This window comes from Salvia splendens, chromosome 21 (genome assembly GCF_004379255.2).
Source record: "Salvia splendens isolate huo1 chromosome 21, SspV2, whole genome shotgun sequence".
In the NCBI taxonomy this organism is placed as follows: Eukaryota; Viridiplantae; Streptophyta; class Magnoliopsida; order Lamiales; family Lamiaceae; genus Salvia; species Salvia splendens.
Window position 1 is genome coordinate 3,439,080 of NC_056052.1, and position 143,715 is coordinate 3,582,794.

Below are 143,715 nucleotides of genomic sequence, written 5' to 3' on the forward strand. Positions count from 1 at the left end.
GAATGCCAAGGACGGGGTGCCATCTTTAATAGAGAGAATCACCTCCGAGCTTGGGTTCGTGGACAGCCATCTCCCTCACGAGGGGGCTGTGACTCTTGATGAATTTCGCATACCAAAGTTTAAGATAGGTTTCGAGCTGGAGTTTTCATCGATCGCGACAAAGCTGGGAGTGGTGAATCTTTCTGAGAGTGGTATGGGTGAGATTCATGGCGAACGGGTGGTTTGTGAGATCCTGCATAGGGCGGTAGTGGTGGTGAACGAGATGGGAACCGATACAGAAGTGGAATTGCCATTGGGCTTATTTGTGGCATCTCCGATGATGGGTGAGAAGTCGGGGCTGAGATTCGTGGCGGACCATCCTTTCGTGTTCACCATTAGAGAGGATACGAGTGGGGTAGTCCTCTTCGTCGGTCAACTGCTCGATCCGCTTGCCCCACCACCATCTGGATTCATCGAATACCCGGTTACTACTCCGGTTTTCTGGTTTTAATTCCTTTTCTACTAGAATTAGTATGAATGTCCATTCTGTATTAGACAAATGTTAACCATTTCAAAACTTGATGGTTATGGCAAGCCAATGCTTGGTAGGTTTCTTAACCGAGATCATGATTCATGCGCTACTAAGGCGTGACATTTTGCAGGAAAGGGATATTTCTTTGACTCAAGACTCATTTTGTTATATTTTGTCTTGTATTTTCGATATGATTTACTATCTTTTGATTTTCTAATCTCGTCCAATTTTGCTTCGACTTATATGACTTATCTTTTTTATATGATTTAAGTACTATTGTGTAGTATAAGACAAATGTTTACCATTTCAAAAGTTGTAACGTTCATGTCATGTGATGGTTATGGCAAGCAATGCATGGGAGGTTTCTTTGCATTGCTAATGGTTTAATCAATATTGCAGTGCTTATCATCTTCTCATGATCATTAATAATTTAAAAAAGAACGAAACAAGAAAAAACAAAACTTTACGTTACAAGTCATCATACTATAATAACTTCGTTAAAGAACGTATCAATAAATAGCCAAGATCAAAGATCTCATTGACTCCTTGATCTCACACGTAGATTTGTCTTTAAATTATTAAACTTTCATTAAATTATAATTTTCCATATTAATTTTGAAATTTCTATGTAAAATATTAAATTATTGATTTAATATTGTTTTACAATCAATTAAGATTTCAATGCCGACATACTAGTTTATTAACTATATTACGTGGCATATGTATTTTTCATGTAAATTCTTTCGCAAATTTATTAACTATATTACGTGGCATATGTATTTTTCATGTAAATTCTTTCGCAAATTTTTTGCATAACAATTTCAAAAATCTGTTTGTGAATTATTGAACTATTGATTTGATATGAATATGTATTCAATCAAGCTTTGACATTAAGAGCATCCGCAGCGCTGCTCTCTAGGACGGACGACGTCTGTGCCGCTAGCGCGGCGATGTGCTGTCCGCTGCTGTGCTCTTGCCGCTGGCACGGCTCCTCGATGCATCAAACACGTCCGTGCCGCTGAGCAGGCTAAATGTGGCGACACGGGATTGGCCAACGACAAAGCCGTTGGCATTTTTTATTTTTCTTTTTTAAAAAAAATTGAATTCAATTTAAAAATTCTTTTTTAAATAAAAAAATATTTTTCCACTTCCCAATAAATTATATCCGTTTTCTCCCCACTATTAATTTATTTTTCATTTTTTCCCCAAAATTCACATTTTCATCTATAAATACCCACACTTACACACAAAAAATTTTACACCACACTACACAATTCTCATATAAATTCTCTCATCTTTTCTTATCAATTCCCAATCTTTCACTCTTCCAAAAAAAATGTCCGGCTCCGACGATCACCCCTTCGACTCCCGCGGTTTGAACCACGAATGGTTCGTAGGGGTGTGCATTCGGGTTTCGGTTCAGTTTTTTGCCAAAACCGAACCAAAACCGAAAAACCGAATTTAGTTCAAAATCCAAACCGAACCGAACCCGAAAAACCGAAACTGAAAAACCGAACTTACAAAACCAAAAAACCCGAAAAAAAACCCGAAAAACCTGAAAAAAATAAAATCAATAATACATATAATATATATTATATAGTAGAATATATTAAAAGAATATATATTATATATAATATAATATATTAAATTAATAGAATATATATAATTCGGTTTTTCGGTTTTTTTCTTCGCCCGAACCGAACCGAACGTAAAAACTGAAATTTTTTTATTTTTAAAACCAAACCGAACTGAAAAACTGAAAAAACCGAACCGAATTTTAAAATTTCGGTTTGGTTCGGTTCGAATATTCGGTTTCCGGTTTTTTTGCTCACCCCTAATGGTTCGACTCACAACCATTCCCTAGTCCGGAAACGTAATTCCTCGGCCCCTCCTCAAGCCCAAGGTTCTGAAGTTCCGGGTGGCTACCGGCCTTACCCGGTGGACGACCAAGATGCCCCCGATGGGCGATACGGGTGGGCACCCGAATCCAGATCGGGAGGGAGCGGCGGCTCTCAAACTCCTCATCTTCCTACTCCTACTCCTACTCCTACTCCTACTCCTCGTGTTGTTCGCACCCCGTACACTCCGGCGGAGATGGATTAGTTATTCAAAGCCTATTTGATTATCTCTGAAGATTCGGAGATAGGCACGAACCAAAGCGGGGATAGGTTTTGGTGGCTAGTCTCTCGTCGGTACAATGAAAACCGCCCGGCTGGAACCATCGAGCACAATGAGAGTATGGTGCGCAATGTCATCTTTAGAGCCAACGAAGAAATCCAAAAGTTCCAGGGGTATTACCTCCGAGAAGAGCTGTAGGCGGGGAGCGGCAGGAGCGAGCTCAACATCATAAGTGCCGCTTTGCGACCTACCAATCCCAACATTACAAACCATTCAAGTACCTCAGCGCTTGGTTGGAGGTGCGTGTGCATCCGAAGTATAAAGGAGGCGTATCATCCTCCTCCAGCTCCTCCAGCAAACGGTCGAGGTCCCTTTGTTCCACCTCAACCCCCCACCAACTCATTGTGGACCCTTTTGGCTCAACTCAATTTGGCCGATATGTCAAATATGACTCCCGAGCAACTTGATTCAGATTTGGCAATGATACGGGGTCTCCGACAAACATTGGGGATAGGGATGGAGAACTAGTATTCAACGGGGGTATTATTTAGCCTTTAATTATGTATTTTTTATTTTTGAGGATTTTAATTATGTATTTTTATTTTTTAGGATTTTAATTATGTAATTTTTAATTTTTAGGATTTTAAGTTTGTAATATTTATTTTTTAGGATTTAATTATGTAATTTTTATATTTTAATGTATTTTTAGTAATTGAAGTATTTTAATTAAATAATGGAATGGTGAGATCCTTGAGCATGTTCTTGCGAAAGAACATGGATGTGTGTGTTGTGCTCTTGGGGAAGAGCAAGGAGTAAAAAATTAAAAAAAGTGGGTCCGGGCCCACATCCGTGCTTGGCAAGAGCACGGATGTGGGTGCTTTTATGCGCCTACTTATAATGTTCAAAATAATCCTAATCCAAAAAGGAAACAAACTAAGATAATTATCCTAACTCAAAAAGGAAACTAAAATAAAATAATATTAAAATATGAACTAATCTTATTCAACGAGGGACAAACTCCCTGTACTTGATTGGGGTCGACCTTCCTGCTTTGGTCGTGGCGACTTGATGGTCGTCGCAGTTGGGCGACCTCTTTCAACATTATCGCAGTCCGGCGGAGCATCAAAGCTCGTTGGCACTTCCTCTATCTCTTGTATGGTCTCCGTCTGTCGGGGTCGTGTTGTACTCGTATCCACTCCCTCCCCCATAGGAAGCTCCTTGTCCTCAAGGAGGTGCGAGAAACGTCTTCTAATCACCGTCATAGGCTCCCACGACGGTCGTTCACCTACGTCATCCTCCCATTGCAACAATCCTTCCTCCACTACCGCCCCTGCATTCCAGATTGTGCGAACGTCAAGCAATCGCATTGGGCGAGAGACTGGGAGACCCCGAGCGAATCTTGATGGCAGCTCGGTCGTCTGGAACTTGGACCCATCCACAAATGGTCACAATAAACTCACATGAAATATATTGTGGGCGCGACTCCCTTCCGATAATTGGAGCCTATAAGCAACCATACCAATCCGCTCTATCACCTGAAATGGGCCATAAAATCTCCTTGCTAACTTTGTAGACAATGGTCTGGCCACTGAATACTGCATATACTGCTGCAGTTTCAACAACACCATATCACCTATCACATACTCCACATCACGACGGTGCTTGTTGGCCGCTGATCGCATTTGCTGCTGGGCCTTCTCCAAGTTCGTACGCAATACAATAATCATCTCTGCACGCTGGCGAATTAAGGATGCCACATCCGACTGAGTGATTGCCAAAGGCTCAACCGCGACCAAGGCCTGCGGGTCGCGACCATACATCACAGTAAATAGAGACGTCCCCAATCCTTCATGATTAAAACAATTAAGAGCCAGCTCTGCCCAAGGCAAAAAATTCATCCATTTATTCGGTCTATCTGCGGTGAACGCCCGGAGATACTGCTCCAACCACCGATTACGGACCTCCGTCTGTCCATCCGATTACGGGTGATATGCTGTGGTGAAGTGAAGTTTTGTCCCACTAAGACGAAGCATATCCTCCCAAACATCATTCAAAAACACCGAATCCCTGTCCGAGACCAAGGTTTTGGGAAATCCATAATGTTTAACCACAGTTTCAATGAAAAGGTTTGCCACACGGAGAGTGTTAAACTGAGGCGGAAGAGGGGTGAAATGTGCGTACTTCGATAAACGATCCTCAACTACCATAATCATTGTAAAACCTCGTGATTGTGGCAGAGAAGATAATGAAATCCATCGAGACATCCTCCCAAACCTAGGACGGAATTGGATGGGGCTGCAGGAGACCTGCAGGTTTCTAGGTCGAATATTTAGTAGTCTGACACTCGTAGCAGGCTTCCACAAATTCCTTTACATCCTTTCTCATTTTCCTCCAGTAGAATGTTGCTGCCAAACGTCGAAAAGTTCTCTCGACACCGGGATGACCAGCTTGTGGCATACTATGGTTTTCGAAGAGGAGGGCCTTTTTTGCAGCTGATCCGTCCCCCACATATATGCACCGATTAAAGTAAATCAAGTCCTCACTCACTGAGAACCTACTGTATGTCTTACCCTCTTCAATTGTTGTCCGCAAGGCCACTAATTCAGAGGCTGATTTTGATTCCTCAATCAGAGTGTCCAATATTTTCGGGATAGGATGCGAGACCGCCGTCAAAAGGGTTGTAGCCTCTGCTGCCTGTTCCACGGCCTCCGGCATCGGATCCATGTCTTGTCGTGACAAGGCATCAACCACTCGATTGGAAGCGCTTGTCTGATACTCGATTCGAAACTTGTATCCCATCAACTTCCGTGCATAAAACTGCTGATTCGGGGTCTGAATGACTTGTTGCAGTAGTTCCTTTAAGCTTTTTTGGTCACTGCGGATTACGAACTCATGACCAAGTAAATACTGACGCCATTTATGCATTGCTTCTACTATAGCATAAAGTTCCTTGTGGTAAGTCGATGTCAGCAGCCTAACAGGGCCAAGCTTCTTCCTGAAAAAAGCTAATGGTTGATCGTCTTGTAGCAATACCGCCCCTATACCAAAACCGGAGGTGTCTGTCTCCAAATAAAAAGTCTTACTAAAGTCCGGAAGACGGAGTACTTGGGTCAATGTCATAGCCATTTTTAGGGCCTCGAAGCTGTCTGCAGCCACAGGGGACTGAAAAGCATCCTTCTTTAGCAAGTCAGTTAGTGGCCCCGCAATCGTTGCATAATTGGAGATGAAACGCCTGTAGTATCCCGTGAGGCCCATGAAACCTCGCAACTGTTTAATAGTGGACGGGACTGGCCATGCTACCATCGTTGCAATTTTTTCTAGGTCGTCCTTTAACAGCCCCCCGAAATCAAATGCCTAGATAGTCCACCGACTCGTTGCAGAACACACACTTTGACATTTTCACAAAGAATTTATTAGTTTCCAGGATAGTGAGGACCTCATGGATATGCTGCGCGTGTGAATCCAACGAGGGGCTATATACCAATATATCGTCGAAGAAAACAATGACAGAGAGTCGGAGGAGGAGTCGAAAAATAGCATTCATTGCAGACTGAAAAGTCGAAGTCTCATTAGTCTAGCCAAAAGGCATTACCAAGAACTCGAAGTGGCCATCATGAGTACGGAACGCTGTCATGTAGATGTCATCCATGTGCATTCGGAGTTGGTGGTAACCGGACCGTAAATCCAGTTAGGTAAAGACCCGGGCTGATCCCAACTCGTCGAATAACTCGTGTGTAGTCGGGATCGGGAAGTGATCCGGGACTGTGGTTGTGTTCAAAGCTCTATAATTGATGCAGAAATGAAATGTCCCATCTATTTTGCGGATCAACAAAACCGGGGATGAAAACGGGTGCACGTTCGCTCCGCAGGGGCAACCACAGTCTGCCGGGAAGCCTGTTTATGCCAAGGGCCCGGAGTATTCAAAATTACCGGTTATTTGTCTCACTGCAGCGGAAAAGGCAGATAGGACTCGCCGAGGTGTTTGCTGGTATTGTGAGGAAAAATGGGTCCCTGACCACGCCTGCAAGAGATTCTTTCTGGCCTACATGGGCGCAGAGGAGGATGAGAAGACAGAGGAGCACGTGCAGCCGCCCGTTCAACCGGAAACCGAGGTGATCACAGCCGATCTCTCGCACAGTTATGCTTTGGAAGGAAAACAAATGTCAGTTGCTATTGAATTGAACGGCTTCATTGGCGCTTCTTCAGTGCGCATTTTGGTGGACACAGGCAGCTCACATGATTTTCTGCATCCGAAGGTTGCGGAGCGGCTCTCCCTGCCCCTCAAATCAATCATGCCTTTCCGAGTGTATGTTGGCAATGACGAATCGTTGTTGTGTTCGCACACGAGCGTGCAGACGCGTTTAGTGGTTCAAAATCGGGTTTTTCTGCTAGACTTACACATTCTACCTATTCACGGACCTGAGCCTGAGGTGATTTTGGGTATGACTTGGTTGAAGTCACTCCGTCGTGTCACAAACGACTATGAGGGGGCCACAATCAAATTCATCAGGGACGGAGCGCCAGTTTGCTTGAAAGTCACACCACCGAACCCGAAGCAGTTGTCCCTGCGGTCGTTTGCCAACCTACTTACTATGCAGGGCACAGCCAACTTGTTCGAACTAATTCCCATCCAGCAGGACGGTCCCATGGCTGGTGAGACCGCTGAATTGGAGTTTCCGCCGGGTCTGCCGCAGAATATTTGGATTTTGGTTTGTCTGTGTGTTGGGTAATTGAAACATTCAAAGAGACCAGCGTATTATGAGCATATTGTGTTAGTGGGTATCCAACTTAGGTGTAAGGTGCCCTTAATTTTCGCCCATTTATTTTTTTTCATTTTTTAATTATAAGAATTATTATTTTCTTTGCAATGGGATTAGTAAATTATAAGCTGGACCCTGTAAATAAACAATAAATGGCTTATTTACGTACAACTGTCAAATATGTAGTGTTAATGCGTGTATTTGACGTGTGTCGACAGTCTATTTTGCTCTTGAAGCCATGAAGGGTGTATAAGTCATTTTATTCATCTAATTATTACTTTCTTACATAATTATCATTTATGGAGTTTATAAATGCCAATTTTTTCATCATTACATTATTTTTTTCAATCATTATTTAAAATAAAATTTTAGCACACTAATGACATATTGATTCATGACCAGATAATTTAGTTTCATCGGGTGCTGATAAAATGCAAACTCATATATTGTACAAACTTCAAACTATGATCTGGACCATTAAAAATTATCAACAGATGACAAAATAATAGTAACAGAAAATGTCAACACAATATCAACACAGCATCAACCATTGACACTGTCAACACAATATCAACATAGCATCAACCATTGACACTGTGTTGACATTTCTGTTGCTACTATTTTATCATCTGTTGATATTTTCTAAAGGTCCAGATCAAGTTTGAAGTTTGTACAATATTTATAGTTTGCATTTGATGATATTCATAGTTTCATATTTGATAATATCATGATTTATAAGTCTTCTCATTTTCTTATCCAATGTGAATTTTCTTAAAATTATCTTGATTACTATTTAATTCATTTAATTATTGATATTTAATGGTAGCGTAATATAAAGCCGATTTTCAAATACCTAAAGAGCCAAGCCATACAATATGAGATGGTAAGATACTAACATGGATGACCCACAATTGAAACAATAGCAGACAATGCGAGTAATTTAACTATCATTCCCAAACTCCCTGTATTACGCATTAACCAATGCTCTCTTGTTTAAACCAGACAACCCACTGTTGAGAAACACTTACCAAATATCAAATGTTCTATGGTAACAATAATAATAATAATAATAATAATAATAATAATAATAATAATAATAATAATAGTAGTAATAACAATAATAATAAAATAATAATAGTAATAGTAATACTAATAATGATGATAATAATAATAAAAATAGTAATAATAATAATAATAATAATAATAATAATAATAATAATAATAATATGATTGTATCAACACCTCACGGTTAAAATTCACCTTGTCCTCAAGGTGGAAACCACGCCACAACGAGAAGCGTTGCGAATAAAAGCATGGGCGAGATATCCCCTCCTGGATCAAATGTGTGCATATGCCCAAGATTTGCACAAAGCTGACGAAGCGTACGAACATCCGTGGTGGAAAGAAACTCCAAGTTGAGCAGCCGGCCCTACACCGAGATCATACTAGCTGTGGAAGAAACCTCCATTTCTTCATCATCAGAATACACTCTTTGTGATCCATCATGGAAAATCTTCACACCCATAGTAGCTCCTTGGGGTTTGACATTTGGAAAACAATCAAACATATTGTTCTTCCCATCACAAATAATAGAGTAACTGCCATCATTTGAATGAACCACTAAATCTGAAAATGCCACATAACTAGCAATGTAGTTATTAATTCCCACCCTGACGCATGACGAATCTCCCATGTCATCAATGAATTTACAATCATCCATGGTACTAATGCCCTCTCGATTCTCCTCAGAATCACCGTTCCCTTCAATTCTATCATTCCCCTCGCCAAGATGCTTATTCGGCCATTGAATTGCGCAATTCAATTGAAACTAAAGGGTGATCATGCCCAGACTCATCCTTTATGATCACATTCGATTTCTCTTCATCTATAGTTTTCCTTTCTTCCCCTGCTTTCAAATTCCCATCAATATCAACATTTTCAACACCACAAACACGAGCAGAAGGATCTAGAATCTTCTTGGTAGAATCATCAAATTCTTCCTCAACTCGATCACAATCAGCAATAAAATTCTCTTTCTTGGTACTCTCCAAAACATCCCAAGATGAAGTCTTGAGCAACACATAAGAAGATGAGGCGTAGGTATCTGACGCAGCGTACAACAGCGGTCCGAAGGCAGCATTGGGCAGTGCTGGACTTGACTGTTGTGGCAGGCAATCTGATTGCGACAGCGGTGGTGGCGGCTGGTAGTTTTGGTAGGGCTGATTTGCAGCGACGGTTGCTATTAGAAGAGGTTCCCAACAGGAAGGCTGGTGAGCCAGGGGCTGATCGTATTGCTGAAATCCGAGCAGTTGTCGCTGAGTAGGCTGATCTCGGCGAGTGAGTGATACGATCCTATATTTTAGGATCTACCGTATTTTGATTTATTTAGTTATATTTTGATTTACCGTATTTTTCCCATATTTATTTAGATATTTGTTTCTTGTTTAATAAGTTAGGGTAGTAGTATTAGAGTATTATAAATAGGAAAGATTGTTATCATTTTAATCAATCAATGAATGAAATATTTTCCCTAAGTTTGACTTGAGCATCAAGTATAATTTTCGTCCCCTATTTGCTGCCCATCGGAGAACGTACGTGAAACAGCAAATCGTGAGCTTTCCTACAAGCATGTCGAAAGTTTGATCACAACAACTTGCGACAAGATTGCAATCAGTACGTTACGGAGGAGGTTCGTAACAACTGATGCTTTCATCGTGTTCTCAGCCCTCCCGAGTTACCTTCAAGTCCTATGCAGTTACGAAGTTGATCATTCTCAACCTTTTCCACCTCTTTGAAGGTTTCCATTCATTAATCAAAACCAATTTAATCCCCACCACAAACCACGACTACCACCAACTCTACTTCTCAAACTAAAATCCAAATATTCAGCCCATTCTTTGGCCCTATCACCATAGCTAACCTCCATCATGTCACGCAACTACACCAGAATAGGGCGTTATGAACAATTGCTCGATCAATTGGACGCCGCTACCTCAAGGTTGGAATCACATTGTGAAAAATCGAGCGGCGTGTGACAAACTTGCAGGCGTCAAAAGTTACGTATGCACAGCAGCCCTATGCGTGCTACGATTCCCGCAGAGAGATTCGCACTCGTCCGCTGCCGGAGCCACCGCCACAGCCGGCTCAAGACCTGTGGTACTATTCGCTGCCTTGCTGGGACCTTCGGGCTATCGGCAGCAGTTCGGTCGAGCCGCATATGAGCCGCTACTTGCTCGTCGGACGTCGCACCATCCTGGTAGCCGAAATCCAACAAGATTCCCCCTACCGACGGCACCACAACACTTGTGCGTACAATCAGCCTACCTGCCGAGAGACGCAGGGACAACGCACTTTCCATGGGTACTCGGCATATGAACAACCGCCGCCTAGTTGCTGGGATAAGCCGGGAAGGTGGCAGCCGCAACGGGAATTAGCCACACCCTACGGGGCGCCGACTTACGGACCCCCTACCTGCTGGGACTATCGCGTGCAGCAAGGATGACAAGCATATGATCAACAATACCCCACATCAGGTCCATTAGAATTGAATGATCTTATTTCTGATTCTGCAACTATCGGTGACGGAGAGAGTGATTTCGTATATTATCCTAATGATTATTGGGACTCTAGTGAATATGGAGGTGAAAAGCGACCTTGCCATTATAGGAGACATAGTAATGAGCCAGATGAGAAGTTGTTCGATCTTAATGGGTTATTGAGGCAGAAAGATGGTGACTTTGCTCTTGAATATAAGAGACCAGAGTTGCTTACTTTCAACCTAAAGAACAGAGAAGAAGAGATCAACAAAAAATTTTCGGGGCTGCTCGAGAAAGAGAAAAAGATGAACCTCACCGATCTAGTTTAAAGGCGAAAGAAAAGGATTTCGGTGTGTTGACTGCAGGCAAAAGAGAGAGCATGGAGATTCAGAGCCTTGTTGATGAGCACAAGGTTGGGTTTGAGATAAAACAGCTGAACAATCAAGTAGAAATGGAAGTGAAGCGAAGGTTGTTTGAGGATGAGCTCCCATTAAAACCAGAAGAAGGGGTTAAGAAAGGAGGGGCTCACACCAATTTGCAAGCACTTGCTTGTGTCTATATGGATCTGAATGTCAGTGATATTACAAGTATGAATCCTCGATTACCATCGCTCGACGCTGATGCAAGGTTGATTCCTCCGTGAAATAACACGTCGTGTTTGAGCATACATGAATGTGTGGCATAGCTTTCCATTTTAGCGTTGAATTTGGACGACCACTTTAGTCTGCCTTTGTTGATTTTTTATGGAGGTAAAGAAGGGAGACTAATACAGACCAAACAGGAGAACTCATCCCAAAAGACTAGCATGTTAGGAGAGAGATCTCATGTAGTCTATATACCCCACATCAGTTGTTCTCACAACCGATGTGGGAATTGAGTCCGTAACATTCGACCCTCCTTTAAGGGCCAACGTCCTCGTTGGTCACGGCCACGTTGGTCAAGGCTGGTTCTTTGCCAGGCCACCCCTCCGTGGGCCACCACTCCGAGTTCTCGTTGGTCACGACCACGTTGGTCACGGTGGATTCTTTGCCCGGTCACCACTCCGAGCGGCCCCAAACGTACTCGTTGGTCACGGCGAGTTCGTTGTCCGACCACCACTCTGAGCCGTTTGGGCTCTCAATGAAAGCACCAATTGATACAGACCAAACGGGAGAACTCATCCCAAAAAGACTAGCCTGATAGGAGAGAGAGCTCATTTAGTCTATATACCCCACATTAGTTGTTCTCACAACCGATGTGGGAATTGAGTCCGTAACAGAGACGTTCAGCTATTCGATGTGTGTTTGATCCAGGAGGAGATGCCTCGCCGAAGCTTCTCCTTTCAACTCTCTTTGTTGCTTCGTGGTTCCCACCTTAAGGAAAAGGTGGATTTCAACCGTGAGGTAGTTGATACGATCCCATATTTTAGAATATACAAATTATTTAGTTATATTTTGATTTACCGTATATTTCCATATTTGTTTAGATATTTGTTTCTTGTTCAATAAGTTAGGGTAGTAGTATTAGAGTATTATAAATAGGGGTGGGAAATTATACCGAAATACCGTAATACCGGACTTACCGTACCGGAAAAATACCAAAAATACCGATTTTTCGGTATACCGCAGTTTCCGGTACGGTATGATACCGTACCGCAGTGTTTCGGTACGGTAACGGTATCAATTTTTCTATACCGCGGTATACCGAATCCACGGTATACTGGTATACCACGGTATACCGAAACTTCGGTATATACCGAATCCACGGTATACCGGTATACCGTGGTATACCGGTATACCGATAGATTATTATTATTATATATATATATATATTAAAAAAATTTAATACATCAATTAATACAATAAAATTAAACATTCAAATGATAATTTATTCAAACAAATTCAAAATTAACCTGAATTATTTTTTTATCAACTCATCCTATTAAATATAATAAACACAATAGCACATAACACCGAAAGAAGATTGGAAATACGATATCGGGAATATGTTTCAACAGAGCACATTTGAAAGAATTTGTATTAACTCACACCATTTAGTATATGATTCTTTGTGTAATGTCATATTCCAAATATACAAAGTAATTAAAAATTTTGTTTTATTCTTCGTCCCACTTCATAAAATGTCAATTAAAAATATGTGCAGCTGAAAATGAATCAAATCGTTTAATTAGTGTTTAATTCATTGTATGTTATCTTATTTTATATACTACTTAAATTGAAGGATGAATAAATAGGATACTGATCAGTCATTCTTAATTCTTAAAGAGAAATAAATGTCCAATTTAAATTACTAACTAGTGTCACGCCCGTGCGATGCACGGGTCATTTTAATTTCTTCATATTTATTTCATTTTGCGAAATAAAAGTTGTGAAATGATAAACAAAAGAATATTCGACATCCTCTTACTTTGGATTATACTTTTTCAATCACATTAACCCCACATAGACATAAAAGTGTGTTTAAATGCTACCTTTTCTTAAAAATATCAATACGATCACATTAAAATTTCAACACATATTTGTGTTGACATTTAAATATCAGACTTAAAATTAAAAAGCATTTTAAATCTGTGAAAATATGAATTAACCGTTGAGTTATAACTGTAGGAGCAAGTTTACGTTGCAATAATTTAATATTGCACTGGTGAGACACTTTCTAGTCGAGATTCATTTCATTGCAATATAGCGACCCTATACACTAAAAACACAAACCTTGAAACCTAAATCCTAAACCCTTAACTTTAAAATATACTCATCATAACCAACAAATGAGCCAAATTTTGATATATGTTGAATTTTAGTATTTTCACATTAAAAAAATATTATTTGCTAGTATTTTAAAAATTTATTCAAATCAAAGGAAGACCGTGCCTTGTTAATATTTTTGAGAATTTGTATGCATGTTTATAATGATAGATTGAAATTAAAGTCTAGGGGGAAAAAATTGAATCTTTATTTCATTACACTTGTAAATCTATTTGGAGATTTTATTTATAAGACCAATTATTACTACTATTGGTCTAAATAGCCAAAAATAATCAATAAGTACCTTCATTTTATCATTAACCACGATTATGGGATAAAATTCTGAATATATGTAATCAAAATAATCCATAATATATATTAAAAGAGACTTAAAGATCAACATCATCGGCAACAACAAATATAATATGATACTTGATAACATGCTAACCAAAATATAAAATTGAATAGAGTGATGGACGAATTACCGATAGCAAAAAATAATGAACAATCGAGAAACTAATTATTAAATGAACAAATCAAGAAACCAATTATTTTTCGGTATACCGTTACCGTTACCATACCGTTATTACGGTATACCGTACCGTGTTTCGGTATACCGTTTTTTAACGGTATACCGAAACACGGTACGGTATACCTTAATAACGGTATGGTAACGGTATCAAAAAATATCATACCGAATTTTCGGTATACCGGAATTTCGGTATACCGAAAATTCGGTACGGTATCGGTATTGAATTTTGTCATACCGTACTTTCCGGTGCGGTATGGCACGGTCGGTACGGTATACCGTACCGACCCACCCCTAATTATAAATATGAGAGATTGTTGTCATTTTAATCAATTAATGAATGAAATATTTTCCCTAAATTTGACTTGAGGATCAAGTATAATTTTTATCCCCTATTTGCTGCCCACCCGAGAACGTCCGTGAAACAGCAAATCGTGAGCTTTTCTACGAGCACGTCGAAGGTTTGATCACATCAACTTGAGACAAGATTGCAATCCGGTCACGTTACGGAGGACGTCCGTAACAGTGGGTTGTCTAAGTGTGGTGTGGAGTGGCCAAGCTGTTATAATCTGTTAAGCTAAAAATTCGCACTGAATGTGCTCTTCAGGCAGATTGTGCAGCGGCCGAGGAGCACCAGGGAGTGAAAACATCGAAGTCCCCCATTGCGGAGGTCCTGGAGGGTGGATTACAGGCTGATTCAGCGATTGACTTCCAAGAGGCGACGTCGGGACAAGTAGCGACTGCCCGGAGGTTGAGGTTGCGAGATTCTGGATGTAATACAACTGCTGGTTGTGATACATCTGATGCGATACTAGTGGATCAGGAGGATCAGGAGGTTGAGCGTGCGGCGGATGAAATCCCTTGTTCACTACTGGTGGTTGGCGCTGCTGATATAACAACGTTGGCTGCAGCTGGTGTCGATCCCAGTGGTGATGTTGCAGTGGGGAACTGTTCGGCTGATAGGATGACATAGGCGTTTGGATTTCAGCAGCCTGGCGATCGGCTGCATCCCATCGTGATTCCAATTTGGTGATTGTTGTGGAAATACATTCAACCTGCGACAAGAGAACGTCATCAAATCGTGACATGATGACAATAATTTGGAGGATGAGAACTGGATGAAAGCACCCGTTGATAAGGGTTTAACTCCTTATCAAGTCGAGAAATAAAAGAAAGTCGCGAGGATAATAATAGGTCTTATTTATAATAAAACCTAAATAGAAGATATGGTAAATCCATAGATTGAAGAGATAAGCGTTTATGCGGTAAACTAAAGAAAATAAAAGATAAATAATTATGATTTCATTGATTGATTGAAGAGAATAACAATAGGTCTTATTTATAATACTAAAGAGTAATAACCTAAATAGAAGATTTGGTAAATCAACAGAGCATCTCCAAGGGGATATGTAAATGGAGAGGTAAAATTATATAACTACCATATTTATTTTTTTTAATGAAAAATCATTCTCCAAGTATAGAGGTATTTGAGAAAGTATTATAAATTTTTCTCATTTTAAAAAGGTATCTTTAGCTCTCCATGAATTGAGAGGTAAAATTTTATAACTACCATATTTGCCTCTTTTCATGAAAAACCATTCTTCAAGGGAGAACGTATTTGAGAAGGTATCACCATTTAAATTTTTTTAATGCATTTTGTACTATTATTTTATGTTTAAAAATTATTTACCTTTTTATATACATTTCCCCTTTAGAGTATGTTTCTTTTTGGAATGGTATATTTCACTTTTTGAGAAGGTATACAGATGATATATCTCTTATATTTACCCTTCCTTATTGGACGATGAGCATCCTTATAATATGACCGTATCACCAAGCCTTGTATAAAATCGCATTAATATATTTACAATTGCAAATGTATATCACAAAATTACAGTAATATTGAACACAAACAACAATTAATTCAAAACTACATGAATGCATTAATCTTACTGACTGCTCGATTATTAGACGGATTTTATGTTCAAATTGGATCGGACGACATATTGATTCGCGGTCGAAATCCAGTCTTATTTTTTAAACACGGGTACTATATAATCTTATATGGCTCCGTTCGGTTGCCTGGACTGTCCCTGACAACAGCCCTTCTTCCTCTTTAATCCCATGTTCGGTTGACGCAATTGATTGTTTTGTCGGCCTGTGACTAATTACGGCCCGCATCAAGGCCCGTCTCGACAATAGGTTTTTGGATCGTATCTCGCGACTACCCATCTGGCTCCGACCCCTCCGATTCTTTTAATCTCTTCTCCTCGTCTTTGTTCTACTTTCTCTCTCTCGAGATATATATGAGCATACAATTTGCATTTGTATAAAATTACGACGTGGTCATTAATTTTGTATAAAGTTACAACATTGCAACTTGCAATTACATATTATGACAGTATATTTATTTTTAAATAGGGAAACGGAATAGTGTAATGCTTCAACTAAAAATGGGTATTATTGTTCTAAATTAATGAGGTTTAAAATCTATTGCTTCACAATAACCATATACTGTAAGTTATAGGAGTAAATGATTTTGTTTGATTAAATAATAATTATTTTATTTAATAGTTAATCATTTAAATAAAATAGATTTAAAATGATAAAGTTATTGTTTACTAACATTTTACTACTAATATTGTCTTAGATATAATCTTAACAACCAAACAACTATATAAAACCCTATACTAATATAGTCTTGGATAAAGCCCATCTCACTCTATCTAATATTGTATCTCCGTCTTATTTAATCTCATGAACCGAACACCACCTATATATACATAAAAGATTATAATCACATTAAAATGGAAGGACCTAACAATCAAGTGGAGCGGCTACAACAATCAAAGGAAACTTTTTATGGATTGTGATTCCACTAGATTCACTCACATCTAACTCCTTCATTTTTGGTCTATTAGGCAATCTAAAATCGAACTTGTGTACCAACTTGGCTAAGGCAAGCTCATCCACCGCCACCGCGAATGTAATACCCGGGCAACCCCTCCTGCCTGCCCCAAACGGAGTCAACTCAAAATGCAGACCTCTAAAGTCTATGCTCATTCCAAGGAATCTCTCTGGGCGAAATTCCTCAGGATATTTCCACAATGAAGGATCCCTAGAAATTGCCCAAACATTAATCATCACACGCGTACCGGATGCGACGTCATAGCCCAATACTCTTGTGTCTTGAGTTAATTCATGAGGGACCAACAATGGGATCGGCGAATGCAACCTTAGACTCTCCTTCATCACTGCTTTTAGATAAGGCATCTTCTCCAAGTCTTGCTCATAAATTTCATCCTTACTTCCAGCTACTTCTCTCACTTCATTTTGCAAAGTTTTCATGGTTTCTGGATTTCGTATGAGCTCTGCCATTGCCCACTCAAGAGCTGTAAATGTAGTATCAGTTCCCGCACCAAACATATTCTGCAAGAGAAATATTCAATCAAATAGGGGCAGCCATAATAAGAAGATACCTTATGACACTATATAAGAATATTTGTCTGTAAGAAAAATATAAATCGGTGAAACTCCTAATTAGGAGTGTATTTTTCTGCGTTTGCCACTGTACAACAAATCAAAGTATTTCTATAAGAAAACACACGAGTATTTCTATAGGAAAACAAAAACATACATATGGTAAAGAAAAGTATTCATACCAAAACGATAGCTTTGATAGTGTCATCTTCAATAGGGGTGAGACTTGCATTCTCTCTCTGAAAATCAAGCAATATGTCCACAAAATCCAGCTCACCACCATCATCCTCTCTCCTCTCTCTAACACGATGTTCTTGAAGCACAGATTCCAGAAACTTATCGATCTCCTTAGCCACTCTTTCTACTCTCTTATCCAAACCATCAAACCTTCTAGTCCAACTCAAACATGGAATGTATTCCCACAAAGGTACAACCCCCAACAGCACCCCAAACTCAGCAAACGTCTTCCTGAATTCACTCCCTAAACCATACTTCCTCCCCAGCGCCACTCTGCTGATCACGTCGTTCGTCAGCGACGCCATGACGTCGCTCAAGTTCACGGGTTTAGAAGAAGCACCCAACCTTCTGATCTTGTCGACCATGAGGGAAGTCTCTTCCTCCCTTACGCAGCGATAGGACTGAACCCTTTTGCTGCTCAGAAGATGAAGCACGCATATGCTGCGGCTCTGCCGCCAGTGTTCTCCATACGGTGCGAACGCCACATCCCGGTTGTTGTAGAACAGCCGACTCGCGATGCTGAGTTGGGGCCGGTTTGAGAAGATCAGGTCCTGGTTTTTCATGATCTCACGTGCCGCCTCAGCCGAGGAGGCGATGAGAACGGGGACCTTGCCGAAGTGGAGCAGCATGAGGGGGCCGTAGCGGCGGGAGAGTGATTGGAGGGATCTGTGGGGGGCTGAGCCCAGCTGATGGAGGTTTCCGATTAGCGGGAGCCTTGGTGGAGAAGGTGGAAGCCTTCCCCGGGGCTTCGGAGAGTTGCTGCGGAGCCATTTTTGGAGGAAAAAGAAGAAGACGGATGCGGAGAGTAGCACAGCCAAGAAATGTGAGAGAGAAACCATTTTAGGTTTGGAGAGACTAATGTGTAAGAAGAAGCAAATGGCAAAGGGTGTTTTGTAGATGCCTTCGATTAGAAAGTCAACTGAAATTAATAATGTGATTAGAAAGTCAACTGAAATTAATAATGTGATTAGAAAGTCCACTGAAAATATCTTGATATTTTCGAAATCGGATTATCCCTGTAATATATGGACGACATTCAGTGTTATCAATAATTGATGTTTCATTTTCCATACTATGAAATTAATAATTTCAAATTAATTTGATCCATTAATTTGCCGTCCGCACAAGTGGTCGATGACGAGGTCTGCTGATACGAGTATATCTACAAGATATTCTTATATCTTTATTATTTTATATATTAGTGATTTAACATATCTTTCATATTTCTTGATCACTAAGTTAGGTTATTAGGGAGTATTATAAATATGAGTCTTTGTTATCTTTTGAATCATTCATTGAAGAAATACAATTTATTTTTTTGATTCGTCTTTTACTTTTAATTATTTACTTTCACTGCAAATTATCTCGCCAAACCCTAATTGGACGAGAAATCTAAGCTGCTCGATGGGGAGACTCCGCGAACGAACCTAACCCTTCTCCGGCGACTTCACGCTGCCGGAACCGATACGAGTATCATCGTATCATCTGCAGCTCAGGTCCCTTAAATAATTGAGACCCCAAAGGCCAAATATATATTCTACGTATTCATGAATTATTTATATAAAAGAGCTATAAGTCATATAGTATCCGAGCCTCAGATGAATAATATTTACAATTGCAAATGCTAAACACATATTTTGCATGTTTTTAAGGGCAAGATTTGACTCGTTTTAAATGTTAATCATGAAAAATTATGTTCTTAAATTGCATTTGTTGTACATTTGGTATTTTTGACGTGTTTGTTGATAAAAGATATTAAAAGAGAAAAATGTGCAAAAAGGCCAAGGTGCAGCAGGCTCAGTTCAAGCCGATTTTCCCAGCTCTGTTGAAGTGATAGCCGATTTTCCCAGCTCTGTTGAAGTCCAATCACTGATTAATTCATACCATTCTCTTTTTCTTTGAAAGAGCTTCGTGTGGATACCTTGCACAACTAGATCGGAGTTCTGTGGAAAAAGTTATGACTATTCTACAAATCTTGCGCAGTGTAGTCAAAGTTGGTGAAAATTAGGCGGAAATTCAATTAATGAAGAAATTATTGCCCAAATCTCTCCTTTGAAGGATTCGAAAATATTATATTTTCAATTAATTTGATGATACTTGAGGAGAAGGGTTTTTGCACGTGTGTCGTGTGCACGTGATCCTCCTTTCAACAAGATTTATAGTTTCCCACTTTTGCAACTAATATTACAAAGTATAAGCGGCAAGAGCGGGGTCGAACCACAGAGACTAGGGACCTACTCAGGATCGTTTCTATGACACGGGGTTGGTGTTAGCCACCACGCCTTAAGCTCTTGAACATGGACCTAAACACTAAAGTGGGAAACTGGAATTTTTTAACATGAAAACCGAGTTTAAGAGCTTAAACTTAACCTAAACTACCTGCAGCATGAATCTGAGAGGTGCTTGAAAACAGTTTGGAAACATGTGTGTGAAACTTGCAAAGATTTTGAGCTTGAATCAGATTTTTTGCATAAGGAAAAATAGATGAGAAGTAATAGAAAGCATTTGACTCCCATAAGCTTGATTAATATCTCCTACGTACTAAGAACTGACCAAATTTATAAGATAGTGAAAAGTTAATTCTAAAGCTTGAAATAAGCTACTAAAATGCTATCCAAACTCAAAAGTGCACATTAACTAGAAATTATAAGCACTAAACTAATGTAAACTCCATTATAACATGCGGCACAAAATCTCGATCACCCAAGTCTAGAATCACTGGACTTGAGTTTGAAAACAAACTAACTCATTCATGAAATTAAATGACACCTTCTACCAAATGAAAGGCTAGTAAACAACCTGCAATTGGAAGCAAGAACTCAAAATAAACTCATTTACTGGAAAGACAAAAAAAGGAAATCAAACGGGACTACTGAAATTCGAAAAGAAACTGACTAGAGAACTAATGGGAACAGTAGCTACGAATTATCTAAACACCATTATGTAATCTGGAAGAAGAGTGTGAAAGTTGCAGGAAACAAAGAAAACTAAATCATAAGAGCTGAAATTTAGAGAATAACAGGTGAAAGTAGTCGAACAAGGAAGTAAAATAAAGTAATAAAATGAGTGTCTTCTATCCCATAGTGTCTGAATTGCAGCAACATCCTTCGCAAACAGTAGCAGCATCAAATGAATCTTCAACCATTGTCTAAGAAAATTCTCTCCATTGTGTTGGTGTGTAAAACTCTGATGTGCAGCGTCTTCACCCCCCTCCTCAATCTGCCCTCCTCTCTTCTTTTTAAGTGGCGGCTCCTTCTTGAGCTAGGTCACAAGACTCCCATAAAATTAGTCTTCACTCCTTCCTTTCTTTGGCAATTGCAGATTAGTCCTTTAATCTTCCTTTTTATGGTTTTTTTTTCCACATTTAGCTATCATTGCTCTCCCATGCCTTCACTTATATTTCTTCAGTTTTCTACACCAAAACATACAAAAGGTGTATATTAAATCCAATTTAAGCTCAAAATGATCCAAAATAAAGTGCAACAAATACGAGCGATCAATACTTTTAACCATTCTAAACCTTTTTCTAATATATAAATACCCCAGGTGTGTGATCAAATACTAACTTTTTACAGTAATAACTAATAACTAAATATCAATTTTGTATGTTAAAAATATTAACACAAAGACATAAATTTATCAATCTTTCTTGTGTTGATAAATTATGTCTTTGTATTGATATTTAAATTTATATGTTGTATTGATATAATTATGCCTTTGTGTTGATAATTTTAATACACAGAATTGAAAGTTATTAGTTATTACTATAAATTAGTTAGCACACTAACGCAACCCTTCACCATAACCTATTTCATAGCAATAATCTCAGAGCCTCCAATCATTCTCCCTCTCTACACCTTCTTCCATTCCATATTCCACACATATATTCCTCCATCTTCCATCGGAGCGGTGCTCTGCAGAGAAGACTAGTGATTGAAGATTTAACCTTGGGTCTTATCAATTTCTTTTGTGTCCCATACTTTTATTGTTATTTTTGCTTGTCTATGAGTAGAACATCTTTTGTGAAATTTTTGGAGAAGATATTCAATAGATTTCCTTGTTAGCTCTTGTAGTTATTTGATTTATCCTTATGCCTTCTATATTCAATGGATTAGCTACCTCTTGAATACATGTTAGAGTTGATTAGAGTACTCGGGAGACGAAATAATTGACTTGGAAAAGGGATAATTCAAACTTTAATTCAATAGAACTCGGGAGAGTTGAGTTTTCACGTGAGGTCATTGGTCCTAACGATCTCTTGGGTGTTAGATGTTAGAGATTTAAAGGGGACTTTGATCTTAACAACTAACATCTCCTTGAAATCACTCCCCAAACCGCACTTCTTCCCCAACGCCACCCTACAAATCACATCACTCGTCATTGACGTCATGACATCGCTCAAGTTCACGGGCTTTGAAGAAGCACCCAATTTTCTGATCTTCTCTTCCTCCCTCACGCCGCGATAAGATTGAACCCTTTTGTTACTAAGCAGATGAAGCACGCATATGCTGCGGATCTACCGCCAGTACTCTCCATACGGCGCAAACGCCATGTCCCGGTTGTTGTAGAACAGCCGGCCGGGGATACTGAGTTGGGGCCGGTTTGAGAAGATCAGGTCCTGCTTTTTCATGATCTCACGAGCTGCCTCAGCCGGTGAGGCGATGAGAACAGGAACCTTGCCGAAGTGGAGCAGCATGAGGGAGCCGTGGCGGCAGGAGAGTGACTGGAGAGATCTATGGGGGCTTGAGCCCAGCTGGTGGAGGTTTCGATTAGCGGGAGCTTTGTTGGAGAAGGACTGCGGCGCCATTTGTGGAGGAAGAGAGATGTGGAGAGTAGCGCAACACATTAATTCAAAACTACTGCATAAGTACATTAATCTTACTGATGGCTCATTTATTAGATGGATTTTATGTTCAAATTGGATCGAACAACATGTTGGTTCGTAGTCGAACTCCTGTCTTATTTTTTAAACACTAAAAGGGCCTAACAATCATGTGGAGTATCTATAACAAGCGACGGACACTTTTTATGGGTTGCCATTCCATGAGATTCATTCATATCTAACTCCTCCGTGTTTACTCCATTAGGTAATCCAAAATCGAATTTGTGCACCAACTTTGCTAACGCTAGCTCATCCACTGCTACCGCAAACGTAACACCGGGGCAGCCCCTCCGACCTGTCCCAAACGGAGTAAACTCAAAATGCAGACCTCTAAAGTCTATGCTCGTCTCAAGAAACCTATCCGGACGAAATTCTTCCGGATTTTCCCACAGTGACGGGTCCCTAGAAATCTCCCAAGCATTGATGACCACACGTGTACCAGATGCGATGTTGTAACCTAATACTCCCTCCGTCCCGTGCTACTCGCACGTTTGCTTTTCGGCTCGTCACAAAGTCCTTACACTATTTATAATTTAAGTTAGAATTAATGCATTTAATTAATATGTTAGTTTAAGTTAAGAGCTCTTTTATTAAGTGATGTCTCATTACACCTAAAATTCTTTTTTAATTACACAAAAAAATCAATCCCAAATTTACGGCCTAAAATGAAAAGTGCGAGTAGCATGGGACGGAGGGAGTACATTTGTGCCTTGAGTTGATTCACGAGGGACTAGCAATGGGACCGGTGTATGCAGCCTTAGACTCTCTTTCAGCACTGCTTTCAGATAAGGCATTTTCTCCAAGTCTCGCTCGCCCATTTCGTCCTTACTTCTGGCTACTTCTCTCACTTCATCTTGCAATGTTTTCATGGTCGTCGGGTTTCTTATCAGCTCTGTCATTGCCCACTCAAGAGCTTTAAGTGTTGTACTAGTTCCAGCACCAAACATATCCTATCATACATCAAGTGTATATATATATATATATATATATATATATATATATATATATATATAGGGATGAGTTAGTGATCAAGATATAACTAATCTTAAGTGTATAACTAGAGAACAAATCTCAGCCACACATCTTAATGGAACAAATATTATTTATTTTAATAATACAAAATAGGTCAAGGGTATTTTTGGAAATTACATTATTAGATTTAAATCAGTTACGCGGGCGAATGAGGTGATGAACAAACTTTTACTTCAACTTTTGACTCACATGTTCTTACAACTTGACTTCTCTTCTCCCCCAAATTAAACACTTCTTCTTAACTTTCTCTCTCATCATTCAACAATTTGTTTTAACAATCCATAGATTATATAGATTCATGTTTCCAATAGATTGATTCTTCCTACCGGTCTTCTCATTCTTCACATTTACCCTTACTGGATATTTCATCTTTCTCGTTCATTGAGGGCTTAGGATTTCCCTGGAGCATCAATGTTTTTTCTTCGGACTCTTCTCTTGCTAGGTTTCGATTTTGTTGCAAATGATTTTGCACAACTGCTTCGACACAATTCCTCGTTGCTTCAGATTGTACAAATAATTTCCCTAAATTTCACTCTTAGCATGATTTTACTTCACTCTTGTTTACAAAACACATCACTCTTGGCATGATTTTACTTCACTCTTGTTTACAAAACACTTCACTCTTAGCATGATTTTACTTCACTCTTGTTAACAAAACACATCACTCTTAGCATGATTTTACTTCACTCTTGTTTACAAAACACATCACTCTTAGCATGATTTTACTTCACTCTTGTTAACAAAACACATCACTCTTAGCATGATTTTACTTCACTCTTGTTTACAAAACACATCACTCTTACCATGATTTTACTTCACTCTTGTTTACAAAACACATCACTCTTACCATGATTTTACTTCACTCTTGTTTACAAAACACATCACTCTTAGCATGATTTTACTTCACTCTTGTGTACAAAACACATCACTCATAGCATGATTTTACTTGACTCTTGTTTACAAAACACATCGCTCTTAACATGATTTTACTTCACTCTTGTTTACAAAACATATCACTCTTTCAATAAAATTGAACATCATAATCAACTCCATACCGAAGGCAAAGTAACTCATTTAAACCTAAACGTTTCACACGAAAAAACAATTGAAAACCAAAGGCAAAGTAACTCCCTTTAATACGGAAACTTCTATAACATGAAAAGTAAAATTGATCAAAATATTGAATTTTAATACTAGTACTATATTTTAATAATAATAACATTGCAACGAAAATACAGATCCATTTGAACACAGTAATAATAATAGTAGGAACGACGAACAACATGAGCAGGCAATTTCTGCTAAAATTAAATCAAAATTCTACTCGCTAATGCATTCTTCGTGTTCATATCGGGCCAGGCCGGGCCGAACGAGACCGCGCCGTCTCCATGGGTTCATTTAGCATTGTTCTTGCTCCGGATGAGCATCTTTCTCAACTCCGCCGGGTCAAGCTCCTTCGCATTAGATTCGCATTAGACCTCGGCGGCGATGTGCCAGAGACCACGGTGTAGACGGGGCGGCCGTTGGAGACGCCGGTGCCGTTGCGGAAGATGCAGAGGAAGGGGATTCGAAGCTTCTGCCGGGCGACCTAACCTAATTTTGGTATCAAGCTATTACAAAATTACCATAATACCCCCGCCTTGTTATTATGGAGTAAATTTATGATTGATGGAATTAATTTCTCCTTAAATTAGAAAATCACATGTACTAATACTAGCCCTTGATTTTCTTGATCTTGTGGCTATGATTTGTTCTCTAGTTATATGCTTAAGGGGCTCTTGCCCTAGATCACTACTCTATATATATATATATATATATATTATAAGTAAACATATACATTGTGAAAGAGAGATCTAAGTCATACTATGATTATAGCTTTGATAGTGTCATCTTCAATAGGTGAGCGACTTGCATTCTCTCTCTGAAAATCCAGCAATATGTCCACAAAATCCAACACACCACCATCTCCCTCTCTCCTCTCCCTAACCCTATGTTCTTGAATCACAACCTCAAAAAATTTATTAATCTTCTTAACCACTCTCACAATCCTCTCATCCACACCATCAAACCTTCTAGTCCAACTCAGCCATGGAATGTACTCCCACAAAGGTACAACCCCCGACCAGCGCCACCATCTCCTTGAAATCACTCCCCACGCCATACTTCTTCCCAACGCCACCCTACAAATCACATCATTCGTCATGAGGTCTCTCAAGTTCACGGGCTTTGAAGAAGCACCCAATTTCCTGATCTTGTCAACCATGAGGGAAGTCTCTTCCTCCCTCAGGCCGCGATAGGACTGAACCCTTTTGTTGCTCAGAAGATGAAGCACGCATATCCTGCGAATCTGCCGCCAGTACTCTCCATACGGAGCGAACGCCACATTCCGGTTGTTGTAGAACAGCCTTCCCGGGATGCTCAACTGGGGTGGGTCTGTTTGAGAAGATTAGGTCCTGGGTTTTCATGATCTCACGCCCCGAGGAGGCGATGACGACGGGGACCTTGCCGAAGTGGAGCAGCATGAGGGGGCCGTAGCGGCGGGAGAGTGACTGGAGGGATCTGTGGGGGGCTGGTTTCCGATTAGCGGGAGCTTTAATTCGGTGGAGACGGAGGCAGGCGTTTCTTAGACCCCGGAGAATGGCTGCGGAGCCATTTGTGGAGGAAGATGGAAGTGGAGAGTAAATGTGAGAGGGAAACCATTTTTGCACTGATTGTGAGGATGAGATTGAGTTAGACTGATTGCGAATATAGGAGTCTTAGGAATTGAGTTAATTAGACTGATTGTGAGGATGAGATTGAGTGTCCCATAATTATGTACTTATAATTCTTGTTCATGTATAATCCAGCTAATTCATAGTTGAGTGTCCCATAATTTTCTTTTTTAGCCTATTTATAAAAAAAAAATTGTCGCTCTCTATTTATTATTGCAATTCGCAAAAGTAAAGCTGGCGGATGATAAAAATTACTCCCTCCGTCCCCTAATAGGAGTCGTTGTTTGACTGGGCACGAGTTTTAAGAAATGTAAAGAAAAGTTGGTTGAAAAAGTTAGTGGAATGTGGGACCCACTTTTTTTATATTGGTTTTATAATAAAATGTGAGTGGAGTGAGTTAGTGGAATGTGTGACCTACTACCATTTATGGTAAAAATAAAGAGTGACTCTTAATGGGGGATGGCCCAAAAAGGAAATTAGCGACTCTTATTCGGGGACGGAGGGAGTAGTATTTTATAGAAATTATAGTATATATTTTTAAATTTTGAATTTAAAATTTGAGAAAATAATTTGCATATGTTTTTTTTTTGTGATGGCGGAAATTTTTGCACAAAATAATCACTTCAAATCTAAAAAATTTGATAATTTGTATAATTAATAACCCTTTTGTCCCTCATTATGTTTCCTAGGTTTTTTATTTTGGTTCGTCCTATATTAATTGTCCCACTTCAGTTTTTACTACTTTAGCATTATACCTCACATTCCATTAGCTCATTTCCCATCACATTATATTATAAAATTAAGACGGATATATCACTAGCTTTTCAACTTATTTTCCTTTATATTTCTTACAATTCTTATCGAATTAAAGTGAGACGCGTATAAAAAGACGAAGAAAGTAGTAAATGAAGAATTTTTAGGGTTCCACCATACTACTAATTAATAGTACTCCCATGTCCCATTGAAGATGACCCACTTTTTTTTGGTTTGTTCCAATCAAGATGATCTATTACTAAAAATTAAAATACATTTTATCTCTACTTTATTCTCTTTCTTATTTTATTTTCTCCACTTAACATAAAAAGTAAAGTTGCAAAACATCTCGTGACGCTTAAGGAATGGGTCATCTTCCTTGGGACGAGGGAATAATACTACATTTGGATTCAACAAAGTAAGCATATCTAATAAGATAGGGCAGGCAGATACCCACCAACTACTAATTAAAAGTACTTATATACGGAGTCGAATATTGGTATAGGACTATAGGTATTAATCAATCATAATAACCAATTACCAAATAAAAATTACATCAGAAGAAATCAAAATCGAAGAATACTAAACGAAACATCGAAAATTGTACCGTATAGGGCATGTTGGTGAACCATTACTCAAGTCTCAAGCTAATGTTTTAAGATCACATCTCAAATTCCAAACTTCTAGCTTACACTGACAAGTGTTTTAAATTTAATATTCTAGCTATTAAAAAATTTAAATAGTTCTTTCCACTATAAATAATTTGTATTCTTTTATGATGCCCCACCTAAACTGTCATTTCATTTTTAGTTAAATATAACAAAATTATTTTAGGTCATTGGGATCAAATTCGTTCATGACCAAATTTATCGACATTGGACTGGCCCATTTTTTTTATCTAGATGAGCCTTGTTTTGTAAACCCAGTAAAATTTTTGGATTGACCCATTTAGACGCTCACAATCGCGCTTATTTTTTAATCCATTCAATATTGATGGGCCTGGCGCATACAGTCGCCAAAGTTTAATACTACTGTCAAAATACAACATATTAAAATTTACAGTCCTATATCTTTTCGTAAAAAATTGAATCGGTTAAAAACCAAAGTTTTGAGTATATATACTTTCTATATGTACAATCAATTAATTCTTGAAATAAACTTTTTCTATAGTTCTAAAAAAAGGAAAAGAAGACGACAAGTAATGTTAAAAAGGAGATGTTTGTTACAATCAAAGTCATAATTTTTTTTTCATGTGAACATGATCCCATGAGAAATAGGACTTAAGTATGGGGAGAAACTACTACAAGTAAAGGAAACGTTTTATGCATTGTGAGTCCACTAGATTCACTTACATCCAACTCCTCCATCTTTACTCCATTAGGCAATTCGAAATCGAAGTTATTCACTAACTTTGCTAAAGCAAGCTCATAGATTGTCGTAGCGAATGTAACACCTGGACAACCCCTCCTACCTGCCCCAAATGGGGTCAGCTCGAAATGCAAACCTCTGTAGTCTATGTTCGTCTCAAGGAACCTCTCTGGATAAAATTGTTCAGGTTTTTCCCATAACAATAAATCCCTAGCAATTGCTCAAGCATTGATCAAGACGGTGTGCCGGATATGATGTCGTAGCCTAGTACTTTTGTGTCTTGAGTTAATTCACGAGGAACTAGTAATGGGATCGGTGGGAGAAGCCTCAAACTCTCCTTTGTCACTGATTTTAAATAAAGCATTTTCTCTAAGTCTCTCTCATCTATTTCGACCTTGCTTCCCACTACTTCTCTCACTTCATTTTGGAGTGTTTTCATGGTTGTTGGATTTGTTATAAGCTATGTCATCGCCCATTCAAGAGTTGTGGATGTAGTATCGGTTCCACCAGCATACATATCCCTTTGTAAAGATTCATTACACATTCATACTCCATTATTTATGAAACATTCAAAATAATTGATTCATTTAGGGCTGGCAAAATATACCGAAATACCGAAATACCGCACTTACCGTACCGAAAATACCGCATTTTCGGTATGCCGCATTTTTCGATAAGGTATGATACCTTACTGTTAGATTAAGGTACGACAAAGGTATGAATTTTGCATATACCGCGGTATACCGCATCATACCGCATTATACCGCAATTAAGGTATATACCGCAAAATTGCGGTATATACCGTTAATAATTATATATATTTAATATATTTATTATTTATAAAATTATAATATTTAATATATTTATTATTTATAAATCAAACAAGTATGATTTGCGGTATACCGCGGTATACCGCAATGTTGGTAAGGTAAAGGTTTTCAAATATTGACATACCGAATTTTTGGAATACCGCAATGCGGTATACCGAAAAATTCGGTAAGGTATAGGTATGACATTTTCTCATACCGCAATTTGCGATACGGTATGCGGTATGACATTTTCGGTGCGGTATACCGTACCGTGCCACCCCTGAATCGCCTAAATATCAACTAATCGAAATCTGACCATTGATCATGCATGAATACTCTAGTATATATCTATTATACAAAAAAAACATCAAAATTTTAAAGTATAACAACAAATTGATGTCAAAAACTCAAATTATGATATCACAAAAGATAATTTGCTTGCAACTTTGATGAGGGTTTACAAATAAGAGAAAATTGCATGGAAAAAGTAAGAAAAGAGTAAAAAAGAGAAGATATAATTTAAATTAATTCAAGAATCAAACAAATTAAAGGTTTTTGTTGAATATACCAAAACAATAAATTGAATGTTACAAGTTCAAATAATTCAACCGTGGGCCCATTGCCCCATTCACGTAATACATCACGATTTTTTGGATGATTCAATGTTCCACCAATTTAATTCTACTATTTCCGAATTGCATATGCAACATGTTATTTCACGGTTAAATCAATCAAAAACGGCTTGAAAAATTGCAAAATTTAATTAATATCTTATCAATTCCACAACTTTTAAAAATAATTAATCATATTATAATTTTATCATTTTTCTTAATTTTTCCATTTATTTAGATTTTGAGGGATGTTTTTATAAATTTATACATCACTTATTAAAACCATAGATTTAAACCTGAAAAATATGGAATATAGTGTGAATATTATGAAATAGTAGTAATTAACTATTTTTAAAGTAACAAAATTAATCACAAATTAACCAAACTTTATAATTTTATGATGACATGGATTTATTGTACAATTAGTAAAATATAAAAGAAAATGATTGAAGAATTATTAGTCGAAGTTGTGGTCCATCTAATTCGAAAGAAAAAGTTTGACTAAAAATTCGAAGTAGACTATTTTTATAGATAAAATAAAATGAAAGAATGTACATTTTTTATAAGAAAGAAATGAGTATATATCTATAGTAATATGAAAGATACAGAAAAAGGGTGATACCAGCAGGATGATAGCTTTGATAGTGGCATCGTCGTCAACAGAAGAGCCACTCCCATTCTCCCTCTGAAAATCAAGCAATATGTCAACAAAATCCAAGTCACCACTATCACGCTCTCTCCTATCTCTTACCCTATGCTCTTCAATCACACTCTCCAAAAACTGATCTAATGCTTTAGCCACTCTCTCAATTCTTCCATCCACACCATCTCATCCAACTCAGCCATGGAATGTACTCCCACAAAGCTACAACCCCCAACAGCTCCTCGAACTCCGCTATAATTCGATGGAAGTTCCTCTCTCCGCCGCCGGACTTCTTCCCCAGCGCCACCATGCTGATCACATCATTCGTCATCCACGTCCCTCAAGTTGATCACACCCGTCGATGAACACCTGATCTTCTCCACCATGAGGGACGTCTCTTCCTCTATCACTCGGCGGTAGGATTGGACCCTTTTGCTGCTCAGCAGATGAAGCACGCATACGCTGCGGATCCGCCGCCAGCGGGGATGCTCATTTTGGGCCGGCTTGCGAAGATCAGGTCCTGGTTTCTCATGATCTCACGCGCGGCCTCAGCCGAGGAGGCGATGAGGATGGGGACCTTGCCGAAGTGGAGCAGCATGAGGGGGCCGTGGAGGCGGGAGAGTGACTGGAGGGATCTGTGGGGGAGTGGGCCCACCTGGTGGAGGTTCCCCAACCCCGGGAGCTTTGGAGGAGATGGCGGTGGCCTTTTCCCGGAGGATGGAGAGTGGCGGCGGCGCCATTTGTGGAGGAAGAAGAGGAGGAGAGGAGTGGAGAGGAGCACAATCAAGAAATGTGAGAGAGAGCATTTGCATTGTAGATGAGTAGTAATTTGTAGAGAGAGATGGAATGACATTCAAATTAAATAGAGAGTTCCGCTCAAAATATCTTCATGTATGTGGTTAAAAATATACACATTTATTATATGGATGAATGGAGCTTAAGTCGTAGATTTGACAGTAGGTGAAATGGCAAGCAATTAAACATGGCTTTCATCCCAACATTAGTGATACAGGAATGTGTTACAGACTCAATGCCCCACGTCAGTTATAAGAGCAATCGGTGTGGGGTGTGTAGACTAAATGTGCTATTATTCCTCACAAACTAGTCTTTCGGAATGAGTTCTCATGTAACAAAAGACCCACTAGATAATCTTTAAAGTCGTTGAGGGACAGTTTCAAATAGTGACACTATACACCCCAATTTTTTATGGATTCTACGTCTACAGACTTCACCTCTTATGTACTGCTACAATGTTAAGGAAGCTCAATTTCAGCTGCATAACTCTCTATATATGTGAAGTATCTTTTTTCTATATATATGAAGTATCTTTTTTCTGTTTCTTTGTTATGGAATTTAGGATGTTAGAATTAGTGGAGTGTCTTGGTTTGTAACTCTAATCTATAGAATTGTTTTATATATGAGGAATGTGTTGTTAACTGAAAATTTTGTCTCGCCCAGTCTAGCTAATTGTATGTATTTGTTTGTGGGCTCAAATAATAATGCAAGCTAAGCATAAATTAACTGCGGAAGGTCTAGTGATAGAATGGTCTAGTGATAGAATGGTTATAATACCTAAGGCAAAATGTCTCAGGTTTAAGTTCACCGTGTTGCAGCCTTTAAAAATTTTTATTTGTTACCAATGAAAAAGGAATCGACGAAGAAACTTTATGTTACCTTTGGCAATCCATTTAGTGTTCAAATGAAATTTGAAACTATCTTCTTATTTAAGAAAAAGAAAGGGTATGAAAACGTTTGGTCCATATTTGGTGGGAACGTGAGGACCGTGACGGGCGCGTCCATATGATTAAAAGAAAGAATATTCAAAAATATTGTGAAAATTATTGAAAGCAAATCTTTATTGCGGGTTGCGTGCATAAGTTTTGATCTTATTTGTTTTGATTAAATTTTACTATAATCCACGTGAGTCCCCGTAATTACAACTAATCATGTCATTATTTTATATGTTCACGCGATTCAACAAATTAATAAAGCTCTGGCTTGGTTGGTGGCCGTTCAAATACCTGCAATATTTTATGTTAACGCGATTCCTGAAATGAGGTTTAATAATAAAACAAATATAGTACTCCCTCTGTCCCACAAATGATGTCACATTTGTGGAACGACACGAGATTTTAAGAGGTTTTGTTTTATATGTTAAATGGAAAGAGAAAATATAATTTTTATATTCATGTGAGAGACAACTTTTTTTCAAAAATGAAAATATGACATCTTTTATGGGACAAGTTAAAAAGCAAAGTGTGACATCTATTATGGGACGGAGAGAGTACTCCAGTAATAACTAGATAAATATGTATTGAGATTTTATATACATAATAATATTTCATATTTAAACTTTTTAATTTTTTTTTATTAAAATGAGTATTTATTTTGACAAAGTGATTTAATTAGTTGCAAAAGGGTCCGTTTGTGCTTTGCTAAGATATTTTTATCAACAGCCAAAACCCAAGCTACCAATAAAATATTATCTGCATATAAAAGGTTAAATTCATATGAGAACACTTCTTATAGTGTGAATTGAACGTGAGAATCATTTTTTACTTTGAGCATAGATATACATGTACACATATCTAATATAAACACCATACTATATCAATGCTAAGGGACATCATATATAGGTGGAATATAGTTGTTAGATGCTCACGTATTTTTTTAACTTTAACTACATTTTATAATTATGAAGTATGGTTGATGATTATATATCTGGTTATCCTGGTGTCTATATCAAAAAATGGTATTAATAATATAAACAATATGTATCTTTCGTCATGTCGTGTCCAAATTAATTCACAAACTATTACAAGTAATTTGCACATGTCCACAAAAAACAATAAGAGACAGCCCATGTGGACCAATGACTTGGAATCTGGTACAGGCTAAATGTGGTCCTAAACATATGTCGTTTTTATGATTTTAGTCCTGAACATTACGTTTTGAATTATTCGGTCCTACCCATTTAAAAACGGGCTGAATTTAGTCCTTTTTGGACAATTCCGTTTAAAATTGACGGTCAACGGTTGTTTAAGCTCTTTTGACTGGATTAGGGTTAGATTAAAATATTTAACTTTTTCTGATTTTTTTTCTTATTTTTGAAATACGTTGCCAGTTGGATGTTGAAAGCCACCACTACATCCTCCGGCAACGGCAATTCTTCATCCCATTTCGAAAACCAATTTGAATCATCTTCCCCCATTCTCTGCCTATCTACAAAATCCCTCTCACTTTTTGCTAAAAATTCCTTTTCATAAAAGAGGGTTCTTGGCTAGAAAAAGAATAGATTTATATATATGGGATTGGGGAAATCTAGGGAGTTCGATTTCTTTCCATCTCTTTATAAATCAAGGAAAACATTAGAGATTAGAGAGAGAGATACAAGGGGAGGGGGCGCTATCGTTGTGGAGGGTGGTGATTATCACCGCCGTGCTGGAGTTCTAGGGGGTGCTGCTAAGGGGGATGCACGTAACCACCACGGTACATAAGGGCATTCCGGGAAGGAGACTCTGCTTTTTGCATGCCTTATTTCTTCTTTGAGATGGGATTCGAAGTCGGTCTTGTACCAGATTGCCCAAATGAAACCGAAGGAGAAGAGCAAGGAGCAGGGGGAGAGGAATCAGGAGGGGCGGCAGGGGAGAAGGGGACGAGGAGGGCGGTGGAGTGGAAGAGGAAGAGGAAGAGGAAGAGGAAGAAGAGGCAGTAGAGGTGGGATATCTCCTTGCGGGTGGCGTCGATCTGGGTCTCCTTGAAGGAGAGGCAGTTGAGGATGAGCTCCTCCTCTTTGAGCCACTGCTTGAGGAGGAGTTTGTGAGTGGGTTTCCGGCGATCTGGTGGAGAGGATCCACTGCCTTTTGCTTCAATTAGAGATGATGATTTTGTGTTGAGACAGAATTTGTACTTCAGACATAAGAAAAAATTTAATATTCTAATCTTCCCCTTAATTTAGTCAAAATAGCTTGAAAAATCGTTGACTGTCAATTTTAAACGGAACCGTCAAAAAAGGACTAAATTCAGCCCCCGTTTTTAAATGTGTAGGACCGAATAATTCAAAACGTAATGTTCAGGACCAAAATCATAAAAACGACATATGTTTTGGACCACATTTGACCTTTACACTTATCTAAATCATATATCTAGTATCACAAACAATCCAAGTATAAATTGGTGTTCCTAAAATAAGTTTTTTTTTTCTCTCTATAAATATGTGACCTTGTCTGAATCAGTAGTCCATCAAAAAGAGAGAAAATGGCAGCTCTACTACTTCTTTTCTCTTTCTTCATCCTAGTCCTCTTCTTCCTCAAAAAGAGCTCCACCCATTCGAAAATGAAGCCGCCACCATCACCACTAAAGCTCTCGGTAATCGGAAATTTCTACCTCTCCGGAACCCTACCGCACTGTTCCTTCCAATCTCTATCCAACCGATACGGCGAGGTGATGCTACTCCAATTCGGCAGCAAGCCCATCGTTGTCGCCTCCTCGGCCAAGGCAGCCCGAGAGATAATGAAAAACCAAGACCTAATCTTCGCAAGCAGGCTGAAGTTTAGTGATAGAACCTTGTTCTATCGGGATTGAGCACGCACGTTTGAAACGAGAATAAAAAGGAAGATAAACCCTAGTTGAGGTGCTAGGGGGCGATTTCCGCCAAAACCAAGAATGAGAATAAGTTTATAATTTATTTATCAATGAATGAAAATACAATAGAATTCTATTATATAGAATTCTAAACCCTAACATATGTCTTGCTAATCAATAAACATAATTGAAATAAAAGATTACAAAAGATTAAGAAAATGCATAAAGATAATTAACTAAAATAAAAGATAAAAAAAAATATTGGAGATGATCTTCGGCGAGATTTGCTAGATCGAGGACCCTATCAACTCTCTCGCCGTTGAAAACCACCTTTCCCTCAAGGTGGGTCATGAATTAAGAACATGAGTGGCTTCATTTGGATATACCTAGCAATGCCGGAGTCTGCGGGCGAGGTTGTGAAAGCTGCCCACTCTGATCCATCCTGTGTGATAGGCACAACAACAATATATGTAACTTGGATGGTTTCAACCCCCTTAAAAGCTCCCGGGTCAAATATGCGAACTCCCTCGACTGCACCTAATCGAAGATCTTCACACCTCTGTTTGCTATCTCATAAAATGTCACAAGGGAACGACTGTGTTGGGAAGCGGTCGTGCTGTCCGGCAAAGCCATAGTCAAGCTGTTCGTAAAGGAGTCGTGATTATTCAGTGCCAATGCAGTGGCCTAGCTGCATAAATGGTGGCACGTGGTTCGAGCGGGACCTCTGTGATGGCACTGGCGGTTAGCGATGATGCCGCTGGCGGAACAGCCACCGGCAGTAGAAGGGCAAGAACATATTCAAACTTCTCTATGATATGATCAGTTAAATATGTTGAGACTCCCTTGTTCGTTGCTTCTTCTAGTGGATCCTTTGAACAACCTCGTGACAGTAGGGGTTGTGAATCAGCCAGAACCTCAGATTAGGGGTTGACTGAATCAAGAATTTTGGTGCAGAAATGTTGATTATTTTAGTATAATTGGATTCACTTGATTGATCAATATTGTCATAATGAGACATCATATAAGTTTGGAAGTGTGGAGTGCACGCTTGTTTGAATTCATTATGATTAGACGGAGGTTCGGGGGCAGCGCCCCCGAGTAGCGGGGTCCAAGGGGCGGCAACCCCTGGCTTGGGTCGAGCTGGAAATTTTTTATTTCCATTAAAGTTGCTGTGTAGAAAATTCATCAGGAAATATAATTTCTGATAATCGAAGGACTGATTTGCAATTTTTGAAACTCCTTAAAAAACTGTTAAAATCAGTTAAGAAAAACGAAGAGACGCAATGCTTCGTGAAGAGACGTGATGTTTCGTTTCAGGCCTCTTCTTATTGATCTTTTTGGTTCAAAGTTGGATCGAGAATTAACATACGAAACTTCTAAAACCTGAATTGTATCCGATCAAATATTGGTAGAGTAGAACCACCAAATTGATTTGATCTGAAAGTGCTGTTCACGCCTTTCAGTATATCCATTTGTTCACGTTTCAGTAAATCTCCCTAACAAGAAATCAGTCTCAGTAAGAGCTTGAACCTGCGTGGACTGCTCCTCAATATCGTCGGCGACGATGACTACATTATTAATATCCAAAGCCTTGCTACAAGCTTGGTCAATGAGACATCATCTATGGGATTTATATAAACGGAAATACAGTCTCTATTACATCTGTTGTGCTCCTTAGTGACACTATCCACATATAAGGTATTCATGCCCATACACCCATCGCAAATAATTGAATTGGAACCACTCCCATTAGCAAAATTATTGCTAGAAACAGTCATAGTCACAGTTAGAACACCAAATTGATTGACAGTTACAAGTGTGACCTCCTCTTTACGATGCGGTGGCTGATGATCGAGCTCCTGATTCGCAACTAGGCACGCCGTTTTGTGGTTGGGCTTCCGCTGGTCCCGGCCAGTCGCCACATCTGGTTTGTAAAATTTGGGATCGAACCGCTTCTCTACGGCCAACAAGAAATCATCCCAACTCTTACCTTTGTTAGTTACCTCCCAATATTCCCTCCAATCCGATGCTGGGTGATCGAATAAATATTGTGTACGATAAAGACAATCATCTAGCGGTGTGTAGTGGTGGTTATAGTACGTTTGGATCTTACGGGTCCAACCTGAGGCATTCTCTCCGTTGAAACGTGGTGGCTCGAGGCGGAGGCGTGGTTGGGCCTCGGGTTTGATACTCAGCTGTGCGGTTGTGACCGATGGCGGAAGAGACCAGCCCCGCTGAGGTCCCGTGACTGGCTGCTGGTCCGGCGGTCGAGTATTCCACGGCTGATGTGGAGGTGAGCGCTCGGCAAGGCTTTCCGGAGCCTCCTCGGTATGCTGTCCGAACTTGGCTAAAAATTCGCCGTGAGCAGCAACTAGACGACGTAAGTCCATGAGAATCTCGAGAGCGTGTTGTTGTGATTCCATAGTTCGTCGAGAATCTGGCGAAAGTGGATTGGGGAAACAATTTGGAGAGAGATTGAGACAATAAATAGTGTGATTTGAGATTGGTATGAGCATGATTTTGTGATGTGTAGAAAAATGGAAGTTTGAAGAGAATGTGGCTTGAGTTTTTGAGAGATTTTGGGAGAGATTTGAGGTGGGTTTGAGGGATTTTGAGAGATCAATTTGGATGGAGGAAGAGTAAATGAATTTGAGAGATCAATTTGGATGGAGGAAGAGTAATCAATGAAAGTGCCAATTGATAGAACCTTGTTTTATCAGGATTGAGCACGCACGTTTGAAACGAGAATAAAAAAGGAAGATAAACCCTAGTTGAGGTGCTAGGGGGCGATTTCCGCCAGAACCAAGAATGAGAATAAGTTTATACTTTATTTCTCAATGAATGATATTACAATAGAATTCTATTATATAGAATTCTAAACTCTAACATATGTCTTGCTAATCAAGAAACATAATTAAAATAAAAGATTACAAAAGATTTAGAAAATGCATAAAGATAATTAACTAAAATAAAAGATACGCTAAAATATTAGAGATGATCTTCGGCGAGATTTCCTAGATCGAGGACTCTATCATTTAGCATAGCCGACAGGCTGTTGTACGGCGGCAGAGACGTCGCTTACTCTGCCTACGGCGACCACTGGCGGCAGGTGATGAGGATATCTATTTCTTCTCCATAAATCTATAATATATTGTTTAATCTTTATCATTATTATTTATTTAGCTTAAGACCTCTTTGTATACACATGTATTTCATCACTGGGGAAATAACCAAAAACAACATGAAATTTGATCAAATTATGGTTCATCTTGCATCTATAAAAATCAGTGAGAAATCTGAAATTTTGATTTGTTATCATAATGAAAAATTCTAATCACTTAAGTTTAATATATATTAATCATATTTTTCAAGCAAACAATATTGTTTTCTTTAGTAATAACATTGTTTAATTCATGCTATATAATTGGATACAATTTCACAAAAAAAATTAATTATGATATATTTGAGAATAAATCCAAATTTCCCTATTTTCAAATTTTGGATGAACCAAAATCTGATCAAACTTTAGGGTATCCACAATGGATAGCCGCGGGTTGGGGCGGGCGTGGGGCGAACCATAGTGTAGGCGACGTCCGCCCCGGGGCGGATGAGAATTTTGGGGCGGACCGGCATTTGGCGAAACCAGGGCGAGGACGCGCCGGGCAGCCTTTCGTCTCGCCTATAGGCGCACCTCGAATTTTTCTTTTCTTTTTTTCAAAATTCACTCTATAAATACCACTCATCCACCTCCCATTTTCACCATTTTCACACACCCTCCCTTCATTCACTATCTACACTTTCACTCTCTAAAAATGCATAGTAGAGATGATGAATCACCCGACTCGCAGGAATCGGGCTATGGCGGCAATCCTTCACAGGGATATGGCGGCTATCCTTCTCAGCCGTCAGGCTATGGCGGGTCTCCGTCCCAGCCGTGGAGTTGGAGTCAAACCCCCCCGCCGTGGGCATCGAGTCCAAACCTTCATCCATCTCAGTCGTGGAGGTCTTCTCCAATGCCCCCACCTTTTCAGCGGAATCTGAGTCGGTCGGCGTTTGGAGATTACAGACCCAACCTCGACGCGCTTAACCAGCCACGCCTGGAGTCCCCTTTCCCATCTAGTCACTCACCTTACACCAAAGCAGATCAAGACGCACAGGATACCATGATGGGGTTGCTCAGTTCCGGCGTCCCGGATACGCCGGTTGCACGGGTGGAAACACCCGTTCCGACCCGAAGCAGCGCAGGGGGCGATGGTGGAAGGAGCGGCAGACGCGGTGGTGGTGGCGGTGGCGGTGGATCGGGAAGTGCCGGTGTCGGCTCGTGCAATGGCGTCGGTAGCGGTGGTAGCGAGGGAAGCGGCGTCGGCAGTGGTCGTGGCTCGGGGAACAAACGGGGCAAGCTCTACACGAAAGTGGAGTCTATTGCCGTGGCGAGGGCTTGGGATGCCATCACATCGGACCCCATAGTGGGCACCGATCGAGGGGAGCTTCTGGAGGCGCGTCCTGATGGCGTACGACGAGTTCAAGCCGCGGGACACCTGAGAGCGCGACCCAGAACAGATCCGCAAAAAGTGGTCTCAGATTCTCCCGCCTACCAAGCGGTTCGCGTGCATATACCAGAACAACCTTATGCACGCTGAGAGTGGCCAAAGCGAAGCAGACGTGAGGGCCCTGTCAATGGGCCAATACAACACGGAGGGTTGGCCGAAGTTCACAATGTGGGAGGAGTATCAAGTCCTCACGGATTGTCCGAAATTCAAGGCCATCTGCGCGCAAGAGGTCAGTGGAGCTCCTACGCCGAAGCGTACAAGACACAACCTTGCCGGGGACTACAGCAGCGGAAGCGGCTCGCACTCGTGCGAGCAGAGCGACTAGCAAGTCGAAGAGCCTGCCCCTACACACACTAGGCGAGGACGGCCCCCGGGACAACAGGCCTCTATCCGCAGCGCCAGATGGGCTAGAAGTGCCTCACGCCTATCGTCGGCGTCGTCCGGATCGCGTTTCACGCAGCCCGCCCCAATCCCACCGCCGATGGTTCCTGGTCCTGCCAAGGTCTTGAGGGAGAACCTCAATGCGCAGTTGATGCAACAACTGCAGGATGTCTGCGGCAAATACGGAGCGGAGACTGACCCGTTCATCAAGAATATATACTTGAAGCTCATAACTCGGCTTCAGCGGCGTCTGGGTTGGATGATGAGGCAACTGGGGTAACGGCAGCCGGCAGCAGCGAGGGAGGCGGAGAAGAAGACGAGGAAGCCGACTCCGACACCGAGTAGACAGTGGCGGAGTTTTTATTTGTATTTTATTTTTATTTGTATTGTATTTTAAATATTTGTTGTACAATTTAACCCTTTCAATACAACGAGTATTCGGTCCCAATTATCTCGTTTTCTAATTATTTACACTGCGGTGATTTTAATTATACTTGATTGAAATAAAAAAAACCATGTTAAAATGAAAATTGATTATAAAATTTGGGGGCTATTGGAAGTGTCCACCATAGTGGCGGAAATAAAATTTTGGGGCTGTGGACAAAAATTTTAGGGCTATGGACAAATTTTAGGGCGGAGCTATTGGAGTGTCCTAGCGTACACTCTTATAGTTTTTCTAACAATTTACCCTTATAAATCTAATCAAATCTCCGTCTCTTCTCTATTTCATATTTTATTTTATTTACTAGGCGCGGAGCATGTGCGTGCTACAGCTCCTCAGCAACAAGACGGTTGAATCCTTCCCGACGCATTCGAGAAGAAGAGACGTCGCTGATGATTGAGAAGATCAAGCGATCTTCTCCGGGGGTTGTGAACTTGAGCAAGGCGTTCATGGATCTGACAAACGACGTCGTATGCAGGGCAGTGCTAGGGAGGACGTACGGCAGCAGCGAGGATGGAGAGAGGGATTTTAATATGATATTGGGGAAGTTAATTGAGATGCTGGGGAAATTTGATGTGGGAGACTTCGTGCCATGGTTAGGTTGGATTAACCGTGTGAATGGTGTTGAAGCACAAGTTGAAAATGTTTTTAAAATGTTGGATGAATTTTTGGAGGGTGTGCTTCGAGAATATAGGAGGAAGAAATTGAGCGATGATGCAGTCGTGAATTTTGTAGATGCATTGCTTGAGTTTCAAAGGGAGAGTAAGGATAGTGATCCCGTTGACGATGATCAAATCAAGGCCCTAATCCTAGTAAGTGTAGATTTCTAATTTTCGTCAAATTATTTTTTTTTCATATCAACGTAAAAATCTATCCGTAAATTGTCGAACTCAAATCATCAACATTTTACGGCAATAGCAGTGTATAAGTACCAATTATTAAATCTATTATCTCAAAATTTCATACATGAATTATGATGAACGAATGTTGGTTGCAGGACATGTTTGCTGCCGGAACTGACGCGACGTTCACAGCATTAGAGTGGACCATGGCTGGGCTCATAATCCATGAAGCTACATCAAAAGGAAGTGAGAAATGTAGCTAGAAATAAGAATGGGATTGATAGTAATGAGGATGACTTGGACAAAATGCCATATCCGAAAGCAGTATCCAAAGAGAGTCTAAGAGCATCCACAACCGTGCTCTTGCCAGCGGCACGGTTGTGGGCCCGGGCGGTACTATTCATGCCTGCTCTCTGGCAAGAGCACAACACCCACAACTGTGCTCTTCCGCAAGGACGAGCACAATTAATATAAAATTCAATTACACAAAAACATTTCCATAATATTAAAATTCATTTAAAACCCACAATAAATATTACAAATGACAAATAAAATTAAACATTGCATAATTAAAATCCTAAAAATTAAAAATTACATAATTAAAATCCTAAAAATTAAAAATTACATAATTAAAATCCTAAAAATTAAAAATGACACTACTCGTTGCCGAATTTCGCCCACATGTGGTTGATTAGGTCTTCTTGTAGTTGATTGTGGATTCGAGTATCGCGCATTGTGTGTCTTGTCTCGATCCTCTGGCCAACCGTCGTATGCTCGCCTCGGCGTAGGGGAGACCTCACTGTTGAGCTTCCGGCTTCGTCCTCGTCGTAGAAGCTAGCCGCCCTCGGCCCTTCGTCGGCTATAATCATGTTGTGTAATATAATACACGTGAACATGATGTCGGCGATATTATTCACGTACCACAGCCGAGCCGGGGCCTTCACAATGTTGAATCGAGCTTGAAGGACCCCGAAGGCTCTTTCGACATCTTTCCGCGCTGACTCTTGACGCTGCGCAAAAAGAACCCGTCTCGGGTCGTGCGGGTTGTGGAGCGTCTTCAATAACGTCGACCACCTTGGGTAGATACCATCGGCGAGATAGTAACCCATGCGGTATATATTTCCGTTGATGGTGAAGTCGATCGCCGGTGCTACACCATTCATCACATCATTGAAGAGTGGTGACGAATATAGCACATTCAAGTCGTTGTTGGATCCAGCAACGCCGAAATATGCATGCCAAATCCATAGGCGGTAGTCGGCGACCGCCTCAAGGATAAGCGTTGGGCCGCCGCCTTTGTGACCGCTCAAGTGTTGCCCCCTCCAAGCAGTCGGACAATTCTTCCACCTCCAATGCATGCAGTCAATGCTGCCAAGCATTCCGGGAAAGCCATGGACTGATTCATGAAGACGAAGCAACCGTTGGCAATCATCAGTGGTGGGTGCTCGAAGGAATTCATCCCCAAAAGCAGAACGAACGCCCTCGCAAAAATTCTTTAAACATAGGATTCCAGTGGACTCACCGATATGCAAATACTCGTCGAACATGTCGGCCGTTTGCCCAGTAGCGAGTTGTCGGATGGCACACGTACACTTCTGCAACGCCGTGATACTTTGCCGGCCGGCTGCATCTACACCTGTTTGAAAGTATTCAACACGTGCGGACAATGTGTTGACAATTCGCATGAACAAGCGCTTTGACATGCGAAAACGGCGCCTGAAGTAATCTGCCGGAAACCGCGGCTGGTCGGCAAAGTAGTCGGCAATGAGCCTTTCGTGGGCTCCCTCCCGGTCACGATGGATGTACCGTCGATTTGATCTGGTTCGTTGAGGAGGAGGAGCAGGGGTATTCGCCGCGACATATGCTTCGTAAGCGGCACGATGTTGTTCGTAGTATTCTTGTTCTTCGCGTTCCGCTTCCGCCATAATATGGGTGAAATCCATTTGAGATTTTGAGTGGGTGATGAATGTGTTGATAGTTTGTATGAGAATTATGAATGAGAGATGAATGAGAGATGATTTGATGTGATAAATGGATGATGAATGTGTGTATTTATAGATGATTTTGGGGAAAAAAAATAAAAAAAAATCAAAAAAATTCAGAAAAAACGGGGAAAAAACGGCCATATTTTTGGGATTTGGAAAATATTTTTTTTTTATTTTTTAGCATTATTTATAATTAAATACCGATTTTTAAAAAAAAAAAAAAAAAAGTTTAAACACAACGGCTATGCCGTTGACGAATGGGAGCGCGCCACGTGTGCGTCCGCTGGCACGGACGTGCTCGATACATCGAGCAGCGCCGTGCCAGCGGCGCGGCTGCAGCGGCGGCGGTCCTACGCCTTGCCAACGGCGCGGACGGCGGTGGCGTCTTTCGCCACCGCTGCGGATGCTCTAAGGATTCATCCACCATTTCCATTAGCCCTCCCTCGTGAATTAACTCAAGACACTAATTTACTCTGCTACGACATCCCACATGGCGCACTTGTGTTGGTCAATTGTTGGGGCATCTCAAGGGACCTGTCGTTGTGGGAGAATCCAAATGAATTTCTCCCTGAAAGATTCTTTGATACGAGCATAGACTATAAAGGTTTAGACTTTGAGATGATTCCCTTTGAATCTGGAAGAAGAGGTTGTTCCGGCATTGCGTTTGCAATGTCGATATACGAGCTTGCACTATCGAGACTGGTTAACGAATTTGACTTTGGATTGCCTAATGGAGGTAGAGTAGAGGATTTGGACATGACTGAAGCCCCTGGCATTATTGTCCATAAGAAATCTCCTCTACTTTTGGTTCCTACTTCTTGTTAATTCGTTAGCCCATGTCTAGGTTGCTGAATTTCCTAGTTAAATTGCATCCAGTGTGTAATTTTTTAAATAAAAATAAGGATAGAATTCTATGAAATTGAATTTTCAAATCATTTATTCGGTAAAAATGATGTACTCCCTCCGTCTCGGGCTACTCGCTCCTTTCCTTTTCGGCACGGAGATTAAGGAATGAGTGTATAGGAAAGTCAAAAATGACGACTGTAGGTGAAATTTTTTACTAAAAATGGAAGGAGTGCAAGTAACTAGGGACGCCCAAAAAGGAAATAAGTGCGAGTAGTGCGGGACGGAGGGAGTACTAATTAATAGTATGACAATACTCCATTTGTTCCATCCTAAGTGGAGCATTTGATTTTCGGTTCGATATTTTGTATAGTGCTATTATGTGAGCTAAGTGAAGATAGAATAAAATAACAATGAAGAATTATAGAGAGATATATTTTTATTTTAAGAAATATAATACTCTCTCTGTTCCCTCATAGTTGAGTCATTTTTCAATTTCGAGAAGTTCCCTTATAATTGAGTCATTTCTATATTTAGTAACTTTTTCACTCTCTTACTTTACCCTCTCTTACTTTATTCTCTCTACTTTATTCACTTTTTTACTAAATCCTTTCTACTTTTTTTATCTATTTATTTAACACACTCAGCATCTCTTTTTTAAATTCGTGCTGAAAAGTTTCTCCTCAACTATGAGGGAACGGAGGAAATATCATTTAAAATGGGATATTTCAAAAGAAAAATTATGTCATTTAGAATGAAATGAAATAAGACTTGGCCGAGATAGTGATTGCACTTTTGAGAATAGAAAAAATAAGACTTGGCCAAGATAGTGATTGCACTTTGGAGTATAGAAAAGGTTCTATACATTATTGAATGATGTAGCACGACAAAAAAAAAATGAAAGGACAACCATGTGACTGAGTCAAGTGAGGGAAAAAGCTCCATTCTAGATTGAGAAAATCTAGAGAGAGAGGGGGGTGAAACTGAAATCCAAACCAATGGCGGACGCAGCAGTAGAGTTCCTGCTAAGCAACCTGAACGACCTGCTGGTGTACCACGCCCACCTGATAACCGAGACGAAGGGCCAAGTGGTGGAGCTGGAGAAGGATCTCCGCATCTTCCGCGCCTTTCTCAAGGACTCCGTCAAGAAGCGGCGAAAGAGCGAGGGCATCCAGTCCCTCGTCCGCAGCATCCGCGACGTCGTTTACGAGGTCGAAGACATCATCGACGCCTTCGTCACCCAGGCCACCTATGACAAGTCTCGCAATTACTTCCTCGGCGCTTTCAAGTCCACCGTCAGCCTCCACGCCATCGGCAAACAGGTCGAGAGCGTGCGCCAGCGGGTCGAGAAGGGCAGATCCGAATTCGCCCTCCTCATCGTCTCCGACGAAGACCGTTATGAGAAACCTGAGGTCAACTCTCATTTTTTTTATGCTCACTAAAACTAGCCTAATTTAGCTAATATGCTTGAAATCTTTTCAAACAGGTTCGGCCTCCAAGGGTGAAAGATGTGGTTGGTTTCGAAGATGTGAGCACAGAACTGATCCAAAGGCTGACTACAGAAACTGACTACTTTGATGTCATTTCTCTCATCGGAATGTTCGGTCTTGGCAAGACAACGTTGGCGTGGAAGATTTTCAACGATGCACAAATCCTCTACGAATTCCCCATCCGCATTTGGCTCTCCATTTCTCAGCAGTTCTCAGAGAAGGACATCTTCCTCGCCATCCTCGAGAAGCTCGTCACCATAAGCGAGGAGCTCCGTGCCAAAGACGAGCAGCACCTCTCCCAAATGGTCGCTACTCATCTCGACAACGGGAAGTTCCTCATCGTGATGGATGATGTGTGGTCTACTAATGACTGGGACAGGATCAGAGCTGCTCTGCCTTCCAACAACAAGATGGGTAAAATCATGATCACGAGCCGCGAAGAGGATCTAGGCAAGTACGCTAGTCGCCCGAGGGACCCCACTACGCTGCGTTTCTTCAACCAGAGCGAGAGCTGGGAGCTGCTCCGGCTGGAGGCGCTTGGCCATCTCGACTGCCCTTCTGATCTGCAGATTGTTGGGAAAATAATTGCAAATGACTGTAAAGGATTGCCTCTTGCAATTGTGGTGATAGGAGGTATTCTTGCCACCAAGTATTCATCCTCAGACGTAGGCGCCACCAGAAGGGTGTGGGATAAGGTGTCCACGCGCGTTGGCGCCCATCTCAAGGAGGATCCAAGGGATCGGATGAACACGTTTATATCTTTGAGTTATGACAAGTTGCCTTATCATTTGCAAGCATGTTTTCTCTACTTGGGGATGTTTCCTGAAGATTATGAGATCCCGGTCTCCAAACTCATCCGAATGTGGATTGGAGAGGGATTCATACAGCACGTGAAGCAATACACTTTGGAGGAAACTGCCGAGAGCTATTTGGAGGATCTTATCAACCGAAACTTGGTCAGGATTGAAAAGATGAAACCTAATGGCAAGATCAAGACATGCCGGATTCATGATGCATTGCGCGATTTCTGTAGAAACAAAGGCGGGAGAGAAAAAGAGAATTTTCTCGAGGAAATCAAGTGCAATGGTGGTGTGTTTGAACCTCCCGTCTCAGACATAAAAAACTACCGGCGCCTTGCCATCCATTCCAAGTGCTTGAACTTCCTCTGTTCGAAGCCTTGTGGCCCTGGTGTCCGCTCGTTTGTTTGCATCAACAACAATGAATTCGTCTTGCCAGAAGCCAACACTTCAGCCATCCCCGCAGCTTTCAAATTGCTCAGAGTCTTAGATGTTAAGCCCATCATATTCACCAAAATCCCCTCTGATATGTACCAGCTTATTCACCTGAGGTTCATTGTCTTGTCTTTCAAGCTGAAAATGCTTCCCCCCAAGTTCAACAAGCTATGGAACATACAAACTCTTATAGTCCACACAACACACCGCACGCTTGATGTCAAAGCGGATATATGGAAGATGAAGCAGCTAAGGCATTTCAAGACCAACGCATCCGCCACCTTGCTCAAACCAGGCAAGGAAAGCGAACACGGGGCAGAGCTTCAAACACTAGGCACAATCTCAGCAGAGAGTTGCACTGCAGAGCTTCTGCACCGAGCCCCTAATCTGTTGAAGCTAGGCATCCGTGGGAAACTAGGCTCGCTCTTTGAAGGAAAGATTGGTTCCTTTAACAGCTTGGTGAAGATGAGGAAGCTCGAGAAGCTGGAGCTGATAAACGACGTGTATCCTAACCCGGCTTCAGAAGATCAACTGCTTGTCCAGCCTCAGCATTACCAGTTCCCTGCTACTCTCAGGAGCCTCACACTGTGTTCGACTCACTTTAGTTGGAGTTACATGTCTACCCTCGGGTTGCTGGAGAATCTCGAGGCGCTTAAGCTGAAAGATAAGGCGTTTGTGGGGAGGACTTGGGAGGGGGTTGGAGAGCGGTTCCATCGCCTCGAGTTCTTGCACATTGAGCACACGGATTTACATGTTTGGCAAGCTTCGTCGCACCATTTCCCGCGTCTTAAAGGCCTTGTGCTGCGCAACTGTGAGCATCTTCTTGAGATCCCATCTGAGCTGGCTGAGATACCGAGCTTCCAAAAACTGGAGTTGCAAATTTGTCGAAGTGCTGCTGCTTCTGCCAAGCTGATCAAAGAGAAAAAGAAAGAGAAAATGGGAGTGTTCAACCTCTCTATATTTCCAGCTACTGATGATCTTCCTTGACAGGTAATGATACAAGTCCTAAAGTTAGTATTCAACTTAAAATTAATTGGTGATAAGATTTATTTATACTGATGTGAAACTTGATAGTGCAGAACGTGGTTCTAGTTTGTTTTTGTTTCATTTGCTAATGCTCTCTTTCAAACCTTTTAAGGTGACCATTAGATGGATTTGAGTTAGATATATTGTTGGGCCAGTCATTTTTTGTCTCGATCTAGATATATTGTTGATTCCATCAAAATTAGTTTTAGTGCATAGTCGACAATCCACTCTGATAACATGATACAAGTTAATGGGATTTCAACTTAAGACTAATTGTTGAAAGTATAGAAGTAATTAAACTTAAGAGTATATGGATTTCAATTATCTCTTTTACATTTTAGGAAATAATGGACGATTACTATTAATGAGTAGTTGTTGATGATGAGTGAAGTATGGCAGGCAATAATTTCTCTTTTCCATACAAACAAGGAATTTATTGCATATTAGTATAACTAATCAAGGCTGGATCTGCCACTTCTAATATTTGGGATTCGTGGAAATGGGATTGATAAGACACATAAAACTTGGCAGAGGGAGCCAGGAAAAATATGCGTGGTTCTTTCGTCCAATAAGTCAAGTCAAATTTGTGGGTTTTAATTCAATGTATTTTTGGGGTTATAGATATTAAACTGCATGTGTTCATTATTATTTTCATTTTTGCTTTAAAAATTAGATAATATTTGTATTTTAAGCATTAAATATTCTCGTTTTCTGTAAAAATAGAGATTATTTTCATTTTGATATGTCTTATAAAAATAATTTATTTTAATTTTGATAACTTTTTTGTTGTGAGGTGGATCACGTTCTCCATTACCACTCTCTAATAATTTTTTCTTTGTATCCTTTTTTATTTTATTAATTATATATTTAAATTCATGTTATTTTAGATATTTTATTTTTATTTTTATTTTTATGAAACAGGAAGTAAGATAATACGAGAGAGTATAACTCTATAACAAATGTCCATTTAGATATACTCACTCACACGGCCCAAAAGTTGTCCTCTTAAAACAGCAAGTAGTAAGAGCATCCACAATAGCGGCGAGCGCACCGGCTTGGCGCTATTGCAGCCTCCCGATCGGCGAGCGACCGACGAACGGATTTTTTTTTTCGAAACACTATATATACGTGATTTGCACGTCATTTTCATTCGCACCACTTGTTTTAACGAGTACTCTCTATCTTAATTTCTGTACAAGATCAACAACGTGAAATGGAGAACAACAACGAAGGTACTCCAATGGCGAGCGGGTCTCAAATTCCCCCGATACCCGTGGGAGGTGGATGGGGTCCGATGCCCGGGTACTACAACATGTACCCGTTGCAGCAGATGATGTCCGGGATGGCAGCCGGGGGGAGTATGCCGGGGGGGGGGGGGTTACCGGCGATGCAGGGGACGCCGGGGGGGGAAAACGTCTATCGCCCCAGTTTTGATTTTTCGACTGCTTCTTCGCACACATTGACCCCAACGGAGGCGCAGTTCACACAATATGAGACTTTCTCCTTAGAGGAGTTGGGGTTTGATCTTCTCGGTTTCCGGAAACTCCCGTTCAAACGGGGGAGTAGGGCGGGGTCGGGGCCCCCCAAAGAAGAAGGGCAAGGGGAAGGGCAAGAGGGTCGGCGAGTCGTCGCAGCCGGGTGAGGACTACTGCTCGGTACGGAGGAAGTGGACGGATGCGGAGAACGTCGCGCTGTCCAAGGCGTGGGTGAGTGTTTGCGATGATCCCCTCACTTCGAACAATCAGAGGATCGTCAACATGTGGGCCAAAATAGCAGCAGCCTACAAGGCATTTTGCCCGGAGGGGAGGCCGCGCAACGGGGAAGAGTGCCGTAAGGCGTGGGACCGAATCAGGGCTGGGGTCTCCCGATTTTCGGGCTTGTACGCCAACGCCCTCCGCATGCAGAGCAGTGGCCAAACGGAGGATGACTGTAGGAGGATAGCGGAGAAAGCCTTCCCCCAGCCCGGGTTGAATAAGGAGTTCACCTACTGGAACTGCTATGAGGTACTGAACGATTCCGAGAAGTTCCGGGCAGGTGTCGACGCTCGCTGGCCGAAGAAGCAACGACTGAACTATACCGGTGATTACAGCGGCAGTTCCCACGACCTCCCCGAGGGTGCTCATGAGCTCCCGTCCCCTCCATCGTTCGTTCGCCGAACTCGCCCGGTTGGTCAAAGGCGGGCGCAACGGGAGGCGAGGGGAGGCGCCGGGGGGTCCCAGGAGGTCCAGTCGGCATCCCCCCTGGCCAGTCGACAGAGGATCTTAAATTCTTCGCGCTTCAACAAACACGTGCTCAGATGGTCAAGATCTTAGCCGATTGGAAGGCGGCAGGGAACCCCGATGAGAAGAGTTTTCTTCACGCATTGCTCGTGAGCATGCGTGACGATTTGAAGGCCACCGCGGCACGAGGGGGTACCGGCGGCGACGGAGGCGACGACGACGGTGGCTGCGAAGACGAGGAGTGAGGCCGAGGTCGAGATTTTTTTTTAATAATGTAATTTTTTAAAAAATTAATGTAATTTTTTTTAACGTACTTTTTTTAAATGTAAATAATATTATTGAATTTTCCTGTATCTGTGTCGTAAATTTAATTCCGTATTTTGTGTGATTGTCAATTATTTGTTTTATATAATTTTGAGTGATGTGGCTAGGCTATTACTGGGCTATTTGCTTGTCCTGATGATGTGGCAGGAGGATTTTTAGTGATGATGATGTGGCAGGAAGAGTTTGTGGCTGGGCTATGGCTGGACTATTCTTATTATGGATGCGCTAAAAGAAACTTTCTAAACATCGAGAGAGAGAGAGAGAGTGAGTGCAGAATGGTTTATGCGCTCATCGTTTCTCTAAAGCTGACTTTAGATCCCCTTCTAGATTCCGCTCAATATATAGTTCAAATTCATAAACCAGAGCTTAAATTGATTTACGACGATCTATGCTATATAAAATCCTTTTTCGATGGAATGAATTCTCTGCGAGATAGAATGTTAAGGACCTAATTCCTTAACGTCGATTTCCACGCAAAATCAAGAAACGAGGTGTCGTCGTTTGTCGAGCGCCCAACGTTGGGTCGTGACTTGGACGGCAAAAAATTGCAGCTGAGGGAACAAGAAACAAATATAAGAAAAGATATGCAAATCCCTAATATATCTAAACTTATTAATACTAATCGAAATACTCGTATCAACTCCTCCACGGTTAAAATCCACCTTGTCCTCAAGGTGGGAACCACGAACCAAGGACGAGAGTTGAAAGCAAAAGCTTTAGCTAGACGTCTCCTCCTGGATCAAACACATATCGAACAGCTGAATGTCTCCCTTTACCACCTCCAAGAATGCTCAAATATGGCGTGTCATCGCACGGAGGGATGAATCGTGTATCGACGTCGAGTGATGTCGAACGATGAACAATACTTGGAACATCGCCATCAAAGAAATCCACATAGAAATAGGTAGTTATCCTTACGCCAGTGCAAGCACTTCCTCTCTTAAACCAACAATTCGCAACATCCTTCGATGACATTTGAGCATCATTGAACGATGTGATTATCTTCTCCACTTCACCAATAGAACCATCCTCCTCTTTATCTTCTAGCAATGTCTCATCCTTTTCACCAATCTTCCCATCATATACCCCAACGAGCACTTGCGGTGACTCATTGCCGTTCTTGACAATCCATTTGTTCTTGATGAACTCTCCAGAGGACTCGTTGTTTGGAACATCAAGAGGAGTGCCATCATTGTGAACATCGGTAACGTCATTGGGAACATCATCACCGAATACTATCGTGGGAGTATTATCAGTTTTCTCTTCGACTAAATTCTCATCTTGAATGTTCTCCTCAAACTCATCCCCATCATCCGCATAACAGAGAATGCGTTGTTTACACACATGTCCCATCACCCATTTCTCGGGACAGTGCCAACAGAGACCCAACCTGGACCGTTCTGACTTCTCCGCCTGGGAGACCCGTATTAGCAGCAGACGTGGCTGCTCCGGAGTTTGACTGGTCACACGTGCGGGCTGACTGTACAGGTCCCGCGTTGGCTTTTCGGTGGAGTAGCGGGGCTGGTGGGAGGCGGGCTGGACTCGCGTTCTCACCTCCTCCCGAGGGCGAGGTCGGTCCCAGCACGTCTCCGAGAGTCGGGGCCGGTCAACGGTCGGGTAGCCGCGGTCCTGCTGTTGCACCGGTGGGTCCCAGCACGTTGGGCGGTGCTGCTGCGTTGCGGTTGTCGGGTAGCGATCAAACCCTAATTGGATCTGATGCTCTCCGCGATCAGATAGGTGGCCACCCCTCTCGACGTAGCCGCCGCGGTATCGGGGCCAAGTGTCTTGCGCGCGATCGCGGTACCCGATGGGCTGGTATCTAAGCCGTGGGCGACGATCAGGTGGATCCAAGTGGTGTGAGACGTAAGGTGATTCTGGATCTGGCCACGACGGCGGGCGGAGTACTTCCACCCGGATGCTTGGAGGGTCCCAACTGGTTACACGGCGAGGTTGGGCCGGATGGTGGGGACGGAATGGCTGTGTGGCCTGAGGTAAGTTGTATTGACGACGGCGATAGCCGGCGTAGTCGTATGACATGTTGGCGGACTAAGGCGTGGCTGTGGTGGATGATGATCGTCTGACTTTGGCGCGGCACGCGGGAATCCTTCCCGCCGGGCGTTGCAGAAATAGTGTTGTCCTGCGGCTAGAGCTCGGCGGACAGGCGGGACTCGACAACCAAAGCAGTTGCTGTGCGCGGAATGTTTTCCGTCGGGCAGCGGTGTAGCTTCGGTTCGAGATGGTGGGAGGGTCAGCTCTCAATGAGAGCACCAGTTGTTAAGGATAGCCTTCCTTAACGTCAAATTCCACACACAATCAAGAAACAAGACCGTAGTCGTCGAGCGCCCAAGAGGTTTGGGTCGGCGATGACGTCGGTCGAGGGGGGTGCTGGGCGCGAGAGAGGTTCTCGTCAGCAGCGTTGATGATAGTTTCTTGAAGCACACGATAATGAGCCAATTGAATAAATTCATATATTGATTGAGTATACTCAAGATCTGATTGAAGCTCATCTATCAAATCTAGCTCAGTCTGAATCTCAGAGCCCTGGAGATGAGATTTCGATTGCATGGTTTTCCAAAAAATTGATAGAAGTCAAAGATAAGTTGAAGGCCAAGAAAGATGAAGTTGCAGTGTTGAAGGCTAAGAAAGATGAAATTTTGAAGGCCAAGGAAGAACTGTTGAAGTCTCAGGAGGAAGAGGAGCAGCAATCGGCCGATCATTTTGGTGCGGATGCTGTTATTTCATCAAAAATTGGTTTTGAGAAGAATAACAAGACAGTGGGATTGCAAGATGAAGTAAGTAGGCTGTTGGATTTGCTTTTGAGTGACAATAGAAGGCGTAATCTCTATTGGTGGGATGGCTGGCATTGCCAAAGAGGTATATGAGTATATCTCCATCCACTTGTGGAACAACATTTCGATATTAGGATATTCATAAACATAGGTGCGGAATATCAGTTGGAAGAATTACTGGTTAATGAATTAGGTGAGCAGTTATACAAATACTTATTTGATAGGAGGTATCTGATTGTATTAGATGACATGTGGAATCTTAAGGCTTGGGAGGAAATTCAACGTTTCTTTCCAAATAATGAAAATGGCAGTCGAATCATTTGCACAAGTAGGCTGAATGGCGAGGTTTGTGATGCTTTCTCCGATAGAAAGCTTCAGGCCATCAGCAGTGGGGCGCCCTAAGGCGCGCTCTATGGCGCGCCACATCATCATTTTTATCCTCCTCCTTCTCCACCTGCAGTGGGGCGCCCTAAGGCGCGCCCTATGACGTGCCACGTCATCATTTTGTTGTTTTATTTAATTAATTTAACTGTTTTCAAATAACACGTAACGAGTAAAAAAAATTGACTAAATAACAAGCGGCGAAGTTTTATAAAAAAAAATTACACCATTCAACTAAAAAAAGAAAAAAACTAAGTCGGGCCAATTCTCAACATTCTACGCAACTCATCGAGTAATGCACGGAGATACTCGGCTTGTTCGGGGTCGGTGCACTTCTTGAGAGCCTTGTGCGTCTGCAACATCGTCCTTGCCATCGACGCTGTAGCTAACGACGCAAACGCGGTGGACGTCTGCGTCGGGAGCTCATCCGGGTCCGGATCAGGGGTTGCAGCGGTCGACGATGACGTCGCGGTCGCCTTCCCCTTGGCCTTCGCAGCCTTGATGCCGGGAGGACGCCGGGAGGACACCGGTGTGCCGGAACTCCCTTCATCCACGTACGTCCGGTTGAGGTCAACCGGGTTAGTGCCGCTGCCGCTGCTCGTGTAGTCACCAGCTTCAGTGACCTTCGTCCTCTTCGGCGCACCAGTGTGCAGAATTCCACCTTGGAACTTCTGCTTCTCCCTCAAGAGCGCCCAGATGGCCTCATGCTTGAACTCGCCGAACATCGACCAGTACGACAACATCGCTTTAGAGCGCACGTCGTGCACGCTCTCGCCGCTCCCCTGTGATCGCGCGCACTTCTCGAACTCCGCCGAGTACAAGTTCACTTGCTTCTTGATTTGATCCCAGTGCTTGCGGAGTTGCTCACGCTTGCGCTTGTACGCGGTCGGCGGCTTGACCGAATTGTAGAGGTTCGCGATTCGCTCCCAGTACGCGGTCTGTCTCTGGTTGTTGGCGAATATCGGATCTTCCGATATATCTACCCCAACACCGGGCCAAAGTGAGAGTTTCGTCGCCGGTGTAGTTCTTACGGCCGGGGGCGTACTCATCGCAGTCACCGAGAGGAGGCAACTTCTGCGCCCGCTGCCGGTTCTGCTTCGCCTTCCCCTTGGCGGCACCGGTCGCTGCGGGGGCGGGATCGGCCGATGCGGTTGGGCGGTGCGGCGACGGCTCCATATCAGACAACCCATACGATTCCGTACTGAAATCGAGATCGTAATGGGTGTTGTCACCGAACGAACGATAATCGCCGGGTTCTGTACCCGGCCAATGCGCCTCTCCGCTAAACGTAGGGCTATTGGGGCTTGAATCCATTTCGTAGTAATTATGTAAATGTAAGTTTCGAAGATGAAATCGTGTGAAATGAAATATTACAAATGAACGCTATTTATAAAAAAACAAAACCGCGTGTCATCGTCCGCGTGCCATCGTCCACGGCCTTCACAATGGGGCGGACGATGGCGCGGACGATGGCCATCATCCGCGACCATCGTCCGCGACGTCCGCAATGGAGCGGACGATGGTCATCGTCCGCGGTTTAAGTCGCGCCCGAAGCATAGGCCGCGACTATCGTCCGCGGCCTATGCCACACACCCACAGTGGGGGCGGACGATGAATGGCGCGGACGATGCGCGCCATCGGGCGTGCCATCGTCCGCCCATTGCGGATGGTCTCAAAAGCGATTCCTAGATGGGGAAGAAAGCTGGGATTTACTTTGTATGATTGCGTTTCCTGACATGCAGAAGTGCCCTTTAGAACTTGAGGAAATCGGGAGGTCAATCACCACATACTCGGATGGACTTCCGCTACAATAGTTGAGATTGGTAAAGTCCTATCTAATTCACCACCAACGCTGGAAAGTTGGATGGAAATGACTCGAAATATGTCAATGATCCTGGAAACAATGATTTCAAAGCTTGTGAGCCCCTCTTATGCTCAATTGCCTCACCATTTGAAGGCATGCTTTCTCTACTTGGGATTCAGATATTATACCCCCACTTCTCAGCCAGCTGTTTAGATTATGGGTGGCGGAGGGACTTGTCAAGCCTATAGGGGGTAAAAGGTTAGAACTGATAGCCGAGGAGTATCTGCACAACCTTGTTTCAAGAAATCTTGTTTTAGAGCATCCGCAATGGCGGACATCCACGCGGAATTCCCACCGACGTGTGGGGAATTCCGTGGCGGACGTCCGCCATTGCGCGTCCCTTCCACGGATACGGAATTCCGTGAAGGAATTCGCAGTTCCGCGGCCATCGGGCGGAATTCCGCGGGGGATTCCGCGCGGACGTCCGCCATGCGTTGACGCCCGCGGAATTCCCGTTTAATCCATTAAATGTTTTTTTTTCGGTTCCTATATATACATCCCGTTGAACTTCATTTCATTCGCACCACTTGTATTAACAATTTTCTCTCTCTCTTAATTTCTTTTATATATTCGTAATGGCCGGTAGTGGTAGTGGTAGTGGTGGTGGGCATTATGAACACATGATACGGATGATACTCGCACGTGTGCGGGAGGCCGCTGAGAGGGAGAAACAAGCGGCCGCGGCGCCGGCGGTGCCTCGACCCATCCATCGTCGCACTATAGTCTCCCGGGATCACCTCGCTGCCCACAGGCGGTTGTACAAGTATTACTTTGCGCCGGAGCCACGGTTTGCAGAGAACTTTTTATATGAAATATGTTAACTTAAAACTTTTTATAGTAAATTGAAACAATGGTGAAACATTTTGTATGCACCATGTAATTACCCGTCAATTTACTCTTTATTGCATAAAAATAGAAATGATTCCTAGTACTTACCACAATAAATTAGAAATGATTCCTATTTCCTAGTACTTACCAAATTACTACTTTGCGAAGATTGTATAAAGCAATTGTACCCCAGCACTAAACAGTGAACCGATTGGTTAAAAAATTAAACGAGTGCCTCTTTTGAAAGTGGGTGAATAAATGAATAACGTGTTATCACAAAAATGGCTGCAAGTGGTGGACAGGCGTGATAAGATTAAGGTCATCCACAACGCTGTTCCTATACCGTTCCTTAAACCACTATTTGAGAGCCTCATTGTACTTTTTTACTCCATTCCTTAACTAAGGAACGGAACCTGCAACCCTCCGTTCCTTAACCGTTCCATAAATTACTATTCATTCAATTTCATTTTTTTTTATTTCCAACTAAATTCAATTAAAAAAACACACTTTATTAAAAAATAAACACACTTTATTAAAAAATAAACACACTTTATTAAAAAACACACAACATTAAAAAAATTACAACCTAAACTTAAAAAAATAAAAAGCACACAATTAAAATCCTAAAAAAATAAAAAGCACACAATTAAAATCCTAAAAAATAAAAGTACACAATTTTAATAATTTTATCCGCCAAAATTTGCCCAAATGTGCTCAATTAGATCCTGTTGGAGTTGGGTGTGGGCACTAGAGTCGCGTGTCCTTGCACGAATAGATAACCGTTCTTGTATAGACGGATGCGCTCCACTTCGAGGCGGACTACTTGCAGTTGAGCTTCCGGGGGATTCGTCGTCGAACCAATTTCCCGCCTCGGGTCCTTCATCTTGGACAATCATGTTGTGCTAGATTATGCGCGTATACATGATGTCGACCATGTTTTCCATGAACCACGTACGAGCCGGGGCTTTGATGATGTTGAAGCGCGCTTGGAGAACCCCGAACGCCCTCTCCACATCCTTGCGAACAGCCTCCTGCTTCTGCGCAAAAAGAGTCTGCTTTGGGTTCGCAGACCCACTGCACGTCTTCACGAAGGTAGGCCACTTCGGGTAGATGTCATCGGCGAGATAGTACCCCGTTTTATAAAGCCGGTTGTTGGCGACGAAGTTGATGGCCGGCGCTTTACCATCCAAAACTTCGGTCAAGAGGTCGGACTGGTGGAGCACGTTTACGTCGTTGTTCGACCCGGAGACCCCGAAGTACGCGTGCCAAATCCAAAGGCGGTAGTCGGCAACGGCCTCAAGTATAACGGTTGGGTGGGTGCCTTTGTGGCCGCTCGTGTAGGACCCCTTCCACGCCACCGGGCAATTCTTCCATTGCCAGTGCATGCAATCGACGCTGCCGAGCATCCCGGGGAATCCGTGCACTGTTTCGTGAAGGTCGAGCAGGAACTGACAATCGGTCGTGCTTGGCCTCCGGAGAAATTCGTCGGTGAAGGCTGCCCGGACGCCTTTGCAGAATTTGAGCAAGCACATTCGCCCAGTGCTGTCTCCGATGTGGAGGTATTCGTCGAACATGTCGGCCGTTTGTCCAGTCGCAAGCTGGCGGATTGCTGCAGTACATTTCTGCATCGTCGTGTGGCTGGGACGGCCGACCGCGTCGTACCCTTCCTGGAAGAACTCTTCCCGGGCTGCCAAAGTATTCGCGATGTGGAGAAATAAAGGTTTCCCCATGCGGAAACGGCGACAGAAGTACGTATCTCCCCAAACCGGGTTATCGCAGAAGTAGTCGCGTACTAACCTTGCAGCGGCTTCCTCCCAGTTACGATGGATGTACGTATGAGAGCGTCGTTGGGGCGGCGCGGCTTCTTCGGCCTCCCGTCGTCGATCTTCTTCAAGTGATTGTTGCAATATTTGACGCATTTGTTCAAAAGGATCCATTAGTTTGATTAAATTTGGGAGAAGGAAAACATAGTTGATTTGAGATGAAAATTGGGGTGGAAATAGAGAGGAATAGATGTGTGTTTGTGATTGAAATGAGTATGAAATAGGAGTATTTATAGAGTAAATAAATAAATAAAAAATATAAAAAATACAAAACGGATATAAAAATTGGTCACATTACCGTTGCCAAAAAAAAAATTTAATAAATTCAAATTTTTTAAAAAAAATTGAATTATTGCGTCACCGGGACGAAGCCAACTCGCGGGGCAGCGAGTGGGCTCCACCTTCACGCGTCGAATGGGAGGCCGCCACGTCGCCTGGCGCGTGGCGGAACGTTTCGTTCCGCGTTCCTCAGGAACGAAACGCGACAATGCATAGGAACGTCATGGGCACGGAATGGCGACGGAACGGAGCCTGCAACGCGTGCCGCCGCGGAACCGTTCCGCCGGAACGGCATAGGAACCGCAACGGCACAGCGTTGCGGGTGCCCTAAGTTGGTCAAATCCAAATAGAGCTATGCAGAGATGTGATCAGATTAGACAATTGTAGGGGCTACTAGCACATATTCATCATGTCACCACTTCTAGTTTCAACACTATATGTTAAAATATGTACTGATGCTAAGATATGTTCACTGTGACAAATGTTCACTGTGACAAATAATTACTCCCATTAATGAGCACTACATAGGTCAAATTCAGCTAAGAGAGTAGCCCATTCCAAAATTGGTGGAGTTGGGACATTCATTTTCAACCGCTCATTAGCAACACTCATGATTACTTGCTTGATTTATGTGCGTTAGTGGTACTTTTCCTTTGCCTAATATGTTTGGTACTTACCTTTGATTAATGGGTAGGGTACTTACCTCCAATTATGGTCGATTTTGAGTGGGAAAAGCAAAGAATACTTTTGTTTGTTTGGTATTTTGTCTGTAATTTATCTTTGACCTAAAATTCACCTACCAAACAGACCTTACATGCAAGAAAAATCACTATTCAATCCACTACTCCAAATCAATATATATGAGAAATATAGTCTCCCTAGCCATGAAAAGTGTAAAAAAGCCCATCCATCCAGCCGTGATCAGTCATCACCACCATTGATGGATATTCACAAAGCTTTCAAAAGGTTGAAGATTCGAATAAATTAAATAAAAGTTCATATAGGCTAATTTTTTTTAATACTACCTACTAGATTTATTAATTGATAAGGTAAAGGCGTAACCAAAAGACTATTTTGCTTTTGGTAATTGTTGCCAATTAAACGAATAAAAATGTAAACTTTTAACAGAAATTAAATGAAATTGAAATGAAATTTTGGAATCCGATGTACGTATATGCAAAGAGCTGCGAGGAAGAAGAGGAGAGGGAGAGACTGTCCTTTTAAGCTTGTCGAACCCTCTCTCAGTCTCTCTCGTTTTTCCCCACACTGATTTCATTCCGTCGCGCGATCGCCTGCCTTAGCTGATTTCTCTCTTCATTTCCGCACTTTGCTTTCGGAATTCTACACATTTTTCTGCTTTAATTGTTACAATTTCCGTCCGATTGTTTGTCAAGGTCATCATCACCATTGATGGATGTTCACAGAGCATTCCGCATGAAGGGAGGAGTTGGAGACAACAGCTACTCCAACAACTCTTCACTCCAGGTTGCTCTCTTCTCTCTCTCATCTTTCCATCTTTCTCGGCAGGGTATTGTAAATAGCACAATTTACTGAGATTCAGCCCTTTATTGCTTCAATTTGTCTTGGCATTAGAAAGGAGTGGCTGATAAGGTGAAGCACATAACCACGGAGGCCATCAGGCAAGTATTCGTAACCAAGAAGCCCAAGAGCCTAGGCATCGCCGACCTCGGCTGCGCCTCCGGCCCCAACGCCCTCTCCACCATAAAACAAGTCGTCGAAGCAGTCGAAAACGCCAGCGGCACCATCCAACAACCGCCGCCGGAATTCCGCATCTATCTAAACGATCTCCACAGCAATGACTTCAACACCGTATTCCAAGGCTTGCCCGATCTCTACGAAGAGCTCAGCAGTAAAACAAAGCAGCAGCAGCCGCCTCTCTACATAGCGGCGTGCCCGGGCACGTTCTACGGCCGCCTCTTCCCCGACCACAGCCTGCATTTCGTCTACTCCTCCAACAGCCTCCACTGGCTCTCGATGGTGCCACGTGGCATTTACGATGAGGAGGGACGGTCGATGAATAGAAAGAGCGTATACATATCGGAGAGAAGCCCTCCAGGGGTGAGGAGAGCTTACTTAGGGCAGTTTCAAGAGGACTTTTCGTTGTTCCTCAAATCGCGGTCACATGAACTCATCCCCGGTGGCCGGATGGTCCTCGTGATGTTGGGAAGGACCGCCTCCGACCACGCCCACTGCGCCAATTCATTCCTTTGGGAACTTCTCTACCAATCTCTAGCACATCTCGTTGCTCAGGTATATATATATCTACACATCCACTCTTAATTTATTTATTTTTTTTAATAAACTGAGGAAATTACAGATAAACTCAAAAGCGCACGAACTTGTCATTTCATACAATAATGACTAAACTCCTTGCCGCTAGGACAAAAAGGCTCTGGACCACATCCACTCTTAATTACTAAGTACTAATCTGGTGCCATATAGTAAAACTTCAATAATCGATAGCTCGACCTCGACCCCACAATACCTCTGCCTCTGAGCCAACTCTTCTCGTTTCTATTAATTATTTATTTTTAAATTAAGAGAGCGATACCAGCAACAATCCAAGCTTTTTAACTTGTTGAGTAAGGTTTCCCTGTTTCTTTTAGCGATACAAATGTTGCCTTTGTTTTATTGTTTTACAAAATTCATAAATTTCTATTTGATTGAAACATTTGTTTTTTAATGGACAAATTATGACTTATTTCTTATTGCCGAAAATTTTGTAGGCTTCCTTTTCCATTTTCAAAGTTTTCATTTTTTGTTGGAATTTATTTTATTGTGTAAAGACGATATACTTTTAAGAGGGAATTCATTTTGAATTAGTTCGAAAAGTAGTTGCTTGGAAATCGACGTGGGCATAACATCTTAGTTGTATACAACAAAAAGAAGTCACGAATTTTATTATCTAGATTCGCCACTGATTATGTTAATGGAAAGGTGGCGTTTCCTCTCTAATTATGATAGGGTGAAGTCGAGGAGGAGAAGCTGGAGAGCTACGACGTGCATTTCTATGCGCCATCGAAGGAGGAGTTGGAAGGCGAGGTGAGGAAGGAGGGTTCGTTCCGAACGGAGATGGTCGAGGTGTTTGAAATGGAGGGGGCCAACGTGAGCAGGAGCTACGGGACGGCGTTGGCGAAGGCGGTGAGGTGCATTCAAGCATCAATGCTGGCTCACCACTTTGGGGAGGGGATCTTGGACAAGCTCTTCCACCATTACGCCGCATTGATCGATCAAGAATCGGCCAAACGCGATGTTAGATCCACTATCGCTCTCCTCCTCCTTACCAAATTATGACTCCAATTTCTTCAAGTCATTTATGTTTGTATAAAGGAAGGTTGTTGCATTCGATATAATGTGCAAGTGATTTTAGTTAAGCTAGGATGTTATCGTTAATTTTGTAGTTTTTAATTACATGTTATTACTAAGTAGAAAGTGGGGTGTTTTTATCATTTTTAAGTTGGGGTCGACTTGGTAGGTTGCCTTAGATCACAATTATACTACTCCTATTAATCTATGATCAACACTATATTATTGTCATTTGGTAGTTTACTGTTGACTAAGTTGACACAGAATTTATTAAATAAATGTGTATAGTTTGTGAATGAGAATAATTAACTATTTGTAAATAAAAACAGTCAAGATAGTCTGATTTTTTATCAAAATTTGTGGTATTACAATTTAGAATTGAAAAATCAATCGATTTTTGATAGAAAATTTCAAACAAAAATAAATTCAAAGCTAAAAAAATAACTGGGCCGGAAAAAATATCTAATCGACCCGAGACAATTGAGCCTAAACTATTGGGCTAACCCGAACATAAAAATTTTACGTTTCAAGCGGATCCAATTTGAAGATGTTTTTCTTGAGATTTAGGAGATAGAAAATTAGAAATTACGCGAAGTTAAAACAAATCATAAATTGTGATAATTATTTATTTTATTAATACTCTCTAATATATTATGAAAATTTCAAGTTATAATGATACGTATAACAATAAAAAAGATAAGCAATCAAATCAAATAGTAGTATTAAATTTCTGGCATAATATAAGTAATTTTCTTTACTATTAACTTTAAGATTTTGTATGTGTATTTTTTATAAATATTGTGTGTATATGTGATAGCCAATACATTTGGCGCTTTCCATAATTATTTTAATGCCTTAATTTTGAAAAAATTAAATATGTTTCCATAATTTATGTATAGAGTTAGAATTGGTATTCACATGTAAAAAATGTGTTGATAGGACTAAATTGGATTATCACCTTGGCAAATCACTATGACACGTTATTATCAGGCAAATACACGAACTTTCAACATTTTTTGATTTCTTCCTCTGAACTTTCTTTTTTTCCTAATTTAAATGCATGAACTATAATAATTATTTTCATTTAATGTTTTATTTTGTTATTGACCATGGTTAGGTAAGAATTTGCACATAAATTTTATTTTGATTATACAATTTTTAAAATTTAAATGATATATTTTTTAAAAAGTTATGAATTATTATTTATAAAAGTTCTTTTCCATATATTTTAATAAATATAAATTAATGTCTTTAATTTAAAAAGTATTGGACATAAAATGATTTTAGAAAAAATCTATCTACGGGGAGAAATAAAAAAAATCCAAAAGTTTAGGGAAAACTCTAGAGAACCTCAAAAGTTTGTGTATTTCCGGACAAATTATATTTCTATATTCAAACGATGTCGTTTTATCACTCACCGTTTATTTTAAGTTGACATTTGTGACGAACATGTCAACTTCAATTTAAAGAAAATTAATTCTTAGAGATAGTTCCGTTACGACTAACGGGTTGAAGATTCGAATAAATTAAATAAAAGTTCATATATGCTAATTTCTTTTAATACTACTAGCATTGTTCCTTTTTCAATTTAAGGCTTAACCGAAAGACTATTTTGCTTTTCATAATTCTCGCTAATAAACGAATAAAATTGTTAACTTTTTACAGTTTTTTTGGAAATTAAATCAAATTGAAATGAAATTTGGAATCCGGTGTACATATATGCAAAGCGAGTACACTGATAGTCTGCAACTGCGAGGAAGAAGAGAAGAGGGAGAGACTGTCCTTTTAAGCTTGTCGAAGAAGTCGAATCCTCTCTCAGTCTCTCTCGTTTTCCCCCACGCTGATTTCGTTCTGTCGCGCGATCGCCTGTCCTAGGTGATTTCTCTCTTCATTTTCCGCGGTTTGCTTTCGGAATTCTCCACATTTTTCTGCTTTAATTGTTGCAATTTCCGTCCGATTGTTAGCCTGCATTTGCCTATTTTCAGTCTACAACTATACAATTGCTATATAGTCTGTGCCATCGTGTAATGTAACTGACTGACCTGTGCTTAGTAAGTACGCCATGGAAAATGCAGATAATTTCTTCGCCTGCCCTAGGGCGGTAGTTTCTCGGATGTTCTTTAAGTTGAATAACTTGAATGATTGTATATCGTGATGTTACTTTTCAGCATCTGCGTGTTTTCTGTGTGAGGTGTTGATGCTCTGTAATTTTGATTTGTTTTGTCTTTGTCATTCTATCTCTATCACGGAGGAGCGTGTTGTAGTCTTATTTCCTTTCCATGTGATGCGAATGCTTCGATTTTTTAGTGCCTATGGAAGTGTACAATATATGCAGAATTGTAACTATGAATTTTTTTATAAGCATTATTCCGTGATGTTGATGTATTATCAGTTATTATGCATTATGCCTCATGTTTTGCAATGTTTTTTCATCACAAGTATTTTTTCTTGGTCATATCTTAGAGATGAATGGGTAAATGCTAAGCAAATTGTCAGCCCCTATGTGTTTCGTACCATAATATTTAACTGTCTTTCTTGGTGTTAAGTATTATCCTCATGTTTTTTGCATCTTCTGGAAAGTGATGATTACTTCCTCTTATTGATTGTTGTGGTCATTTTGAATTCAGACATGAGCTCAAGGAAAGGGGTTGGGTATCCTTCTGGCACAGATCCATCTGTCAAGGGTAAAAGCATTGATCAATTATCCCGTGGTGTTTCGGATTTGAATGTAAATTCTACAGAAGATGATGGATGGGTGGAATATGGAAAGAAATCAAAGAACAAGAACAAGAACACTGCTTCTAAACAGTGGGCTCCTCAGCATTCCACCCCAAAGGCATGGGGTCAAGCTGATACCTTGCAAAAACTTGGTATCCGAACTGGTGGAGGGATTGGACAGGGCTCTGGTCAACAACAATATGGTGGCAGAGGGCATACTAAGCAACCTAACCACAACCATAATGACTGTGTTGCAGCTCCTCCAGTAATTCCTCCTCCTCTAAAAAATGTATGGGGACGGAACGCTGGTGCGGCTCACAATCAAAATGTGCAAGCAGCTAATAATCAGGTCTTTCAGAGTAATGAAGTTGTTGACGACGACGATGATGATGATGCGTCAGATGGCATGGATGACTCAGATGATGAGCTTATGAGTGATGACTTTGATTCAGATGAAAGCCAGAAAAGCCATGAAACTAGAAAGAAGAATAAGTGGTTTAAGGATCTTTTTCATTCTCTGGATAATTTAACTGCAGAGCAGATTAGTGAGCCTGAAAGACAGTGGCATTGCCCAGCATGCCAAGGAGGTCCCGGAGCTATAGACTGGTATCGTGGCTTGCAACCCCTGATTACACACGCTAAAACTAAAAGATCCAAAAAGGTGAAGCTCCACAGAGAGCTTGCTGAAATCCTAGATGAGGAACTTAAAAGAAGGGGAATATCAGCAGTGCCAGCTGGTGAGGTATTTGGCAAATGGAAAGGTCTGGAGGAAAGAGCTGATAAAGAAATAGTCTGGCCTCCCATGGTGGTAATTTTGAATACCAAACATGACAAAGATGACAATGACAAAGTATGAAATTCTTATGGAAGTTTGTATTTCATTAGTATTTATGCAAATTTATTTAATTGATGGTACACTAAATCCTTGTCTATTGCAAACTTCATTTTACAGTGGATTGGCATGGGTAATCAAGAGTTGCTTGATTATTTCAGTGACTATTATGCAGTAAAGGCACGTCATTCTTATGGACCACATGGGCATCGTGGCATCAGTATATTGATTTTTGAGGCCTCCGCAGTGGGATATGCAGAGGCTGAACGCTTGAGCAAGCATTTCGAAGCCAATTCCCAAGATAGGAATGCATGGCATAGAAATAAGGTTCTGTTCTACCCTGGTGGCCAGCGTCAACTTTATGGGTACATGGCAGAAAAACCCGACATGGAGAGCTTTAATCAACATTCTCAAGGTGTTCTATCTTTTTGTGTGGGTAGATTGTGATGTGCTTGAAATGTTTTTCTTTCATGCCATTCGTGCTGACATGATTTGTTTTTTACTTTCTCATTGGTTATGATCGATAATTAATAATCTTAAATGCTTAGGTAAATCCAAATTGAAGTATGAGTTGCAATCTTATCAAGAGATGGTCGTGAAACAGATGAAGCAGATGAGTGATGACAATCAGCAGCTCATGCGGTTTAAGAACAAAGTGGTCAACGAACAGAGGAGCAAGAAAGCCCTTGAGGAGTCTTTTGGAGTACTGAGTGAAAAGTTGCGAAAGACTATAGTAGAGAATCAAGTTGTGAAGCTGAGGACCCAGAAGCATCATGAACAAAACAGAGAAGAGGTATGTTCAAAGTTTGATAAATGCCGCAAGGCAGGATAACTGAACAATCTTGTTGTGTCTAGTGGAAATTTTAATCTCTCTAGATTAAGAAATTTGATAAAGTAATCAGTTTTTCTCTTGAGTGAAACTATTTATCGACACCTGACCTACTTCAGTTGGTGTTTCTATAATCTACATAAATGAAGTCGCTGAAGCAAGAACGGTCAGTATAATAATCTCCTGTGATGGATTTCTTAAGTATCAGAAGAACTATACAAAGTATATATTCTTCATAAGTTTATTGAAGTCTATTTAATAATATTGTTTGATCTGTATGACCATTAAATACAAATATTGCTTTATATTCTTAAGTGGGACTTGAAAAGGGGGAGAAACATTATTCTTTTAGTGATTACATACTGAGGAAATTTCTTGTTCCTAACATTTACATCCAGCTTTATTGCCTGTGGTCCTAGTCAAATTGTTTAAGTCTGAAACTTTTCTGGCCATAACATATAACCCACACAGATAGATTGTATCTATAAGGTTGAATCGAGTTGGAAGTTGTTCTGTTTTATATAGAAGTAACGTTGGGTGCTGTCGAGCTTCATTTTTGCCTAGAACAAAGTAAAATCAGTTGAGCTTCATTTTCTTAACCCTGTGTGTTTTTATATATTAACTTGTATGATATCTTAAGTTTGCTATAGTTGCTTGCACACGCACTTATTTTACTTTGTTCTGAACTTAGATGGACAGTCAGGAGCAATTTTACAAAGAACAGATCCAGCAGCTGTATGATGCCCGAAATGAGAAGGAGGAAAATTTTGAGAAAATACAGCAGCACGAACGTGAAAAAGTAACTCAGTCTGAGGCTGATGTTGCTTCTGCTGAAGAAAGGGCACGCAGGTAAATATTACATTCTGACATTCTGAGTTGTCTGCCTTAAGAATTTAGTTTTTCTTGTCCAATAACTTCAGTTTGTTTATATCAATTAAACTGCTGTTTAATTCATTTCATGAGTATTTGTGATGCTTTACATTGTACTGCTTCTTGGTCTTTGATTGTTTCAGCACATGCTAATGTTCCACATTAGTTTATTGATATAGCCATTCAAGAAAAACATTTGACGAATCTTGATAATTTGCTTTTAGGCTTGAAGAGAATTCCAGATTGATTCAGCTGCAGGACAAAGGGTTAGGTGAGTACATTAGCAAGAGGGACAAGCTGGTGAAAGCCCATGAAGAGCGAAAATTGGAACTGAAGCGCAAGCTCTGGGCTGAAGAGATGGCGCTGGAGAAGAAGTTTGATGAGGAGTTCAATAAGCTCATCGCGGAATACTCCCCAGCTGAATCCAAGTAGTGTGATTGAGAGACGTGTGGGACGGCAGTGAAGAAGTTGTCTTGCCTGTGCATTGAACACACAATTTCAATTTCTTCTGTGTTTGCTTGCTTTGGCCTGAACAATTGTGGTGAACCGTTCCTTGCCTCGTATGATTTGCAGTTATTAATGATAGGCTGCCAAATTGTAGCAGTCATCTTTCTATGCTTGAGATGCATAAAAACTTTTGGATTATCTTTCACTAAACCTCTCTCATGCTTATTCAGATCATTCAAGCCTCGTTCCAAAGTTAAATTTTACCTTTTTCAACATTTAAAGTTTGTGCTCAGTTCATAGTTCCTATATTCATTACGTTGTTGATCAAATTTGTTTTTCATACACTCTATTTTATTGCTCTCAACATACATATGATATTTACTCTGTTAAATTTACATGATTCACACAGACAATAGTCTACTAGAAGCCTCTTACATCGTAGTGCACAAAACTATAAGCTTCTGAGTAGACTGTTTTCATTATATTTACCAGTTATATCCTCCGAGCTAGATCGAGTACCGCTACTATTCACATAGTCAGCTGCCGGTTCATGTCATCGGCCACAGATGCAGATGGACGTATCCAAGGTTGGACTTGGTAAGCGAGCGAACCAGTATCAAAACAACTATGTAGTGGCCAACGACACATGTTTGGCTGCCTATGGTCGAATGGCAGCGAACCATCTTTACCCTAGAGTTGTTTGAGTCATCCCACTGCTACTTCGAAGAAGCCTCTCAATCTCATCCAACTCAATCTTGTATTGCCCATCTCTGTATTCCAAATTCCGAATGAGTTTAACCTGCAAATCAAAATGCTTTCAACTTTCGAAGACGAGAACTCAAGAAAAGTATCACTCTTCCAAGGGGCACTCTATACACTAATCATCAGTATACAAAAAAGTATATATCACCTACTAGAATCACATGAATGATTATCAGCGATGGAAGAATAATACCGTAATATGGTACTAAACCGCTACCTGTTTCTGGAACAAGTCAAATTCATCCGAGCTCAGCAGGCCATCACTATTTGAATCAAGCAGCTGCATCATCTCACGGGCATCTTCCCCTTTAGCCCCAAGCTCTTCCATGACCTCCATAAGTTCCTCGACACTGATCTTACCATCTCCATTCTTGTCTAGAAGATGGAATACTCGATCTCTGCTATCATCGAGATCCTTTTGAGTTGAGGAAGGCAAGTCTCTAAGACGCAGTGCTGCTAGTTCAGCCGCAGCCATCATAATCGCCTTAAGCCTCTTTGCCTGAAATCAGTAGTAGCAGAAGATTTTAGTTTAAAGCACATCCAGATATATCTCAAGAGCTCCACTTATCTTTAGCCCTGCATATAAGAGGATGTTATATCCAAGTGATTACAGTATCTTTCGTAGATTGCTCTTACCTCTTCTGGATTTGTAAGGCCACTTTTATATAAAGCATGGGATGCAGTTCCACCGGCTGCCAACATGTCCATCTCAGCTGTTCGTATCTGTATTTCCATCAGTGGCCTATTCCTACCATTGTCACTGATATCAACAGCCATGTGCAAACTCTTGTATCCATTAAACTTAGGCCGCGTGATATAATCCTTGAACCTGCTAGGAATTTCTTTCCATAGGGACCGGATGATATCACGTACTCTATAGCAAGCCTTTTCTCCAATCTCCAATGAATTAACTCCAGATAATGGAGTAACAATCACTCTCAATCCTAAGATGTCATTCACTTGCTCAGGCTTACGCCCATCTCTCAGAAGTTTCTTCATAGTACTGTAACGACTCTTGAAACGACCTTCAACAGAGACATGATGTACCATTGCAGCTAAACATTGGTCAGATGTGAGGGAGTTCCGTAGCTGGTCCTCGTACATCTCCAGCAGAGGCTTGCTTCCAGTCTCGTGGCTTCTCAACCACGTGTCAACATAAAGGTACGAATAAGGAAACATGTATCTGAACGAAAGATCCTCCAGCTCCATGGATAAACTAGTGATTCCAACGACATGAGCCAACGGGGCGTATATCTTCATAACTTCCACAGAAACCATTTGCTGCTTGTACCTCGGGAGATGATCAAGGTGCCTCATCATGTCAAGCTTCAGAACCAAGTCTAGTATGATGGCCCTGACGTCGTAGTATGTGAGGCAGAATTTCCTCAACGCGAATGCACTCTCGTCGTCCAACGCCTCCACCTTGGAGGAAACGTTGTTTAAGCGCATACTTTCGTGCACAAGATGAGCAGTGCCCGTGCCAACGCGTTCCCTCACTTCATTCATCGATATCATACCTCCCTCAATTACTTGTCTCAAAATCGCAGCACAAATAGCCTCAGCATCCATCTGCAAACAGGTGATCAATACTACTCCTATTAAAACATTATCCCCAAATTATCAATTATAATCGTGGAAGCTCAATTGAACATTAGCAAGTATTGAATTATGAAATTAGACATATTTTGAATGATGAGAAATGATAATTGGGGAGAAAGGGGGGATGAATTGACCTGGAGATTGGCGAGAAAGAGGGCGAGGGAGAGAGCCCTAGAGAGGGGGTCGCGGCCGTCGGGGAGAAGGGGGAGGGAGTGGAGAAGGGGGAGGGAGAGCTTGAGGGTTTTGAAGAGGAGGCGGGAGGAGCTGGTGGAGAGGACGCTCATCCTCTCGGTAAGGTCATTGAAGGCTCCAACAAGCTCCACCACCATCTTACCGCCGGGTTGCTCCAGTGCCTTCACCCTTACACTTTGCTTCCGCCTTTTTAGACCACACGAAATTGAAGGGAACTCAATTGGTAGATTCACACTGCTCTTAGCTCTCGGATACAGAAGCGGAGTAGATGCAGCTGCAGCAGGAGGGCCGATCACGCCTACCTCCACACCCATTACTCTCTCTCTCTCTCTCGAGTGTTGTGTTGGTTGATTGGGATTTGGGATGCAGAGAAAGACGGGGAGTGTTTGTTGATTGGTGATACAATTTCAACTGAAAATCATATTGCCACGTAATTTATAGTAATAATTTTACTTTATAATAGTTCATCCATAAAATATTATCCACGTGAGTTTTAAGAAATGTCAAGAAAAATTAGTTGAAAAAGTTAATGAAATGAGAGTCTCATATTTATATATTAATTTTATAATAGAATGTGAATGTAAAGAGCTATAGAAAATGAGGTCCATTCACAAAAATATAAAAAAAAACAAAGTGGACAACTTTTCATGGACCAAAATGGCAAAACTGGACAACATTTAGTACTATAAAATGGAGTATTTAATAATTTAATTTAACAGATTAAGAAATAATTGAAGACCATATTGGCGCATCATCTAAATTCTGAAGTACGATTCGATCTAAGGCAGCTTGTTAAGTTTTGAAAAACATAATAATGCCATCTGGTTGCCGATAATATTTTGTTGATAGCTTTGAAAGACCAAATGACTATGCTCAAAAGTAATTGTGGGTGATAAGTCTTAAAAACTCGCATTTTACTGTCAAGACTCAGAAAGTATTTCGAGAGGTAAATGAAACCTAAAAACTATTCATAACCTAAAGTATTCTAAATTGTAATGATGTATAAAAATTCTCGGTATGACACGAAAAGTCGATGTGAACACGCATGAAATTAATGTCAAATCTAATCATGTTCGTGTCCTAATCAGATCGACTCGATAGGTGTGCATCATAAATTAGATTTGTTTTGGATCAAATTTTTATAATCCATTAATAATCAAAACATTGTACTATTATTATACTCCCTCCGTCTCACTTTAGGAATCTCAGTCACTTATCTTCACTCGTTTTATAAAAATAATAATAAATAGTTAAAATGGAGAAATGATAAAGTAAGATAAAGAATAATATTGAGAAGATTAATTGTTGTTGTTCCTAACTTTTTCATTTTTAGTACTATTACTTTATAAGACCTTGGATTATGTTGTTATTTTCTGACTTTATATGTCACCTCCATTCATTGCCTTCATAGCTACTACCACCACAACCATGAAATTCTCACATGTAGGGTCAAATCTCCTTCGTTACCCATCATTTTGTGTCGTTATCGAGTGATTATCGTTTCGGATCATCCAGAACACTAACATTTAAAAAAAATTTATAAGTTTACCATCTAAACTTAATATTTTTAAATCTAACTAAAACAACTTAAATTAAGGAAGTAAACGTACGATTCATTCAAACACTGGCAGTCTAGCCTGAAGATTCATTTCATGATTAGTTGTTATAGTAAACCAGAAGAACACCTTTTCCATAATTGTGGTATACTATTACGTAGTTCATACATATGATTAAAACATATAATCGATAGGGCGTATAATTCGCATAATGTATATGAGTTTAGTTTATTTAGTAACCATCTCGAACGGTGTAAAAAAATATTCAAACAAATAGAAGATTCAGATAATAATGCAAATGAAATATTTCATCCATTCAAACATATTGATAATAGTGCAACATAATACATGGCCAAATGAAACAAAAAACAGAAAAAAACATTGATTTATTAGCAAAAGAAACACCAAAATGATAAGGCGACGATCAATTTTCAAAGCCTCGAAGAAGCAAGTGGATGATGAACAACGATGTGGTTGTAGGCATCAAGCGTGAGAAAATCATCCAACGTCGGCGCAGTGCACTGCCTCGCAAAAATCTTACACGCCTCTCTATACATCCCTTTGCTGAATCTCTCCTTCCCAACCTCCCTCTCAATCCTCTCCATCTCCTCCTCCACCACCCTCCCGAAAAGCTCCGCCGTCACCCTCACCCCGAGCCCGTCCCCGTCCAGCTCCACCTCGTACTTGAGCCACTGCCAGTTCTGCACCCGGCTTATCTCCGCCGTCGCCGCGTCTTCCATCAGGTTGTACAGCGGCACCGACCCGCTCCCCGTCAGCCACGCCGCCACGTACTGGATCCCCACCCTCGTGTTCAGGCGGAGGCCCTCCATGCTGCGGACCCCCCGCGGGGTCTGCAGCAGGTCTTCCGCCTGCACCCCTGCCGCGTCCTCCCGCTTCGCGGAATAGATCTGGTTGGGCCCGCCGCCCATGTGGGCGTCGAACACCTCCGCGATCGCGGGGATCAGGCCGGGGTGGGCCGCCCACGTCCCGTCGTGGCCGGCCAAGACTTCCCTGAGCTTGTCCTTGCGGACGAGCTCCAGGGCCGCCTCGTTGGCACTGGGGTCGTCCCGGATGGGGATCTGGGCGGCCATGCCGCCCATGGCGTGGACGCCGCGGCGGTGGCACGTGCGGATCAGGAGGTCAGAGTAGCTCCGCATGAAGTGCTGGCCCATGCCGACGAGGACGCGGTCAGGGAGGAGGCGGTCCGGGTGGGCCTGGAAGGTCTTGACGTAGCTGAAGATGTAGTCCCACCGGCCGCAGTTGAGCCCCACCGAGTGTTCCCGAAGCTCGTACAGAATTTCGTCCATCTGGAACACCGCCGGCAGAGTCTCGATCAGCACCGTCGCTCTGATGCTCCCGTTTTCTATTCCCGCCATTTTCTCCGCCGCCGTGAACACATTGTTCCATATCCTAGCCTCCCTGCAATACCACGACCACAACAACAATTTATATATATAGTCATGTATTGAGTCAATTTCCTAATATATATATATATATATACACTATTGAATGACTAACATTTTCATGTCACATCAGTCTGATAGCATGATTGAAATACGGGTTTTGATCTTAAAAGCAAGATGGACTTGTATGAATCAAACACATACCTAGAATGCTCCATTTTGGGGAGGTAGAAGAAGGGGCCAAATCCCTGGCCTTGATTGCGGCGGAAGGCGGACCAGTTATGAAAAAAGTAGAGGCCGAAGTCGACCAAGCAGCCGGCGGTAGGGCGGCCGTCGATCAAGACGTGAGCCTCGGGCAGATGCCAGCCTCTAGGCCGAACAAAGAGCTTCGCCGTCTGCTCATTCAGCTTATACACTCTGTTTCTCGCTTTATCATGGTAGCTAATCGTGCCCCTCACCGCATCTCTCAAATTGATGTGCCCTCGCATCAAATTCTCCCAATTCGGCGCCAACGCATCCTCAAAATCAGCCTGTCACATCGAAATCCCCAATCACAATCTCAAATTAAACGGATCAAAATTGTGATTTCGAATTTGAATTTCACAAACCATGAAAACTTTGGCGCCGGAGTTGAGTGCGTTGATGACCATCTTCCTCTCGACGGGGCCGGTGATCTCGACGCGGCGATCGGCGAGGGCGGGAGGCGGAGGGGCGCAGAGCCAGTCGGCGTGGCGGAGGGGGTTGGTGGCGGGGTCGAAGGCGGGTAGCGCGCCGCGGTTGTAGCGGAGCTTGGCCTCCTTGCGGCAGTCCATTGCGTAGCTGATGTGGCTGGCGAATTGCCGCTGCAGAGAGGCGACGAATTGGAGGGCGTCTCTGGTGAGAATGGAGGCGAATTCGGCGTCGTATCGGCCTCTGATGTCGACTCCTTCGGGACAGTCGTAGCCGACTGTGGTTTTCCTCATTGGAGGGACTTCAACCAGATTTTCAAAACCAACCATGTTTGTTTGTTTGATGTTTTTCTATTTTGTATGCGGAAAGGTGGTATGTATATAAATGGAAGGAGGGAAGCGGTGAATGAAGGGATAGGATTGAAGTAGGATTGAATTGGATTGCGTATTGATGGGATAAAATAGAAAAATGAGTTTGGAGTGATGTTGTGATGGTATGGGATAAGTGTCATGGGCGTTGGTGTGGATTAGCGTGCCACCCTTGGGAAATGTAATTTTGATCACTTTGTCTTATTTCAATCAAGATCATAAATTAAATCACTGTAGATAACATTTTTTGATGGTATTTGTGTGTTGAAAAGCCTGTGTATGTGGGAAGAACTGATGATAATATAGGGAACTAACTATATGATGTCAAACATTTGAACCTATAATCGGTTGATTCGTAAACCAAAGGAGCACATATGGTTATTTTTTAAAGATAAACCACATGAAATTTTAAATAATGAAATTGTTGCAATTATCTCATTATTTTTCCTTTTCGGTGACTAGCAACTAGTTAAAGCATATGGACAAAAGTTGTTTCAAACTTAACTCTATACGTTGTTGTTTTTCCCTTTAAATCAACTACCACATTAGTTTGTTATTCGACAGAAAATTGAAGGATAAGATCATTGCAAAAATTTCATCTTGCTTTATTTTTCAGTTCTTGAAAACTGCGGAACTTAACAAAATTTTACAATCTTTCATGAATATTTGGCAATTTTTTGCTAAATTAAAGTAAAAAATAGATAGAGTAAAAAAATTAAAATAAAAATAAAAAATAAATGAAAATATTAAAATTAAGCTTTACCCATGTACTTAATCATATCATAAGATAAATATAATATTCTGATAGGTAATCCTGGTCATTAATTTGCAAAATATGTTCCCAATTACGCACAACAAAGTATTTTCTCTGAGGAAAAAAAAGAGTAGATTAAATATTTGAGTATGCAAATAGCTTTAAAATCCATCACAATATAATGTAACATTTACATTAAAATTGATTTAAATTTAGTGTAAATGATTGAAGACACTTTAAATTCATTGTAGGCTAGCTCAAAAAGACTGGGGTTTAAATTTGTAAATGATTGAAGACACTTTAAATTCATGGTAGCTCAAAGAGTAAAATGAAGAAATATATTCCGCTTTCTTATGCATATCAACACGAATAGAAATATAACTAAGTGGCCATCAAAATATATGAGATATACTACATAGTTTATGTATATGGGCACGGCCAAAATACAGTATATATTCTATATAGCTACAAAACTTGATATCTCAACCTCAGCTCACAACTAATCCTCAAACATTCCTTCATCCGACAGTCTCGGAGATTCAGTGCCATTAACGTGAGGCTGGCTAGTCGCAGCCCCGACACTCGTAGAACTCAGAATGCTGTAATCAAAGTCCTCATCATCGCTGTCGTCGTCATCTTCCTCTCCGGGGTCCCTGTCCGACTCTTCTGCTTCATACTCCTCGGGCTTGAGCCCGAGTCTCTCCCTCTGCTGTTGCTGCTTCACAGCATCCTCGTACGACATTTCGTACCAAACCGTTCCTTTGCCAACTATGGATTTGTTGTGAGTGTCCGTCATGCGCTCTTGCTTGCTCTTCTCAGAGTTCTTTGGCTCCCCCCAGTAGTCGTAACGATACATCGCGCTATCAGGGTCGTATTGGTCTTTTCCGAAGAAACTCGGGTCGACGTACCTGCCTGGCTCTTCCAACGGAAGCCCCAGAGCTCGACGGCTGCAAGTTACAAAACAGAAAAATCAAGTTTGGAAACAAACAAAATCTCCAATTCCAGAAATCTCAATCCTCTGAAATTCTCAACCAAATATGGAAACAAAACGTACCAGCTTATATCTCGGAGGAGAGTTTCTCTTTCTTCGAATGATCTTCGCCAATGGATAAGGTCGTATTCATCCATTTCCTCGTTGCGCCTCAGCTTAGTAATCTTATACGTCTCTCCACGTTCTTCGGCTTCTTTCCTTAGTTTGTTATGCAGCTGAAACAAGGCAGAAATTAACGAACTTTTACTCCACACTGAGAGATAATCATCGAAGATGAGAATCTTTCGATTAATTTAAATGAACTGTTTTCGGACAAACTGAGATGCAAGCAGACCGGGTTAGACAGTCTACCATTTACGGAAGCAATTGCATGTGAAGAATACTAAAACGATAGGGTACATGTGAATTACACCCGAAGCATCAAAATGTACTGACGCTGCAAAGGAATACAGATTAGTAAACAAACCTGACGCTCAGCTTGTGCAGCTTCCAAATTAAGTTCCTTTACACTTACTTTCTGCAAGTGAGCATGAGAAAATCTCACATAAATAAATTCAAGGCATGAAGAGATAACAAGGGAAAGAGAAAAAAAGATTACCAAAGTCATTCTGGGAACGGTCGTGTTCTTGTATTTAGCTTTTCCGTACTCTACGCAGTTTTCTTCATCAATTTCTTCTTCGTCGGTCAATTCTGATAAGCGTTTGCCTTTATATTTATTAGGATTTGCATCCACATCATCCAATATCATTTGTTCAGCATTATGTATCTGCCATAGCTGCATTCAACACAGAATATCTTAGATGCAGATTCAAGGAACTCAAGCATGATGAATGTCGATCAGAAAAGGGCTGGGTTATAGTAAAAACCTGATTTTCTGTAAAAACTACAAACTTGTTACACATAACATATAAAGTAACTGCACTTGCATATAAATTAACTGAACCCCACATGAATTTGAAACCAGGACCACAAATTCATTAGAGTTCAGTGTAGTTAATTATAGGTTCATTGCTGATATTGAGCTTTGGTCACCCTTTTTGTACTAAACATGCACTTTTACACATGAACAATAAAAGATCAAATATTTTTTGTAACAAATGAATGGGAGTGCTTTAAGCTGGATCGAGCTTTAGAATACCTTATCGACGTATGGGTGGTTTGATAATAAAGGTTCCTCTTCCCACTTAATTCCAGGATCTTTTCTAGGAATTGGAGGTCTTCCACAATCACGCTGTATAAAAAAGATCAACAAAATGCTAAACATGGAGTTTAAGAAAGATTGACGATCATGATATAGGAGAGTTCCTGGAGCAGCAATGGATAAGAACAGAATTACTCACACGTAATTCATCTGGATTCTCAGCGTCATCTCGGTGAAATATAGGGGGGAAGTCAAATTTATTGAAACTGCAACAACCATGTCAACTGATACATATCAATGAGCTGTTAAGTAAATTGCATATATGTCATTGCCAATTTATTCAAAGAATGATACATAGATCCACAAAAGAGGAAACAGACTTTAGTTGAGAAGGATAATAATGACTCTGAAACTATAAGTTGGTATAAAGGAAGCTCACATTAGGTGATCTATATTCGGATTGACAAACCGCATCTCTATAGGAAATCGAAAGCGATAAGGATCTCGTTTAGCCTGCACCAAGGAAATTATATCAGATTGCTCAACATGCATGATTTCCGGTGGGTTGTTGCTTAACAATAACATTAATGCCTGTAGTGAGATAAAGTTTTCAGCAATAATAACCCACAACAGGCATCTTAACATCTTATTCGAGTTTGTGAAGTGTGCTACATTTTTTTGGTACACAAAGATATCCTAACAAACAATGAGTTGCACCTATAGAATAAATAGTACTCCCTCCGTCCCACAAAGTTTGTCCCAGTTTGACCCAGTAAGGGTTTTAAGAAATTGTTTGACTTTGTATTAAATGGAGGTGTGTAGTGGACTAAGGGTCCCACATTGAGGAGATTGAGGGGTGTATTTAATGTCTATTTTTGGTAAGATTCCAAGTGGGACAAACTTTGTGGCACGGAAGAAAATGGTAAAATGGGACAAACTTTGTGGGACGAATGGAGTAATACTAACAGAACAAGTCTGTGTATCAGTACTATAATCAACAATCTCAAAACGAACTGCAGTAACATCACTGATTATACAAAAGCACATGGGGCATTATCTGCAACACCCAAAAATGATGTGTTCGATAATGTTTCTCACACTGTTAGGAGTAAAGGCTCGAGACTAATGAACAAGAAGATAAACGAAAAAGGGAAGGAACTCAATATAACTAATCAAACTGGAACAAGAAATAATCCTCACGAAGGAGGCCAATCCTCACGAAGGAGGCCACGGCTACGCCGTCTAAATTCTGATCTCTCCAAAAGATCGTTTTCACCACTTAAAGAGCCTCAATATATAGACTTACAAAATGAGAGAAATCTGCAACAACTTAATTCAAAATTCAAATCTGCTAACAACTAACTAATTAAAGAAGTAAATTAATAAATAAAATCTAATCAAATCCTAACTAACACTGACTAAGTACGCATCTCTTCTTTATCAATTGCCTCACTCTCAAAACAGCCTTGAGGGCAAGGCTGAGCTTAAAACTGAAACCAATTACATTGTTCGGTGGAGGCTCCCATTCATGCTTCTGACCAGGAGGTGAAAAGTTGAACCAAGGAATGTGTCCATGAACAAGAAGAGGTAGATACATGATTGTGGCCAGCCCGGCAGCAGCTGCAGGAACTGTACGTCGCAGCAAAGGGAAGAAGGGCTGAAACAGTGAAATATCAGCACTCGAGAACCACAACGGTGTTGTCACCACTGTTGGTGTAGGCGGATTGGTAGGAGATGGCAGGGGCACTAAAACAGAAATATGAATAGGTTGTTGTACTACCAAGGGTAGGGGTGTTTTATTGTCCGCTTTGGTATCGATATCAGGGTGGATTGTTGACGTGGTAATAGGCGGTATCTCCTGCAGGGCTGTTGTAGACAGGCTAGAGGACAGCAATGGTGTTGTCACGGTGGGTAGGATAGCCGCAGAATTATTGCTGGTTCTGGGTGGAATGTTTGGCTGGTTTTTTGCAACATAGACAGTAGAAAAAGGATCCTTACTACTGTACTTGGATGAATTGCCAGCGACGCAGCTTTCTGATGTGATGGTATCACCAAAATGTTGCAAGAGCTGTTGAACAAACTTGTCGCACGATAAGGAGGGGCAGGGATGAACGAGCAATTGCTTCCAAGGCTTGGCTGGTCCGTCTATGGCGAGCATGGCAACGTCGACACGTCTATCCGATGATGTTTTGTTGACGAGGAAATATTGGTTTGCCCTCGCGAGCCACGCGAGAGGCTCAGATCCATCAAAAGTTGGCATTGGCGACGTTGATTTGTTTCCGGCTGACACCGAATTAGATTCCCTATTTTCAGAGGACGCACCGTCCTCCGGCGTTGCTCTGAACTTGTGGTTGAGGGCCGCGAAACCCGCACGCATTTCCTCTATCATGGAGTCGAGTTTTGACCCCAATGCCGAGACCCGTTCGTTCGTCTGCTGGAGCTGGGCGTTGAGTTTTTCAGTAGCCTTCTCCAAACCGTCTAGGCGTGAATCTCCCCGAGAGTTGACCATCGTTCACCGCACCAATTGTTAGGAGTAAAGGCTCGAGACTAATGAACAAGAAGATAAACGAAAAAGGGAAGGAACTCAATATAACTAATCAAACTGGAACAAGAAATAATCCTCACGAAGGAGGCCACGGCTACGCCGTCTAAATTCTGATCTCTCCAAAAGATCGTTTTCACCACTTAAAGAGCCTCAATATATAGACTTACAAAATGAGAGAAATCTGCAACAACTTAATTCAAAATTCAAATCTGCAAACAACTAACTAATTAAAGAAGTAAATTAATAAATAAAATCTAATCAAATCCTAACTAACACTGACTAAGTACGCATCTCTTCTTTATCACACACTTACTACTTAAGGTTTTATATCAAATAATATTATCGTTATGTTTTTTAACACCCAACTATGTTAAAACAGTACAAAATAAAGAGCCTAAAGCGGGCTACAGTGGTATTATATGTAAGAAAAGTTGAGGTTAACTTACTGTAATCTCAACAAGGACGAGCATCCCAACTTTAATGTGATGTCGGATCCAGTACCAATCATTACGCTTTATAGGAACCCACCTGAATGGTCAATTCAATGTAAAGGCTGGTGTTGAAAATTCGAACTCAGAATAGGAAAAGTCACAGATGCATGTAATGTAGTTATGCATTTACAAGTTGAAGGAGTTCCATTTTGGCTGGGGTAAGCCAAAATAACTTCCTCACTATAGGTACCAGTTTATCCTAGAAGTAGTAGTTAACAAATTCCACATCCGATACTACCTGGAAAAGATGATTAACCATATGGATGTGAAACCAAACCATGATGACATATTAATGTTAACTACCTAGGAATTAATGTTAAAGAATCTAAAAACCATAACGTAGGAAAGGTATCAATGACAACTCTGAAAATAAGTTGCACATACAGTACCACAGAAATATGAATTACTACCTCCGTCCCCACTCAAGATGTCCATATTCTTGAGTGGCAAGGGATTTAAGGAGGAATTGTTAGGTAGAGTAAGTAGAGAGAAAAAAGTGGTTGAATATTTTAATGAGAAGAGAGGAGAGAGATTTATTTCCAAATATAGAAAGTGGACATCTTGAATGAGACAAACTGAAAAGGGAAGGTGGACATCTTGAATGGGATGTGGGTAGTATCTATTAGGTGACAATAAGATCCCCCATTGCGTCTTGATGATGAATGAAACTAAAATGATTTAGTATTCAAGAATATAAACAATATACAGCTCCTATGGAAACCCTAATACTGATAAAACTAAAATGTAGCAATGAATGTCCTATGGAGACAAAAATTGACAGAGCACTAAAGACTGGTGGCTGTATATCCACATAAATAATAATCAAACCCTTTTTAATTGTATAAACACTCATGTTATACCACAGACTACAAAAGCGGAAGCTCTATTCTTTTAAAGGGCTGTGACCAGCATGGTGTATGGTCAAACCTTTTCAGGGTAAGACAGGTAGTATTTATGTTTATTAGGGATAAAGAAATATGTGATGTTTTGCATCAATTGGACCTAAAGGAGAGGGCAAGCTACTCATTTCTTTAAGCACCTCAAGGTATAGGTTAAACTGAACACAAACAAACATGCATGAACTGGTCAAATATAGGAAACAAACATTATGTACAGAAGCAATAGTCCATACCCGTCGTGAACACCTCCAATGTCAACAAATGCTCCTTGATAAAGATGTACTGCAGTTACTTTACCTGAGCATATCTTTGGAGAAGAAATAAAATAATTACGAACAAATTCTACTTGAATGCATATTTGCTTTTCATTAATATATTTACCACAATATACGTACTCTGACTGTATACGTTAACAGCAGAAAGTTAATTTGATAAGTAGCCAAATATTATGAATACAATTTTCCTTTCATTAGAAAAGATATTTCCATAGCTCATATAACAGAGATGTCTGCTGCAATTTTATAAAAAGCTTACTCAACAGGTAACACCAAGAATAAATTAAAAACCATATAATGATAAAATCTAGATTAATTTGCTATAACAAAATCCAATAAAAAGCTACAAAAGGATACTTAGAAACTTCAGTGAAATGGTAAAAAAACACGCTTAGGAAACCAAGAAAACATGAAAATAAGAAAATGAAACAGCTGTGTTCAAACATACTCCCTCCGTCCTTTAAAAAAAGTAACTTTTGAAATGGCACGGGTTTTATTGCATAATGGTAAAATAAGAGAGAGCTAGAAAGAAAAAAGTGATTGAAGTATTGTTAGTGGGTAATGAGTCCCACCTCATTAGAGAGACAAAAGTTGGAAAGTGCATCATTTTAAGGGACCAAAATGGAAATAGTTGCTATTTTTAAAGGACGGAGGGAGTAATATACAAAGCAATTCACCAAATATGAAATGAAATGACACATGAGATTTACATTTTCATTTGTTTTTAATAAGGAAAGATAAACAAACTATTGGAAATATTCAAGAAGAGAAAACTTGAACGGAAATTGAATTATATATGTACAAATCATATAAAGGAATCAAAGAGCTGTGAATGTTTACTTACCAGTCCAGGGTAATAGAACGGAAGCTCATACTGCAGGACCAAGAATACAACAAAAAAGGAAATAATTAGTTCATTTATAATCATTCAAACTGACCCCATGACAGTGCACTATGTAAACTAATACTATGAGGATGGAAGATATCTGTAATATTATAGGGTATGAATAGAAAGACACCGCATTGAAATTACCATTTCCTCATTGTAATCCTTTCCCCTTTTCCTTCTGCCAGGATAATAATCTTGATCAACCTGAAACGTGACATACTTATTTTAGACTTTCCTCAGTAGCATTATCAGAAAAATTTCTTTCCTACACAATGTGCACACACATACATTACATACAAATAACAAAGTAGAAACATGTGTGCCCTTTTGCTTTTTAGATCTGACCTAATCAATGCATATGGGTGGACCTGTCATTGAAGATCATGAGTTCAAATCCCACTAAGGTCTTCTAGGTTGAGCCAGCTGTGCAAGGCTTACCTACTGTGAGTTCCCTCTTCAGTGCAGTTTATAAACTACTTACATAGGACTAAGAGCGGGTTTTGCCTAAGCACAAGCAGCATCCACGGTCTGCTCCTCATCCCCAACAGGAAAAGTTCAAGGACAAGCATGTTCTTTTCTATTAGTGTGCACCAAGTACTAGTAATTAGCAAGATTCAATCTTTCATCAACATAATGAATTCAAATCAAGAACAATGTCTTTAGGCAACTAATGAATCAACACACGTCCCTTCATTATTGACTTTAAACATGTAGACACATTTTAGAATTGAATAATTAAAGAATCACCAACTCATTAAAGAAACTGTATACCTAATACACAAATTCAAGTTTCAGGTTTTCCACATAAGTGCAAGAAAAAGCCATAAAAGGCAACAAAGTAGATAATCAAATCCAAAACAAACCTCATAGGATTCCTCCTCCAGCCGATCCCTGTTCGCCTCCACCCACTCATTGTACTGCTTCAGGAACACATTATACCTCTCCAAACACATATCCTCCATCTCCGACCCTTTCTCCAACCGCTCCTCCACCTTCTCCGGATCCACTCTCAAAGCCGAAAATATCTTATGAGCACCTCGAATAAATTCCAACTCCTTCCTGTCGACCTCCCACCCCCTAGGAGGCCAGTCCCTGGGAGGGACCAGTCCCAGCACCAGCGGCCCACTCCACAACGGCTCGAGCGGCTCGGGAATCTCACCCTTAATCTCGAACTGCTTCGCGAAAAACTCATCCTCCGTGAGGCCCATTTCAGCAGCCTTCTGCTTCCTGTACTTGGGAGTGAGCATTTTGAAAGCCTCGATGGCTTCGGGGGACTGAAGAGGCACCTCCTCGCCTTCATTGAGGGATTTGCGAGCAAAATCGGCTTCGGGAGTGAGGATTTCTTCCCAGGGAGCCCAGCCCCTCTCGACCCAGTTCCTTCTCCGAGCTTCCTCTTCGGACTCCTTCTCCTTTGGGCCGAAGGAGGCGAGGAATGCGTCGTCGTCGCCAACAGGATACTCGTCGGAGGAGTAGGAGCGGAGGAGATGGGGCTTCAATTTGATGGATTTGTGGGGTTTAAGGAAGGGTTTTGGTGGGATTGGAAGGAAGGTGGTGAAGGAAGAGAGGGTTTGGAGTTGGAAAGATTGCATTTTTGGAGAAGTGTTGTTTGGGATTGGGGTTTTGGGGGAATGGATAAAGTTAGTTTTGTTAGTTACGAAATGGGGTTGGATTTCTGCTAATAATTACATTTAAACTTAATGTTCTGATTATTTTATTTTATTTTGTTTTATTCTGTATTTATTTTTAAACACCTTATAGTACCTATTACATAATGACAATAAATTATTTTATGTGGCTAGAAATATAAAAATAGAGAGTAGGGAGTACTAGTATTTAGTTTTAATGTTTCAAGAAAAAGTATTTTTTTAATTTTAAAATGGCTTAAATATCATTATTAATACAGTTACATGAAGTTTATTGTTTAAATTTTCGAAATATTAAAAAAATAAATATAAAACATTGTTAATTGAGTTACTTCTTTTGGCATGAAAATTAAGAAATACTAGTAAATATTTAGTGTATTGAGTAATTATTAAAAATAATAAACTTATAAAACAGGAATGAAACAAATATTTGAAGGTGAAACCCAATTAACCCATTCTATCATCTATTTTTATTTTTTTTATTTTTTAAATAAACTCCAATAGAGAGATCATCTATTTTTTATTTTTTTTAAATAAACTCCTATAGAGAGAAGGAAATTACAACTGATGTCAAGAGGGCCCGAACTCGACACCTCATACAATAATGTCTAAGCTCCTTACAGCTAGGATAAAGGCTCTAGACAACTCATTCTATCATCTAGTTTCCAATACCCTTTTCGGCTTTAGAATGTGAAGTTTTTGAAAAATCGTCAAAATGCCTCAATATAATGAACAATATTGGTCATAAAAATCATAAATTTTAGGCAAATTTCTAATCCTACGTGACTAACCATGACAAAAAATCTATATGGCTTAGCCCAAATTATTAAAATTATAAAATAACATGATTTAGACGTCCTAATCCTTAAATTCAACCTTGAATAACGTATGACTAATAGGATAAAATATACGCAGATCTGTCAGGTTTGTAGAATAACCTAAGTTTGAAGAATGACCCATGAAATTGACACCAATCTTTTATTTGTAATTTTTAAAATTACTTTCAAAATGTGTGGGAAATATCATAATGCTGTTTTTTATCGATATTATTAAGTCAGGTTTAATTATTTCGTTCTTATTATATGAAAAATATGCTTGCATATCTGAAAGTTTTTATAATTACATAATAAACGACAGCCTTGATTCATTGTCATGCATGAACCATCTTCACCCTTGAGTCATTCTTGAGAGTTGAGAGTTGAGACTGACTAACCAATGCATGCTATTCAGACTAGGGGTGAGCAAATAAACCAAAAACCGAATATCCGAAGCGAAATTTTGAAATTTGGTTCGATTTTTCGGTTCGGTTTTAAATATACAAAAATGTCTATTTTTCCACACGGTTCGGTTCGGGCGAAAAAAAAACCAAAAACCGAATTATATTTTAAATATAATATCATATATATTTATTCTATTAATTTAATATATTATATAATATATATTCGTTTAATGTATTTTATGTAATATGCATTATATACATTTTATTAATTTTATATTATATATAAATATTTATATTCTATTAGTAGATGTGTGATCAAATACAAACTCTTTATAATATAAACTATACAAACTGATGTCAACGGTGTGTACAAATTATGTCAACGGGGGCTGATGTCAACGGAGTGTACAAATTCTGTCAACGGGGGGGTTGATGTCAACGGAGTGTACAAATTCTGTCAACGGGGGTGTACGAATTCTGATTGTTCGATGTCAACGGAGTGTACAGATTTGTAGGAAATGTTGACATTAGAAAAATCTCTTATATTAACCGTTGATTAATTGTATTAAGTGGGTATGATTAAAGTTTGTATAGTTTGTATTATAGAGGAACTCTCTATAATACAAACTATACAAACTGATGTTAACGGAGTGTACAAATTATGTCAACATGGGCTGATGTCAACGGAGTGTACAAATTCTGTCAACGAGGGGGGGGCTGATGTCAACGGAGTGTACAAATTCTGTCAACGGGGGTGTACAAATTCTAATTGTTCGATGTCAACGGAGCGTACAGAGTTGTAGGAAATGTTGACATTAGAAAAATCTTTTATATTAACCGTTGATTAATTGTATTAAGTGAGTAGGATTAAAGTTTGTATAATTTGTATTATAAAGGGTTTGTAGTTTATCACACCCCTCTATTAGTATATATAAATAAAATATATATATATATAGGGTCTTGTTAGGTTGAGATTTTTTAGCTTAATTGAGAATTGAGATGCATTTTCAGCCACTCATTTTGAAATGTCAACTGCAAGTAGATTATGTCAACTAAGGGGTATTATCGTCATTTCATTTCAATAGCCAGAATATCAAATGTCAACAACTCGTATTAAAATGTCAACAACTAAAAAAAATTTAATTTTTTTAATTTTTTTAATTTTTTTTTAAATTTTTTTTAAATTTTCGCTCGATGTCAACTACTGAGACATTATGTCAACTACGATGTGTAGTCTGCACATCAAATGTCAATAGCTCTGCACATCAAATGTCAATAGCTTATAATTGACATTATATATGTGTAGTTGACATGAATTGTATATGTAGTTGACATTATATGTGTGTAGTTGACATGAATTGTATATGTAGTTGACATTACATGTGTGTAGTTGACATGAATTGTATATGTAGTTGACAAAAAAAAATAAATAAAAAAAAAAATAAAAAATCGAAAAAAAAAATAATTTTTTTTAAAAAAATTAAAAAAATATTTATTAAATAAAATATATGATGAAATTACAAATATGCCCTTTCACAATTAATTAATGTAAAAATATTTTCCATGTGGCAAATTCTGGACCACTCATTTAATAAAAATGAGTGGCTTATAATGCATCTCAATTCTCAATTAGGCTAAAAAATCTCAATTGATCACAACCCTATATATATATTAATATATACTCCATATTTTTTTCCAATTTTTTAGTTTTTTTGAAACTTTCAGTTTTTTTGATTTTGTTCAATTTTTGAAGTTCAATTTTCGATTTTTCAATTTTTCAAATTTGGTTCGATTTGGATTTTGAACTAAATTCAATTTTTTTTATTTTAGTTCAATTAAACCGAACCGAAACCCGAATGCTCACCCCTAATTCAAACTTCAATTGATTCGTGTATTGGTGGTAGAACAATACCACCAAAGTTTAGCCAATACCATAATCATATTCACAATTTCAATATTTTTTATTTATTTATAAAATAATTAATTGAAAGTTATAAATAGAAAACCAGTTATAAATAGTATAGTGCTCAAGAAATTAAAGCTGTAATATTATGAGAGTGATAAAATATACGAACTGTGGAAAAATCCTAGGGTAACTAGTGCTTAAAGGACCACAGCTCATAGATGCACCTAAGCCCCACAAATAAAAGGCAGCATTGATACTTACTCACATCACATGAGTGGACTTAAAAAGGGACATGACAAAAAACCCCAAACACAAATGGCCAAACCGTCCCACAATAAGTAAAAATGCCTTTTCGGACCACGCAGGGGTTAAGAACCAAGATAAAGCAGCGAACGATTTGACCCTCAACAAAGCAAAGGCCACAAAGCAAATTAGAACACAAGTAGATATTTTAGCATTCACCATTCAACACAAAAATTCTTCAAAATACATCCGTCTGTGTGTGCTACAACCAGCCACACATCAAACATTAGTCTCAAACAGACCACAATTTATTCTAACTCAAATTCCGCCGAAACAACATAACGTATGTGACCTTAGATGAACGTAGCAAGTTACTGGGTGGAGTGGATATGCTTGATCAGATCAACCACACGGGTGCTGCAAGAAAAAAGATACCGAATCAACTAAAATGAACCTCAACGAAGGTAAGACGACGGGTACTGCTAATAGGATTTAGGAAGATGGAATATTAGACTCGAGTTGTGAGCCAAGAAAAAAGCATCAGAATTACCTGTAACCCCATTCGTTATCGTACCACGAAACGAGCTTGACAAAGTTCTTGCTCAAAGCAATTCCAGCCTTGGCATCGAAAATGCTTGACCTGTGTGCATAACGAATACCATTAGTTTCAAACAACATTGGTGGGATCTCAGAATGCCAAGTTCTATAATAAGCTCACCTGTTGTCGCCGACAAAATCAGTAGACACCACATCATCTTCGGTGTAGCCTAGAATTCCCTTCAGATTTCCCTCAGACTCCTCCCTATCGAACAAACAGAGCTGCTTAGATTCCACTCAATGTTTCCATATCAGGTACATCACTAAAAAGAAAAATCTTACTTGAGTGCTGCTTTGATTTCATCATACGTAGCTTCCTTCTCTAACCTCACTGTGAGATCAACCACAGAAACATCAACTGTTGGGACACGGAAGGCCATTCCAGTCAATTTTCCATTCAAAGCGGGAAGAACTTTGCCAACAGCCTTCACAGAAAACAGGAAAATAAAAAATCAGTCATGCATAACAGAAAAGTAGATTTAACTTGTTAAATAACTAAGCTACCTTAGCTGCTCCAGTGCTACTTGGGATAATATTGAATGATGCAGCTCTTCCACCCCTCCAGTCCTTGGCAGATGGTCCATCAACAGTCTTTTGGGTAGCTGATTAGACAGAATATAATCAGTCTGAGTACATAGATGCATACAAAATAACATAAAATGTTAATTATACTTGTACCAACCAGTGATGGAGTGGACTGTTGTCATAAGACCTTCAACAATACCAAACCTATCATTAATAACCTGAAAGTTCACAATGTTATAACCTTGGAAAAAAGATGATACAGAATAAACATAAACATGTGACAGACAGAACAAGTATGGCAAACCTTTGCCAATGGGGCAAGGCAGTTTGTGGTGCAGCTAGCATTAGAAACAATGTCAAGATCAGGTGTGTATGACTTCTCATTGACACCGACCACAAACATAGGTGCATCCTTGCTCGGAGCAGAAATAACAACCTTCTTTGCACCTCCCTGTATCCAAAAGTCCAATGCATAACTTCAGTAATAGATACTTAGAGAAAATGCAGGCAATTGTTTGTAAAATATGGATGCACAAAATATGGCTGCAATAAATGATTTCATAAAAACAAGCAAGAACAACTGCCAGTTTGATGCAATACCTTCAGATGGGCTGCAGCCTTATCCTTGTCAGTAAAAACACCAGTTGACTCCACAATGTACTCAGCCCCAGTTGAAGCCCATGGAATCTCCTCAGGATTTCTACCAGTGCCATAAAGTTAGGAAGTGAACAACTAATGCGTATTACATAGCACTGTCAAAGAAATATAAGTTGATGAATTTACCTGAAGCCGAAAACAGTGACAGGCTTTTCACCAAAGAGAAGGGTTTTCTCATCCTTAACCTTGAGCTCGTGGTGCTTCCATTGGCCGTGCACACTGTCATACTTGAACATATAGGTCTGCAGCAACAGGTACCAAATATTAATCAAACTATATAATATTAGCTTCCACTAATAGTGCACAAGTCAAATCCATTTCAAAAACCTTCTAACTAATAACACAGAACCTAGAAACATTATAAACATTGTCCGGAGTGACATTCCAATAGTGTGACAAAGAATGCTAATAAACCAGACAACACAACAACTTCCTCTACTTGATGTTTTCTTTCAATTGAAAGACAATATTTACTAGGAAGTAGGAACACCATTATTCGGTGATTTTTTTCATTTTCCCAACATAAGAGTATTAAAATGCAATGGTAGATTATAAATCTCACGCTTTAGAAGAAGGGGTAAATTGTACCTAAGTATGCAAGTAAACTTAGACAATTCATAAAGTCACAGTAAATCAAAACATCCTGGTGAAAAGACGAACTAATGATCTGTAAATCGAAACGCACCGCAAGCTAACAAGCAAAAATACATATACCGATGCGCTTTCGCAGTTAGGCTTGATACAAGATAAATCCAGATCGCAAAAAGACATCGAGTATTAAGTAGAAAAGGTAAATTATCAAGCAACTAGATCAGAAAAGGATGAAGTAAGAGAGGAATATACCATGTAGTCAACGGTGATGAACGGATCGTTGACAGCAACAAGCTCAACATCGTCTCTTTGAAGAGCAACCCTGGCAACCAGACGGCCGATTCTACCGAAACCTTTATCCAACAACCAAACAATCAATCAATTTCAATAGCTCATCGAGGATTATGTTAGATCCAAACAACATAAAAATACGATAGATCAGATCTATTACCATTGATTCCGATCTTAATCTTCGCTGCACGGAGAGAGAGAAAAAAAGCCAGATCAGAAACTAGTAAAAGAGACGAACAAGCTAAAAATTAACATAGATGACAAACAGAAAGAAAAAACGAAAATTACCCATTTCTGTTTGTAGAGTTAGGGAGTGATAGAGCTAGAGTCGAAATAGAGAGTGGTAGAATGTGTGGTTAAATACGGAGACTGGGGTTTATGTATTTTGAGATAAGCAGGTGAGATACGATGCAACCGGTGCATGCGCCATCATGGATCTGTTCACGTTTAGAGGAGAATCTGGGCCGTGCATCAGTACACGTGGTGTTGATCTGCCCTATATTTTTGCGTGAAAAGCTGTAAACAATTAATCAGAGGCTATTTTCTAGAAAGTTCCCAGCAATCGACGGCTGAGATTGTTTTGTGTAGAAAATGGTGGGCACTCCGTCACCCACCACTGCCGTGACATGTCAGCTCCACGAGAGTTTGGCTATTAGAGCATCCACAACGGCTTCGCGCGGGACCTCCGCCATTAGGCGCGGGACCTCCGCCATTAGGCGCGGGAGGGATGGATACGGACGTCCGCTGCGGACACCGGAGTTCCGCGGCATTCCGACGACGTCCGTCGGGACGTTCGCCATTGCGGATCCCGACGGACGTCCCGATTTTTCATTTAAAAAAAAACTCTATATATACGGCTCATTGAACTTCATTTCATTCGCACCACTTATTTTAACGAGTTTCTCTCTCTCTACGTTTCTTTTATATATCCATAATGGTTAGTGGTAGTGGTGCGTGTGGTAGTCGTGGAATTTCTGATGACGTACGTCGGCGAATTAGAGAACAATTGCGGGTCATTACGTCCAGGGAGATAAATCGCGCAATACAAGTGTCCTTGCAGCAGCAGCAGCAGCCGGCGGTACCTCGACCCATCCATCGTCGAACTATAGTACCCCGGGACCACATCGCTGCACACTGTCGGTTGTATGAGGACTACTTCCCTCCGGAGCCGCGGTTTGGGGAGAACATGTTCCGGCGATGTTTTAGGATGCATCGTCCGCTATTTCTGCGTATCGTGGGCACTTTAGAGCGTCGATACAAGTATTTCAGGATGAGGGAGTATGCAGTTGGTAAACCCGGCCACACGCCCATACAGAAGTGCACAGGCAGCTGGCATACGGAGGTGCGGCTGATATGTTCGATGAGTACCTCCACATCGGCGAGACGACTGCCCGCGATTGTCTGAAGTATTTTTGTGAGGGCGTTAGGGAGATATTCGGGGAATAGGTATCTTTGGAAGCCTACCCCCGAAGATTCTCAGGCTCTGATGGATATGCACGGGAGTCAGCACAGGTTTCTGGGAATGTTGGGCAGCATAGATTGTATGCATTGGGAGTGGAAGAACTGCCCCGCCGCCGGGAAAGGGGTGTACACTACCGGTTTCAAAGGCAAGAATCCTACGATGATCCTTGAAGCGGTAGCTGACTACCGGCTGTGGATTTGGCATGCGTATTTTGGAGTAGCCGGGTCGAACAACTACATCAATGTCCTCCAGTCATCGCCCATTTTCAACGACCAGTGTATGGGTGTTGGTCCGGCCGTCAGTTTCGTCGCCAACGGCAACCAGCACAACATGGGTTATTATTTGGCGGATGGGATATACCCTATGTGGCCCGTCTTTGTGAAGACGATCAGATGTCCCACAGAAGAAAAGAAGGTCTATTTTGCGGGTCGTCAGGAGGCAGCGCGCAAGGATGTGGAGCGGGCATTTGGTGTGCTTCAGGCTCGATGGGCAGCAGTGAAGGGTCCATCACGGTTGTGGTATATTGACAGCATCGCTGATATCATGTACGCATTTATTATCATGCACAACATGATTGTCGAAAATGAAGGTCCAACACTGACTGATTGGGCCAATGATGATGTTGATGCTGCCGGTCCAAGCCACGGCGTGGCCACCGCCAATGTAAGTATGGGGATACCCCATGAAGAGGCCGATCGAGTCAGTGCATTTGCCGACATGCGCCAACGACAAGCCCATAATCGACTCCAGAACGATATTATTGAAGAGATATGGACGTTGAGGGGTAGTCGTTGATATTTAGAATGTAATTTGTTTAGACTTTTTTTGTTAAAATGTACTTTTATTTACTTATTTTTATTTAATGAAATGTACTTTTTATTTTTTATTTAATTTTATAAATTGTTTAATTCCGTAAATTGTTTAATTAGGTGAATTTGTGAATTTTTATTATTGTGGGATGTCCGTCGGAATGTCCTTGGATATATCTGTCATTGTGTAGTGGGATGTCCTTGTGACGTGACAATGCAATGGGATGTCCTTATGACGTGGCAGGAGGTGTTTTTGGGAAGTCCGCCGGGATGTCCCACCGGAACATCCATCCTAGTGTGGATGCCCTTAGCTAAATATTTTAATTATGATCTTTTAAAATCGTAACGGATATATAACATCGAAAACATATCGCAATATTTTCTCATTTGTAACGTGTTTTCAAATACTCCTCTCATTATAAAAAGAATTGCAATAACACATTAAATGATGTCGTTTTAGCAAAAAGAAAAAAAAGAATTAAGTATCTTTTGTGTTTCAAATTTTCGATAACATCTCATTTTATGTGTTTGAGGTGGAAAAAATCGCTAAAGATTACAATATGAATTACTTTTCTGTCACCATATTTTACAAGATACTCCATCCCATTTGTCTCACTGCAAGTGAGACGTTTCTTTTTTACCGTTATTTTATAAAAATAATAATAAATAGTTAAAGTAGAGAGAAAGTAAATTAAAAAGGTGAATTACTTTTCTGTCACCATATTTTACAAGATAATCCATCTGTCCCACTGCAAGTGAGACGTTTCTTTTTTGCCGTTATTTTACAAAAATAATAGTAATAAATAGTTAAAGGGCAGAGAAAGTAAATTATAAAAGGAATAATATAGAAGATTGATAGATTCTAATCAAGGATTAATAAACTTTAATGGAAACAAATTAAGGTAATTGAATTTAAATAGAACTACTTAACGCATTGTACACCTCGACATACATACGTTTTCGTTTACTATTTTAATTCCATGTGAAAGACTCCAGATTAAAGCTATTACAAAATAATTTAATGGATACAATAATTGTTTATTGTGTAGTCGAATGCAACAATAAATACAATATTTTAAAAGTACAGTACTCTATTATTTGTAGTTGTCTTCGAATTTTTCACATTTCCCCCGTCCATATAGTAGAGTAGTAGCTCATACATATTTGAAGTTGATATTAAATCTAGAGTTTTTAAAAAATTTCAATATTGACCAATCTTCCACAATAGAGGATTCAGGAACTATACAATTTTATGAACTCTACTTTCTACAACATACTATAAAATATTTACCGATAAAGAAAAATTAATGTAAATCATCTCAATACTCTACTTTCTACAACATACTATAAAATATTTACCGATAAAGAAAAATTAATGTAAATCATCTCAATCTAACAATATATAAATATGGAGAATGATCAATTGCTAACCTATCATTTAATTGCTAACTACAATTAATTTAAGACTATAGGAATTTAGAAATTTTGTCATCTACAATTTGCCGTGTGTAATTTCGTTTTTCATTTTTTAATATTAAAAAGATAATAACAACTATCAAATTTAGGGTTTAGAAACACAATGTCAATACAGTGTATTAATACATCTAACACAAAGACATGACAATGTCAATATAATTTCATATTGACATATTATGTGTCACGTTAACGAAATTTATGAAAATTTTTGAAATTTTTTTCAAATTTTGACATCGGAACATATGCAAGTGAGATCTTGTTATAATCCTTATGAAATTATCTCTAATTTGATATATATTGTGAGAAAAATAATTTAAATTAAGAAAGTTATATGCGTTTTAAAGTTATAAGATATTTTTCAAAAGTTAGTTACAGCTAAATTGTTATAAATTGACCTTAATACCCTTATTTACGTTTTTCATTTATCGTATTGACATTTCGGGACTGATGATCTAGACACTTGATTTGAATATCTAATGATTATTATTTAATTGTAGTTAGCAATTAAGTATTGAGTTAGCAATATAACACTCCCTTATAAATATACAAACAAAATTTTACATAAATACTCTTCACAATTTAAATAAAATGAGTATTTAAGTTTTTAGTTAATTATTGGGTCCGGATATATATAATTTGTAAAGAAGAAACAAGCCCAAATATTGAGACAGAAGCTGGCCCAAAAATAAAACCTAATTAAATAGGCAAAACTTCCTACACGGCATAAAAGGTCAGTAAATCTAAGGCCATTCGCAACGCTGTTTCTTATTCGTCTCTTAACCGTCTCATCTCTTAACTATTCATGGGCTCACTGTACTTTTCACTCCTTCTCTTAACTAAGAGACCGAACCTGCAACCCTCCATCTCTTAACCATCTCATTTCTTAACTATTCATTCAATTTCATTTTTTATTTTTATTTCCAACAAATTCAATTAATAAAAACACACTTCATTAAATAAAATAAAATTACAACTTAAAATTCTTAAAAAATAAAAAAAAAACATAATTAAAAATCCTAAAAAATGAAAAATACATAATTTAATTTATTCCGCTCACTCTCTCTAAATTCAAAATCTCAAAGCTCAAAGAAGCAGAAAAAAGATCATGTGCGTCTACCGGTTGCCAAATTTTACCCAAATGTGCTCCATTAAATCATCTTGGAGTTGGGCGTGGGCGGTAGAATCACGTGTCCTTGCCCAAATAGACAACCGATCTTGTATAGACGGATGCACTCCACTGCGAGGAGGACTACTTGCGGTAGAGCTTCCCGTGGTTTCTGGGTCGAACCAATTTCCCGCCTCAAGTCCTTCGTCGGCTCGACGGCAATCATGTTGTGCAAGATTATGCACGTATACACGATGTCGACCATACTCTCCATAAACCACGTACGAGTCGGGGCTTTGATAATGTTGAAGTGCGCTTGGAGAACCCAGAACGCCCTCTCCACATCCTTTCGAGCAGCCTCCTGCTTCTGCGCAAAAAGAGCATGTTTTTCGTTCACCGGCTTGTTGAACGTCTTCACGAAGGTTGGCCACTTCGGGCAGATGTCATCGGCAAGATAGTACCCCATTTTATACCGCCGGTTGTTAGCGATGAAGTTGATGGCCGACGCTTTACCATCCAAAACTTTGGCGAAGAGGTCGAATTGGTTGAGGACGTTGACGTCGTTGTTCGATCCGGGAACCCCAAAGTACGCATGCCAAATCCATAGCCGGTAGTTGGCAACGGCCTCGAGTATAACGGTGTAGTAGGTGCCTTTGTGGCCGCTCATGTATGACCCCCTCCATGCCACAGGGCAATTCTTCCATTGCCAATGCATGCAATCGACGTTGCCAAGCATCCCGGGAAATCCGTGCACTTCTTCGTGAAGGTGGAGCAGAAACTGACAATCTGCCGTGCTTGGCTTCCAAAGAAATTCGTCGATGAAGGCTGCCCGGGCGCCTTTGCAAAATTGCATCAAGCACATTCTCCCAGTGCTTTCTCCAATGTGGAGGTATTCGTCGAACAAATCCGCTGTTTGTCCAGTCGCAAGCTGACGGATTGCTGCAGTACATTTCTGCAGCGTCGTGTGGCTGAGACGGCCAACGGCGTCGAACCCTTCTTGGAAGAACTCTTCCCGGGCAGCCAATGTATTTGCGATGTGGAGAAATAGCGGGTATCTCCCCATACCGGGTTATCACGGAAGTAGTCGCGTACTAACCTTGCGGCGGCTTCCTCCCGGTTACGATGGATGTAAGTCCGGGATCGTCTTTGGGGCGGCGCGACTTTCTCCGCCTCCCTACGTCGATCTTCTTCAAGTGATTCTTCCATTATTCGACGCATTTGCTCAAATGGATCTATGAATAGATTAACTTTGGTAGAAGAATAAAAGAGATGATTTGAAATGAAAATTGGAGAGGAAATGGAGATGATTTGAGAAGAATAGATGTGTGTTTGTGTGTGTAATGAAGATGAAATATGAGTATTTACAGAGTAAAAAAATAAAATAAAAAATAAAAAAAGGAAAATGACCGTTTTTAATTTTTATTTTTTTTATTCAATTAGAATTTTTTAAAAAAAATGATTTATTGCGTCAGTGTGACGAAGCCCACTCGCGGGCCGGCGAGTGGGCGTCACGCATGGCGCCGGAGCGCGCCACGTCGCGCGAGCCATCTCGGAGGGACGAGCGTCTCAGCGGGCTGGGGACGAGACGGGACGCTGCAACGCGTCCCGCGCCTGTCTCGTCTCGGAGGGACGAGATAAGGGACACCCGCAAGACGCGTTGCGGGTGCCCTAAGTACTCCTACTATTTATGTCATTTTTACTCTAAATGGTTTAAAAATATTTTTTTGTTAAAAAATTGATTAAATCATTATTTATTAATATTACTTTTTCCTTTTTGTTGGGAACTTTTCTTAGTACTTATTTTAATTACATCATATGTCACAATTTAAATACCCTTGCCACATCATATACTCTTTATTCATCATCATATTATTTTTCACTCACAAATTCCACTATTTGTCGGACGCTTCCAAAATGAATCAAACCACTCCCACTATTGTATTTATTACAATCAAAAATTTGTCACACGCTTCCAAATGAATCAAACCACTCTCACTCACTATTGACTATTGTACATATCAAGCCATAAAAATCAGCAATCAAGGAGGAGGGAAGTAGTAAGCATAGACGGCATAAAAGGTTTGCGCGAGAGTCAACATCACCAAGACGATCGCAGCAATGAAGGATATAATCGACCACGGATTATTGAAATACTTGTGCGTCAAGCTCGCCCTCCACGCATTCCACCGGTGATCGTAGTACCTATTCACCTTCTCCGACAGCCTCGACAGCGAGCTGTCGTTGATGTCGAACACCACCTCCTGACACAGCCGGTTGAACAGCTCCGCCACCTCCCCGTCGCTCCCCAGCCAATTCTCCACAATGCCGCAGTAGTGCAGGTAGCTCACGTCGGCCGGGGAGTCGATGAGGTTGTCCATGAATATCACGTACGACGTTATGTCGTTCGTGCAATCCAGATGGCATTGCTCGAACGCGATAAGGTTGAGGAACAAGGACTTCGTCCCATCGTGTACCAGCAGCCGCGGTATTTTCAGCACCCCGTTGCTGAAGTCAATGTCCCAAAATCTATCAGTTCTTTTTCTTTTAAATTTGATCCCTGCGTCTTTAAGCTCTGTCACGCAGTGGATTAACTGCTGACGGCGCTTGTCCGCCACACGGCCAGCATGGGACCATTTTTTTATCCAAACACGCGGGGTGGGCTTCGGCCCAGCTGCGCGGACTGCTAGTAGGCTGCGCCTGAACACCTCCAGACAGTGCAGTCCGCCCTGATCCGCCAGCGGGTCGAAGACGCTGCTACCGGCCGCGCTCGCCGCCGGCAGCGGCTCGTCCGTCGGCATTAATGGGTCAAAAAACCGCAGCGCCAGGCTGGCGACGGATCTTCCGTCGCCAACCTGACGCTGGATGGCATGGATCCGGTCGAGGACGAAAAGGGGAATTTGGTTCTCCAGCATGATCATGTCGCGCTGGATGGAGTGCATTGCGCCGCGCATGGCGAAGACCGGGTCGCTGCGGGAGTAGCCCAGTCTTGCGAAGCCCTGCGCGGCGCCGCGGAAGAGCTCCAGGGCGAAGGAGGAGTCGAGGACCAGCATCTCCGCGAAGTCGTTGCTGCTGAGGCCGATGGCGCCCTCGTAGCAGGCGCGGGCACGGTCCTCGAGCTCCTTCACCGCGTCGAGGTAAAGCTCAATGCGGTGGCCCGTCCGCTTTAGGACGTGGTGGAGGGCGCGCCACTTGTGGCGCTCCATTCCGCGGAGACGCTTGCGGCCGTGGTGGTACGGCCCAAGCGACACCGTCTGCGGAATGTAGGCCTTGTCGTCGCTGTCGCGGAGGCACTGAGGGATCCGGTAGATGGAGAGGTTCGCCCACGCGCCGGCGCCGTCGTCGGCTCGGGCCTGATCTAGCTTCTCTTTGATGGCGATCACCCACTCCGACTCCGGCGGCGGCGGCGCCTCGCCGGGAGTGATGAATGGTTGATTTTCGTGTATCTGCGGCGGATGCTCTGGGAAATCGATGGGAGTTGGATTTGTGGAGGGACTTTGAGCATTTTGGAGGCCATTTTCTACTGCTTGATTGAGCTTGAGTGTGATGAGGTACCAACTGAGGAGTTCTTTGTTGAAAACTGCAACCATTTCGATCTGATCTCTCTCTCTCGATTTTGGATCTTTGGAGATGATTATGATATTAATTTGTGATATCGACTTTCTTCTTTTTCCTTTTTATGACTTTTTGCTTTAAAATAATGCTAAATGGCTTTGCAATTTGCACAAATGATGACACTAATATCGAATAGAATACTTCTGACATAATTATTATTCTAAAGTTGAGCACAATATCGAATAGAATAGTTTACATAATCCCAATAGATGTTGACTTTTGATGTCACACAATATTTCAGATTTCGGCATAATAAGGGAAAAATATATGAATGTAGTGAACACAGTATTAAATTGAAAAAATATTTATGAGCAATTAATAATAAATGTGATTTCCTGATACAGGCGAGGTATGAAATAGAAACTCGTCCCACAAATCACAATTGACTGGTTTATTATTTGAAATGTTTTCCAACCCTTCACGTATTTGATAGGTCGCATCAAAGTTTTGTTTGATGTAGGAAATTAAAACATTTGAATCATATGCACATGCGATCATTTGGAACCATTTATTATTCATTTATCTATTTACAAGTGGGATATGGTCGTGGATATGTGGGGATCAAATTGTAGCTGGAATTGGAAGGCAAACTAATGCAAAATATTAGCTAGTCAATCACAATCATAAATTTGTGATTTTCCTACACGTTACAGTGATTTCACATACCAACCACAGGCATAATACTATAATAGCCTCTCCACCAAAATAGCATGGTGTGACATTTATAATCACATAGTTTGACTTAATTAATACTAGTACAAGAAATATTATGAATCACTACTGAAAAATTGAATCTTGTTAGAAACTTATATATTTCGTTGCTGCATCAAATGCTAGAACAGGCAACATGTACACCTTCTCTTTCGGAAGGATATTTCATCTTTAGTTCCTACATATATTATGAATAAATTGGAATATTTGGATTTTTCATTTCACCAAAATTATTTGAGTAGAAATGATGTGTGAAATCTAACTTCCTATAATATTTACCAACAACAAAAAATGGCATCGGAATAAAATTATCACAAAATCAATTCGGTTATTTGGGAAAATTGCATTTTCGATTTACTAAGAATAAAGAGCTTAAATTGTTGTAATGACATGGCCCGACCTCAACTTGACCCCGCCGGAGTTGGGCATATTGCTTCTGGTATAAAAATATGCAAGTTTGTCAAATAGCCCAAATCCTAACATTCGACTACTATCTTGGGCCTAAAACCGTCGCACTAATTGCAAATTAAATATCTCAATATGTGATTATTTATATTAATAAAATCCAATTTATAAAATGAATCAGTAATGTTCCAATCTTTTGGTTTGTTGAGATCGGATGGCCACAGAATTGCTCTCAGATTGAAGTTGAGTTTGCTAACGGCTAGTTTCAATATACAGTTGGAGTTAGTTATGGAGTGAACGGCTGAGATGATGAGCTAATGATGAAGTGATCCAAGCCGCACGTTTTGTGTATAAAGAGGCTGTTGCTCTGTTGCGTGAAGCAGAAAGAAAAAAAAGCAGTAACAAACAAGTGAAGAGAGAGATCGATCATCACTCAAGATCCTTGAGAGTTCATTGAGTGACTTGTTGTTTCACATCGAGTTTTGTGAGGATCATCTTCTTTGTGTTTGCAGTTATACACTTAGCTTCCATCTAATCATTGTATGATCGAGTGGTGAATAAGATTGAGAGTTCTTCTTTGTGAATGTAGACTTTTACGTCGAACCACGTAAAATTCTGGTGTCATTGTTCTTCTTCATTATTTTGATTGTTCATCGCGCATTGCTCATCCGAAAACCAACATGGTTAGTACCAAATCCATCCATTTAAAATTCCACAAATAGATAATCGAGATTGAGATTTCTATCTGACACCAATGATTCATAATAGTAATTTGTCCTTGGATTCATGGTGGATAATTTGGAGAGCATTAGGGTCTGGTCGAGACTAAAGAACCCACATAGAGGCATGTCGAATTTCATTTCACAAAGTTAGAGACTAACTAAACTCTAATGAAGTTTCATCTTAAAAGTCAAAATATTTTCATTTCACATTTTGATAAGAGAATAACTCATTTGTTAATATTTATAGCACTCTTCGCTTAAATTTGAGCCCCAATAATGTGTAGTAGTATCATGTCTGCTAGGCATATTAATATTAGTAGTAGTAGTTGATATTCTATTTTCATATGCAACAAGCTTTGTTTATTATATCTTGCATTAGAATTTCAATTTTATAATCCAGCCAATTCAATCAATGCTAGTGCTACGGTTTAATTGCTGATACATGCTCGAAAAATATTCCTTAATTTAATAGTTGTGGATTATCACAATCATGTCATTAAGTTGAAAAAAACCAGGATTAATTAAATGGGTATATACTTATTCCACATAAAATATTTAATAGTTGTGGATTATCACAATCATGTCATTAAGTTGAAAAAAACCAGGATAAATTAAATGGGTATATACTTATTCCACATAAAATATTTAATAGTTGTGGATTATCACAATCATGTCATTAAGTTGAAAAAACCAGGATAAATTAAATGGGTATATACTTATTCCACATAAAATATAGACTATGAGGTGTTCGGTTTACAAGATTGTATCCCGAATTAAATATGTAATGTGTTTGGTTCATGAGATTCAATCCCACAATTTAATCCTAGATTAATAATCATGGGATAATTAGTTATAGTTAACCCCCTATGACTAAAATAATATCACAAACTCAATCTTAGATTGTATCTTGATATTATTTTATCTAGAAAATCGAACACCACCTATAATATTACTCTTATAATATTAAATTCGGCCAATGTTATTCCATTGTCACGTTGGGCTTACCAAAAGTTGAAAAAATAAGTTGGCAATCATACTGAGCTTATAAATTAATACTCCCTCCGTCCTGGATAATTCGTCTCACTTTGACCAGGCACGAGTTTTAAGAAATGTAATGAAAAGTGAGTTGAAAAAGTTAGTGGAATGTGAGTCATACTTTTATATATTAGTTTTATAGTAAAATGTGAGTAGGAATGAGTTAGTGTAATATGTGGTACACTACCAAAAATGAAAAAAGTGAAATGGGACAAATTATGTGGGACGGACCGAAATGGAAAAATGAGACAAATTATCCGGGAGGGAGGGAGTACATGACTTGGATAAATATAACTAAATAGTTCTTGAATAGACAAGTTTTGATTACTTAGGCAACACGAGTTCAGAAAATTGTGTTGTTTTTTGTTTTTCCCATTGATATAGGCGGGACAGCAGGCGCAGGCGCAGGCGCAGGCGAAGGCACAAGGTGCTGTTGATGCTGTCAAGGATGCTGTTAACTCAAACAAGTGAGAGAGAGAGATCATGATCATCATGTCACATGCTTCCTTCTATTTTTATTTTTCCTATCGTTGAAACTTGAAACCATATTCATTTGATTTCATGTTTTGGTTTCATTATGGTAGTTTCTGTGTAGGTAGGGAGGCAAGACTCTCTCACAAAGGAAGATAAATATATTTTTATTTTACCTTTAAGATTTGTGACATTTTTAATTTAAAGTGACTAGATGCATCTATAAAGATTTAAAGAAATTTTGCACCAGTCAAAACATGGGTTAGACCAGAAAATTCATAGATTTCAACAATAGTTCAGATCTTCTCCGTACTAGGAGCAATAAAAGAGAATTAGCCAAGCATTTTAATTTCGAATCAAACATATAACCACGAAAAACGTCTCTGCCACTTGCCCGAGTGAAGTGGTCTGGAGAGATACGTCGCAGAATCTAGACTCGGTCAAGTGGAAAGGGAAAGACGCACCACTCTGCCTCTAGACAGATCATCGTCACGGGGCTCGGCCGAGTGGAATGTGGTGGCGCGTCTCTCGGCCAAGTGAAACTCTCTCGACAATTCCCGTTCAGAGACTCGGCCAGAGTGTAACAGTGCAACTCTCCCACTCGACCAAGTGACCAGGGATGTCACATCACTCGGCTGATAGGAAGATCGCCGTCTCGGGACTCGGGCCGAGAGAAATGTGGTGGCGCGTTACTCGGCCAAGTGAAACTCTGCACAATTCTCATTCAGAGACTCGGCCGAGTGTGAAAGTGATACGAGTATCCCTAGCAGCAGCGAGACGGAGCTCGCCGAGGAGGTGGAACGGGTGGCTGCGCCCGAGAAGCAGAGCGCACCAGCGGCTGCGGCCGAGAAACAGAGCGCACCAGCGACGACAAGGACCTTGAGGCCACGGAACCGAATCAAGCAGCCTCAGCGGCAACGGGAGTAGAATAGCAGCATTCTTGTTTTTTACGTCCCTTTTCCTTTTTGGTTTATTTTAGAATATTATTATTTTTGGTTTACAATTGAGTCGGGCCTTTTTCACGGGCCCCGTTTGGGTTTTCTTAGTTGGTTCTTTACCGAACGTATTAGGATAGGTCGAACCAACCCTAGAGTTTAGTTATAAATAGAGCCAATGTATTATCACACAATTCATGAATAAAATTATCAATACTTGGCTCAATTGCTTTTGCCTCAAGAAACAACTCCCAAGCTGTCGACGGAATCTCCCGCGATCAGCTGCAACCTTTTTGACGTCCAAGTCATTAGACGTCATCCCGTTTCTTGATTTCGCTTGGAATTCGACGTTGAGGAAGCGAATCCATAACAACTGGTGTCTTTCATTGCGTACTCTCCATGGACGGCTCGGATCACCTAACTCCACCCGCGGGCCTCCTCACCGGAGGCAACGCACAGTTGCTGATCGGCGACCCATCGCGCCGGGCATCAACATTCAATCGTCGCAACGACGGTCAGCCGCGACAACCCTGGCGTGAGGCTCACTCCGACGGCGAACCACCGCAAGACGTCGCCGGGACGAGCGCTCTTCCTCCCAACGGCCTGGAGATACTCCTGGCCCGCTTTGACCAATTAGAGAGCAGTTTGAAGGCGACGAACAAACGCGTAGACAATATAGAGGCACCGCGCACCACCGAGCCGGATATTACCTATTTCTCAGATGATTTTGATGTGGAGGGGACTCGTTCCCTGCGCGATGAGTGGATGGCGGAAGAGGGTGTCCCCCGGACTTTCACCCATGGCAGGCAAGGCCGTGGTGGGGATATCCGTAACCGTCGGGGCGCGCTACGCGCGAGATTTAGGCGCGATGACCATGGGGGGCAGAACGACTATAATCATGACGCCTACCGCGATCGGACTGATCCTAGGCAGCGCACGAGTTGGGACAGACCGCGAGATCGCTACGGGGGGGATGTCGATCGTGGTTGGAGAGGGTATCACCAGCCTACTGCCTGGGATGCACCCATTAATCGCATGGCTCACCCGACGCCAAGGACCGATAGACCCAAGGACCTCACCATGAAGGCGCCCCGTTTTGACGGGTCTGATGCGGCGAATTGGATTTCACGAGTGGAGTATTATTTCGACCACTTGCAGATGCCAGATTCTGAACGCCTTCACTACGGGGTAATGCTATTTCAACCGCCGGCAGCCGAGTGGGTCTTTAATTACCGAGATAACAATCCGGTGGTGACGTGGCAGGAATTTTTGGAGGACGTACGCCACCGGTTTGATCCGCAGAGCTTTCGAAACAGTATTGGGCTTTTATCCAAATTGGTTCAAACGGGCTCGGTGGCCGAATACCATGATGCTTTTGAGCGGTACCTTAACCGAGTTACAGGCCTTTCCGAGGAGGCGCTGATCCCGATTTTCATTATCGGGCTAAAGGAACCGTTTCAAGAGAAAGTGGAGTTACACCAACCAGGGTCGTTGGCTGAAGCTATGGCCTTGGCACTGCGGCTGGGAGCATCACATGAGGCGCGCAATCAGTCATCGAGCCGTAGTAAATGGCCAAACCGGGACTCCCGATTTTCCCCGGCCACTCAGGGTCCGTCCGGCAGCCATGCGGACCCGTCCCCGAGGGAGCCTGCGAAGCCGGGTTTTAAACCGATTCGAGTGTCGAACGCAGAGAAGGCGGAGTGTTCTCGAAAGGGCATATGCTATCATTGCCCAGAAAAGTGGATACCGGGCCACGTGTGCAAGCAGAAGATGCTCTCTTATGTGGGCGAGGATGAGGACTACACCGGTCATGAGGAGTCGGACGGCGAGGATGAGAGCGACACGGTGATAGCCGCGGATTTGTCGCATCTCCAGTCCTTAGCAGGGAGCACTAAGTCTCGGCCTTTCAATGTGGAGGGTTCAATCGGGACAACGACGGTGAGCATACTTATTGATACCGGCAGTACACATAATTTCCTTCATCCCCGAGTGGCGCAGCAGTTAAAGTTAGCACTCACTCCTATTAGACCGTTCCGTGTGTATGTGGGCAACGGCGCGTCGATACTCTGCTCTCATATTGCATGCCGTACGAAGCTTTCAGTTCAAGGGGTGGACTTCCTCATTGACCTACACATTATGGAGATCCACGGCCCGGATGTGGTGTTGGGGATGGATTGGCTTGAGTCGTTGGGCAAGATTTCTGCGGATTTTGTGGGGAAAACCTTGGAGTTCAGTCAGAATGGGGTACGAGTGACACTCCAGGGCGTGCAGCCTTCTCCCCGGCTGATATCATTGCAGTCTTTGGCAATGCTCACGGCCCATTCACCGAGCCACGAGTTTTATGAAATTATCGGGGTGGATTCGGGAAGTACTACAGTGACATTGACGGAGGAGGAATTTCCACCCGATATCCCGTCGGAAGTGCAACATATCTTGGAGCAGTTCCGCCAGGTTTTCGCGTTGCCATCAGGCATGCCGCCGCGAAGGGAGTTTGACCATCGTATTCATCTGCTCCAGAATTCGAAGCCAGTAAACGTGCGCCCTTATCGATATCCGTACTTTCAGAAGAACGAGATCGAGCGACAGGTGCGGGACATGCTAGAACAGGGTATAATTCAAAGGAGCCACAGTCCTTTCTCCTCCCCAGTACTGTTAATCAGGAAGAAGGACGGGACATTCAGATTTTGCATTGATTACCGGGCATTGAATTTGGCCACGGTCCCGGACCATTTCCCTATTCCGACAGCAGATGAACTTTTTGATGAACTCGGAAGATCGAAATTTTTCACTAAATTGGACTTACGCTCGGGCTACCATCAGATACGCATGCATGACTCCGATGTGTTTAAAACAGCCTTCAGGACACACGATGGCCACTTTGAGTTCCTGGTTATGCCCTTTGGCCTCACCAATGCCCCATCTACTTTTCAAGCGGCTATGAACAGGATTTTTCTGCCATTGCTCCGACGATGTGTGATCGTTTTCTTCGACGATATTCTTGTTTACAGCCCAACACTAGAGGAACACTGCTCGCACTTGGCAAATGTACTACAATTGTTGCAACAACATCAGTTCTTTGTCAAGCTCTCGAAATGCTCTTTCTGCGGCACGACGGTGGAATACTTGGGTCACTTGGTGTCAGACGGGGTGTTGAAAGCATACCCGGCTAAGATAGTGGCGATGACTTCTTGGCCATCGCCAAAGACAGTGAAGCAGCTCCAAGGATTTTTGGGACTGACAGGTTATTATCGGCGATTCGTCGCGAATTATGCTATGATCGCCGCCCCGCTCACGGACCTCCTTAAAAAAGAGGCTTTCGTGTGGTCCCCGGCGGCGGACGCTGCGTTCTCAGCACTCAAGCACGCAATGACAACGGCGCCGGTCTTGAGCCTGCCGGATTTTGACAAACAGTTCTGCATTGAGACTGACGCCTCGGACCTGGGTGTCGGGGCGGTTCTCATCCAGGATAGGCACCCGATTGCCTATTTCAGTAAGAAGTTGGGCCCTCGACGACGTGCCGCGTCGACTTATCATAGGGAATTGTACGCCATCGTGGAGGCAGTACAGAAATGGTGACAATACCTCTTGGGGAGAGACTTCATCATTCGAAGCGATCAAAAGAGCCTAAAGGATCTCTTGCAACAAATTGTCCAGACCCCGGATCAACATCTCTATTTGCGAAAGCTAATGGGGTATAGGTTCAACATCGAATATAAGAAGGGGATCACGAACAAAGCCGCAGATGCCTTATCCCGGCGGGACGAAAGCGACTTCTCGCCCAGTGGCGACGCACCCGTGGGGACGGCGGTGGCAGCGGATGAGGTCGGGGAGAAATTATCACAGACAGAGGCGGCCTTGTTTGCCGCCGTGGCTCACCCGATACCCAAGATAGTGGACTCGCTGCGTGAGGAGACGTCATGGTTGCCTGACTTACGCGAGCTCGTCGCCCAGATTGCGACGGGTACAGCTCCAGTTCATTTATCCTGCAGCGATGGCCTTGTTTATTTCAAGCGCCGAATCTTGCTCAGTCCCAACTCCAAGTTCAAACGGATTCTCTTGACAGAACACCACTGCACGCCACTTGCGGGTCACCCGGGCCACGAGCGTACATTTCGCCTACTGTCGGCAGGGGTTTATTGGCCAAATATGCGCAAAGATGTGAAGAAATTTGTGGACTCTTGTGCCGTGTGCCAATCGACGAAATACTCGACTCAGAAACATGCGGGATTGTTACAACCTTTACTGATTCCATCACAGGTATGGGAGGACGTGTCCATGGACTTCATCACGGGTCTCCCTCCCTCGCGAGGGTACACGGTGATCATGGTGGTGGTGGACCGCCTCTCGAAGTACGCCCATTTTGCCCCATTACCCGCCAAATTTGATGCATTGCGCGTGGCACATTTATTCGTTAACACGGTGGTCCGGCACCATGGGTTTCCAAAGATGCTGGTTTCGGATCGCGATTCGGTGTTCTTGAACGCGACATGGGGAGAAATGCTCCGTCTGAGTGGTACAAAATTACATTTTTCCACAGCTTACCATCCCCAATCCTATGGACAGACGGAGGTCCGAAACAGAGGCTTGGAACAATATCTGCGGGCTTTCGTAGCGGATCGACCTTCTAAGTGGTGTAATCTGCTACCGTGGGCGGAATTATCCCTTAACTGTTTCCATCATGCGGCCCTCGGCACGTCGCCATTTCGAGCCCTTTATGGCCGCGACCCTCCGCTTTTGGTCGCAGCACCACCGTCGGCGGCCACGCCGCCTAAGGTTGCAGAGTTGATCCGTCAGCGAGGGGCGCTACTTCGCGAATTGCGCAATAATCTCGAACGCGCGCAGCAGAGGATGCGAGACTCTGCCAACAAACACAGACGTCATGTGGAGTTTGAGGAGGGAGATATGGTGTGGCTAAAACTTCAGCCTTATCGACAATATTCAGTGGCCAAACCGCTTTCGGCCAAGCTCGCAAGGCGCTATTATGGGCCGTTTGAAGTGGTGCAACGGGTAGGGCCGGTAGCTTACCGGTTGCGGCTGCCGGAGGGAAGCCGGATCCACGATGTCTTCCATGTCAGCCTCCTGCGCGAGTTTGTGGCAGGGGAGGAGTCAGTGGCGCACGTCCCTCTACCGACGGACTTCGTGGAGGGTCGGCCGGTGGTGTATCCGGTGGCTTTTATCGATAGCCAGATTATGTGGCATGATGGCAAGGCACGGGAACATGTCTTGGTGCGTTGGTCGGATGGCACGGACTCCCCGTCGTGGGAACCGTTGGACATAGTTCGCGAGCGATTTCCAAACCTCCACCTTGAGGCCAAGGATGTTGTTAAGGGAGGGGGAGTTGATACGAGTATCCCTAGCAGCAGCGAGACGGAGCTCGCCGAGGAGGTGGAACGGGTGGCTGCGCCCGAGAAGCAGAGCGCACCAGCGGCTGCGGCCGATAAACAGAGCGCGCCAGCGACGACAAGGACCTTGAGGCCACGGAACCGAATCAAGTAGCCTCAGCGGCTACGGGAGTAGAATAGCAACATTCTTGTTTTTTACGTCCCTTTTCCTTTTTGGTTTATTTTAGAATATTATTATTTTTTGTTTACAATTGAGTCGGCCCTTTTTCACGGGCCCCGTTTGGGTTTTCTTAGTTGGTTCTTTCCCGAACGTATTAGGATAGGTCGAACCAACCCTAGGGTTTAGTTATAAATAGAGCCAATGTATTATCACACGATTCATGAATAAAATTATCAATACTTGGCTCAATTGCTTTTGCCTCAAGAAACAACTCCCAAGCTGTCGACGGAATCTCCCGCGATCAGCTGCAACCTTTTTGACGTCCAAGTCACGACCCGCATTGGGCGCTCGACATTAGTCGTCATCCCGTTTCTTGATTTCGCTTGGAATTCGACGTTGAGGAAGCGAATCCATAACAGAAAGTGCAACTCTTCCACTCGACCAGGTGGAATCACATCATCAATTGAAGTAATTATGCAAGATTGGGATGGCAAAATCACCATCTTTCACAGGTGTTCTTCTTCCATTCTGATTTTGATGAACAACTTCATCATCTTCGCACCCTTCGGCTTCTCTGTCTTCATCTTCGTCTTTCAATTTCGTCGTATTACGACAACCCAACAACATACGCTCCAACATCCGTCTTTGAACATCATAAACTGCATTTGCCTCAACCAAACAATCTCCCTTGTAAGCTTCTCTAAGAAACACAATTTGACTCTTGCCTTTAGTAGCCACGTAAAAAATCCCGGGATGCTTCAAAAGGAGCTCGCGCATGTTAACCATAATCCCGAGATCCTTTCTAAAATGCGCCAATCTCTCCACGTCCATCATCTTCTCCTTGGTCAAGGTCAGGAGCTCGTGGATGATTCCGACGCGCTTCTCGTACCTCTCGACTCCTCCGCACATGCGAACACGAACACGGACACTTTCCGTCCTTTCGTAAGGCTTCAGGTAGGAAAGGCGTTGCCAGTTCTTCAGCTTCTCCTTAAACCCCGCAACTATCTTAAACCCTGTTGGGAAGCTAATGGGGAATGCGTATTTCGTCTCGAATTCGCTCAGCCATTTCTCCCTGTATTCTCTCTCCCTCCATTTCTCCACCTCTGCTGTGAAGCTTACCGCCCCTTCAATCAACTCTACGACTTCTAAATCTATCATTCTGAATACCTCGCTCCGCTTTCTAATAACTTAATCCCTAAAATTTCGGGTAACCCCTGTTGGTTTCTGGGGATTACAAGAGATAACAAAACCAGGCGTAATACAACCCAAAAGAAGAAATACAGAAGATGAAACTGAACTACAAAGAAAATTACAGAATTCGAAACGGTAACCGTGAACTAAGTTTAGCCGAGTCGAGGAGGCCTCTTCCTGCAAGACGAGATACGCCCCGGTAGTGCTCTTCGGTTTGGCGTGTCGTCCCCAAAGGTAAAACGGCTGCGTCTCTATTGATGCAGCACCGCAATCAGTAGAGCTCCGGCGAACGGGATGGAGGAGAGAGCAGAGCTTCGACAGAAAGACAATGCAGAGAGAGGGAGAGAGCTTATGATGCAGAATGCTTGTATATGTGTCTCCTAATGCAGTGGTATGGAGTGTGCCACCCGTGTGTGGAGCGTGTGGATTTCTCACGTGGCAGTCGTGACTGTGCCTCGCTTGACGACGTGTCAAGCCACTTGAATTGCTGACTCGGCGGTGGTCTAAAAAGAATAGTTTGGGCCAAGCACCAAGCCCAAAGACCACCCAAAGACCAATTGCCAAGATCCAAGTCCAAGTCCAAGTCCAAGATCGAGATCGAGATCGAGATCGGGCTCGGGCTCGGGATCGGGCCCGAGGCCCGCGGCCCGCGACCGCGACCACGACCACGACCACGGGCTCGGGCGGGCGGCGGCGCGCGCGTGTGGGCTCTTTCACCCATCTTGGTCCACTATAATTATTAAGTAACATAAAGTCATTTAATTTATACACATTAAAAGATGTGTTAATCCTCCAATATGGGATAATTAACACTGGTTAATTATTCCCTAAGCTCCAACTCCAAGCTTTAATTAAAAGCTAATTATGCCCAACTTTAATCCACTATTTCTCACTCACCGGAAATCAGATTTGAGAAAGTGAATATACTACATTTATCTACTTAAAATGTAGATCGACGATATGTCATTTAATTTCACAAAATTAAATGTCTCGTCACATTTATTATTTGGTCAAAATCCATTGACCGGGCATATTTTAATCCATGATTTTTTACAATCCCCCACATGAGTGGAAATAGCCGAATGCATATGCATGCAGACACAAGCTCAACCCTCACGAGGTATATAAGCATAAGGATAGGTAGTCGTTGGCTTTGAACCCTCCATAGTCGACACCATCGGATACACAAGCGGCTTAGTAGCGCGATGCTTTGAACTAATCCCCCACGGCGTGCACCGAGACAATGGTGTTAACGCTTAAACACCTCATCCTCATCCGTTCTCACGTTTTGTGTCCATTGCGGTCTTGGACACCACTTTGGATTCATAAGTGCGTTTTATGAAGCGACCACACTTCGCACTTATATAGGTGACTCTTACTCAAGTACCTTGCCATACTTGGTCTTTTTGAGAACTCCATCTCTTTGAGATTCTTAAGAACCATTAGAAGTCATAGACTTGGCCTTTACCACTAGGCAAGTTCTCCAACACTCTATTGCTCTCTAGGGAATAGATATAGTTGAGTATTTCTCTTGAACTCTCATAGCTTAGTTGTCCCTTTGAACCAAGTTCTTGGGATCTCCAGTCATCATGGTTGGGTTACCACTATAATAGTTCTTTAGTTTGTGGATTTCAAACCCATTCCCTCTAGCAACTTGTTCATTTGATCACGGTTTAACCCTTTGGTTAGCGGAACCGCTAGATTATCTATTGACTTCACATAGTCAATTGTAATCACCCATGTTGTGATCAGATGTCTCACGGTGTTATGTCGTCGACGTATATGTCGAGACTTACCATTATAGAAGCCATTGTTTGCCCTTCCAATAGCCGCTTGGCTATCGCAGTGGATCAACACTGGTGGCACTGGCTTAGACCAACATGGAATATCTTCAAGGAAGTTCTTAAGCCACTCAGCTTCCTCACCCGCTTTATCTAAGGCAATGAACTCTGATTCCATTGTTGATCGGGCTATACATGTCTGTTTTGTGGATTTCCACGATACAACACCACCCCCAATAGTAAAGACGTATCCACTTGTTGAAAGTGAGTCTCTATTATCGGATATCCAATTGGCATCACAGTACCCTTCAAGTACCGGGGGGTATCTCGAGAAGTGTAGCCCAAGATTTTGAGTATGTTTTAAATATCTCAAAACCCTCACAAGAGCTCTCCAATGCTCTTTGCTTGGATTGCTCGTGTAACGACTCAACTTGTTCACGGCACAAGCAATGTCGGGTCGAGTACAATTAGTTAAATACATAATGCATCCCATGACCCGTGCATACTCTTCTTGTGCAACGGGCTCGCCTTTGTTTTTGCTCAAGTGAACGTCGAGTTCAATTGGAGTCTTAACCGGCGCGCCATCATAGGCTTTGAATTTATTCAATATCTTCTCAACATAATGTGATTGTGTTAAGATGATTCCATCATTCGTCCTTAAAATCTTCATTCCAAGAATTACATCGGCTAGACCCATGTCTTTCATGTCAAAATTTCTCTTTAACATGGTCTTTGTATCGTTAATTACTTGAGTGTTGCTACCCGAGATTAACATATCATCAACATAGACACACTATAACATGACCGTTATTAGTACTCTTGATGTAGACACATTTGTCGCACTCGTTGATTTTAAACCCGTTTGATAACATCACATTATCAAACTTCAAGTGCCATTGCAATGACGCTTGTTTCAATCCATATAGGGACTTTACGAGCTTGCATACCTTTTTCTCTTGTCCAGGTACTACAAACCCTTCGGGTTGTTCCATATAGATTTCATCTTCTAGTTCACCATTTAGAAACGCGGTCTTTACATCCATTTGATGAATCTCAAGATTGTGCAATGCAGCAATAGCGAGAAGCACTCGTATAGATGTAATCCTTGTTACAGGTGAATAGGTATCGAAGAAGTCATGTCCTTCCTTTTGTTTAAAACCCTTTACTACTAGTCGGGCTTTAAATTTATCCACTGTTCCATCGGCCTTAAATTTCCTTTTAAGTACCCATTTGCAACCTAGAGGTTTCGCACCTTCAGGTAGATCTACCAACACCCAAGTGTGGTTTAGTAAAATTGAATCAATTTCGCTTTGAACAGCTTCTCTCCAATGCAGCCCGTCTGGGCCAGCAAAGACTACTTTTATCGATGTTGGTTCTTCATCCAACATGAAAGCAATGTAGTCAGGACCAAAAGTTTTTGGTGTTCTGACTCTATTACCACGTCTTAGTACTGTATCTTTTGGATCGGGCCTTGCACGCTTGCGCGATTCAGGTTCTGCATCCGCTGATTTAGAACTAGTGGCTTCTTCTTCCACTGGTTTAGAACTAGTGGCTTCTTCAATTCTTGTCTCAGAATTGGTTGAGACTTTTTCCTTGTCTTTGCAAGGAAATGTATTTTCGAGAAATACAGCATTCCTCGACTCAATTGTTGTTCCTACTGTGATAGTCGATATTTCAGACTTGTGAACAACAAATCGATATGCACTACTGTTAAGTGCATATCCAATGAAGATGCAATCAACCGTCTTAGGTCCGATTGTAACTTCTTTGGGCGGAGGAACCATCACCTTTGCCAAACACCCCCCACACTTTGAGGTATTTGTAGGATGGCTTCCTTCTCTTCCACAACTCTTAAGGAGTAACATCTTTTCCTTTGAGAGGGATCTTATTCAAGATATAGTTGGCTGTCAAAACAGCTTCCCCCCACATGTTATGTGGTAATCCTAAAGTCAGAAGCAGTGCATTCATCATCTCTTTTAGAGTTCGATTTTTGCGTTCTGCAACACCATTAGATTGTGGTGAATATGGAGCAGTTGTTTGATGAATTATACCACTTGCGTTGCATAACTCCTCAAACAGGGCTACATATTCGCCTCCTCTATCGCTTCGAATCATTTTGATTTTACAACCAAGTTGATTCTCAACCTCGTTCTTATAATTTTTGAACGCTTCTATTGCTTTATCTTTACTTCTTAAAAGATAAATGTAGCAATATCTTGTGCAATCATCTATGAAAGTAATAAAGTACTTTTTACCACCTCTAGTTTGCACCATCTTCAAATCACATACGTCCGTGTGAATAAATTCAAGGGGTTTTGTGCTTCGTTCAACCGAGTGAAACGACAACTTAGTCATTTTTGCTTCAAGACAAATTTCACATTTATCTTGGATATCCAATTCATTAGCCTTTAGTAAACCTAAATTTACTAATCTTTTAATGGCTTTTGAATTTACATGTCCCAATCTACAATGCCACAAATTTGAAGACTCGGTCAAATAAGAGGAAGTAGATGCTTTATTATTATTAGCCAATGGCTTTGGAACACGCAGTGTTGCTACACTAAGCTTGAAAAGTCCGTCGGTTACATAACCTTTTCCGAGGGACTTCCCACACTTATACAATGCAAACCTATCGGATTCAAATACAAGTTTAAAACCCTTATTCACTAGTATTGATCCTGAAACTAGGTTCTTCCGGATGTCCGGAACGTGCAGCGCATCCTTCAAGGTGATTGAGACGCCAGACGTCATCTTGAGGATTACATCACCAACTCCGAGGATTTCAGACGAGGCTTGATTCCCCATGTTTATCTTTCTCCCTTCAACGTTGTTGTAGGTGGAGAACATACTTCTATCTGCGCAAACATGTGCAGTAGCGCCGGTATCAATATACCAGCCACCCTTGTTGTTGTTAACAAGGTTGACCTCTTCAGTGACCACAGCAATGAGGTCGTTTTCATCCCAGTCCTTGAGCTCCTTCTCAACGACGTGGGCAGCCAGCTTCTTCTTCTTGCTGCGGCAGTCTTTTGCAAAGTGGCCTTGTTTGCCATATTTGTAGCAGTCGCCTTCAAACTTCTTTGAAGGCTGCTTTCCCTTCCCTTTGTCACTTGGATGGTTTGAGCAATGGCGTTTGTTGGAGGGACCGCCCCGCTCCAACAGATTGGCTTTGGCTCCAAGTGGGGTGAAGCCCTTAGCCTTTTGATCACTTTTGCGCACATCAGCCTCAATGCGCAACTTCACGATCAAGTCTTCAAGGGTCATCTGCTTTCGCTTGTGCTTGAGATAACTCTTGAAATCCTTCCAACTGGGAGGGAGCTTGTCAATGATCGTGCACCCTAGGAATTTGTCGGGCAAGGTCATCCCTTCAGCCACGAAGGAGTGGATGATCATTTGGAGCTCTTGGACTTGCTCCATGATGGGTCGAGAGTCGATCATCTTGTAGTCCATAAACTTGGACGCTACAACCTGTTCAGTCCCTGCTGCATTATCTATGCTATATTTCTTTTCTAGGCTTTCTCACATTTGTTTAGATGTGGTTACATTGGAGTATACATTGTACAAACTATCATCTAAAGCACTTAGAATGGAATTTTTACAAAGGTAATCTCCTTTCCTCCAAGCTTCATAATCTGCCATGACTTCGAGCCTAGTCTCTTGGTCGCTTGGTGCGGGCGGCTCGTTTTCAGTGAGAAAGTTGGCGACGCCCAATGTTGTCAAGTAGAACAACATCTTTTGATACCACCTCTTGAAGTCTGATCCTCCAAACTTGGGTGGTTTCTCGGCAGGTGGCATCATTCTTGGTGCCAAAGGTGCCGCAGTTGATCCTTGGAAGGAACCAATTCCGTTGCCCCCGAAGGAGCCAACAACATGGTTGGGCATAGGGCCCCCACCATTCATGTTAGGCATAGAGCCCGCCATGAACGTACTATCCCCGAAGGGACTAGCACTCGCATGAGACCCGAAGGCCCCAGCATTCGTGTGAGGCCCGAAGGCCCCAACACTCGATCCATTAAAGGATCCGAAGGAACCACTAAAAGTGGAACCAACCGATCCACTCGAGGTGGATCCACCAGTGAGCCCAAGGGTGTTAACGAACTCCCAAGGGGTTGTTGATGAAGAGGGATAGCGCCCGGGAGTGGGCATCATCGTCGGAATTGACGACGTATTGACCGGTCCAGTGGTCGCCATAGTGGAAGGAATGGCGGCGGTGGTGGCGGCAGCAGTGGTGTTAGATTCCGTCGACATCTCCAGCAAAAGTGTTTTAAGTTTCGAAATTATTAAGTTCAGTTTAAAAGGTCCAAATCACTTCAAAGGCAAGTTATCTCGTCTTGCGATTGTTGGTTTCTGGGATTACAAGAGATAACAAAACCGGGCGTAATACAACCCAAAAGAAGAAATACAGAAGATGAAACTGAACTACAAAGAAAATTACAGAATTCGAAACGGTAACCGTGAACTAAGTTTAGCCGAGTCGAGGAGGCCTCTTCCCGCAAGACGAGATACGCCCCGGTAGTGCTCTTCGGTTTGGCGTGTCGTCCCCAAAGGTAAAACGGCTGCGTCTCTATTGATGCAGCACCGCAATCAGTAGAGCTCCGGCGAACGGGATGGAGGAGAGAGCAGAGCTTCGACAGAAAGACAATGCAGAGAGAGGGAGAGAGCTTATGATGCAGAATGCTTGTATATGTGTCTCCTAATGCAGTGGTATGGCTAGCCTATTTATAGGCCAAGCCACCATGCAGGGTCAACCAGCCATTGAAGGCTCATCATGGCAATTCGTAACCGACGTCGGTTACAGGTAGGGATGTCAATCGGGCCGGCCCACCGGGTTTCGGGCCAACCCTACTCGGGTTGCGGGTCAATCGGGTGCGGGCTAATCGGGTTGAGATTTTTTCGGGTTATAAAAGTTCAACCCTAACCCTAAACGCTCGGGTTTCAGGCTGGCCCAGCGGGTTAATCGGGTTGCTACCGATAAAATTAACATGCGATCAATCCAATAAATAATGACGAAAATTAGTTATATTTATAAAATATAAATATTTAGTTATGATAAATTTGAGATTTATACTTAAACTCAAACACAAACATGATCAAATACTAATATTTGAGATTTGTGTAAAATAAAACATAAATTTAAATATTTTAAAGCATGTTTTAAAACATATTTATAATTTAAATATTTATTAATGAATTAGAAGTTTCTAATTTATTTATTTATTTATTATATTAATAAAAATTTAATATATAATTTATATGTTTAATATAAAATTGAATGTTATTTTTTTAGTTATCTATATTATAAAAATAATCAATGAAATTGTCCAATTCAGAGTCAAACAAATAGAACAATAGAAATTTTATCGGGTTTTCGGGCCAGCCCATCGGGTTTTCGGGTCTGACCCTAACGAGTTGCGGGTTAATCGGGTGCGGGCTAATCGGGTTGTAATTTTATCGGGCTAGAAATTTTCAACCCTAACCCTATAAATTTGGCGGGTTATTCGGGTCAGCCCACGGGTTGCGGGCTGCATTGACATCCCTAGTTACAGGTGTGTGGCTGGAGTGTGCCACCCGTGTGTGGAGCGTGTGGATTTCTCACTTGGCAGCCGTGACTGTGCCTCGCTTGACGACGTGTCAAGCCACTTGGATTGCTGACTCGACGGTGGTCTAAAAAGAATAGTTTGGGCCAAGCACCAAGCCCAAAGACCACCCAAAGACCAATTGCCAAGATCCAAGATCGAGATCGGGCTCGGGCTCGGGCCCGCGACCACGAGCACGGGCTCGGGCGGGCGGCGGCGCGCGCGTGTGCGAGCGTGTGGGCTTTTTCACCCATCTTGGTCCACTATAATTATTAAGTAACATAAAGTCACTTAATTTATACACATTAAAAGATGTGTTAATCCTCCAATGTGGGATAATTAACACTAGTTAATTATTCCCTAAGCTCCAACTCCAAGATTTAATTAAAAGCTAATTATGCCCAACTTTAATCCACTATTTCTCACCCACCGGAAATCGGATTTGAGAAAGTGAATATACTACATTTATCTACGTAAAATGTAGATCGACGATATGTCATTTAATTTCACAAAATTAAATGTCTCGTCACATTTATTATTTGGTCAAAATCCATTGACCGGGCATATTTTAATCCATGATTTTTTACAACCCCAATTCCCGTCTCATCAATCTGATCGCGTGTATGTGAACTCTCCCATTTCCGGACATGGCTAAGATCTTTCTGATCTTAATCACATTCTCATCCTCCATGTTGATCAAGATCTCATTCTCCTGCTTCAACAATTCAACGAATTTCGAAGTGAATGTGCAGCAGGCGTTTCTCCTCACTGGGTGCGTGAACACCTTGAAAACGTGAGGGTATTTGCGGAGGATCTCGCCGGCGGTGAGGGTTTCGACCCCAGCATGCAAAGCCCAGCGGGAGAGGAGGTTGACAGAGATGTAGGGGCCGCGTTTCTTGGCGGCGACTAAGTCATAGAGACCGAGGACGAGGAGGAGGCGAGGCAGTCGAGCTTTGAGTCGAGGGTTCGGGTTTCAAGACGAGTCTGGGCAGCGTTTGCGGGCTTCTTGAAACGGATTTGTATCGAGGCGATAAACGGCCCACCTGGGAATAAAGAGTGAAATGCGAGGGCGATTTTGTTTAGGAATCTCATACCTGTTAGAAAGAAAGAATAACGGATCAATTAGTCTTATCTTTTCTATTTTGGAGAGATGTGAAAAAAAAGAACTAAAATGTGTGTTCTTATCATGCTTTATTTATTTATCTTACCTACCAAATTGCACCTAATTAGATTGATTATCTTCGATATCTATGTAACACTCTTAGTCGATCAGTAAACCAACCCAATAAGTGCCAAAACATCCAAGTCAAAAACTTGGCAAGAATAATGCATTAACTTTGAAAAAATCGTTCCAATCAACTCCCAAGTTGAAAATCAACAAAACTAGTGGCAAATGAGACTTATTGATGTCTATTGCATGGATAAATTTGAAGCTTAAAATTCCTAGTCGTTTAGGATTTATAAGCGTTTTGCCCAAATCAGCCAGAAAGGGGGTAGATTGTATTGAAAAATTACTATAAATTCATTTTGAAGCTGAATTTTGGTGAGAAGAATGCCATTTATCTGGTGTCACAAAGCATATCAAATGTTCTCACAACAACATGTAAATTAGCTCAATTTAACCAAGACAAAATCCCCAAATTCTAGCTCAATTTCTTCCCCAACAAAATTCCAATCTGTTGATTATTCTCTAACCTATACAATATTCTACCAATAAACATTCATCATAAAGACTTGAAATACTAATCAGTAGGGAAAAGAATTAAAAAGGAGAGAGAGAGATAGAGATACAATGAATGCGTGCTCCTTTAATCATGAACTGCCGGATACTGGCTATCTTGATTTCTCGCCCTTGGTTGTCGCCTCTGTCACCAAAAAGAAGAAATGGACAAATCAGAATTAAAGGAGTTGTTGGAAATCTGTTATCTTGATTTCTCTGTTTTTGTGGGTGTTGACGAGGAAGAAACAAGGAATAATTTTACTTTAAATAAAGCCACGCGGCCACATTATGGACAACCATAAATTAATTAAATTTGAAAAAAAATTAATTTTTTTTCAAATTTTTGGTTTAATACTACTTGATTTTACTTTTATATCATCTTCATTATATGTTGCTCAACATGTTAGTGTTGCTCTTTCGTAGTTTTTGCTCAACTTATTACTACTGTCATTTCTTGATTGTTGCTCAACGTATACAGTAATTCGTGATATTAATGTGTTTTACGTAATGGAATTCAAAGATAAGTATCAACTCACAAGTCTATTCACACACATATAAGTTTATATCGGTAATTCTAATTTTTTTTATACATGTAAATGGACTAAATTAACTCTTCATGGCCGGCCACATTATGGCCATTTAGCATCACTCTTTTACTTTCTCTATCATCTTTTGTTTATTTAAAGTTTCAAAATTTACTGCTTTTACCTAGGAAAATGCAAATATAATTAAAACTTTATCAAAAATAAATTATCTAACATAAATTCGAAATAATTAATACTTGGAACTAAAATTATATCGTTATTAATACCCAATTGTTTGCAAATTCATAAATTAATTTATGAAATTTTTTTAAAGAGATCAAATCTCTTGAATTTCTATAATTAAAAAAAAAATACTACTCATTCAAGTAACATGATCAAACTTTTCTAATTAATTTCAAGGTTTTTTAGAGGCACTTATGTACATTGCATATGTATAATTCAGTGAAATAATATTTGTCTTGGATTAAAAATGCATTGTTTATCAATAAAACAATTTTTTTTATAAGAATGAAGTATTTATAGTATGATTATATAAACATGAGACATTTACCTCAATCACTAATAACGAATGGTCTTTAATTATTGCAACAATAATATTTTGTTAATAATAAGTATCATGCTTAAATAAGAAAATACTCCCCCACCCCATAAAATATATGCATTTGAAATGTCACGGAAATTAATGCACAATTTATAAAGTAAGAGAATATAGGAGAATCAGTATTTAATGATTTGTATTGATGTGTCATAATGGTATAAATTGTAAATAAATTGATGTATATGAATATTGAGTTAGAGACAACTTTTATAAAAGAAAAATGTCCATATTTTTATGGGACGACTAATTGGGAAGTGCACGTATGAGCGACTAATAATCCCAAGCGCTGATTTCCTAAGTTTTAGATTTTTTTTTCTTCCAAAACGGCAATACTTTATAGTTTAAAGTATTCGCGGAACATGTTTGAGTTTTTTAATCTTTAATCAAAAAGAAGAGATTTTAGGGAAAAGTTTGAAATTGAGACATTAGGGTGTCCACAATAAGGCGAACACCCCAATAGCCCCGCCTCAGTTTTTGTTCACAGCCCCAGTTTTTTTGTCCATAGCCTCAAAATTTTGTTTCCGCCACTATAGTGGACACTTCCAATAGCCCCCAAATTTTATAATCAATTTTCATTTTAAAATGTTTTTAGTTTCAATCAAGTATAATTAAAATTATCGCAATGTAAATAATTAGAAAACGAGGTAATTGGGGCTGAATATTCATTGTATTGCAAAAGGGTAAAATTATACAACGAAAATTAAAAATAAAATACAACTAAAAATTCACACGGCGCCGCCACCTCCCCTACGTGCCCACACTTCTTCAATCAAATCGGCCTGGAGTGTGGTATGTGATGTCGTCCTGCGCATATCAGCGAAACGTTGGATCAAATATTCATTGCTTCGTGGTATGCCCATCTGGATCGGCGCGGAGGCAACACCGTGACTTGTACTTGCGCCCTCTTCCGGTGCCCAGCGCTCTGCCGCAAATCCTTAATATTCTATTATCATATTATGCAATATGATACATGCTAACATAATATTCGCGACATCATCTTCGTGCCAAACTCGTGCCGCACACCGTATAATGGCCCACAACGATTGGAGTACATCAAAAGCCCGCTCAACATCCTTCCTAGCACCCTCTTGTTTGCGCGCAAAATATTGTTTCTTCGGTTCAAACACGTAAGCACTGATTGGACTTCAAAATCGCTGGCAGAATGGGCTCGAACAGAGGCTGCTGCACTTTGGCCTTTTTTCACATTTTTCTATCTTTTTCTATCATTTATCAACAAACACGTAAAAAAATACCAAATGTATAACATATGCAATTTAAGAACATAATTTGCATGATTGACATTTAAAACAAGTCAAATCTAGTCTTTAAAAACATGCAAAATATGTGTTTGTCAATGATACCATCTGTTCTAAAGTTGTCATTCAAATTTCAATGACGACAGTTTCCTTTGGTTGTGTCGTAGCGATAACCATTAATAAAAGTCAATGTCAACCGCTTTCTCATGTTGGATTGTTTTTTAGAAAATCTATGTTCAATCATGTAGTGCAGCTTTAATGTTGTTTACAATGAAATGTTTCAAAACTTATAAATTTTTTGTTATTATTTGCTTCTAAATTTGTTTCTACTTAAGAAAATATATGTTTTTGTTCCCTAGAACTTATGAACTATTTGTTTATTAAAAATCTAAGTTGTGTGAGTAATTTTTGTTTTTTCTCACAAATTACAAATGTACTAAATTTTGTTTCGAATAGAAAATTTGTTTAGATTACGACTGAAGTATCATTTTTTTTATAAAGTCTTTATAATGATAATTTATTTTAATTGTTTACAATTTGTATTATTTCGCTTATGGTGGACGGAGGGAGTACTATGTTATCGTGATCAAATTTATATTTTTTTACTTTTTTGTTACGTGCTTAAAATAGTACTGCCTGTATGCTTAAATTCTTGAAACATTTATATATATATATATATATATATATATATATATATAGGGGAGCGTTATTCTCCTTTTCACATCTTAGATCCTTTTTTCCTTCTTAATATTATGCATTAGATCTAAGGCATCAACGGATCAGATTGATTCTATAAAACTGGTTCCGTGTTGCATTATAGAAGGTGGTTGTATGCATTACAGGGTTATTATTGATATTTGACGGAAAAGTAACTGCCACATTTTGGTATCTGCGAATAATGCACCACATGGTCACGAGTAATGCATATAATTGACTATATAATGCACAATATGTGAACTGCAATGCATACGAATAAGATGTACCATGTTATGATGTTTGGACACACGTTTCTTGTTTCCTCTAAGGGTTTAATAAGCTTAGGGGCTAGGGTATAGTACGTAGACACGTATGTAATCTTCACATGGTAACGAGTAATAGATATAATTGACTATATAATGCACAATTTGTGAACTGCAATGCATACGAACAAGATGTGTTGTGTTATGATGTTTGACACACGTTTCTTGTTTCCCCTAAGGGTTTAATAAGCTTAGGGGCTAGGGTATAGTACGTACGCATTAATAACAAATTATAAAACGATACGAATAATTCACCAAATTGTCACGAGTAATGGATGTTATTAACTATATAATGCACAATATGTGAACTGCAATGCATACGAATAAGATGTACCATGTTATGATGTTTGACACACGTTTCTTGTTTCCCCTAAGGGTTTAATAAGCTTAGGGGCTAGGGTATAGTACGTAGACATTACTAACAAATTGTTGTTATTGGAATATACGTATGTGCATTATTTGGTTTAGGTAGTGCATTATGTAGCTGTTAATTGTCATTATCTCAGTATATTATGCATTATTAGAGGTATTGTGTATATGGGTTAATCAACAGATTGAAGATTACATACGTGTATTTAGTAATGTCTACGTACTATACCCTAGCCCCTAAGCTTATTAAACCCTTAGGGGAAACAAGAAACGTGTGTCAAACATCATAACATGGTACATCTTATTCGTATGCATTGCAGTTCACATATTGTGCATTATATAGTTAATAACATCCATTACTCGTGATAATTTGGTAAATTATTCGTATCGTTTTATAATTTGTTATTAATGCGTACGTACTATACCCTAGCCCCTAAGCTTATTAAACCCTTAGGGGAAACCAGAAACGTGTGTCAAACATCATAACACAGCACATCTTGTTCGTATGCATTGCAGTTCACAAATTGTGCATTATATAGTCAAATATATCCATTACTCGTTACCATGTGAAGATTACATACATGTCTACGTACTATACCCTAGCCCCTAAGCTTATTAAACCCTTAGGGGAAACAAGAAACGTGTGTCAAACATTATAACACAGCACATCTTGTTCGTATGCATTGCAGTTCACATATTGTGCATTATATAGGCAATTATATGCATTACTCGTGACCATGTGGTGCATTATTCGTAGCGGTTTCCAGCCATTATTAGATTACTATTGTACCCTCATAATGCACAAAATAGGACAAATAACGCAACACGGGATTAATTACCCAATGTTGATCTTGACCGTCCATTTCTCTAATCTAATGGCTGATATTAAGAAGGAAAAAGGAGGAAATATAGGAAAAGGAAATGAATACATCCCTATATATATATATATATATATATATAGTTGTGATCAATGTCGAACCAATTTTAAAGACCGAACTAGAGATCAAATCTGAGCCATTAGATCTAGTTTTTTTGATGAGATGTGCTGCTGTGTAAATTTTTCGGTCTTCATTACAAGCCCATTTTACTTCATTGTATAGATTTATTACTTCATTCCGTACGTAATACCTTGAAACTACAACATATTTTTACTTTCTTCCAGTGGGTTTTGAAATGATTCAACATATGTTTCATTTGAATTCATTATCCTGAGTTTTTACTTTATTTACATTAAAAAATGCAATTTATTCAAGTGCGTTTATTACTTCATTCATAAACGTTATTACTTCATTGGATAAGGTTTTTACTTCATTCCAGTAGGACTTCACATACTTCATTCCAATAATTTATTGCATCATTCCATGTGTTTATTACATCATATCAGCGTTGTGGCGGTGGTGATAGATATTGTAGAGAGAAAGAACGACACGCGACGGCGAAACCGCATTTACGTACTGTAATGAAGTAATAATCCTACTGGAATGAAGTAAAAACCTACTGGAATGAATTTAAATCTTTGTAACATGTTTGTATGACTTATTTACCTTCGGATGAATTAAAATAGGCTCGTGATGAAGGTGAAAATAAATTATAAATTTGTGTCTCTCATCCATAAAAAACTAGATCAAAAAACCCGAATTTGGTATGGTTCGGTGGTTCGGTCTTTAAGAGTGGATTTGTGAATAATGGGACTCCATATATATATATATATATATATATATATATATATATATATATATAGGGTCATGCTAATGTCCTTTTGTATCATTAGATTTAAGTTCCAATTCGATTAGGGTCATTGGATTAAGGAGATGAACGACCAGGATTTGAGTAGTAATTAAGCACCCCGAAGTTCATTATTTAGACTATTTCGTTCATTACGGGGGTGAATTAGTAATTATATAGTATGAAATTTTGGAGAACACGAGGGGTCGCGAATTTAGCGGGATACACCCGCTGATTACAATCTGCCGCCTCATTCTTCACAAACCGCATTTACTCCACTAATCTCTCCACTATCCATCTCAAAATCCATCGGACTTGCAAAACCCTAGCCGCCGTGGACTTTTTTGGCGACGATTACACCGGTTTTTCAGTGGATTTGTATTCTCGTGGTCGGTTCCGAACATTACTCCGCCGCGTTCTAAGTAGAGGTAGGGTTTTTCCGATTGGTATTCAACTGCTTCGGCATTTTCGAGTTTCAATAACCCTTTCTCCAATAATCTATAGGAACACAACACCCACACCACAATTAACCCGATTACCACCATTCGACCGGATTTGATATTACAATCTAAATCCCTGTTGTTTGGTTGTATTCAGACGCAAATCTTATAATGCCGAAAAGAGGACGGCCAAGCAATTCGCAGCAAACCCAGCAAGATGGTGAGCTTTTGTGTTTCGCGTTCAACTGTAATTGCCTTGGATGTTTGGATTGTAAAATCAGTCAATGTTGGCTTGTTCCAGCATTACTCGATATTAAATCTACATTATTTGACAAAATAATTACATTATTTTAGCATGTGAATGCAGTTTGGGCATATGTGATTTCAATTGGCAGATAACGAAAGCATGTTTGTATATTCATTTATTCACATGGTCTATGCATTGTTTTAGTATGTGGGTGCATTTTGTTTCCTATATGAGTACATTGTTAATGTTGTTGCTGTGGTCTTAGATTGTGATTAATTAAATTGAAAGTGTGTTTGTTCATTGCAAGATAGGATCTCTTCATTATTTGTAAAATATGCCTACATTATTTGAATATGTGAGTGCATTATTGTGGTTGGTTAGGTGGTTACATGTATATACATATCATGTATGTCGCAGCATGCTTTTGTTATGACTGCATTATTCACCTATATGAGTGCATTATTTGCTGATGTGTTTGAATTATTTGAAAATGTGATTGCTTTATGTTGGTGCCTGTTTTAAATCTGTTTTTGCATTACTTGTTATAATAGCTTCATTATTTTATTATGTCAATGCATTATTTGGATGGTTAATTGGTACATGTATATATATATCTTGTATGCTGCAGCATGCTTGTGTTGTAAGTGAATTATTACACTATGTGATTGCATTATTTGATGATGTGATTGAATTATGTGAAAATGTGATTGCATTTTGTTGGTTCCTGTCGTAAATCTGTTTTTGCATTACTTGTTATAATAGCTTCATTATTTGTTTATGTGAATGCATTATTTGGATGGTTAATAGGTACATGTATATATATCTTGTATGCTACAGGATGTTTGTGTTGTGAGTGAATTATTACATTATGTGATTGCATTATTTGCTGATGGGAATCCATTATTTGAAAATGTAATTGCATTATGTTGTATCCGTTGTAAATGTGTTTTTTCATTACTTGTTATAATATCTTCATTATTTGATAATGTCATTGCATTAATTGGATGGTTAAGTGGTTACATGTATTCATATCTTGTATGCTACAGCATGCTTGTGTTGTGACTAAATTATTCCAATAGGTGATTGCATTATTTGCTGATGTGAATGCATTATGTGATAATTTGATTGCATTATGTTGGATTCTGTTTTTAAATTGTTATTCAATGTATTGCACGGTTAATGATGCAAGTTGGTGATGCTCGACAGGGACAAAGCTGGTGAGGCGCAACATAGAAGATGCAGTGGATGATCTTCTGCCGGTTGGAATAGCCAGGAAATTCCGCGAACGAATTACGGAAGCTTCAACCAGCTCTGCCCAAAATAAATGCGAAGACAAGAAGAACAAAGGCCGGAGGGAGGACTACTTGTACTGTCGTCGAACACCTACAGAGTTCTTGTCCTGCCTGAAGAATTTTACTCCGCCGCAAAAGGAATCTGTTGCCGAACTAGGATTTCAATCTATCCTGTGCTTCGATGCCAGGGAGATTCCTGGCCAACTGGCCTATTGGGTGTTAAGCGCCTTCAATCTAGCGCGATGCCAGATTGGATTGTCAGGAGGTTGAACCTTAGATCTGGATGAGGAAGACGTCCATTTGACGTTAGGATTTCCTCGTGGCCGAACACCTATCTCACGGCCTATGGAACATCAAAGCAACTTCACCTTCAACGACTTGGTTGCTGCCCGGTGTGGGAAGGGGCGTTTTAAAATGACCCCGAAAGACATTCCCCATCTGATGATGCAGGAGGTTAATGGAGGCGACTTCTTCAAGAAGCTCTTCATGTTCTTGTTGGAAAATGCGTTGATAGAGACCCCGGCTGACGGCCATTGCAAACCGAAGATTCTTAATTTCGTAGACGATGTGGACGATATAAAGAACCTAAACTGGTGTGGTTACGTCCTGTCTGTGCTTGAGGCGACTTTCCCTACCTGGGCAAACCGTCAGAGTGTGAACTTTAGCGGTCCAATCTATTTTTTGGTGGTATGTGAATAATATACACATTAAATGCCCCTTTTTTTGCATTATGCTTCAGGATAAATACATTATTTAGATGCACACATTGCATTAAGCATTAATTGGCCATGTCCTGCATTATATAGCCATTTTCATGCATTTTATGGACATTTAAATGCATTATGCATTCTGCATTAAACAGTAAAGTCCATTCATTATGCTTGATAAGAATTACATTACTAAGGTGAGGTTATTGAATTATACGTATTAGCCATTCATTATGCTTTATGAATTTAATTGCAATGTCCATTCATTATGCTTTACAGTGAGTACATTACTAAGGTAAACTTATTGCATTATTCCTTAAATGGCCATTTCATGCATTATATAGACATTTTCATGCATTACATGGCCATTTAAATCTCTAAATGCATTATGAATTTAATTGCAATGTCCATTCATTATGCTTTACAGTGAGTACATTACTAAGGTAATCTTATTGCATTATTCCTTAAATGGCCATTTCATGCATTATATAGACATTTTCATGCATTACATGGCCATTTAAATCTCTAAATGCATTCTGCATTAAATTGTACGGTCCATTCATTATGCTTTACAGTGAGTACATTACTAAGGTAATCTTATTGCATTATTCCTTAAATGGCCATTTCATGCATTATATAGACATTTTCATGCATTACATGGCCATTTAAATCTCTAAATGCATTCTGCATTAAATTGTACTGTCCATTCATTATGCTTTACAGTGAGTACATTACTAAGGTAATCTTATTGCATTATTCCTTAAATGGCCATGTCATAATCAGGGGGCATATGTCGATCGTGTCATTTATTGCCGGAGAAGGGTGATCCGTTCTTGGCCAACGATCAATGGTTGGACAACAGAGGCTTTGAAGCAACGGGCTGAAGTGGAACATGGCCAATACGATCTGGTAAGTGTGTTTTCTTTTGAGCATTATTCGGCTCAAACTGTGCATTATTTGGCATAATGTTAGCATCACGGTATCATTATTGGTTCATTATCTATTGAATCAAGCGATTTCAGTCTGATGCATTTTTATGAAAATAATTCGTTGTTCTGCAGATTTTTTTCCCGATATGGGGTGCTGCGTTGAAATATGTCATATGTTTTGATTTGCCAGACGGGAAAATGAATATCATTGAACACAGTTTGGCAGAACCGCACGCTTCCTTTGAAGCCAAGTACGGCAAGACACCATCTCTTTTGGTAAGTAATAAGCTTACTACAATGGGCTGCCTTATTGTAGAAATAATTCCTAGTATAAAAAAGAACTTAACATTTCGTGTTGTGTTCCAGAAAAAGTTCTTTGCTGATGCACTAACGAGGTGCAAAGTCCCTAAGATGGCATCCCAGGTCCGACAGTGCAGAACAAACTTGGTAGCCATGCCTTGGAGGAACAATAACGTCATTGATGAGGGAGGGATCTATGTGATGCGGCACATGGAAACCTACTTTGGAGAAAGGGAAAAGGACTGGGAATGTGGCCTCAGTGCGAGTGGAACTAAAAGCGTGGAGATGTTCCGCATCAAGTATGCAAGAACCCTCCTGACCTGTATGTACAACACAAGAGGTGGTGAAAACCAAAAGAAGGCGACGCGTCTTTGGAAAGAGAAGCCAAAAAAATTCAGCTTTGAGAATTGGGTGGCCCTATACGGTCTTGATTGAGTGATGTGTGGTATGCATTATAGAACTGTTGGTGGGAGAAGCAATGGAATCGTTTAACCAAACTTTAGAATTTTATCCTTAACAAGCATTTTGTAAAGTACAGTTCTTCGAATGTCTATTAGTATGGATTTTTGGACACAAAGGGATGTGCCATTGTTTTGTGTTTTTATATCTTGAACAATACATTATGCTTCAGGATAAATACATTATTTAGATGCCCACATTGCGTTAATCATTAAATGGCCATGGCCTGCATTACATAGCCATTTTCATGCATTACATGGACAATTAAATGCATTATGCATTCTGCATTAAATATTAAAGTCCATTCATTATGCTAGATAAAAATTACATTACTAAGGTGAGCTTATTGAATTATACGTATTAGCCATTCATTATGCATTATGAATTTAACTGCAATTCTATGCATTATGTGGCCATTTTCATGCATTATATAGCCATTTACATGCTTTATTACATTGTGTGCATTATTTGGTTTGATATTTACATTAAAGGTACTTTTTAATGCATTATGTTTTTCTATGTCCTCGGTGCTGAATATAAGTACGCATCATATGCATTATTAGGTTATTTTAGTTCATCATGTGTTAAAAATTACATCATTATATTGTGGGCATTATGTGGCTTGAAATCTACATTAGAGGGACTTTTAAATGCATAATGCATTTTTCATACTGGGCCTTCTGTCCTCGGTGCTGAATATAAGTACATATCATATGCATTATTATGCTATTTTAGTTCATCATGTGTTCGAAATTACAGCATTATTTGGTACGTTAAGTACATGTGTCGGCACTGGGGCCCAGATGAAATTGCAGATTGCTAATGGGCAGAATGTCTGTCAATAAAATTGTAATTCCTGAGTTTAGTTAATTCTGACGCAACTCAGACATGTTACAAACACGAAACATTATACATGTTACGCTATAGATGCATTATATGATATATACTACACATTATAAAACATCAACCAGTGCATTACATAATCAAAATTATACATTACAAGTATAATTTTTTATAACTACTCATTCAATGTTAAACCTACGTAAATGTTTTGAATCGCATATTATACCACAAACCTGGGCCCAGAAATCGGGAACCCTACGGGAATGATTGAAAGCCAATGTCACATGAAATAACAACACCTACAAGCTTGAATAAACCGTAGCAACAACAAAACATCTAAACGCCTAAAATGATTCAATAAACCAATACCCAAACACACAAACATGAAACGTGAATTCGATGATTAATTCACCTATTGGGTCGTGCGGCTGAATTAACAATTACAATTGTAAGGATCTGCAATATTACACCAAACAGTAAACGGATGGCACCATTTCGCATATTAAACCACTGATAATCAACCAACTCACACTGATAATCGACATATCTTTTCCAGATACTAACAATTGACAGAATTATTTCAGTACACTTCTCCAAAAATTGCAATATTACCTTCTTCCATTGACACTCGAAATACCGGGGAGGAACCGTAATCGTGAGATTTAGATTCTACACTCGAAATATTCGTCGATTATCAGTGTGAATTCGGCTAAAGAAGGGATTGTGGAGAACGCATTAAACTAAATCTGAACAAGATTTGCTGAGGAAAATCAATAAGCGTTGAGGGAGTAATTCACGCCACATTCCATAACTAACTACAAAACACAATTTCTTTTTTACCCTTCACACGTAAAAAGGGCATGCAATCAGATTATTAGAATAACTTATGTTGTCCATTGGATCGGCTAAAATGAAGGGTGGAGATTAAAAAGGAGATTGGATTTAATAGGTGAAAAGGATTTGAGCACATCCCTATATATATATATATATATATATATATATATGATCATATGATAACCCCTAAATATCGTAATAACCCTATAACCAAATCTGGACCACACATATTTCTAATCATGCGGTTGAGATTCAAACTTAGATTTACTTCATAAAAAAAGCGCGGGGGTAAAACTGTCATTTCCCTCATTTAATTTCTGAATTTCGCCAAATATCACGTAAAATGATAAAATGATATGTTTATTGCATAGAATGATAGTTTTGAGATTCAAACTTAGATTTACTTCATAAAAAAAAGCGCGGGAGTAAAACTGTCATTTCCCTCATTTAATTTCTGAATTTCGCCAAATATCACGTAAAATGATAAAATGATAAAATGATAGGTTTATTGCATAGAATGATAGTTTTGCCGGATAGAATGATACTCTGAGTTGATAAAATGATACTTTTGACTGACTGATAAAATGATAAATTGATACTCCCTTCGTCCCATTAAATATGCAACATTTGCATTTCGACACGAGATTTTATGTAGTGTTGTTTTGTGAGTTAATGAAGAGAGAGAAAAGTAAGAGGGAAGAAAAAGTAGAGAGAGTATTGTTTCTATTTTTAGAAACGTTTTATTTTTAATGGGACAGACCAAAAAGGAAAACGTTTCATTTCTAATGGGACAGAGGGAGTATATGTTAGGTTTATTGCATAGAATGATAGTTTTGCCGGATAGAATGATACTCTGAGTTGATAAAATGATACTTTAGACTGACTGATAAAATGATAAAATGATATATGTTAGGTTTATTGCATAGAATGATAGTTTTGTCGGATAGAATGATACTCTGAGTTGATAAAATGATACTTTTGCCTGACTGATAAAATGAGCGAAATTCAGAAATTAAATGTGTGAAATTTGGATACGTAAATTTTATCATGAGCGAAATGACATATTTACCCCACGCCTTTTTTTATGAAGTAAATCTAAGCTTGAATCTAGACCACGTGATTTTAAAAATGTATGGTCCAGATTTAGTTATAGGGTTATTACGGAAATTGGGGTTATCATTATATATATATATATATATATATATATAGGTTAGTGATCAAGATATAACTAATATTAAGTGTATAACTAGAGAACAAATCTCAGCCACACATCTTAATGGAACAAATATTATTTATTTTAATAATATAAAATAGGCCAAGGGTATTTTTGGAAATTATAATAGTAATACATGTCATGATCTGATCCCCAATTTCTCCGGAGCTAAGAGATTCGCGCCTGCGGTTCAAATTAGGTCCGTGATTCCGGTGTGTGCGGCTCCACCGGTCAGGCTCAGATCCGACCAGTCGTTGCCACTGAAATAAGAAGTTCCGGCTCTGCCGCCACTGCCATTGTTGAAACAAGAAGTTCCTACTCCGCCATTGAAACAAGCAGCTCCAGCTCCACCGCCGCCATCGTCGGAGTTAGTATTAGCTTCATCTTTGAGTAATCTAGAGTTGTGAAAGGATAGAAAAAATACTAGTATGATGAATTTTCAAATCAAGTCTTGTAAGTTGAAGTGATTAAAACTTTAATCCCCCTCCTCTTTTTCGGGTTAATCAAGTAGATCGAGTGCTATTATAGAAAACTTGGGAATTATCCATTTTTTGCAATCATGAAAAATACATAAAAATGCGGCATCCGATTAGAAATGCTATGGCCATACCCATATCCAATTGATTAGAAATGCGAAATAATCACCAAATAATATTATTTATTTTAATAATATAATATTAAGTATTTGGACCGTATTTTGGTATTTAGGGAGGTATGATGATAGAAAAGCCAAAAGGCCGTTTGTTTGGGATTTTTGTGAACAAAATTAGTTTCCTTTTATAGGCTCTCTTCGCATACAACAAACAAGGGCTCTTACTTCACTGTTGTTTATAAAACACATCACTCTTAGCATGATTTTACTTCACTCTTGTTTACAAAACACATCACTCTTAGCATGATTTTACTTCACTCTTAGCATGATTTTACTTCACTCTTGTTTACAAAACACTTCACTCTTGTTTACAAACCACATCACTCTTATTGTGATTTTACTTCACTCTTATTTACAAAACACATCACTCTTATTCTGATTTTACTTCACTCTTGTTTACAAAACACATCACTCTTATTCTGATTTTACTTCACTCTTGTTTACAAAACACATCACTCTTATTCTGATTTTACTTCACTCTTGTTTACAAAACACATCAGTCTTATTGTGATTTTACTTCACTCTTGTTTACAAAACACATCACTCTTATTGTGATTTTACTTCACTCTTGTTTACAAAACACATCACTCTTATTCTGATTTTACTTCACTCTTATTTACAAAACACATCACTTTTATTCTGATTTTACTTCACTCTTGTTTACAAAACACATCACTCTTATTCTGATTTTACTTCACTCTTGTTTACAAAACACATCACTCTTATTCTGATTTTACTTCACTCTTATTTACAAAACACATCACTCTTATTCTGATTTTACTTCACTCTTGTTTACAAAACACATCACTCTTAACATGATTTTACTTCACTCTTGTTTACAAAACACATCACTCTTAGCATGATTTTACTTCACTCTTGTATACAAAACACATCACTCTTAGCATGATTTTACTTCACTCTTTTTTACAAAACACATCACTTTTAGCATGATTTTACTTCACTCTTGTTTACAAAACACATCACTCTTAACATGATTTTACTTCACTCTTGCTTACAAAATACATCACTTTTAGCATCAGTCAAGATGTTGATTTGCCTTCTCATCTTTGTCAGTTCAATTAATTCTTACATTACATATTTGGTGGCAAAAACCGTATCAGATGACAACTACAAGTGATATGTTTTTATAGTAAACTTAAATGAAACAATGAAAACAAACCCATAGCTCGAAAAAACAACAACAGACTAAAACTACATAACACTTGAACATTTTCTATAATGAGAACTTCTCAAAATAACTTTGAAATATAAATTCGAATCCACTAACAGCAAATATGTTAGTACTAACAGAATCCAACAACAACAATGATTATTGGTTGATGTGTCATTCGCTCGCTTTATCCACTCATAGAGAGGATACTGATTCATTCCGCAATGTTAGTAGAAATATGGTTGACTCAAAAATCAAAATCTTCCATTTCGTGATTCTCGTCGCCTTCTTCAATCCGTCGCTATTGTCGGCTGCAGCAGAATCAGTCGGATATGGCTACCGTCTCCGATCAGTAAAGGCTGATTCGTCGCAAAAATCTATCGACGCACTTCTTCAGCTTATCAATCCCTCCACCGTTTATGGCGCTGATATTCCAGAACAGAGAATAGGAGAAGAATAAGACGTAACCTAATTTTGGCTATGCAATGACCATTATACCCCCACCTTGTTATTGTGGAGTAAATTTGTGATTGAGAGAACTAATTTCTCCTTAAATTAGAAAATTACATGTATTAATACTAGCCCTTGATTTTCTTGATCTTGTGGCTATGATTTGTTCTCTAGTTATAGGTTTAAGGGGCTCTTGCCCTAGATCACTACTCTATATATATATATATATATATATATATATATATATATATATATATAGGTGTATTAGGGTCCTACTGCCTCTTTAGTGTTAAGCATCAAACAAATCTGAGTCATTGGATTCTTAGATTGGATGGTTGAGATAAGCTACATTATTATACTAAGATGCTACATTATTAACCGAACTATATTATTAGACTAAAATTGTACTCCTATATTATTACCCAAATGGCAGAGGGAGGAGTACATTTTAGTGAAAGAGGGAGTAAAGCGATAACAAATTAACAATCAGTCAATCACAGTACTTGTTCGGTAGAGCCAACTAATTTGCAAATTTAGGGCAACTAGCATCCTAGATTCCCAGGTTTATAAATGATGATAGGACAAAGATCCATACCAAAAATTAGGTGTATAAAGCTGTCACATTAATGTTTATATTCCAAAAGTAACATACAATATACGACGTCTAAATCTAAATAATTATGTTTGTAATAATATTTTATTTATGTAATAAACACGATGGATAAGTCCAAAATAAGGTAGCCCCCATCCCATCCAATTAAAATTGTGAGGGGTCAAAACCGCAAATATGAGCTGCTAGAGGAATCAACCAACACACCATTTTCTAGAGTGATGGTCCCTTCTGCACAATGGCTTCATACAACTCTACACCCATTGCCTACATTTGATCTTAAACTCATTATGCAATTTTAGTTGATTCATGTAGGATTGCTATAGCCCTAATCATAAAGTACACTAAAATTTATAAGAACACAACATTTTTGTAACCAATAGATACATATATAGTACTTGATCCTTCTCAAGATGTGTCATGATAAATTTTCTTTTTAAATTGTCTCACTAATGATATCATATTTTCACTTAGGAAAAAATTTACTATCACATTAATATAAGAATTATATTTTCTCTCTAACTAACACATAAAACAAAATATTCTAAAATCTCGTGTCATCCACAAGTGTGACATCTTTTTTGGGACGGAGGAAGTATATATGATATATAATGTGCCATATTGTGCGTTGGCCATCACATTTTTTAATGCAAGTTCTCACCAGGGACGGAGATACAGTGGGCCAAGCCGCCGCTCCAGCGGGGGCTTGGCCGGTCCCGGTCGCAGAACTTTCACCATGGCTGTCACTGCTTTTGTTTCAGTTGCGGCGAGTTTTAATTTTATACAGACAGAAGAAGGGGGGAAGGAGAGAAAGAGTGAAAGCCAAAAAAAGGGAAAAGGAGAGGGTTAAACTTAAAAAACAATTACGCATTTTACTTTACAGCGGTCAAGTGGGTCCACTTCCGTTTTGTGTGTACGTATATTTCTTTAATAAATTAAAACAATGATATAATCGAAGATGCACTCTTTTTTGTTGAATAATAGTATTAATATTAAACACTAATATTGTGTATATATTTAACATATTAATTTGCATGTTTCCATAATACTTATTTATTTATCTCGAATTCAGTATAATAAACTGTGAATTTTTATTTTTTTTTCTCGATCATCACATACATGTACAAAATGTTTTTTTTGGTATTTAAGTGTACAAAGCTATGTTTTTATTAGAATAAGCATCTTTCTTTATTTATTTTCTTTTTTTTATCTTTTTTCAAATAAAAACTATCGTTTTGAACGCCAAGGATGGGAAATATTTATTAAACGCATTATTTTGATACTAATTTGAAATTAAATGCATATGATTTTTAACAGTAATTTGATTATCATATCCAAGGATGGAAAATATATTTTACTTTGTTCATCAAATGAAATACTATCTTTAGTAAAATTTAATTCATTTTGTTGTTTTTTTATCTATGCTCAATTAGGTAGTTTACTAATTGGCTCGGAAAATGAATTATTAATATTATTAATAATTTTTATTTTTCAGCACCGGCTTACCTAAATTTCTAGTTCCGTCCATGGTTCTCACTAAAATTTTGTTTTTTGCATGCCCAAGAACCCCAGTCTTGCTTCCTTTCATAGACGAACACATTGTTTCAAAAGTTTGGCGAGATGATATTGATCTCGCTCTCATCTATGGAATCTTATGGTCAATCTATTTAGCAATAAAGTTATATTTCAAAAGATGAAACTGAGATGGAATGTCAAGAAATAACTCCTTCTAGGAGCATGGATTAAAGGATTCAACCGAGAATTTTATTATATGTCGGGATAAATAGGTGAGAATTTGGTTGAAGTGAGAAGATGGCCAGGAGGGATAAAATGACTTAACTAGTATGATGACTTTGAATTCATGTGTATGCTCATCTTTCACTATGTCTGTGCAACGTGCGAGTCTTACCTTTTGATTGGTTTGTTGGCGTGATTTGTGTTTGTTGTTTTTCCTTTGTTTTTATTGTGATTTTACTTTGTTTCTTGCTTTATAGTGGTTTTTTCTGGAGGTCTCTCTTATGATTTATTAGAGCATTTCCAGTGGTTCTGGACATGCAATAGCCCTCCCATAGCTTTGTCACTGCCACATCATCAGCACTAAAATCCTCCTGCCACGTCATCTGGACATGCAACTAGACAAGCAACTGGACATGCAATAGCCCAGCCACATCACTCAATTATGAAAAACAAATAATTAACAATCACACAAAATACGGAATTAAATATACGACATATATACGTGAAAATATACTATTTTCATTTAAATTAAAAATTACATTTAAAAAAATTACATAATTTTAAATAAAAACTAACGCCTTGCTATCCTCCGCGCCCACAACTCTTCAATTAAATCCTTTTGGAGTCGAATATGAGCATCCGTTTGACGCATGTCGAATATATAGTGTTTCGAAAAATTAAAAAAAAATTAAAAATCTGACGCCGGTATGACGCAGATCCGGGGCCTACAATGGCGCCGTGCGGATCGGCGAGAGAATCAGCGTCAGCCCAAGAATCGGGGTGGGCACGCCGATTTTGACGCCGATTTCGCCGACGCCGGCTGCAATGGTTCGGCCTCAGCACCGCCGTCCGCGAAAAATCGGCGTGCCGGTGCCGACGCCGTCATTGGAGATGCTCTTATAGGGAGTTGTTTTTATGTCTTTACCGTTGGTTATTATCTAATCTTTGTTGGCTATATCATTGAACTCATTATTCTCATTACCTATGGTGGTTTGAAAATTATTGTTTTACGTAAAAAAAATGTAGTAGCATATAATATTGCCTTAAAATAAATTTAATATAGATATATGGCAAACCAAATTTCATCAAATAAGACTCTATTACAATAAGGTTGAGATTTAGAAGAATGATTTAACGTGAGAAACGAGAATACAAGCACAAACAAGTGGCGGATCAGGACTTTTTAAATTGGGGTACGAATTTTATGATAAATAAACATATTAAATATAATACTACTACTTTAAAATATAAACAAGATAAAATATAATATTATATTATAAACCACCACAAAATAGAGTATAAAAGAAAGAACATAAAAAAGAATTCCTAAAATCATCAAATATAATAACTATCGGAATAAGTATACAAAATAGAAAGCAGAATAATAATCTACAAAATAGAAAATTAAAGAAAATAAGTTAAAAAAGAATTCCTAAAATCATCAAATATAATAACTGTCGGAATAAGTATACAAAATAAAAACAGAATAATAATCTACAAAATAGAAAATTAAAGAAAATAAGTATACAAAAATTTGGGAACATAGGTGACAAACTACATAATTGAAAACAACTGAGACTAGGAGGAGTCAAACTCAGCTCTCTACTTAGAAAAACCACCTCAGCAACCACTGCACCACTTATGCTTTTTGTAATAGCTAGACAATTATTTGGAGGTACAATGGTACCCCTGTTCTATGCTGGCTTCGCCAGTGGCACAAACAGTCAAACATATTGAAATTTATGAATGTAACAAATAAAATCTCTAAATGCTAGGCGTAGGTTCATGTATTTTATGTGTTACATGGATTTATTGAATTCGTGTATCGGTGTATGTATCTTATTTTTGTTTTTTACGCTATAACCCATTCACTAAATCCAACCACTATATATAGTCATATTATAAAAATACTCTCTTCGTTTCACTAATAAACATTTCATTTTATCATTTTCATTCGTCCACCAATAAATATCATATTTTTTTACTACTTTTAGTAAAGAACTCCACATTCCACTCACTTTATTTCACTCACATTTCAATATAAAATTAATAATCTTCTACTAACTTTTTCACTCATTTTATAGTACATTTCTTAAAACTCGTGTCATATCAAACGTGGACTTATAAATTAAGCTAAATTAGATATATATACCTAAGAGTGATGCTAAATGGCCATAATGTGGCCGGCCATAAAGAGTTAATTTAGTCCATTTACATGTATAAAAAAAATTAGAATTACCGATATAAACTTATATGTGTGTGAATGGACTTGTGAGTTGATACTTTTCTTTGAATTCCATTACGTAAAACACATTAATATCACGAATTACTGTATACGTTGAGCAACAATCAAGAAATGACAATAGTAATAAGTTGAGCAAAAACTACGAAAGAGCAACACTAACATGTTGAGCAACATATAATGAAGATGATATAAAAGTAAAATCAAGTAGTATTAAACCAAAAATTTGAAAAAAAATCAATTTTTTTTATTATTTAATTAATTTATGGCTGGTCATAATATGGCCGCATAGCTTTATTCTATACCTAAATATCTATGTATACATCTTTCCTTAGCTAGATGGCTAAAGGATTGTGATCATGACTTTAGAGAAATAAATGGCCGACTTGAGGGAAAGTGAGCCTAAAATAATTGAAGAGGATATTCATGATTTTCATGGCTAGGAACATGTTCACATGGCTATGCACATGCAAATACACATTTTTCCTGTCTCTATTTGGGATAATTCAATCGACTGGACTGACTATATTGTGTCAAGAACAATTAATTAGCACACTATTATATATGCACTAAATTTGAGACTATTAACAACTCCTCAACATTTCCCTAGCTAGAGTATTCAATTGCATATATTTCAGAGATGAATCATTGCCAATTACTTAGAATTATATAATATTGCTGCCACTATTGGTGGATGTATGATTGGAGATATATTCTATACTTGAATTAATAAATTTCAGTGCCAGATTGACCATTGATAATATACACACAAGTAAAGTGTTCAATCTTGTGCATGTTTTGATCAAATTTTGACTAAAATTGATTAACATGTCATAAAATAATTCGCTTGAAAATTACTTACTATACTTCTAATTAATTTTTATTTTTCAAGTTGCAACCAAGATCAATTTACTTCTAAATAAATGCTGGTAACCTGAAAATAATCTAAACACTTTCTTACAATAAAGTATTTCGCTTAGAAACTTAAATGAGCAACGCTACATGAATTGTATGTCATATTTCGGTCTCAAAATCTAAATTAACAAAAAGTATAATAATTTGGAAGTAGATAATTTTTTAGGTAAGTAAGATTGTAACTTGGTTGACATTAATTCGATAGTTATTGAAAAGGGCAGTGATAAATTAACAAAAATTGTATATATAAAATTGGACTATTTTATACTTACAATAAATGTATCATTATTGATTATATAAATGTATTACATAATTACCCTTCTATTAACATTTAAGAAAGATTAAGTGCTCCATAATCATCACACGTTTAGAAAATAATACGTACTACGTCTTAGCACTCAATTATGTAGATAACATACATTAATTCCATAATTTCTTCTTTCATTAACAACAATGAGAATATTTCTTCATTCAACTTTTTTTATTTATTTTATTTTATTTTATTATTATTATTATTTTTTCATTCAACTTAATTTCTTAGTGTTACCATCAAACAAAATAATATTTTATTATTAAATAATTTTGTAAAATTCCAAATTAAAAAAACTGCTATACTACGTACAAATATACTTAACTTTTTAGTGTTATCATTAACTTAAATAAATAGTCATTCACATTCAATTATTTTATAATTAAATAATTTTTAAATTTCTAAATTATAAAAAATGACTATATGCATATAGGGTCTTCTTTCAATGCTTATAACATCATAATCCAAAACTAAGACTAAATCTACACCCTTAGATTTTGAAATGAGTGGATGAGATTAAACCTCACAAATTTCAATAAATAGTAGACAAAATACCAACAAAAGGGTAATATCGTCATTATGTTATCATATGATAATTTTTGTGTGTTTTTTTTATATCAATATAGCGTATTACAAATATCAACAATATGACATGAGAATATCAACACAAGTACAAGAAAATATCAACACAGTTTTATTGATATTTTACCTACATTATATTGAGATTTTGCATACACTCAATAAAATCTGCTTATAAACATGTACGAAAATTGAAATATAATTTATCAAATTTCATCACCCGAACATCGTCGGAACATATGCAATTGAGATCTCGCAGGAATCCTTATAAAATTATCTTTAATTTTATATATTTTTTGCAAAAAAATAATTTAAATCGAGAGAGTTACGTAAATTTAAAGTTTTAAAATGATTTTGATGAGAGAGAATTGACATTAATACTTAATTTCTAAATATGAAAAATGACTAAAGCACATATACTTAATTTCTTAGTGTTACCATCAAGCGAAATTATCATACTCATTCACATCCAATTATTTTATTTTAAATAATTCTGAAAATTCCAAGTTATAAATGACTACATGATTATATACTTAATTTCTCAGTTTTATCATCCAATTAAATAATAATAGTACTTTTAAATTCTTAAAATTCTAAGTTATAAAAGTGACTACATGCATAGATAATTATATAGTACTTAATTTCTTTAGTGTTAGAGCATCCACAACAGTGCTCTTGCCAACGAGCACGGTTGTGGGCCCGGCCCCACTTTTTTTGCATGCTCTTAGGCAAGAGCACAACACCCACAACTGTGCTCTTCCGCAAGGACGAGCACAAGGGTCCCACCATTCCATTATTCAATTTAAATAAAAACATTTCCACAAAATTAAAATACATTAAAAATACCCAGAATAATATTACAAATTACAATAAAATTAAAAATTACACAATTAAAATCATAAAAATTAAAAAGTAAATAATTAAAATCCTAAAATTTAAAAAGTACGTAATTAAAATCCTAAAAATTAAAAATTACATAATTAAATTCATAAGTGACCGAATTTCGTCCAAATGGATGATGAATGTGTGTATAGATGGTTTTGGGATTAAATTTTTTTAAAAAAAATTCAAAAAAACCATAATAAAACGACTATATTTTTGGAAATCCGATTTTTTTTTCATTTTTGGTATTATTTTCAATTTTTTAAAAAAAAAGAAAAAAAAAGGAAATGTCAACGGCCAATAGAAACACGCAACGTCGCCCTGCTCGCTGGCACGGACGTGCTATATGCATAGAGCACGTCCTTGCCAGCGGCAAGGTGCAGCGGTGGACAAGCCCGTCCTTGCCAGCGGCAAGGACGGACGGTGAGCTTGTGCTCATCGTTGTGAGTACTCTTATTGTCCAACAATTTAATCATAGTTATTCACATCCAGTTATTTTATTTTTAAATATTTAAATTACAAAAATAACTACTTGCATATATATACTTAATTTCTTAGTGTACCACTTAAACGAAATAATCATAGTCATTCATATCCAATTATTTTATTATTAAATTATTTTTATAATTCTAAGTAATAAAAATGACAACCTGCATATATATACTTATTTTATGAATGTTATCATCCAACATTTTACATTCAATTATTTTATTATTAAATATAATAATTCATAAAGTTTAAAATATAAAAACGACTACATACATATATACTTAATTTTTAGTGTTACCATTCAAGAAAATAATATTAGTATTTTACATTTAATTATATTATTATTATTATATTCTTAATACTTTTGCCATCCAAAGAAATAATAATAGCATTCACATTCAATTTTTTATTACTATAATGCTTAATGCTTTAGGAAAATAATAGTTTTATCATTCAATTTCTTAGTGTTACCTCAATTTATGCGATTTCTCTGAAAAAATAGCACTTTTTTTAGGTGATCACTTGTATTTAATATTTTCATACCCCATTTCCATATATAATCAATGCAATTTGATATTGATTTAACTTTACAAATATAGCAAAAATGGCAATTAAGTAAACGGATAATAGTTAATAAGAAAACCAGTTTAAATGAAAACCGGTTTAAAATTTAAGGGCATTTTGTATGTAATTTTTTGTTAATTAATCTTTACTCTATTGAAAAATCATCCGAGGATTGAAAAAGAAAATGGATGATGGCTTTTGAGGAATTCTTTGTGGGTACTAGTTGAGCACTAAACTCAAAAACATTCGAGATTATTATTGTGAAAATAATAATTGAGGTCCTTCAATCATGTTCCTTGGGATTTATTGGAGTATTATTTTTCAATAATATAAAACCAATAATTATAGGAAAAAATGATCACTTCCCCTAACTTGAAGATTCAATAGACAATAATTTTCTTGATTTTTTTGATTCACAAACCCACACATATATTATTGTATTTTGTCAACAATAAATTGAATTAAAACATGCATACATTATTCTCGTGCATGATGTACTGTAAAAAAAATGTAAAGTACACCCAACATAGTGGATTAATTGAATTCAAAGTTAAAGAGAAATTCATTGGAAATATAAGGTGAATTTGAATGTGTTTAGGTGTGGAATTGGATAATTCAAAATTTCCAAAAAGAGAAAGCTGCTTTTAATTTACTACTCACACAGGATATATCTTTCCTCCCAACTATATTCTTGTTGAAAACTTTATGCTAAAAAAATTCGTTTATTACGAGGGAAAGACGTTGCAATATTATACTTCATGAGAATATTGATTGGTTAATTAATTTGGTGGATGGTAAAGAGTATAAAGTTTGTGCCTTAGCTGTCAAAAAGTTAACTTGCTCATCATTGTTTACCTCTTGTAATGCTTGCAAAACTTCAAATAATTTGAATGGAAATGATTCAATTCTCCATAACGGCATAAATATATAATTAATTTACATATGGCATTTGAAATAATATAGAGCAACGTGTCAGAGTAAATTACCAAATTTCAATCATTCGACTAGTTATCAACACGAAAAATTAAAGCATACAAAAGAAATAAAATGAAGCAACACTTGTAAGGTTTTCTTAAAAAATGTTGCAACACTTGTAAGGTTTTCTTAAAAAATGTTGCTTGCGATTAATTACAACAAATAGAATTCGTAAATATTCATGATTAATTCATTGGGAAAGCTTATTTTTAGTAAAATTAAAGTATTCATATTACAAATATAATATTCCTTCTTCATACGGCCAAAATGATTCGAATTGGAAATTTGAATTGAATCCCTCTCCTAAAATACAGAAATACTTGGGTGTGTGGTCCAACAAAATTTAAATTGAAAGGCTTTCATTTCTTTATCTATTTATTTATTTCTCATTGCCTATAAATAGAAGATTTTTAGCTACAAAATGTCCATGCATAACTTGGACAAATCTCTCTCTCAAAAACACAGAGAAATTAAAAAAATGGTATCAAGGGTGGATGAAGCCATGAAGGAGAAAGGAAGGGAAAGTTATCAGCAACAGATGCAAAAGCAAATAGTTCAATGCAACAAAGCCAAAATCACTAAATTCAAGAGAAGTAGCTCCAATCTTGAAGAAGATGGTCTCTCCGCAGCTATCTTCTTGCTTGCTTGCATTGCCTGCACTCCCTCACATTAATTTATCTTCTCTCTCTCTCTCTCTCTATATATATATATATATATATATATATATATATATTAATATATATTACTAAGAGCTTAATTAACAAAAGCATTTTCTTTTCTTTTCTTTTGTATACATATTGTCTGTAATGTTAGTTTCTTACTACCTAGTTGATTAATGTTTAGTGTTTCTCATTGCTCTTTGATTACATTTTGATTAAGATACTATCATTGTTCATGTTTAAGCTTGAATTTTATCAAATGATTTAAATTGCAAGAGGTGATATAGTATTAAAATACAAATTGGAAAGATGGAGAAGAAGACAAACGAATGGTAATTTTTGGGTTGGAAGCACACTTT

General features: G+C 39.7%; 12 protein-coding genes and 5 pseudogenes across 14 annotated transcripts in view; 7 read left to right on the top strand and 10 right to left on the bottom strand.

The window, feature by feature from the left end:
- Window positions 1-753, top strand: part of LOC121783894 (serpin-ZX-like) — a 2,109-nt gene extending 1,356 nt beyond the window's left edge. Inside the window, exon 3 of the mRNA XM_042182077.1 lies at window positions 1-753. This exon is cut by the window's left edge and continues 245 nt beyond it. Coding sequence (XP_042038011.1) covers window positions 1-490 — 490 coding nt within the window. The 3' untranslated portion in view covers window positions 491-753.
- Window positions 754-16,915: 16,162 nt separating this feature from the next.
- LOC121785425 (cytochrome P450 71A6-like) lies at window positions 16,916-18,784 on the bottom strand. Its single transcript, XM_042183843.1, has 2 exons — window positions 17,861-18,784; window positions 16,916-17,627 (listed from the first exon to the last, which is right to left on the bottom strand). Exons 1-2 carry the CDS (start codon window positions 18,752-18,754, stop codon window positions 17,016-17,018), a joined length of 1,506 nt encoding a protein of 501 aa, XP_042039777.1. The 5' UTR covers window positions 18,755-18,784; the 3' UTR covers window positions 16,916-17,015.
- A 4,114-nt stretch (window positions 18,785-22,898) lies between these two features.
- On the bottom strand, window positions 22,899-26,559 carry LOC121785328 (annotated as a pseudogene).
- Window positions 26,560-28,497: 1,938 nt separating this feature from the next.
- On the bottom strand, window positions 28,498-30,137 carry LOC121783280 (annotated as a pseudogene).
- A 401-nt stretch (window positions 30,138-30,538) lies between these two features.
- Window positions 30,539-31,577, bottom strand: LOC121783281 (annotated as a pseudogene).
- Window positions 31,578-34,981: 3,404 nt separating this feature from the next.
- LOC121785329 lies at window positions 34,982-44,333 on the top strand (annotated as a pseudogene).
- An 887-nt stretch (window positions 44,334-45,220) lies between these two features.
- Window positions 45,221-49,445, top strand: LOC121784839 (putative late blight resistance protein homolog R1B-16). 3 transcript variants are annotated; one of them, XM_042183085.1, is made up of 3 exons: window positions 45,221-45,763; window positions 45,838-48,063; window positions 49,299-49,445. In XM_042183085.1, the coding sequence occupies exons 1-2, from the start codon at window positions 45,350-45,352 to the stop codon at window positions 48,058-48,060; spliced, it is 2,637 nt and encodes an 878-aa protein (XP_042039019.1). In that variant the 5' UTR covers window positions 45,221-45,349; the 3' UTR covers window positions 48,061-48,063; window positions 49,299-49,445. The 3 variants fall into 3 exon arrangements, with proteins under 3 accessions (XP_042039019.1, XP_042039018.1, XP_042039017.1); XM_042183084.1 differs by lacking the exon at window positions 49,299-49,445 and adding an exon at window positions 49,021-49,243; XM_042183083.1 differs by lacking the exon at window positions 49,299-49,445 and having other exon boundaries at window positions 45,838-48,240.
- A 9,520-nt stretch (window positions 49,446-58,965) lies between these two features.
- On the top strand, window positions 58,966-62,083 carry LOC121783227 (probable methyltransferase TCM_000336). The gene is made up of 3 exons (XM_042181237.1): window positions 58,966-60,091; window positions 60,200-60,877; window positions 61,592-62,083. Exons 1-3 carry the CDS (start codon window positions 60,017-60,019, stop codon window positions 61,919-61,921), a joined length of 1,083 nt encoding a protein of 360 aa, XP_042037171.1. The 5' UTR covers window positions 58,966-60,016; the 3' UTR covers window positions 61,922-62,083.
- Window positions 62,084-63,651: 1,568 nt separating this feature from the next.
- LOC121784636 (protein SUPPRESSOR OF GENE SILENCING 3-like) lies at window positions 63,652-67,904 on the top strand. Its single transcript, XM_042182818.1, has 6 exons — window positions 63,652-63,808; window positions 64,561-65,501; window positions 65,604-65,898; window positions 66,032-66,276; window positions 67,004-67,161; window positions 67,407-67,904. The coding sequence occupies exons 2-6, from the start codon at window positions 64,563-64,565 to the stop codon at window positions 67,612-67,614; spliced, it is 1,845 nt and encodes a 614-aa protein (XP_042038752.1). The 5' UTR covers window positions 63,652-63,808; window positions 64,561-64,562; the 3' UTR covers window positions 67,615-67,904.
- Window positions 67,905-67,958: 54 nt separating this feature from the next.
- LOC121784638 (probable GTP diphosphokinase CRSH, chloroplastic) lies at window positions 67,959-70,575 on the bottom strand. Its single transcript, XM_042182819.1, has 4 exons — window positions 70,125-70,575; window positions 69,028-69,960; window positions 68,609-68,890; window positions 67,959-68,428 (listed from the first exon to the last, which is right to left on the bottom strand). Exons 1-4 carry the CDS (start codon window positions 70,494-70,496, stop codon window positions 68,315-68,317), a joined length of 1,701 nt encoding a protein of 566 aa, XP_042038753.1. The 5' UTR covers window positions 70,497-70,575; the 3' UTR covers window positions 67,959-68,314.
- Window positions 70,576-72,036: 1,461 nt separating this feature from the next.
- Window positions 72,037-74,205, bottom strand: LOC121783687 (malate synthase, glyoxysomal-like). Its single transcript, XM_042181834.1, has 3 exons — window positions 73,750-74,205; window positions 73,346-73,671; window positions 72,037-73,157 (listed from the first exon to the last, which is right to left on the bottom strand). Exons 1-3 carry the CDS (start codon window positions 74,137-74,139, stop codon window positions 72,170-72,172), a joined length of 1,704 nt encoding a protein of 567 aa, XP_042037768.1. The 5' UTR covers window positions 74,140-74,205; the 3' UTR covers window positions 72,037-72,169.
- A 1,103-nt stretch (window positions 74,206-75,308) lies between these two features.
- On the bottom strand, window positions 75,309-83,791 carry LOC121785502 (protein PLASTID TRANSCRIPTIONALLY ACTIVE 10-like). The gene is made up of 12 exons (XM_042183953.1): window positions 83,027-83,791; window positions 82,308-82,367; window positions 82,119-82,148; window positions 81,233-81,306; window positions 80,056-80,137; window positions 77,504-77,577; window positions 77,264-77,330; window positions 77,062-77,154; window positions 76,522-76,698; window positions 76,390-76,440; window positions 75,987-76,138; window positions 75,309-75,879 (listed from the first exon to the last, which is right to left on the bottom strand). The coding sequence occupies exons 1-12, from the start codon at window positions 83,750-83,752 to the stop codon at window positions 75,432-75,434; spliced, it is 2,034 nt and encodes a 677-aa protein (XP_042039887.1). The 5' UTR covers window positions 83,753-83,791; the 3' UTR covers window positions 75,309-75,431.
- Window positions 83,792-87,362: 3,571 nt separating this feature from the next.
- LOC121785523 (glyceraldehyde-3-phosphate dehydrogenase, cytosolic) lies at window positions 87,363-90,256 on the bottom strand. Its single transcript, XM_042183979.1, has 12 exons — window positions 90,124-90,256; window positions 89,996-90,019; window positions 89,797-89,897; window positions 89,080-89,195; window positions 88,897-88,996; window positions 88,601-88,747; window positions 88,454-88,514; window positions 88,276-88,373; window positions 88,054-88,196; window positions 87,893-87,976; window positions 87,725-87,814; window positions 87,363-87,591 (listed from the first exon to the last, which is right to left on the bottom strand). The coding sequence occupies exons 1-12, from the start codon at window positions 90,125-90,127 to the stop codon at window positions 87,546-87,548; spliced, it is 1,014 nt and encodes a 337-aa protein (XP_042039913.1). The 5' UTR covers window positions 90,128-90,256; the 3' UTR covers window positions 87,363-87,545.
- A 6,300-nt stretch (window positions 90,257-96,556) lies between these two features.
- LOC121785381 (UPF0481 protein At3g47200-like) lies at window positions 96,557-98,406 on the bottom strand. Its single transcript, XM_042183787.1, has one exon. The coding sequence runs from the start codon at window positions 98,272-98,274 to the stop codon at window positions 96,727-96,729; it is 1,548 nt and encodes a 515-aa protein (XP_042039721.1). The 5' UTR covers window positions 98,275-98,406; the 3' UTR covers window positions 96,557-96,726.
- A 10,133-nt stretch (window positions 98,407-108,539) lies between these two features.
- On the bottom strand, window positions 108,540-118,552 carry LOC121785330 (annotated as a pseudogene).
- Window positions 118,553-124,150: 5,598 nt separating this feature from the next.
- Window positions 124,151-126,106, top strand: LOC121785331. The gene is made up of 3 exons (XM_042183714.1): window positions 124,151-124,285; window positions 124,455-124,517; window positions 125,751-126,106. The coding sequence occupies exons 2-3, from the start codon at window positions 124,469-124,471 to the stop codon at window positions 126,104-126,106; spliced, it is 405 nt and encodes a 134-aa protein (XP_042039648.1). The 5' UTR covers window positions 124,151-124,285; window positions 124,455-124,468.
- Window positions 126,107-126,181: 75 nt separating this feature from the next.
- Window positions 126,182-128,386, top strand: LOC121784058. The gene is made up of 4 exons (XM_042182241.1): window positions 126,182-126,523; window positions 127,327-127,452; window positions 127,605-127,748; window positions 127,839-128,386. The coding sequence occupies exons 1-4, from the start codon at window positions 126,182-126,184 to the stop codon at window positions 128,205-128,207; spliced, it is 981 nt and encodes a 326-aa protein (XP_042038175.1). The 3' UTR covers window positions 128,208-128,386.
- The last annotated feature ends 15,329 nt before the right edge of the window (window positions 128,387-143,715 follow it).

What these genes read in the sequence shown, in the direction of transcription:
- LOC121784839 (XM_042183085.1), top strand. Translation starts at nt 45,350, where the DNA reads ATGGCGGACGCAGCAGTAGAGTTCCTGCTAAGCAACCTGAACGACCTG. An exon ending in ACCGTTATGAGAAACCTGAG is followed by an intron (nt 45,764 to 45,837) that starts GTCAACTCTCAT and finishes CTTTTCAAACAG; the next exon opens with GTTCGGCCTCCAAGGGTGAA.
- LOC121785331 (XM_042183714.1), top strand. Translation starts at nt 124,469, where the DNA reads ATGCCGAAAAGAGGACGGCCAAGCAATTCGCAGCAAACCCAGCAAGAT. An exon ending in GCAGCAAACCCAGCAAGATG is followed by an intron (nt 124,518 to 125,750) that starts GTGAGCTTTTGT and finishes GATGCTCGACAG; the next exon opens with GGACAAAGCTGGTGAGGCGC.
- LOC121783227 (XM_042181237.1), top strand. Translation starts at nt 60,017, where the DNA reads ATGGATGTTCACAGAGCATTCCGCATGAAGGGAGGAGTTGGAGACAAC. An exon ending in CCAACAACTCTTCACTCCAG is followed by an intron (nt 60,092 to 60,199) that starts GTTGCTCTCTTC and finishes TCTTGGCATTAG; the next exon opens with AAAGGAGTGGCTGATAAGGT. An exon ending in TAGCACATCTCGTTGCTCAG is followed by an intron (nt 60,878 to 61,591) that starts GTATATATATAT and finishes TAATTATGATAG; the next exon opens with GGTGAAGTCGAGGAGGAGAA.
- LOC121785502 (XM_042183953.1), bottom strand. Translation starts at nt 83,752, where the DNA reads ATGCAATCTTTCCAACTCCAAACCCTCTCTTCCTTCACCACCTTCCTT. An exon ending in AGGATTACAATGAGGAAATG is followed by an intron (nt 82,149 to 82,307) that starts GTAATTTCAATG and finishes TTGGTCCTGCAG; the next exon opens with TATGAGCTTCCGTTCTATTA. An exon ending in CCGAATATAGATCACCTAAT is followed by an intron (nt 77,331 to 77,503) that starts GTGAGCTTCCTT and finishes TGGTTGTTGCAG; the next exon opens with TTTCAATAAATTTGACTTCC.
- LOC121784636 (XM_042182818.1), top strand. Translation starts at nt 64,563, where the DNA reads ATGAGCTCAAGGAAAGGGGTTGGGTATCCTTCTGGCACAGATCCATCT. An exon ending in ACAAAGATGACAATGACAAA is followed by an intron (nt 65,502 to 65,603) that starts GTATGAAATTCT and finishes TTCATTTTACAG; the next exon opens with TGGATTGGCATGGGTAATCA. An exon ending in ATGAACAAAACAGAGAAGAG is followed by an intron (nt 66,277 to 67,003) that starts GTATGTTCAAAG and finishes TTCTGAACTTAG; the next exon opens with ATGGACAGTCAGGAGCAATT.
- LOC121785523 (XM_042183979.1), bottom strand. An exon ending in GATTAAGATCGGAATCAATG is followed by an intron (nt 89,898 to 89,995) that starts GTAATAGATCTG and finishes TGTTGGATAAAG; the next exon opens with GTTTCGGTAGAATCGGCCGT. An exon ending in GTAGCACTGGAGCAGCTAAG is followed by an intron (nt 88,197 to 88,275) that starts GTAGCTTAGTTA and finishes TTTTCTGTGAAG; the next exon opens with GCTGTTGGCAAAGTTCTTCC.
- LOC121785425 (XM_042183843.1), bottom strand. Translation starts at nt 18,754, where the DNA reads ATGGTTTCTCTCTCACATTTCTTGGCTGTGCTACTCTCCGCATCCGTC. An exon ending in CTATCAAAGCTATCGTTTTG is followed by an intron (nt 17,628 to 17,860) that starts GTATGAATACTT and finishes TTTCTCTTGCAG; the next exon opens with AATATGTTTGGTGCGGGAAC.
- LOC121784058 (XM_042182241.1), top strand. Translation starts at nt 126,182, where the DNA reads ATGGAACATCAAAGCAACTTCACCTTCAACGACTTGGTTGCTGCCCGG. An exon ending in GTCCAATCTATTTTTTGGTG is followed by an intron (nt 126,524 to 127,326) that starts GTATGTGAATAA and finishes TGTCATAATCAG; the next exon opens with GGGGCATATGTCGATCGTGT. An exon ending in AACATGGCCAATACGATCTG is followed by an intron (nt 127,453 to 127,604) that starts GTAAGTGTGTTT and finishes GTTGTTCTGCAG; the next exon opens with ATTTTTTTCCCGATATGGGG.
- LOC121785381 (XM_042183787.1), bottom strand. Translation starts at nt 98,274, where the DNA reads ATGGTTGCAGTTTTCAACAAAGAACTCCTCAGTTGGTACCTCATCACA.
- LOC121784638 (XM_042182819.1), bottom strand. Translation starts at nt 70,496, where the DNA reads ATGGGTGTGGAGGTAGGCGTGATCGGCCCTCCTGCTGCAGCTGCATCT. An exon ending in TCTTTCTCGCCAATCTCCAG is followed by an intron (nt 69,961 to 70,124) that starts GTCAATTCATCC and finishes ACCTGTTTGCAG; the next exon opens with ATGGATGCTGAGGCTATTTG. An exon ending in TTGACTTGTTCCAGAAACAG is followed by an intron (nt 68,429 to 68,608) that starts GTAGCGGTTTAG and finishes TTTGATTTGCAG; the next exon opens with GTTAAACTCATTCGGAATTT.
- LOC121783687 (XM_042181834.1), bottom strand. Translation starts at nt 74,139, where the DNA reads ATGGTTGGTTTTGAAAATCTGGTTGAAGTCCCTCCAATGAGGAAAACC. An exon ending in CCGGCGCCAAAGTTTTCATG is followed by an intron (nt 73,672 to 73,749) that starts GTTTGTGAAATT and finishes TCGATGTGACAG; the next exon opens with GCTGATTTTGAGGATGCGTT. An exon ending in CCCAAAATGGAGCATTCTAG is followed by an intron (nt 73,158 to 73,345) that starts GTATGTGTTTGA and finishes GTGGTATTGCAG; the next exon opens with GGAGGCTAGGATATGGAACA.